Below are 144,179 nucleotides of genomic sequence, written 5' to 3' on the forward strand. Positions count from 1 at the left end.
TATGTCTTAGTTATATATAAATTGACTTTACATGAAGTTTAAGATCATTTAAAAAAATCATGATATCTGAATACATGTGTACAGAAATTAATTGACAGACATGTAATGCATGTTCTAGATTAAACAAACTTGAAAAATCAAATGTGATGTGAGGTATTAGCCATGTATTTCCATTTTTTTCCATTATTTTATAAAGCCCGTATTACTCATTATCACCTTTAATACATAAAATAGTAAACATATGCATCAGTTATATTTCTATGATTATATAAGTGATCACTACTTGGTGTTGTTTGGTTGTAAGCATGTTTATTTAAGGCAAGCAATAAATGTGTACATGATTTTGAGTTCAAAGTGTAAGGACAGAACTTGAAGATTGGCTCAGAGTGTCAAGTTTTTAATCAAATTTGATACATGTTGCATTAACACATGATTTAGTCTGAATGTCCAGGCTTCTGTTCTCACATTTGCAAATGTTTTCAGCAACTAAAGAGCTAAGATGATCACTTTTAGATAATACCATGGTCTAAAAGAAATGTTTTTGTATTTCAGTATCTTTAATGATATAAGGTAGCCTACTGAAATAACACAGAAATGAACAAAATTTTTAATTAGCCTTATGGAGTAAAGCCTAAAATGTCCTTTCTGCAACTTGGAGATGATGTTAATATATCTCACCTTAAAGATGATATTGTAAGACATACAAACTTTACTCTTTTATGAAAAATCTTCTTAGGAAAAGCAAGGCAGGCATGACTATTAACTATGGCTTTTCTTCAAAAAAGAATGGGCAGTTAGTTTGCTATTTTCAAATAGTCAAAGGAAATCAATTAGCATTTTTTTAAACAGGCAATTAATGGTCTTGGAAGGAAATTCAGTTGAGTGAAAATTGTCCTCAACTGCCAAGTAATTTCTTTTAGTAGTATGGAATGGTGGGTATATCTGTGTGGTGCTACACCTTAAGGAATAATTTAAGCTCTACTCAGGTTTAATGTGCTATGCCTGCTTACAGAGACTGATGAAAGAAGTTTTATGTAAAAGTTTGCTACTGTGGTTATTGCTAAAATGCTACATGGTTGCTTTAAATTAATGATATTTAAACATTTCCCTCAGTAATTTTACTTTGCAGTTGAAAGGAAGATACATTTTAGGAGTGTATTTTAAAAAAAAAATTCCTTTAAACTAAATGCTTCTTATAATACAAAACAGCACTCAGTGATCCATGCAGGCTTCCATTTATAATATTAATAGAAGACATGTTCCATGCTAATCCATCTCATTAATATTAAAGAAAGGACTCCAAGACTGGTGAGCACTTAATCATTTGCAATTAGCACCTAACTGTTAATTCTATGGAGGGCTCTTAGGGAGAGAAGCAGAAGAAGTAGCTCCCATTTGCTAAATGTTAGTTGATTTAACTTAGAGTATTTAATTCTGGGAAAAGTCAGTAATTAGAACAATTCATGTAGCTAGACAAATTTAATTGATCAGTTAAAACTAAAAGAGTCCCCAACTGAGTGCAAACACAAGATATACATTTTGGAACTGTCCATGACAAAGCTATTTTGCTAATTTATTTTATTAGGTTAGATGCACTTTTAGGCCAATGGGCTTGGCATCTGAACAGAGGTGAATCAACTTCCAGTGCAGGCTACCTCAACACAGATACCAATACCCAATTAGCAGAATGGGCAGGTTGTCTGGTTTGGCTCCAACTAGAGCAGCTTGTTTCCTTGGTGTCAACTCAACCTGAAAGAAAGAATGCCTGTGAGGTCCCTACTTTTAGACTAAAAAGAGTGTCAAGACACAAAATAAGAGTTCTATGCCAATGACTTAGAGCAAAACCAAGCTTCCCACTGTGGTGTGGCCTCTCTGCTTTCCTTCTACATTCATCCTGGCATTTAATGGGCTCTCTCTTTCCAAGCTCTGAAATGGGCCTCTTTTTATGGGGGCAGGTCCTATTATCAATCATTTGTTGAAAATTTCTTGGAAGAATCAAAAGCTTTGGGAGAATTGATGACAGTAACAAAGGCAAATTAACCACAGGGTAGCATGCTTTAAGAAAAAGAATCTGCTGGCATCATCTTTTTGACGCAATTCTTAGAGCTGTTTCCAGAATCATTTTATTTTTTTAATTGAAGAAAAGCTGAGGTTGGCAGAACCCCTTAAAAGGCTGTGGGATTCCATGAAGTGAGCAGAGTTAGGCTTGTCCATCTCTTCTGTTAATGTCATTTACTCAATTAATAATGATAGAGTGCCCCCAGGTTATTCCACACCAAATGTTGTCAGTGGCAAACTTTATCACTAATTCTGCCAAGTCTTAGCAAATTAACCAGATTTGACTAAGTACAAATATGACAGAAAATGTCAAGGCATTTTCTGAATCTCTCTTTTTTAAAAAGATTTATTTTATTTATTTATGCATACAAGAGCTGGGGTATAGGCCAGAGGTACGGGAGGAGAGAGGATTCACCAGAGACAGAATGGGGAGCAGAACAGGCAGACTGACTGAAATACACTGCTGAGGGGAGTAGCGGGCGAGACAGGAGAGGTCTGCTGCACCATGTGGGTAGCTCCCTGGCCAGGGATTGAACTCGCTCTGTTTGGCTGCCAATACCTTCATCATGCTGAGACTTAGCCCCTTGCACCACCGGGGAGGCCCCATTTTTCTGAATCTCTTAACATTTTCAAAAATTCTTACCCTGCTATTTCATTTCTTCCCTATACATTTTTCTTATTTTGTAGTGTGTTGTTACCTGTCAGTTCCTCTTCTTCCAGCCTCTATATTTTGTTCTCTTTGTGGCTGTCCTCTTCTTAGTATTAAACTTTCCATCCCTCAGAAGTTTGACTCTGCTTCTATTCACATTTGATAACAAAGCCATCTGCTACATTTGCCAAATGTTAGGCTTTAATTTTACAGCAGTTCTCCAGATGTGTGTGGGCACTACAGCTGTATAGCCTTTACAGATGGCATGGAGAAATCTGTTTCCAGCCTTCTGCCTTACAATATATCCTAATCTTTACCAGCTGTGTTGAAGTACCTTCATCTTGAAGGAATTGGATGAAAGAACATGGGTAAAGCAGCATAAGTTATCACCATCAGAGACTTACCAGTCATAACTCTTCCACATGGTATGGGATAAACCAGAAGTTTGAGTCCTGTGGAAGAGCTAAGTACAACACTAAAGGGTAATATGTAGGTGGTAACTAAAATCAGACTCCATATATGGTCAATAGCAGGCACCAATTTTTTAGATTCTGGATCCACTTGGGAAACATCAGAGAGAGCACATACATTCCTAGGGCAGATTTGGAGAACCCTTAAGCAAATTGATCAAGAACAAAATATATAAAAAAAAATGCAGTCTAACATATCACAGATTTGATCTTGTCTCACTATTTACTTGCCCATTTGCTTGAGCAAGTTGTTGAACCTCCTTGAGGTCATTTCCTTGTCTATAAGATTAGGAAAAAAATAACTGTTTTTATTATAGGGATCCTTGAGATTATCTAACTCTATGCGGTTTGCACTGTGCCTGACACATCATAAATACTCACAAGTGACAATTATAAATATTATTATTTATTAATTACCTAGCTCTTCTTTACTGACTTTATAGAAAATTTAGAAATCTGGAAACCACTGCTGGCTCTATTAAAGGAAAAAAGTCAAGCTAGTCAATAAGCAAGGAAAAGTATCATTAAACTGAAAAATAAGAGTGTGCATGGACTTCAAAGCTAAACATCAGTAGGTGTGTAATTGCACATTCTTGGTATCTGTGTACCTATTGTCCCTCAAAACGTTCACAAGTCTGTGATTTAGTGATGATGTATACATAGCAAAATGAATAAAATTAGGATGCCATTTTTCCCTAACACTTTATTTTTAACAAAGTTAGGCAATGAAGAGAGGGCATAGAAACCAGTATTTAAATTCTAGCTTTACTGTTATTTTGCTGTGATATATTAAACAATTTATGTAACTTGTTTAGATATTAGTTTCTGCATCTTTAAAATAGAAATAATGTCTATTTTGCAATATGTACTGAGAAGATACATAATTCATTTAGAATGCCTACCTAACTTTCTAGAACATAATAGCATTCACTAAAGGATAGCTATTAGTACCAGAATCGATCTTCATAATAATTGTGTTAGATCTTTATTGTCATGTAGCAAATTGTCACAAATTTAACAGCTTAAAACAATCCCCAAGTATTAGCTCTCAGTTCTGTAGGCTAAAAGTACAATCATGGAGTAGCTGATTTCTCTGTTCAGAGAGTTCCAAAACTAAAATAAAGATATCAGATAGGCAATGTTGTCATCTGGAGTTTGAGGTTCTTTTTCAATTCACATGGCTCTAGTAGAATTCATGTCCTTATTGCTATAGGGCTAAGGTCTTGGTTTCCTAGCTGGCCATAAGTTGGAGCCACTCTTTGCTCCTATAGGTCACCTTCAAGCCTGCACGTTGAGACATGGTCTCCTTCATATGCAAGTCAGCGGTGGAGAATCTATTTTTGCACTGAATCCCTCTCACACTTTTAATGAATAAACTTTGCCAAGAAGAACCCCCAACATATTTATGTGTTTATGGCCCAGGAAGCATAATTTCTTTTTCCCAGTCAACTGATTTGAAACCTTAATTACATCTGAAGGATCCCTTTATAGCACACATAAGTTGGAATTTGATTGAACAGCTAGGAGAAGATAGGCATGCAACAAGAGCAGGAGTCTTGAAGGATCTATTAAAAATCTGCCTACCATAGCAATTTTAAGAAACAAACACCATCCATTTTTTACCTTTGAGGAAACTGAGATTCCAAAAGGTTTAGTTGACTTGCCTAAGGACATCCAGCTGAGAACAGTGTCTTAATTGAATATCCCTAGGTGATATTTGGCAATGTTTAGAAAAAGTCATGGTTGTCACAATGGGGAGGAGCTGGAAAACTTTTAGCTGACCCAGGTTAAAATTCTATTAATACACAAGAAGAACAGACATTGGGAACCTGTGGCAGTCTGTGTCAAATATTATGTTCATTTATGCCAGACAACTCACTGAGAATGTAGCTGGAGTATAATGGAAACGGTCCTTGTCCAGTTTCTACATCCTGCAAATACATGTCACTGCAGGGGGCTCTTCTGTTTATAACAGAATGTTTAGCAGCATCCCTGACTTGGGGGGTGTCAAAAGTGCCACCACCTTGTCTCCCCTATGCTCCTCTTCCCCATCATCAATTGTGACAAATAATATTGTTGCTTATTGGCTGGATTCCTGTGTTCTAGCAATTGAGGAATAATCACCAACACACCAGACTGAAGGTTAACAATCTCAGGTTTATTGCAAGAAAGACTCCTGACAGCAGGAGGGGGTTCAAGGGAGGAGCCCGTTACTGTTGGGGGTAGTTTACTTTTATAATCACTCATGGAGACTTCCCCTTTTCTGTTAATTCTCCATTACCCCTCTTTGCCTTATTGCCCCTCTTTGCCCGCCCCCGTCCCAGAGGTGTGAAGCCTCCACAAATACTGTGTGCCTCTATGTGCCTCTTGTGGTTACAGCCTCTGCTTGCTAGGTCTGTGGCTAGCAGACTTTGCCTATCCAGTTTTCTGCTCCCTCATGAACCCAGCTTCTGTCTGCTGTCTTACATCCAGCCTTGCCAGCCAGCTCTTGCAGGCCAGCTCCCTAACCAGCTAGTTCTCCACTCCCTCAATATTCTCTCTTTAGGGAAGAACTGGATTGCCCTTAGTTGAGAACCACTGTTTCAAAGGCAGAAACAAGCCCTCCCTCAACTCCTTCCTCCCTATTCCACTGGCTTGAAGGCAGACGTGACTTCTATGACCAGACGAGCCATAATGCAGCACACTTCAAAAGCCAAATGTTATGGATGTTGGAGTCAAAGCTTGGGGGAACCTGGTCCCTGATGCCATCACCTGGCTGCTTCCACCTAAATTGTCACAAAGCTGGAAATAAACTTCAATCTTGTTTAAATTAAACCACCACAATCCAGACTTCTCTCTGACTGCAGCTGTATTTTTTATCCTAATACGAACTTCCTGGAAAAGTTACTTTTGCAGAGCTGGAAAGTGTTACACATATTACCTATAACTTAAAATCGTGTAGCTCCTTTCCGTTATCCAGCACATTATCCTTACAATATAGTCTGTCCCCAAAGAGGCAATACTTTCAATGAGAAGCTGTACTTGATTCTTCAGTAAATACATACTTTGTTTGACCATGTTCTAACAACCCAAATGGAGGTTTCTGTTGTAAACATTTGTTTCGCAAGCAAACACATCCAAATTGAAATGTTTCTTTTCATTGTTGCAGTGAAATATCCATTTGCTCTCAGGCCATTAGGGACTGCTGAATGCTTTTCTAAATGTTTTCACAGGCTGCTAGCCCCTCCAGGCCCATCTCTCCCACTGCTCAAGAATTTCCTAATGGTCAGGAACTCCTGAGAGACTTTTCCATGAGCTCAGTGGTTGCCTGATAGACGTGATACTGAATGGATTTGCATTTGGAAAAGTGAGGACTGATATATAATTTTTTGTCAAAAGAACTTGTTGTCCCAGCGAACTCATTGTTCTCTGGATATGTTATGCACATATAAGAGGTTGTATGAATGTTTTCAAGCCATTCTTCAATAGCTCACTAAAAAATACAGCGACCCTAAGAAATTATTTCTATATCATAGGTTGAAGATATATTTCTGCTATAATAATCAAATGGTTTTAATAGTGCTTTTAATTAATGATAAAATCATGGGCACAGATGAGTTTAGGTATATTTATGTCTATTGACACTAGATGTTTCCTGTGCACATGCACCCAGAACTTGTCTGAATGTGTTTGTCTTCCATATCCATTTCCTGTTTTCCAAGGTTTGATCTCAATTCCTTCTTAAATAATTTTAAGTCTCAAAATTTCTGCCAATTTCACAGCTTCCTCATGAAGAAAGTGGCCCATGAGTGATGACTGTATTTTGTATTTGTACTGCATTTTTTTCCTTGTGATGGCCTGAACATGTCTTACTATTCTGGCAATGTATGATAGGACAAAATGTTGCTTCAAAAGTGTACACACACACAAACACACACACACTTAATTATTATAAAGCATCTTTGTTGAATTATCTGCCCACTAGCATATGGTGGGAACTAACTAAAGAAAGGCTCCTTCTGCAAAAAATAAATGCAAAAGGTATAGACAAGTCATTCAAACTCAGCTTGTTATGTTTTGAATAAAACTGGTGAGCATCTTCTCAATGGCCTTGGGACCTCTCCAAGTGAAGACATCACTGAAGTGAATGCATCCCCTGCCAGTCCATGTTACAGAATGTTCTAGAAATAAATTGCCATAAACCTCAATTACCAAAGCATCTCTCTTCTTTGAAAACATATAGGTTATTATACGATATGCATTAAAACATTCCTCTTACTCTGCCTTCCATCAAAATTCATTTCATCATTTAATCCTCACAGCTCAGTGAGAGATAGGGTTATTATACTAGTTTAACTGCTGAAGAAATTGAGACCTACAAAGTGTGTGTGTGTGTGTGTATGTGTGTGTGTGTCTGATTTTCCCAAGATGACATGGTTGAGCTATGTTTCAAACCCAGGCAGTCTTAGAAAAATATATACCAACATAAATTTTAAAATGTTTTGCAATAAAATAATGCTTAAAATGGATGAGAGATTTATGAACTCCAATAGATAAGAATGGGAGAGAATAAAGCGAGTAAACAAACGAGCTGTAGATAGTCCTGATTCAAGTGTCTGTGGGACCTTGACCTTGAGGTTTCTAACAGAGAACCTCAAAGGTCAGCTAAAGAGGGACAAAGAGGACCTCACTTTGACAAATTCAGGACTCTCAGGAAAGTGGTTCTGCACTTGACTCAAATCCAGCCTCACCAGAAATGAATGCATCTTAGATATTATAGATCTCTGCTCTTTCTTCAATCATGCATCCAAAGGGAACTAATTTACTCAGGTAACTTAATCTCTCTTCCATAATATCTGCTGACTTGCTTTATCAACAGGCGCTATCAACAAGCACATTTGTTTGGACCTGTATCTTGGTTTTGAACATTATAATTACAGAAACTTGGACAAAGTTCTGAAATGTCAGGAACCTCAGACTAGAGTGGTACAATGCACTATGAAATAAAATAAAATTTGAAACACCCAATTGCGTAAAGGAAACTGTGATGTTTAGTTGTGTTTCATCAGTGCTTGAAAGTATCAATCAAGCCTTATTTGTATTTGTGCCACTGCAGGTCAACTCCTACTCTCCAGTGAGCACTTGGTGGGTGCTTAACGAAAGTGCTTAATGAAAGCCAAGTTACTATAGACTTTAAGGCAATTTTGACTCTATACTTGCAATCATTGCATTGGAAGTTCTGTCCCTGTTCCTGATTGCTCCAGCTGCCACTTATATAGTGCTTTTGTGATAATGATATTCATTCCACAAGGATTTGACCTGCATGGTCTTCCTTTGTACTAATACAATGCCAGAGAAGAAAAATATTAGAAAAATGATAGGTGAGAAAAACCTGTGATTTGAGTTTCTTGGTTGTTCTCATGTTAAAAAATTTCCAACTTTATTTCTGAAATGGTTATTTTGTGATAGGTTTGATTGATTTATTTTTATTCTTTAGCAGAATGGATATGATCTCCATCCACAATTCTGCAAAGAAGAAAGAAGTAAACAGACTGCGGAGCATGTTCAATTGTCTTGATTGCTTTTTGGAATGAATGTTATTATTTATTTAAGTGTTATTGTGTTATTGACATGTCACTCTTTTATATCCTTGGTCATGTTTTAAAATTACAGGATTTCCCTCCTCAGGTGGGAAAGGATACAAGACTGGGTGTGGGTATAAATAGACCTACATAGCTATATGTGTACGTATGGGCAGCTAAGTACTCTGTATCCATATATCGTAGATGAGGAGACAAGTTTTTTTTTGTTTTGTTTATTTTTAAAGATTTATTTATTTATGCATACAAGAGCTAGGGTACAGGCCAGAGGTTTGAGGAGTGAGAGGATTCACCAGGGACAGAGTGGGGAACAGATCAGGCAGACTGACTGAAATACATGCTGAGGGGAGCAGCAGGAGAGACAGGAGAGGTCTGCCATGGCATGTGGTTTGCTCTCTGGCCCACCGGGGATCGAACTTGTGCTGCAAAGGCTGTGGATTGCTTCAAAGTTCTGTGCTTAATTAACCCCTTGTACCACCAGGGAGGCCCCAAGTGTTGTTTTTTTTTTTTTTTTCAAAAATAAAATTGTTAGATTTTTATCTCACTTTATAATCAGCTCTAACAGTTATAATTCACAAAAACTTTCAATCTAGTGACCTCTTCATGCCCACAGACAAACTTTGCATTGAATGACTATCCATCATGCCTTCTGAGAGATCCCTAAGCTTTGTAAAAGTCTTGTTTTCCAGGAAAGATATTAGAATGAACCAGTTAAATACAGCCGAGAAAGGAGCAGAAAGAAACTCACCTAGAAATACTGAAACAACAGAAAATGTAACACAAACCCTTGCTTCTTTAAATTGCAACTTACCACTGAACAACTGCGAGTTTTCATTCACAATGTAATTGTTTTTTATTAACTTTTATTAAGTATTTTGTGGAAGAATTTAAATAAAGTAGAATTTCCTCATATCAAGTATACATAATCTGGGACCACAGAAATGTATGTGCTGACTTATCCACACACTAACATACACATCCAGAAATAATACAGTAGATGGTGCTGCTATATTCATTGTGTTACAGACATGTCTGATTGATGAATCACTCATGGAATTTTTCTCATTAAAACAGATAAAGCATTCTCACTTTGATAAAGGTAAGCTTAAAAGCTCTACCTTTCCTTCATGTCGTTTATTGCAGACTATATGAATTTTACTGTTCCACTGAATTGATCCTTCATTTAGTCCCAGATCACTCTATGTTAACTGGTCTGTCTTCTGCTCTTATTTTTCAGCACTTTGTACATGGAACAGATTGTTTCAGGATAATCTGACCGCTTCCTTCTGCTTTTCCTATATTTGGTAACATTTAAAATGGCTATAAAGTTTAACCAAAATGATTTAGTCAATATCCTTGTAAAACTCATTATTCCCCTAATAAGTCTTGCTTTGTCCTCTGCCAGGTGCATCATAAGAACAAGATGGGTTTATTCATATGTTCTTGTTCAGTGCCAAGAAACCTGGTATATGTAGGTCCTCGGGATATTTTTGTGACTATTGAATTGAAATGACCGGTTCTTACACCTATATTTATTCTGTGTACTCTATTAAAAGAGGCTTATACTCTGAGATAGATGACCAGTTTGTTTAAGCAGTAGTTGTCTGCTATCAACTTGAATGAAATGTGTTGTGAATGAGGAGTGGATCATATTACAAGACAATAATTCTTTGGAAGCTTTTTAAAAAATCTAATTTCTTCCTGAAGGTAAAAATATTCTGGTTCAACATTTCCCTTCATTTTTCATAATCAAAATCAAATTTAAGAAAAAAATATTTAGTGATGTGAGAAATGATGGCTACGGTATAAGAAGAGTAAAACCAGCTTGGTGCCTTGTGTCCTCCCAAAGCTGACTGCAATGAGCAAATTTAATGAGAAGACATCTCTTGTACTCAAAATTTAAATGCTTTAGGGGCCTCCCTGGTGGTGCAAGGGGTTAAGTCTCAGCACTAAGAAGCTATCCACAGCCACTGAATCATGAGTTCAAACCCTGGCCATGGAACTAACCCACATGGCGCAGGAGACTTCTCCTGTCTTGCCCGCTCCCTGCTCTGTCTCTGGTGAATCCTCTCATCCCCTGCACCTCTGGCCTACACCCCACTCTTGTATACATAAATAAATAAGTTTTTAAAAAAAATTTCTATGCTTTAGCTGAGTCTTCTGTAGAATAAGTATTCTTAACAGGTACATGACTTAACAGTGCCACGTCCCTTATTCCCAGGGATTGCATTGCCATACTTTGAAAGGTGAAGTGTATATAAACAAAAGTAATTACAACTCCTCTGCTTAATAAATGAGGTGGTTTCTTCAATGTTAGAAGTGACTTGCACCATTTAGAAAACTAAGATTATGGTCTGCCTCCTCAATAGCAGTAGCAGCCATGTTTATATAACACCCACTGTACTCTCTACAAGCACTAAGATATTCACTCATTTAGTGCTCGTGGCACTCTATGGAGAGGTCCTACCCACAGAATGGGGATTTTACTTTTTGTATTTCCAGATAAGCACAAGCCAGCATTTAGGAGAGCAAAGTCAGAAACTGGAGAATTTCTAGGAATCCAAGAATATAATTAATTGTGTGATTCCATACTTTTTCTTAAAGTATGGAAAGTAAAATTAAGTAAGCACTATTTACAATATTCTCCCTTTTATTACAATTACCTTTAGTTACCATACACATTAGAAAGTCAAGTATACAGAGGTAGACTTGAGTTGAGATATTGCAAAGAGTAAATGGACAAAAAGTAAAGAAGGGGGTAGTAAAGAGGGTACCTTACACACCCTCCAGGCCCTATGTTCATAGGGTGGGAGCAACATTCTGGAAGGAGATTGTGTCCCAGTGCTCCAAAGGAGACCAGCGCAAAAGTGAGAGGCCATCATCGTGTTGCCAAGGTGGGAGTAGCAGCAGGCAAAATGTGACTCCGACCAACTTCTTGAACCAACTCAGCAAAAAGAAATTTCTGTTCTCACTGTAGTTATTATGAATTCAAAAGGTGATTTTTGTGGGGATGTGCACATAAAGAAAGGCACTGGGGTTATGTATTATTAAGTGATAAAAACAATTTAGAGAACCGTCTGATACTAAAAGATAGTCCATGTGCATATGTTAGGAGATATTATGGGGGAGGAAAGTATGAGTGACTTTTAATTGCTTTTTGTGCTATTGTGCATTTTCTAATATCATGATTTACAAGCACCACTTTCATATCAGAAAACTGCTATTAAAAAGGAATTATAGATACATAATCATGGATGGCCAAGCATGACACTAATACTTTAATGATCAACTCATTTAGAAAGGCACATGCTAGCTCTCAAGACGAAGGACATTGGTTCTGAGAATCTACTCCACATACCAGTTTTTTTTACTTTGAGCAAGTGGTTTTAACTCTCCTTGCCTCAGTTTTTTTAGCTATAACATGGATAAAATATTAGTTTCTCGGAATTACACATAAAAAAGCACTTAGACTAGGACCCAGTATATAGTAAATACACACACACACACATATATTTAATTTTGATAATCACACTAAAGAGCATAATGTGGTAAAGAAGTTCCTTGTCTAATGTCAGAAGTCAATGAAATGTAGGAATCAAGACGTGAATGCAGATACGGTCTGCACCAAATTCAGTGTTCTGCTTGATATTCTAAAATTGCTATTGGTGGAACAGACTCATGGAAGTACTGAGTGAGTGATTCTGTGATCATCTGTCTATTAAAATAGAACTAATACCCTTTCCCCTACCTACTTCCTTCATCTCTCCCTCCATTCCTTTGCCTATTTTCTTCTATTTAATGATTTAATCCAAATTGATGGGAATATAAACACTATGATGATGACATGGATGATGTTTTAGAATATGATGTTTAATTTTAAAAAATATGCATAAGACAGGCTAAAAAAGATCGAAATATATTTCTCTGTCACATAACAGTCAGTGATAAGCAATGTGGGGTTGGTGAGACATTCTGCCATCCTCAACAGGTGGCTTCCAAAGTCTATTCCATCATCACCATATCCCAGTCACCAAGGAGAGAGAGAAAGAGAAAGTTGATAGCAAATATATTTAAAGAGCCAATAAAAAAAGTAACACATACCACTTCTACACCCATTATAATGATCAGAAAACTCAAACCTGGGTGTTTGAAAGATCAAGAAATACAGTTTGTAGATTCTATTACAAAATAATGAATGAAAGAATAGATGTAGAAGGGTTTACCTAAAGGAAAATGATAAGCACAGGTATGCAATTACTAATGTGTCAGAGGTTTTTTTTATATATATATATAATGTTTGTAAGTAACACTGATAATAGAAAGTTTCATAGCTGTGTGGTAAAGGTCTATCACAGATTTTCTTTATTGATTATCGCCATATTGATGAAATCAGTGTCATAATTCTGTGTCAATAACAGTAGATGCTTTTGCTTTTGGTTTCAATACTACTCTTGTGAACGGTGCCCCCAGAACTGTGCAATGCAGCAACACTGGTTTAATTATTTTGTATTAAGTTGTACTTTAGTGCTCAAGGTTGCTCACTTCAGTGATGTTACAGGATGAAACATGCTAATGCCTTTATGCTTTTAGGGAGGAGGGTATTGGGATATAATTGACTCAATCACCAACATTCTATAAAGATCCTCAGGAGAAATTGGCACCCTCATTGTGATAAAAATTTTCTTCTTGACTATTATTTCTCTTACAGAAAGAACTGTGACATTTAACTATTTTGTTTTGGTTACTAGGAAACTTAGCATAATCCATAGACTACTTTCATTAATGTATAAAGCTGGGGTGTTTATTTCTTTCTGTTCTGTCATCTATTGTTCTACATTGCTTTTATTCACTCTGTTTTAATAATTTATATGCTTTTTGTAATTTACCTATAGTAATGATATCTGTAAACAATACATAAACAAATGCTGGAAATTTCATCATAAGGCACTCTGAAATTCTTTTACATTTATTTACAATATGATTGCTTATATAACCAGACATATGTAAAGACTGGAATTTTTTCTTTAACCTAAAGCATCTTTAGTTTTTTAAAACATGGAAAATTAGTAAGTTTGATCATTCCTTATAAAAAGATATGAATGCAAAACTGCAGATTGGTAAATTGAGAGCTCATAGTTTGGAACAAATGCTATCAATTTAACTTATGCTTAATTAGGAAAAGATGATGCTTACATATGGTGTTATATCTTCAGTAGATTTGCAAACTAAAAAGGATTTTGCTTATAATAGAAAACTGAAATGCCCATAGTGACTCTAACATTTTTTTTTAGTCATGAGTGTAAAAAGATGGATCACTTTTGAGGGAAAATGGTAGCTCAGAATGCAAGGTTTAACACCTTTCCTGTGATTACCTATACCTCTGGCAGAAAAATCATTTCTGACCCTATGGGCCTTGCCATGGTTTAAGCCAGTTGGGACTTTTCAGAATAGTGGGTAATCAATTTAGCCTGATTAAATGCAGTTCCCATCTTAAATTATGCAAAATCTAAGGACCCATGGGTTGGAACTGAGGTAGAATTGAGACCCAAAGGCATTCCAGCAGTTAAGCCATGGAGGACTATGGAGACTATGCTATGGGAAAGTGATTCTTAGTTGAATTGCTTTGAATAATTCTCCTTGCTTGCAACCAAAGGATGATGCATGCTGCTAAAGTCAAAAGAAGAAAAATAGTTTAATGATTTAGAATATGAACATCGGTATGAAAAAACCTGAAATGTAAAGCCCCTTCAGTCGATAACAGGACAGTTTTGTAAACCACTTAAGGCTGTGATAAAATCCTACTTGACTGGCCCACGAGCAGATGTGACAAGTTGAATTTATTTCCTCTCTTACCAGGAAGCTTTGCAGGAAACTCTTAACATATGGTGCTTTTCGCTTCCATCTAGAGCTATAAATGTTATTGGAAAAGGATGTTCCCAAGAGCAGTGAGTTTCTGACGTCTCTGCCAAATGGAGTCCAAATGATCCTTCTGTGGTTCTGAATTCCCCTAGTTCTTAGGAGTTGGCAACCAAGGGTCTCTGATCTAAACACAGCTCACTAATTTAATTATTTTATTATAGATTTGTGGAAGCTTTTTCAGAGCAGTGACTTAGCATCTGTATTGTATCTCTCTATACAGGAAGCACAAGCTAGAAAGGTGCAAATATTTTGTTTCTTAGCTGCTTTCATTTAGAAACTTGGAAATCATCTCACGCAGAAACCAGGCACCATAATCTGAACATAAAATAATATGAAATTGAAGTAAGTCAAATTTTCAGAAAATGTCCCCATGTTTAGAACTTTTCATATTATATATAGATATCCAATCTACCAATCTACCATTACATGGTCATGTGGTAGTAAATGCTCACAGTGGTTGGCAACCATACAAAAAATGACATATTGCCAAGTAAAAATCATCAACTATCTTATGTACAGTTTTAAGACTCCACACCAAAGGGCAAATCATTCTTTAATGTCTTTTTGGAAACTTTCATTTTAATGAATAAGAAGGATGACATCGATGCCTTGACCATTAGGATTTCGTTGCTAGCTAAAGCAACACCATAATCACTAAATTGAAACTAATGAGACTAACTAGTTTATATTGCTAATGTAATGAGCTGTGTTGAAATGTCATTCAGTTTCAGACAGTAAATGCATTAAAGCAAAATATTTGAAAACTAACATTTTTAAAGTTGTGTTGTAAATGATTAAGTGTTATTTAATTCTGGATTATGGATCTGATTATAAAGCAATATATATGAATCACATGTAGATTTATCTTTGACATTTTATATTTCAGTAATATAATATTTATAATTAAAAATAATTTATATTCATGAATGTAAGGGGCAGAAATGGACACAGTGCAGGTTTTCTGATCCCATGCAGACCAGGTAAAGGAGAAATCGGAGTCCTCAGTGGTTTTGCAGGCTTTTATTGGGATTACCAGGTACACGGCAGGCAGGGGTGCTGGGGGGCCGGGAGGCTGGCAGGCCTCCCAGCCCCCAGCAAATCCGCGCTCTCTCTGGGCTCTCTGGTGTTCTCTGCTTCTGCTTCTTTGCTTCTCTCTTTGCTTCTCTTTGGCTTCTCCTGCTTCTTTCTCAGCTTCTGCTGGCGTCCCCATGATGCCGCCCTTAAAAAAAAACACAGTCTTAGCCCAGGCGAATCCTATCTACATCTGCCCACACCCTACTCCAGGTGCCCGCCATCAGGCATGCATTCAGGACCTCAAGGAAACATTATCTATCCTGATGGCGGGAGGGCAGAAAAGCCTGACATTTTCTTTACCCTACAATGAATATCTTATATTTTCTAGTATATTTTAGCATTTGACAATAGATGAAATGAGTTCTGTAAGTGAAGTTCAGTGTGTCTGTGTATGTTTGTATATATAGGCATATATTTTTACATATATAGTGCTATGTAGGGTAAGTGAAAAACCATCAGGCTTTTCTGCCCTACTTCCATTTGGCATTGATGGTGGATCCCTGCAGACCTGAATGCAAGCCTGATGGCGGACACCTGGAGTAGAGCGTGGGCATGTGTAAGTGCACACACCTGGGCTGAGACTAAGCTTTTAAGGGCAGTGTCACAGGAATGGAAGAAGGAGAAGAGAGCAGCAGAAGGAGAGAAGAACCAGCAGAGAAACAGAGGCAATGAGAGAATGCCTGCCAGCCTCCCGGCCCCCCCATAACCCTGCCTGCCATGTACCTGGTAAAAGCTCCATAAAGGCCTGAAAAAGCCACCGAGGTCTCCAGGACCCTCCTTTACCCATCTGTTCCTATCATAGAGATCCTGCTCTGTGCCTTTCTGGCACAACACACTGTAAAAATAAAGGTAAGTCATATGTGTGTATAATGCACGTAGATACACTTTATCAGAAAAAGTACACATATCTGACAGCCTTTAGGCTAAAAACTTTTTGGAAATTTAATTGTATTTATAATTTAACCACTTTCTTTGAAAAAAACAAATCCTCATTTGAGTCTTTGAAAATAAAATGTCTTTTATTTATTCATTCATTCATTCATTCAAGCACTGGGTACAGTCAGAAGTGCGCGAGGGTGAGAAAATTCACCAGAGTTAGAGCAGGGAGCAGAACAGACAGACTGACGAAATACACTGCTGAGGAGAACATCGGGCTCGGCAGGAGAGGTCTGTCGTGCTATGTGGACCTCGTCGGGGGCCGGGGATCGAACAGGCACTGCAGAGGCTGCGGGCAGCTTCCCAGCCCAGCGCTCAACCACTGCACCACCAGGGGAGACCCTGAAAATAAAATAAGTCTTAACATGAGATAGAGGTAGAAAATATTGTATATACGAGTAGCTATACATTTTAAAACACACAATTATAAAGTTAAATAAGTTAATCAATGGAAAATCACCAGCAATACAAAACATTTCAAAATTCAGTTTTAAAATTCTCATTTTTACTCACTAATTAATATTTAAGAATTAATAAAATTATCAATAATGTCCAGTTAAAATACCCGTATTTAAGTAATGAATTGAATATCATTCAAGTGCTTTTTAATCATGATGTTGATAGATGAATATCTAAATTAACAGAGCACTTCTCAGAAATTCTGAGAAAGTATTATCCTTTTCTATTGATGTTCACCCCTTTCAGGACAATGCTTACCATGATTGTGGGCACTAGAATTTTTTAATGAAAGACAAATTCCCTGTAGCAATGCCAAAAAAGAGAACACTATTTTGGTGTCATTTAACTATCTCCTTTTACATGCCATTAAGCATATAGGAACCTATGGTTACTTATATATGAATTTTGCTTTATTATTAATATGTTATACACATATACAAGTGTATTGCTTAATTTATTTACTTTCTCTAAATTTACTTTTAAAAATTGCTTTCTTTAGTTTTGAACATAAAAGGAAACTTATTGGAAACCTACTATGATATGTGCCATTATTTTCCTAATATTTCTTTTTTCTTATAGTTTTTGGTATTTCTAAATATGATATATCTAAAATAAATTATAGGTTTTTTAAAAAATCCATAACAAAAGTGGTATTAAAAAGATTCCATTGTTTGGTATCCATCATGACATGATCAAATCGTCAAAAACAATTTGATGGTTGGCTGAAATTATCATGTTGCAAAAATGCAAATCTGAACTCATTATTCTCTTGTTTAGAGAAAGAAAAAAACTATAAAGCTACATGTGGTTTAAAGTAGCTTTTATAAAATGACCTATTTTCTAAGACTCTCAGACATTTTAGTACTTTCAAGGAGGTTGTATGTCATCAGACAAAAATCCCTAATTTTTCGTATGAAGCAGATGAACCTAGAAATTATAAAATACATAAATTTTGAGGACTGCTCAGACTGTTATGAGATCATACAATACATTTAATTCATGGCAATCCTGGTTGTTTAATCAAGACAGATTCTCTGAATGGACCTAACTGTTAATGTCAAAGTTGCTGCATCTTGGCTCCTAAGAAGTTGCTCCATTAACATTGTCATGTGGGTTGAGGGAGGACAATTGGAATAAGGAAGTAATTGTGCTTTTATGTTGAAAGAGCAAAGATTAACAAGACCTATGCTTTCTATCAATAAGGGAAACCCAGAGAAGTAACACCAATTCCCATTTAAGCTTGATGTACTTTTTAATTATGTGTTTCAATTCAATAGGATAATTTGCCCACTCCAGATTTTGTCAACCAGGCAAGCACAAAGAGTTCAATGTGATATAAAAGTTAATTCAAGAGAAGAAATTGAAACTTTACTGAACAGCAAATTTACCACTCTGCTTCCATGAGTGTGAATATACCATGGCAAGTGTCTATTTATATAAAGTTTCCCACACTCCTGATGAATAAATGATAGTTAATTTTCCACAAAACATATCAAACAACATCTGACAAGTTACTACTTTGATTGGATAATTACATATCACCACTAACTCTTTACAAATAATTTCTTCCCAATCTCCTGCCTCACATTCATGTTCTTTGGATTTTCCATCACATTTCATTCATGTTCTCCTCTCAAGGTCATTTCCCTTTATTATATGTTCTAAGTACTAGAAGGAGTCATCACCAAGAGCACAATCTTAAGAACTTGAAGATGTCCCTCTGAAAATTTAACATTTTCTTGTAATGACATACAATATTGACAATGCAAACTAAAAAGCAATGTTAAATATTCAGTGTAAAAACTTTTTTCACTATCTAGCAGGGAGAAAAAAATTAATTAGGTAGGAGAATGTTAAGAGGCAAAGGAGAGAGTTAACATGAATAGCCTGGTTACTAGGGATAGTTTATCAGATCCCACCATGACCTGGGAAATTTTACTCATTTTCCTCCATTTTCTGCTTCTTACTCTTGGAATCTTTCTGTTTGCTCAAACTATGATGACATCTGGAATGTTGTCTGTCATAAGTGACTTTCTTTTAAGTGGTCACTGATAAGTATCACATACCATAATTGTGACATCTGGCAATCATTTGTGCCTAAGCTAGGACAGCAGCCTTCTCCAGCTTTATAGTTACAAGCACATAAACCCAGTCAAACATAGCTTAAAAAAAAAGACTGACAGAAGACTTAAAACCCTTAAGATTTGAAACTCAGAACACAAGGACAAAATGCCACTCATCATCAGTCTATCGTGTTCATGACCATTTCCAAATCTACCTTCTATTTTTTAGACAGCAGCCCAGTTAGACCGGCCAAAAAGGAAGCAAAATCTCCCAGCACAATATAGATGGAGATTTTCACCCTCCTCTATAATCTGTCACAATCTTGACAGGTGGAGATATGCAAACCTGTTTCCTGGCATGCACTCCTGCCCCTGGACCCAAATGAGGGAAAACAGCATGACACGTCTATATCAGGTATGCCATATTCACATCAGTCAAGTTAATAACCTTCTAAAGAATGTTACTTCCTTTAATCCTTATTTATCTGTTTTTCAAATAATTATTGAAAGTTTGTGCACTCAAGTGAACATGTCTGAAAAATGATACTGCTTCATTATCAAGTACAAATTGATGATTCTATTTTCAAAATTTGAAAGTATAATTAGGTATTCATTTTTGAACTAGGACTAAGTCATCTCTCTAAAGCAGCACATGCCCACAGGTCGCAAACATTAACGAACTATTGTATCATTATAAACCAAAGGCAGGTAACATAACTATATGACTCAGGGAACCAAACTGAAGGAACTCTGGCCTTTGAATCAGATGGTTTGCAATGGGTTTCCTTTTCTGCAATTTACTCCCTTTGTGACCTTGATTAAATGTCTAAACTACTTTGACCTACAATTTCATTATTCAAGATAATATAAATAACTGGCTTCTTGTGAAGATTAATGGAATTCTTGTCCATGAAAATAGACTTATGTATGAAAGTATAAATGTGTCTACAAATTTGTAAGTTTGTGGTCGATAGTAATTGTCAGGCATCCCATTCACGGTGCTTGTGATAGTATTTGCAAAGGTTCATACAGAGATGCCTTTAACACAAACAAACTCAACAAACAACAAAGTTTGGTTAAAGTGAATCCCACCCAAATCATCAGACCTTAGTATTATCTTACTCGTCTCTTTTGCTCCTCTTCAAATAGAATCTGAATCGAAATTACAATAAACTCTGACCACTAACTGCAATCGTTAGACATCTCTCTTCTACTTTCTTCTAATGACATGTTTCTCAGTGCCATTATTACCCCTCCCCTCCCCATCCCTTGATAGCTCACTATTGTCTCAGTTCATCAATCCCTCTTCTGGCCTCATTTGCTTACCTAACCAGCCTTGACACTGGGGTCAGTCATTTTATTAGGTTTTCACACTCTCTTGCCCCAGAGCTGCCGTTCCAATCCCCAAGAATGGGTAAATACCATCATTTGCCTTTTCAGCTCCTACTCCCAGGCTGCCAAATATTGCCTAAGAAAGTCACAAAGCCAGGCTGGCTGGTTCCACTACAGTTCCGAGCCATCTGAAATCAGCTGGGCCCTCGCTCTTGCTTGACGGCACTTGTTCTCATCAATGATTTACAACAATTTGTATTCCCCAAAGTGTCAATTCTAAGACTTCTTCCCACCCTAACTTTCTTATGTGATATGATCCCCCAGTTCTAGAGAAAGTCAAGGCTAATGCTTCATTCCTCCTTTTATCTCTTTTCTCCATCCAAAAACTCCATTTTCCCTTCTGCTAGCAGAGGAGAGCTCTCTCCTTTCCCAAGCTGAGACTTTCATTTGCACCCTCTGTTCTCCCTCATTCACTGAGACCTTTTTTCTTGATCCGGGCACTTTCTGGATTACTTTGATTCTTTTCTTGATATTTTTTCTTGAAAGAAGAGGGTAGTCTACACTTATTGTTTCTAGTTTCTTACTACATATTCACTCCTTGCAATCAGCTTTCTGCTTGAGTCACAAATTCAATATATGGCTGCTTGGCCCTCCCCATTTTTTTCTTTGTAAAGCAGTTGATATTATTGACAATGAACTACCTTAATATTCTCCAAATCTACCTCTGCTGTTTATATCCCATTCCAGTGGTATCCATATCTTTCCAGACACCCAGCATTCAAACTTCAGTTCCATGTTTTCCTCCTTCCTCTCATCTGCACCTTATGGTTCATAGTTGACATGTTCGATTGCTTCCATTTCTGCAATATTGTTCACACTTTCACTCTATCCCAAATGACATTTTCCAGGGATACCGAAAGAGCTTAATACATTTTTTTCTCCTAACCCTCTTTATTTCTAATCTTTCACTGATGATGCATTTGTTTTCTGAGAATTCAAGGTCTTCTTCAATCTGTCCCAATTTTTCAGTCTTCGTTCTTCCTATCTTTCTCCTCTCAAAAGGAACTCCTTGTTTTTCTCCTTACAAAAGTTAAGATTCCTCTTCAGTTACCTCTCCCCAGAGGTAGGAATTAGGAGAGGGGGTCAGGCTAAGTCAAGTGTTATGACTTCTGCCTTTTCAAACAAAATAATACTGTTAACATATGACATCTGATTAAAAAGAGTACAAAGTGCTTGGTACATGGATGCTATCAGATTCTGAAAATTCATCAAACTGTGATAGATTATCCTGTCTTTTTTCATATGTAATATAATATACTTTGACAAAAATATATGTATAGACAACAATGGGGGCAAGTTTAGATGAGTCAAGAAGTGGAAAAGATGACACTATGTAATCTGAGCAATGGGTTTAGTGGGGTAAATAAAAGATAGCAACATTTTTTAGCAATATTCACTAATTTCTTCTTCTATTGCTATCTCCATGATGCCCCCAAATATGTGGTAACCAAAGAACCAGTAGAATCTACGGAGCACCAGTGTTATTCATATTCTAGGGAAAACTCAATATAAGATTGTTAGAAGGAACATTTATACTTATAATTATATCTGAATTTATAATAGCCTATGTTTATAAAAATCATGAAATGGTCAAAATAAGGGGGGTGGAAATTGTATGGGGAATATAACCAAGATGAAAATGCATACATTGTGCAAAAATGAAAAATGATATAAAAATATATAAAATAAAAAAATTAAATATAAAAAATTAAAAATCATGAAATGACCCAAGAAAGCTACCTTTTGGATGTCAAATGTCAAATTGCTGATAGTTTTCTTCGTTTAGTGATGGGATATTAGTAGAGTTCCTGATTTTTTTTAAAAAAAGCCTCGGGGTTATCTCTCTAAGTAGTGTTCTTACTTCAATACTTCAGTGCAGGTCCCAGGGTCAAATCGAACAGACTTGAGTATTGATTCCAGCTTAACTGTTTACTCACTGTGTGACCTGGGAATATAGTCTGAATTCTATGAATTTCAGTTTCTTCATTGGTAAAGTGAACATAACAACCACCTTCCAGAAGCGTGGTGAGGATAAGAAAGGATATATCTAATTTAAAGTATGTGACAGGGGAACTGGGGGGTGGGAGGGGGAAAAGAAAAAAGAAAGAAAGAAGGAATGCGACACTGGAAATGAGAAATTGTTTAATAATTGCATTTAATAAATAGCTGTTATGACCTCTTACTTGTGAAGTAAGGGAACAACTTAACAAACTTTAAAGTCTCCTCCATTTCTAACTTTCTTAGTTTCTTGTGTTGTGGTTACCAAGCTCCTTTACCATGACAACAGCCCTTATTTGGTGATCATGAGAAAATATTAAAAAGTGGGATAGTCAAACTGGTTTGTGGAATCTTAATGATGTATAATATCAGCAGACATTTTGGAAGCTAACATTTGATCTTAAAAATAAAGATTTCCCGCCTTAGCATCCTCAAATTTGTCTTTACTTTAATTTCGGAAATACTTTTCTAGGGATTATTTTTCTAATTTCTCTGCTGTTTCCATATATTTTATGATATTCCTTACCCACCTTATTGTTAGAAAAGACAACTGACCTTTCAGTTGTGGGAAAACATTCTAAGGGAATTTGTATTTAGGTTTTCATTTTTAGGCCATTTCAAATGATAAGAAAATGCAAAATGAAAGAATATAGAATGTCCGCTGTTGTATTATGAGGTATGTCACCAGATCTTCTAGGACTGGGACAGTCATTCTCCCAGATATTAGTAGTTTTAGCTGCTGACTCTCGATTATGAGTACATTTTGGTTTTCACACAAACTTACAGCCCCACCCCCAGAAGGAAGCTTACTGATAGATTCAGTATTCAGGAGCCTGGTCTGTTTCTTCAATTCAAGGCAATTTTAAAAGGACCTCCTCACTCCAGCCATTCCCATGGAATTGCCTCAGGCATTTTCTGTAACTTCTCCTCCTACTCAACCTTGTCTCCTTCACTTAATATGTATTGACTTCTATAAATACAGCATCAGCATGCAAGTCTCTCAGAGCCTGTTTCCTGGGAAACCTCTTCTATCATAACCCTTATTATCAAATTTTGGAAAATAATTGGGAAAATATTTTTATTAAAAAACTTTAAAATCGGACATGGTGTACCTAAGTTTCAAGTCCTAATCGGTTTTCCAAATGTTTCGAAGTCATCCTTAACCATATGACCAGTCTTACATTCATTCAATCAACTTGTACACATACAGAGGAGATGGAATGTGGAATCGAAGGTACCTATTAAAGAAGGAAACTATCTGGTTTTTAAGCAGCACCTAACATAACCTAGAAGGCCTATGAATATTTAGGGAATTTGAACCTCTCCATTTTTAAATTCGCTTATGGATGTAAAGCAGATTGCACTGAGAGCACTGTATCACCTTACAGATGGGGTATTGTGCTCACAGGAATGTAGCATATCTGGGAAGCCCATGTGCCTGCAGTCAGGTGGGTATCTTGGAGAAGCAACATATTTGATAAATGAGTTTATTCTTCCTTCTAGCCATTCTGAATCTGTGTAACACCTGGTGAGATGACTACCTTATATTTGTCACATACTTACTCAGGCAGGAACTAGGGGGCAAACAATGTCTATATCAGAAAGATTGTGTGAGAAAAAGAATGACCCAACCTGTTAACACAACCCTTCTTACCTCTATAAAATTACAAAGTAAGAACCTAGCTCAACAAAATCTACTTGAGAATAAAATTTCAATTATATAGCCTAGAGAAGTATAAACCATAAAGTTAAAGTTTAAATTAGCTTCTCTCAATCATTTTGATCTCAGGTAACTTTACACTGAAAAATGATTCAAGTGTCCAAATAGCTTTTTTTATGGGAGCTAAAAAGATCAACATTCATATCAGGGAGTCAAACTGAAAAAATTTAAAGTGATTATTAATTAGTTTATTTAAAAGTATTATAATACACACATGACATCATAAAAATAGCATATTTTATTAAAGCATTTTTCCTAAACAAAAACATCCAAAAAATTACATAATTTTGCATAAAATCCTTTGAAATAAATATGCTGTTTTTAAATATATATATATATATATATATATATATATATATATAAATCTTTCCCCTTACAGATTTGCGGATGGAAAAGGAAGGGGTATTTTACTAGATAACAGTGGATACTCTTCCACATGACTTGACTTCTGTTAGTTACTCAAGGTTAGTTGCAACACAGAATATAAAACTATATTATAAACTCTTCATACTGTACTATATGACTAACTTACATTTTGAATGATCTTTTACCCATGCATGATTTTGTAACATCATACATTGGTGGTTTGTACATTATTAATTCATACAAAATGCAAATTTTCCAAAATTTTGGCATATTTGCTTATACAATAAAAAATTAACATCTGTGAATACATTTGCCCATCTCATGAGAAAAACATTTAAGTATTGGGAAGCTATCCAAATTAAACATTTTCCTATATTCTAATTTCTTTTTGACTTGAAAATGCAGAACTTACCATTGCTAACAAATATTGTATATTTTCCTTGAAATGACAAGTTTATGTACTTAATTTCAATAAATCAACCAAATACCCAAGTATGAATCACCAAGTTTGATGTGCTTTTAAGTAAAAATGATGTTTCATGAAAAATGTAGCTAGTTCACCTCACCATTCAGTCTTACACTGCTTATATCTAAGATGATCATGTCGCTTCCGGGTGCAGCAGAACTTCCTTTTACTTCCCATTTTGTGACACTAGATATTTTTAAAATCCATAGTAAAGGATAGGGTTTACTGAAATTTAATAGTACTTATGGCTGTATCAACATTTATTAGTGAAATTAACTTTTTTGTTGCTTTTTTAAGATTTATTTTATTTATTTATGCATATAAGAACTGGGGTACAGGCCAGATATGCAGCACAGGGGGAGGGGATTCACCAGAGACAGAGTGGGGGCAGAACAGGCAGATCAACTGAAATACATTGCTGAGGGGAGCGGCGGGCAAGGCAGGAGAGGTCTGCTGTGCCATGTGGGTCAGCTCCCTGGCTGGGCATCAAACTCATGCTGCAGTGGCTGCCGATAGCTTCATAGTGCTGAGACTTAACCCCTTGTGCCATGAGGGAGGACCCATGAAATTAATTTTGTTATTTATGTGGATAACCTGCCAATAAAGAATATACTGACTACTATTATGTTCGGTGCCTCAATTCCTGTGAGCACACTAGCAGTTTGAAATACCATTGCTTTTACACTATCACTGCAAAAAGCAAACCACACCTTAGTATTTATATAAATGTTGATTTGACCTTACAGATTCCTAAAAATATCTCAGTTGTACCCAGGGTATCAGTGAATCACATTTTGACCATCACTGTTCCTGACCAGCCCTAAACCAAGGACAAAGCACCACATTTTTGGTGAGCATTTGGCAAAATTAGAGACTCATGTCCCACCCAGGCACATAAGAGAGAAAAGTAGCAATTCCCAATCACTCTCCTCTGTTGCCATTACCACCCAAATTACAAATACAAAATTAGGGCAGAAAGTGGAAATGAGCAAAATGGATAGAAACATTTTTTTTCACCCTGTGGCAGCAACCAATAAAATATACCCATTAAGCTCTTTTCATTTAACCCTCTGAAGGTTAAAGTGACCTAACTCCACAGCTGGCTCAGTTTTGTCAGCTCCCTGGCTCTAATGTCAAGTAAATGCCCAGTTCTTAAGGTCTCAGTTATATAAAAGAAAAAATGATTGCACCAAATCCCTATATAGTGTGATTCTGTGTCAAACAACTATTTTTCTCCCTCCAAAAATGTTTCTTTTTCATGCAGATCTAATTTATGCAGATCTAACATGACAATGTAAGTACCCCCCACCCCCACCTTTCTTCTCTCTTTTACGTACATGTAGAATAGCCAATCCGCATGTGCACTGTAATGACTGGTATATTTAAATAGATATTAAGTCACCTTTCAGCCTATTTGCTCCTTCAGCCTAAACTATCCTAGTTATTAACCTTTTCTCTCAGGTTCAATTTGCCTACCCTGTTATCACTGTGATATTGGTTACTGGACTCTCTCCAGTTTTGCTACATTTCCCTTAAAGTGTTGAGAAAGCTAGACATCATCCTTTAATAAGGTCTTCACCAGTGCCAAAAGAGAGGAAATATTCCTCCCTGGATATGGAGTGTCATATCGTTACTGTATCACTACGTTAGCCTTTTAAATAACAGCCTTGCTTTGCTGATGGATATGCACTCGTAGTTTGGCAATCACTCCAGACTTTCTGTTGTAGTTGTGCTTATGCGGACGCCCTTCCTCCTTAATTTTTGCATTTTCTCTCTGGCTTCTGATTGTCATATCTTGCCCTTGCCCTATTTTACTTTCCTGTGGTTTTCCTGCCAATTTCCCTACTTTGTCAAGTTCACACTGAACTATTCCTGACTTCTAAGATGCCAGCAATACCAACCACTTACTGTCATTCATACACATTTCCAATTCCATCATTCTAGACTTTTATCTTTAAAAATATCGCTTGATTTTGGGCATATAATTTTCTAGTTATAGAAAAGAGAATTGCAGTAACTAAAATTGGCTTCCCAAGTTACCTACTTTCTACATTTTTCACTACTCAGAAAGTAAAGAAATACCCATAGGCCACCAAAAATAATAATAGTAACACCCAGTTCTGCTGTATACTAGAATATTACCACTGGAAAGAGTATTAAGATACTAGGAAATTGCATCCTAAAGGAGACCAAAACATAATATTGTTCATAGAAAATAGAAGTTCATCTCTCTTGGGCCTCCCTGGTGGCACAGGGGTAAAACACAGTGCTATCAAGCTATTGCCAGCCACTGTAACACAAGTTTGATCCCAGGCCAGGGAGCTACCCACATGGTGCAGCAGACCTCTCCTGACTCGCCCGCTGCTCCCCTCAGCAGTGTATTTCAGTCGATCTGCCTGTTCTGCTCCCCACTCTGTCTCTGGTGAATCCTCTCATCCTCCCACCTTTGGCTTACCCCCAGTTCTTGTATGCATAAGTAAATAAATCTTTAAAAAAGAAAAAAGGAGTGCACCTCTCTTCCATAATAGATCTCAGGTAAGTGGGATAATTAGAGGTGAGGGTCTGGGCCACATGTTAATTCAGAGATGTCTTCCACCATCCCCTAGAATATTGTCCTCATCGAGCTGAGTCATATTCAGTTGGTCTGACTAGTGAAAAAGCATGAAGGTGGGCCCAACAGGATCCCAAACCCAATCCAAGAAATGACATTATCACTTTGACTCGATCTTCATCTGAAGAAATCTAGTGACCTGCAAGGGAGGCTATAAAGTGTATTATTAGCATTATTATTAGAAGAAGAAAGGGTAGACTTTGGTGGACAACTGCAAGCTTTGCTGCCCAACATCTGCATTAACTTTAACAGCATGGTCTATGATGCCCAACATGGATCCTGCCTGTGGTTATAAAAAAAAAAAAGTCTTTGCATAATCATTGGCCAGCTTTAATTGCAAGACTGATCATAAGCTTCATTTGAAACACTGTCCTCTAAAAGCCAAATCCCTGCCTACACATGCTGATAGCTCAGGGTCTCCATACTGTCCATTGTGGGATTATAGGTAGACCCGCTTCCCTCTCTTCCCAAGATGATTGCTTCACGACTTGCATTTCAAAGTCCTTAAAAGTAAGTTAAGCTTCAGAGAGGGACTCGGTGTTGTGACTTTCATTGATGAGAAAGCCTTGAGTATCTGCACATGGAGCTTATTTTAGTCTCCAATAGTCTGAGCATAAAGGGAACAACGATGTTGCTCTTTGAGTTTCATAGAAGATTTCAAATAAGACTGATGTCACACTTTTCTGCCTTTTGAAATGAGTAAATGTCAGCAAAGTTAAAGCTCACATCAATGTGTTTGTATTACTTTAAAATAAACTATTCTAACCAAGTTAAAAACAAAAACAAAACAACAACAGCACTTTAGTTACCCCACTCCTATTCTGTTTGCAATGCCTAGACCCCCCTTTGGAATTAACAAGAGGAATGTTGAGGCTTTCTTTGGTTGGAATGCCACAAAAGGGATGCCTGGTTTTGATTATGTAAAGTAAGTACATCATTAATAGTTTCCAGAAATAGAAGGACCACATATTCACATGAGAAATATCAAACCCACAAGGGACCAGGCTGGTGACCATCAGGAGGAATATTGTGGACCACACTCTGTGAACCACTGCTCTGAAATTACTGAAAATGGGCTTTAAAATAATCTCATAGAAATACATCTGGCTTGTTGCTTGAGTCTTTCCAAAATAAATAAATAAATACATAAATAAGTGACTGTGCATGTTGACTTCTTGCATGCTAACCTGCTATTTTATTTTTTTCCCCTGCCTTGGCCTTGTTTCTTAAAAAAATGTTACAACGTCCTGGGTTACAATGACCCAGTTGCAGTGGAAAATGGTGATTTGGACATATTCTGGTTCTTTCTATCTTTTCTTCCCATCTCACTAGCTCATCTAATTACACAGTAAGTCATGGAGTCTATGACACTGGGAGGAAAGTCTTCCTGAGCTAGTCAGTTGATGCTTTTATTTCACTCAGGAAAAACTTATCAAAGGAGACAAGCAGTCCTAAATGCAGTAGATATTAGAAGCAAGTGGTAAGCTTATATTGTTGCCGTAGCAACCTTGTCATTAAGGATGTTTCAGCATTTTCTATTAACCTCTATTTTCAGAGGTTTATAACTTCTTGGTAAAAATTCCCTCCAGGCTAAAATTTGGTATACATGATCTTAGTCGTGCCAGGTGTCAGTGAATACATACATACATCGTATCCATTTTCTCAAGGAAAGCCTGGTGAATTTCCAAATGAATTATCTCATTTTTCATAGGGTATACGCTCATTAAATTTAGTGCCAACTTGATTATTTTTTAAAATATTCTATGGCAACACGACTAAGCACTTGGAAGATTTAGTGTTTGCTGCAGCCTTATTTTTCTTTTACCTTGCTGGTTGGCATGGTCACCATGAAATTATCTCAGATATCACAAGAGAGAGTTGGATGGCTCAATAGAAGTTTTAAATTCACCTAAATAGAGGCGATAGATGTGGAAATTATGTGACTTTGGAGCTTATATTCATCATTTCTTAGCATGTAGGAGGTAAAAGGAAATCAAGCTGGTTGTACCATAAGGGTGGGAGTGAGAGAAACAACCTAGGCTTAGAATCTGAACCACCCATCTCCCTCTTACAGCTCCTCTCATGTTTAAAAAGGCCACATTTTCCATAATCCCATGGGAAAAAAAATCCTACAATTACCCCCAAATCAGAAACCAGTTCTGCTCTCCCACTGCAGAGTTGTAGAACTGGGTAACACTATTGCCTTGTTTTAGTCAAGAGATTTAGTTTGTCTATTTAGGTAATTTCTTAATAAATTTTTGAATTTCTTCATTTTTTTGTGAAGTTTCTTATTTTGAGGAATTTTAAACCCTCAGAAAAGTTGCAATATTACAACATCCATGTACCTCTTACATTAGCCATTGTTAACATTTAACCCATTGAAGAATTATTAGTATAATACATCAGGCACAAATATTGCAGTATGTGTTACCTAAAAACAAGGACACCACAGAACAATGATCACATACAAAATATTAAGCAATTATTAAAAGTAATTCTTATGCAAAAGTCCCCGACAATCCCACTGATATTCTTTATAGTTTTATTATTCGTCTAGGATCCAATCAAGGAGCATGCATTACATTGAGTTGTATTTCTCTATATTCTACTGGAATATTGACTATTTTTTAAATTATTTTTGTCTTTCATGATATTCATTTTTTTTGCATAAAATTTCAGGTCAATTATATCAAAATGCAAAATATTCCTCAGGACTAGATTAAATACTGTATTTATGTTTTTCCTGGAAGCTCCCCTTTTCCTGGAGACCACCCTGTTACAGTGGGAGTTCACTCTTCTAACTGATATTTCAAATTTATGAGCACCTGAGTTGTATGACATTTTCTAGACTGATTGGTCTGGCCGCTAATAATATATCCTCAGTGGCAGCATTTCCAAAAGTGAGAGAAAAGAAGTGGTCTTTATTGAGACCAGTCACGTAGGATCAGACAAGTCTCAGGTGCAAGGTGATGCAGCTCACACTCCATTCAGCAGTTTGTTGTTATCCTGAGGGAGCTGTACTTCTCTGTAGACCAAGTTATTCCAAATATGTGGGGCCTTATAACTCTTTCCATGGGGTCTTCTGACTTGAGTCTCCAGGTGCTTACCATTCCAAATTCAAAACAAACAAACAAAAATCCCATATGAATCCTTTTTATTGGAACTACAGTAGATTCTAAGAAGAGCAAAAAGTTTGGAACCAATATAGAGAGTGAAGTAAGGCAGCCATGTGCAGGTAACAAGGTCTGAGTCCTTTCTATCTGCTTTATCTACAATGACTTTTATCTTTAATTTCACTGATGTTTATCTTAAAATATTAAAATCACATATTAAATTTATCACTGGAGTCAGTTAAAAAAAGTCCATTTTTTGTTATAAAAGTGAAGGTTTGAAATGTTTCCAACCATTGCCAATATCTTTCCAATATTAATTTCTCATCTGAAACAATAAATGTCATGATTTACTTGTTTTTCAAATTTCTAAGTGAAATTGTCACCAAATTTTAATCATATTCAAAATAACATTAAAATTAATATATTTAGTTAATATATTTCAACCAACTTATTAGTTCATTTCAGCCATATTGTACTTATTACAATTTGATTCATGTTTCATCATTTTGGCAGTTTAGTAGTTTACGCTGAAGAGAACACCAATTTGGTGGCATAGGATTAAACCGTCACCCATCAAGAAATTGCTTTCTCTTGTCTATAAATGAATGAAAGATTACTGGAAATACAATTTTGGAATAAATCCATATTTTCCTTTTAAAAAAGATTTATTTATTTATGCATATAAGAACTGGGGTGTAGGCCAGAAGTGCAGGGGGTGAGAAGATTTACCAGAGACAGAGTGGGGAGCAGAGCATGTGGATCTATTGAAATACACTGCTGAGGTGAGAAGTGGGTGAAACAGGAGAGGTCTGCTGTGCCATGTGCGTCAGCCCAGACCAGGCATCAAACTTGTGCTGCAGTGGCTGCAGATAGCTTTACAGTGCTGAGACCTAACCCCTTCTGCCACCAGGGAGGCCTTAAAACCATATTTTCTTCTGAGTGCTACAGTTTCTTATTTTCTTTTATTTTTTAAAGTTGCAGAAATGTGTGGACATCTCTGATTTTGCCTTTCTTATACAGATTCTGTATTTTTGTCCCTATGTTGCTAGCAAAACTTCTTTTATATCCTTGAGGTTTCCAATTTCTTTAGGTCCCTTTTATGTATGATTTTATTTGAAGTCTGGCTAGAATACGGTATGTACACTTGGTTCAACCTCTTTACCATTTAGAATAATTTCTTCCTTTCCTCATTTGTTTCTTATACCTATTCTCTTACTTCTCTTAAAATGTCTTATCACTTATAGCCTGGAATTGCTGAATCTGAATTTTGTGCACTTGCAGCTTTTATTCTATTTTTTCTTATCTGATCATATCCATTGTCTGGTATAAATTTCTCCAAAAGTTTGTTCAAAGACTTTATTTTCTAGCATGTTTAATCTTTCAGAAAACAATCAGGTCTATTTTCCTACCCTAGATATTTTTTTTTTCAGGTCTCTGCCCTGAGATTGAATTATAGGCTTTCCTATGTCGCCAGCTTGCAAATGACAGACCATGGGCTTAGCTACCATAAATGCATAAGTCAATTCTTTATATGAATCTCTTGGTAGAATTTTTGTGGAGAACCCTGAATATTATGCCACCCCTAGAATTTTTACTAAGGAGGCAATAAAAAATATTTCTTAGTAGTTAAGGTAAGGGCCTCCCTGGTGGCACAAGGGGTTAAGTCTCAGCACTATGAAGTTATCTGCAGCCACTGCAGATAACTCCCAGTCCAGGGAGCTGACCCACATGGCACAGCAGACTTCTCCTGCCTTGCCTGCTGCTCCCCTCAGCAGTGTATTTCAGTAGATCTGCCTGTTCTGCTCCCCACCCTGTCTCTGGTGTATCCTCTCATCCCCTCTGCCTGCACCCCAGCTCTTTAAAATAAATAAAATAAATCTTTCAAAAAATTAAAAATAGTTAAGGTTTTCTGTATAGTCACACCTGTTGGTTTCTAAAATACCAGAACTAAAGTTGCTGGTTTCATGCTTTGGCATATAAAGCAACAGCTATGAAACTCCTGAGCTGTAGGTGCTTCCTTGAAATTTTTCATGCACCAGATCTTTAACTCTTAATTAGAACCACAAGTAGATCATTGCTGGAGATAATACTGTCCTAGGAATCTTGAAGCTTAGAAATTCTAAAGAAGAATTTTTAACCATGACCTGAGTTAGTAACTATTATCTTCTAATTAATAAACAACTATGTCAATAAACAAACTGAGTGACAACATATTGAGATACTCCAGAGTGTGAAAGTCAGTGTGATATTTTAAATGAGCCCTATATGGTTCTGATTTCCTGGATTCAAGTTTCAGTTCTGCCAATTTAATTACCAGCTAATCTTGAGCGAGTTGTTTAATCTCTCAGTGTCTTAGCTACTTCATTTGTAAAATGAAGATAACATTTGCTGAATGTGTTATACTAATATACACCATTACTATGGATAGAATCTTAATTTCTTTACTTCTTGCTACATTTTGAATCAATTTCTGCACTGTTTCTGTCTCATTCTCCCCTTTCAAAAGAGTAATTTGTTTACTTCTAAAGATAACAACTTTCTCAAAGTAGTAGAACAAACAGATCAAGCAATGTTTTCTTATTCAGCAGAAGAGATTGGGGAAGGGAGTTTTGAAAATGATATAGTTCTTATTTTTTCATAGTTTTGTTTTGCTAGCAAATATAAAAATAATACTTTAATTTGTTTTTTGAAAGATTTATTTTAAATATCATTCTAATGTGATTGTGGATGGCTCTATATTTAGACCCACAGTAGGAATGTATTTTTAGAACTATGAGAAAGAACTAATTTCAATTGTGTCCCATGTATAACCCAACCAATTAATATAGACATGTAGTACATATCAGAATATTCTATTTTATTTTTAACATTTAAATATGAATATTTAATTATAAAGAAAAAATGGGGCAAACCAGGGACATCTACTTATGTTAAAGAACTTGGGGAATTGAGGAGAGAGAAGAGGGAGACAGCATGTTAAGCATGGAATGACTTCCTCTTTTACTCTAAGAGTAAAAGAGATGAGCTTCTCAGATAGGGAAGATTATTTTACTGAAAAACCTGTATGGGGATGGTAACCCCCAGCAATATTCTTCAATGAAGAAAATAAGGTAAAGGACTGAGACAAAGACAGATTTTACCATCCTCTAGGGTCATTACTGCTTTTAGTTTAAAATAATCTGCATTCTTCAAGTAATGGTAACAGACTTCCCAGGCCCATTATGTACTGATTGGCCTTATTTCTCCATACTAAGGAGACATTTATTGTAAGAGGACAACTCCAGGCATATTGAGAAAAGCCTATCTGAGCCTTTTGGGGATACTGATCTCATAGCACCTATTTTCCATGGTGTCTTTTCCCCATCAAAATTATTTAAAATATTTTCATAAAAATTTCAATGCCTTTGTTTTTATTATATTTTCAAATCTGTTCTCCCTGTCACCTACCCTAGCCTACAGTTTTCTCATAAAAAGGTAACTTTAGGGCCTCCCTGGTGGCACAGTGGGTTGAGCACAGTGCTGTGAAGTTGTCCACAGCCTATGCAGCGTGGGTTCAATTCCTGACTCCCGGCCAGCCAGGGAGATACCCACATGGTGCAGCAGACCTCTTCTGTCACTCCTGCTGCTCCCCTCAGCAGTGTTGTCAGTCCGTCTGCCAGTTCTGCTTCCCACTCTGTCTCTGATGAATCCTCTCAACTTCCTGCACTTCTGGCCTGTACCTGTTTTTGTATAAAAAAATAAATCTTCAAAAAAAAAAAGAAAGAAAGGTAAATAAAAAAAAAAAAGGAAGAGTCCCATATGTAGAAACCATATGTAATTAACTTTTTAAAGGATGCTTTTCATCTCTCCTAAAGGTATGTGAGCCTAATTGATTTGTAAGGCTTGGTCTACCAGGCATGAGGAATAGTTCTTGCTTTGTCATTCTCCACAAATCATCTAAATCTTTTGATAGTACCTATTATGAAGGTCTGTAAATCTACTCCACCAGAACAATTTCAATTCTGCATACTCTTGCCATATATTTTATTAAAATAGTAGACTCTTAGCTGGTCTTGATTTCAGTCATGCCTCTCTTCAATCAGGACAATATCTCTAAAACACACATATGATGATTTCACTATCCTATTTCAATGACTCCCACTACTCAGAGGATTAAATATACATGTTATTTTAACTTCTTTATATTCCCTGATTTTCTTTCCAGCTTCTTTTATAACTTCTGTATGTATCCTTCCTTTCACAATCTCTGCCCTGGGGATACTAAATGCTGTCTAGTTCTTGACCACAATGTGATGTTTATTCCTTTGGAAAATATTCCTTTGGAAAATATTTTATTCTATTTCCTACTTCTCAAGGATGATTACATTTACGTTTTATCTCCCCTGGGTAGATTTCTTGACTTTCCTAGACTGATCAGTGTCTCATTTTCATGTTCCATGTATATATCCACTCCATAATGCTCATTTATTCTTCTGTCTAAAAAAAAATCTATGTCATGTTCCTTAGTATTTCTTCAGTCCTTAGAATAACACTCAATAATGCTAATGATCCTATTTTTTGCCCTCCAGATTTCCTCGCAAATTTGAAACCTTGCCTTACATTCCAGAAGTTGACCCATATGGACTATGTCAATGGGTTCTCTCGCAATGAATCTGCTGGCTTCTGCTAAAGCAGTACCTTGACATGAAAAAGAGAATGAGGATGGAGTTTCGGGGGTTCATTCACCCTGTCTGACCACCTTGTGGTCTATTATGTCTCCCTACTAAAGTGCATCGTTCATTTCACCTCACTTTCCAGGACCTGACAACTGCTCTTTCCTGATTGGTATAATTAATAGAAATAAAACTTAGTCTCTGCACTCTTCTCAGCAGAACAATACTGGAAGACACAAAGTAGCTAAGAAAAGGAAACTGATCAAGTGGCCAAGGGAGCCAGGTCATGTGTCCATGTGATCAATAGGCTATCAGAATTTCAAGGAATGCAGAAAAAGGGCAAACAGAACCAGGACCCCTCCAGTTTGGTGATGGCTGACTGAAACCTAATGTTCCAGTAGAGAGTAGCCAGCAGAGACCAAATCCCCGAGCCATCAAAAACACTGAGAGAGCAGGGTATAAATGAGAGCCTGAGATCCTTTTTAGAGAAAGATCACCTCTTCTGTCATACCCACTGCTCCTCTCAGTAGTGTCTTCAATAAATTTGCCTTTTCTGATCTCCAGTCTGTCTCTGGTGACATCCTTTACCTCCCTGACTCTGGTAAATAACAAATATTCATTTAACTAATTGGTAAATAATAAATATGGTAAACGATGGTAAACAATAAATATTTACTTAACTAATTGTAATTGAATTACTTTGTGTGATATGTTTGTTTTCACTGATGGACATATTTTCATTAAAGATTTATTTATTTATGCTTACAAGAGCTGGGGTATAGGCCAGAGATGCAAGGTGGGGTGGGGGGAGAGGATTCACCAGAGACAGAATGGAGAACAGAACAGGCAGACTGACTGAAATACACTGCTGAGGGGAGCAGTAGGTGAGACAGGAGAGGTCTGCTTCGCGATGTGGGTTGCTCCCTGGCTGGCCTGGGATTGAACTCTGGAGGGGTCCTGGCCTGGGATTTGGTCTCTGCTGACTACTCTCTGCTGCAGAGGCTGCGGATTGCTTCATAGTATGGTGCTTAACCCCTTGCGCCCCTGCTGGACATATTTTCTAGAGTAAAGAAAACAGGTGAGATTTCTTTTGTCTGAATATTCATTAATTGACCACTAGATAGAGCGATATTTCCTAGTCCACTGTGAGTACTTAGAAGGTAGGCAAATTAACATTGTATATTTTAATAATCATTTATTTCAATATGGAGTAGAAAAATTAAACTAGCTTTTCAAACCTAAGGTTTTATGGTTATTATAGAGTAATATATGATATACATTTTTTTCTTACAGAACACAAGAGAAAAAATTCAATTGAAAGAAAAAAATTAATAAGTAACGTATTTAATACTCATAGCAGTGGATATGGCACACTATGGTTGTGTTTTATGATCATCTAGATTTAGAAAACACTGGTACAAAGGTTTTTGAGGCTGCATCTTATGCTGAAAACCTTGGGATAGATTGATGATGTCCGCCACAGTCTCTGAAAGAAATAAAAGTATGTGAGCTTGGTGTATGTCTTTGCTAGAGTCTTGCCTTTCTTATACCTTGGTAATCTGGTAGAAGAGAGATTTTAGTATGAATATTTTGCTGCAGATATTCTCCTGAAGATGAATAGCCTAAAATAATGCTGCTAGATACAAAGGTGGGAGATTATACATTTCTGTTTTGGACAGAAATCCTTTTATTCCTGTTATTCCAGAAGCTGAGCAGAAGCTCTTTTATCTTCCCCAACTGGTACAAGCACTCTTGAATTATTTGATCCTAGCAGAATAGCAAAGATTTGGAGAGTCCTCAGTATCATCATTCTAATTGTATGAACAGAAAATATACAACTTCTGTATTTGGAGTCAATGACAACTGAAGATATTGCATGTTTGTAATTTTGTCTGTGGTTAAAAATCACTAGATTGTTAGAATAATGATTATAGGATTATGGAATTGGAGCAACTTGTGGGCAACTGAATTTTTTATAGGAATTTAATAATTAAAACCTGTTCCCATACTATTCTCTTGGGTAGTGAATGGTTTATGACTGTAGGCACAGAGTACTAGATGAGACATTCAATAAGTCCAACTCCACAGAGACAAATATTTTATTTATTTATTTATTTATTTATTTATGCATAATTTCTACCATACCTGTCTCCAAAACATACGTTAAGCCAAAGAAAAAGTAATAACAACATGCACTTGAATGGTTTTAGTAACAAGCTGTATTAATTATGTTTAGTAATTTTATCACATTTAATTTGGCTATCATTACCCAAACACTATTTTTCTGCAATACCTCCAGAAAAATAAAATGGTAAATAAAATGCTTAAACTTAAAGAGGAAACCTAACACTTTGCTATTGGTCCAGCTAGCTTGTCTATACTCTTCAGTCTGTTCCATAAGTCCAAATATCTCATTTGCACTTAGTAAGAAGCATTTATAGGCAAATACCATTAGAACTCAAAGGGTTAAAATAGGGTTTGTATGTGTTTAGTGTGTGTGTGTATCTGTACAAAACATCAGAAATAGTCCCCATTAAACGATTGTCCAGTTTCTTACTGTGGTCTAACCTATTTAGGAGAATAAAATCATCCATAGATATTCCCATTTTAAAAAACATGAGCTTAGTTTCTTAATGCTCATTACTCCATGTAGAAATCCATTTCTCTCTTTGCTGTCTCTTTAGGAAATCTTTGTTTAATAATGCTCAGTAAATTAGGCCTCCGTAGGCCTGGCTTTATCCCACCCTGCCAGCTTCCTTTCCTTTTTGTACCTCTGTAAAATATCTACTTAGAGTCTCTGATTTGAAATGTTAATTAAGGTGGGCCTGGCCTCAGGTTACAGTGTACATCCCTTTTTACATGCAAAGGAGATATGCTAACTAGGTTACTTGGAATCTGGGGGCCAAGTGGGAGGCTTCCAGAAGACAACAAAAGTCCATGAAGAACGGGGCACTTCTCAGCAACTCTCAGGAAGCAATCGGTAAGATAGTGTTGGCTGGAATGAGTTCTCTAGCACACAGAGGGTCTTGTATTAATTTGAAACACTTTTTTCCTTTTGTAATCTCTTACTGTTGAGTGTCTATCCAGTTAACATAGATGTAATATAATGTAATCAGATACTCAAAGAAACCAGAAATGTGATTAATCCTAGGTATTGACTTCAAGCAGGTAAATAACATTGAATCTACTTGAATTCAAGACAATGGTCTCAATATTTTAAGATTTCTGAGTGGCATATGAATTTCAAATTTCCGGGCCCATCCTAAAACCATGGAGCTGATGCTAATATGACACTGCAGAGAGAACATCCGTATGTCTGCGTGCGTTGTGATTGTGAGTGTGTGGATATAGATGCATTGCGTGCATATGGGAGTGAATGCATTTTGTACACATCTCTTTCAGCAAGCAAAAATTAGAAAGGCAAAATCTACATTTGAAAGCAAGGACACTGTAAATGTTAACTTTAAATCATGTAAGATGTAGCACAAAGAAATAAATTAATATTGTTGTGTAAAAAGTACCCTAAATTAGCCTCCAGAGACAGGAATTGCAAAATAAATGCAAAGTTATACCTTTTATTACTGTGGTGGAACCTTTGAGATTTTGAGACATTTATTTGTATAAATCACTTTCATAATTATTATGGAAAGTATTTTCAAACTCTTTTGATTATGATGCTGTGGATGGGAGTGCTAGTTTTACTATTCTCATACTTATGATGTTTCAAGTTCTCCTGCCTATTAGCATGAGCACATTTCATCTGCTGAGCTGTACAGCCCTGTCATTCCCGCACTCACAAAAATAAAGTATTAGGTAAGAAACATTTTATTTTAGAGGTCAAGCCTAACTGTCTTTTCCCTTTCATCCCAAATGAAACAGTCTCTCTTGCTTGCTTTATAGCAGGAGTTCATTGTGTATGAACTATACATCCTGCAATAGTTATAGATGCTGTGGAATCATGCAGGGCTTGAAAACCGTGGTCAATCTTGTCTGTCAGACTTTCTTTTTAGTTCTTGAAGGATGACTAGCTTTCTCTTACATGTTAATGTCATTAGGGATAAAACATTTGAATGAGGAGTAATACGTATTTGGGGCAAAATCTGAACAAAGAGATAATGTAAAACACCCAGTGACAGAGAATAGAGCTTGTGGTTTTTACTTCCCCCATGGTCCACTATTAAGGAAATCCTGGGCAAAATAAATAAATAAGATGTGGAGGGGGGTGGTAGGTGGTGGGGAGAGCTAGGATGTTTATGATATTGAGTTGACATATTATACTGACCTGTTCAAAATGTGTTCTAAAAAAAAAAAATCTATTTAGTTTAAATATGAACTGTCAGCTCACAACAAGGAAAAAGTGCCCCTTTTTGGTATTTATTAGCTATTTATTTTTAACGAAAGCAAAATCAGAACAATTTGGAGGCACACAAATGATATTTTTGATACCAAATTAATTTCCATTTGAGATTTAGAAATCTTGTCTTTGAAAATCTTTTAAAAATATTTCTTGCTGCATTATTTAATTAATAGCATGTTGTTGTTGTTTTGTAACTAGCATGATTTCCTGCTTTACTTCCTGGCTATTGCTGATGATGTAATATAGTACTTTCAACCAAATTAGGAAAAATAAAATTCAGCGGAGTTTAATTAACTTGCAGCTGGAGCTTTTTCTCCAAAACCAAAGTATAGTAAATTTAAATAAATATGTAGAAATCCAAAAATTATCCTCCATTTCATTGACTTAAAAATATTATATCAACATGACTTTGTAAATACTGTGAGTCAAAGTCAACAATTCTTCATTTGATATATCATAATAAAATGTAGTCAGTTGTGACAATTGTCATCAACTGTGCACATCTGCACTGTTGTCATATTCTTTTAGAAAGTGATAGAAAAATCTCATTCAAAGGCAGGCCACATTACCAGAATGTAAGAGCTTACTTTCCCTCCATGACTTACACTGACACTCGTTAGGTTATTGCTTTCCCTGTTGCTGATAATAATGATATAGCCAGACTCTCCCACTTCACAAAAAATATTTAAATAAAGTTTCTTCAAGCACAAATGAGATGCAGCATATTTACATTTTTATTTGATGAAGCCTGTTCCTGCTATCTTTGTTCTTAATTTGGTCTCAAAAGAATTAGCAGTAAGAGGAAAAATAGTCTGTAAATATGTATGAAATCAAATATAGAGGGTAAGCTAAAAGGTATTGACTGCCAACAGAGCTTAGCTGCAGGAGGCAAAATTTTCTCCATAGTTTTCTTCTTGGCTGGAAACACATTGCCTTCTATCTAGATTATTTAATCCTCAAAATGCACATCAAAGCTTCTCATCAGGTGGCACATGTCTTTATAGGCAGTTGAATGTCAAAGATCTAGCTTAAAGATTTTTGAAAAATGTAAAAACATAATAGATCCCAGATAATAACACAGCAGTGGAGCTTCTGTCCTATTCCTTCCAGCAAAGTACCAGCATCACAGGCTGTGGCTAATCTCTGTGGCAAGGAGAAGAGCACATTCGGCTGCCTGAGAATATGTGACATCTCTCCAACCGCTAGAAATGAAATGCTGACACTGGGTTCCAGACCAAAATGAGCTTGTTAACAATCCCAATCTCACTCTACACCTGTGGCTGAGGAGGACTCAGAGTCATAAATTCTGTCCTGCTCTCATGCCCAATTAGGCAGCGGGACAACTTATGCAAAAATATGTAAGAGGCATTTTTCGATCCTTCTATGCAAAGCAAGATGCAGACTTCAGCGCTAGCGGTCCCCTTTTAGGACTCATTTTTCAATCTTTGGCAAGGACAAATTGCTTGTAATGATTACATCAACTCCTTTAAATGATTATATCATTGTGAGTTTAGTTTAAAAGCCCTTTAACACATTTATTTTGCACTTCAAAAGTTGGCTTTTGTCTTAGAGAGACAGAGAAGCGAATGGAAAGAGACAAAAGGCCCCATATTAGTCGGAGCAGGCCATACCCGAGGGACTTGAAGGTGTAGAAGGTCACATGTTAGGTGTAATAGAAATTGCTTGAAATTGTTCCATATTGGGCTCCGTTGTATTCATGTATATTGAAGACGCTTAGGTGAATAAGAGCTAAGTCTTTTTATCAAAAGCAAAACGTTACAAGAGGTTAACTAACAACCAATATTTTCATCCATATCATCATCATCATCATTATCTGATATCTCTCCATTGTGGAGAGAAAAATGTCTGGTGTTTGTTCATGTTTGAAAATTTTCTGTGGTTTGTAGTTGCCCACAAAATAGTCTCTCACAGATTTTTAAAATAGGGAGAAGAAAATTAGATTCTCTGAGGAATGTCAGCTATCAAGTACCTCCCCTTAATTATGTTCCCCCAAACCCCTTACCATATCAGCCAGACAACTAGACACTTTCAGCGACCTCTAGGGAGAGATCATTAAAGTGTATTAATTCAAGACTCCTAGTGATCTGGGACACCATAACACCACGTGGCAATTGTATTAAATGCATTATTTAAGTCTGTAAAGTATTTGGGGATGCATTTTGGCATAAAGACACTACATAAAATAAGGTTTTATTTTATTAACAGAATCATATGGGAAAAATGGGCCTTGATGTTCCAGGTGCAATTCTAAGTACACTCCACATTTTGGCCAGCCAATATTTTTTTTTCTCCCCATTTTCTCACTTGGCTGCCTAGCTGCATTCTAGCTATTGCCAGGAAAGGAAAACAGGTTGAATGTATTTGAGGACCCTTGATGCTTTGGATGCTGTGTTGATTTATAGCAAAAGTGTTTCCACAATGCTGTATTCTTTCCCCCTTCAAACATTATTATACAAAAGACAGAGGGAAGGAGAATGGTTAGGAAGCCAAGCACATGACAGACACCAACATTCTCATATTGGTGGCTATTTGCATCTCCGCCCAGCTTGAAAATGTTGTCTGTTGTGCCAACACAGCTTCCTTACTTGTAAAAAAATGCTTCTCTCTGTTGGAGGGCTCAGAAAGATATTCTTCGTCTAAAATCCCCTTATAGAACTTCCAATCCCTTTGGGGCATATTCTGCCAGTTTATGGTAGCGATGAACTGTCACTGGTTCCTCCTTGGTCTGTGAGATTGGGACCCGTAGAAATGGCTGTGACCGTTACTTTTCTCTTTGGGGATTTGCCCTTTTTTCATTTGGTTGGAGATTGAGACTGAGCTTTGTTACAGAGAATTATCCTGTGGCAGTGGGTTGGGGAGATAAGTCTTTGTTGAGACATAAAACACATACAGACAAAAGTGTGAAAAATTGAAATGACAAGGTTGCTGGGGTTTTGTTTCTTAAGTTCGGTCAACTGTTCAGACATAGGAAGTAAGGTACTTTCTGGCTGGTTGTATACTTCAAGAGACACTATTCCAGGTTCCCAGAGTGGAGATGCTGTATCACCAGTGGATATAATTGTATCCTCAGTACACAGGCCAAATGCTAATCTGGTATCGAGTCTTAATGTTATCTTAATGTTTACAAATAACCACTGTCTGTTTTGATTTCGGTGTGATAGAGAACTAAGATGGGTGCCAACTTATAACAAGTTGGGCTGAGGTATTAAGTGAAAGCCAAATGTCTTATTATCTATTGTTACAACAAAGATGGTTCTATTTTATATGGTTAACACTCATCAGTATCTGCATAGGGTCTATATGAAAACAGAGATGATTGGTGTCTGACTTTTAAAAAATTTTATTCTCATTTAATTCAAATAAGACTTCTACATTTTTAGGCTTCAAGTTTAAGATTTTTTTTAAGTCTCCATGAAATAGAATTAGTTGTGCAGAACATGTTAAAAATTTTAAACTACTACATAAGCAACAACAGTGTAGAAACATTCAACATCCCCATCTTAGAAAGAGAAAAGCATTTAGTAGTTGCTTTATCTACTGGTATGTCTTAGAATTTTTTAGAAAGAGAGACTAAGTAACATAATTTACCTTCTATCTAGACACGTTTCAGAGAGTTGTGATTTTATTATTCCTCCCTTACCTGTGAATGAATAATTTGAGTTTCTTCGTAAACATAATTTGAGTTCTGTTTGTTGTGATTTCAAGATAATTATAATTCTGAGAGCCAATATTAATAAATACTATGGATGTAACATTTTTTATTGGGTTTATTTTATGGAAGCAGGGTTTTTTAAAAGGAAGATTTAAGTATCACAGCTATTCTTCTGAAAATTCAGATATTTGTTTGAAGCATCAAAACTCAAATGAAAAACTGATGAATGTTAAATGAAAAATTAAATAGAAAGCCATAAACTGTCAACACACTGAAATTACTTCTTTTGTAATGAAAAAAGTTAAATTACATCAAGATATTAAAAAGACAGATGGACTTTCAAATAGAAATATAATCTTAGTATCTCTATAATCTTTCCATCTTAAATTTATTCAAATATTTATTTTAATTGACAGAAAATGTGGTTAAAAACCTTTTTTCTTTTTCTGAAGTTTATGGCAGGACATCTAAGTTGTTCTGGGCTCTAATTCTGACTTTTTTTCTTAATTTACAAAATACTAAAGTTAATTATTAACCTCTCTGGACCTACATTTTCTATTATTCAACATTAGAAAATTACAGTTAGATTTTCTAAAATCATTTCCTTTTCCATAGTTTATGACTGTTCTCTTATTTTATTTCAACTTCCAGTCAACATTTTGGGAAGGTGTTGTCACCTCAAATCCTAGTGTAGAAGACGAGTGTAGACCCTATTAGCAATACTTTTAATCTCCTATTTATTCACCTGAAGATATCGCTAAGTGTCAAATCATCTCAAATTGAGCTAAAAAGTAAAGCTCTATACCAATTATATTTAGTGTCAGAAAACAGTGAAATGATTATCTCTTTTGCATTTACCTCATTAACAAAGTAACTTTTTGTGACACTAAAATTGAATGTGTTACTTAAAAGTTACAATAACTCCTCACTCAAAATTCATAATTATATTTCCCTATTGATATTTTTGTGGTTATATGTTTTAAAATATTATTTATTATTGAGTTACATATTTGACTTTTCTCTCTACATATATAATTGGTAGAACATGAAAAATAAGTAAAATAAATAAGTCAAAACAAACCAGAGAAATATAAACCATTCACTCTTTTTTGAACATTATTTATGATTGAAAAATTAATAATAGGCTCTCTGCCAGTAGTAATATAAATAGGCCATATTTATTATTTCTCAAACCTTTCAAGTGAGTCATTTGATTCACAGAACAACCTTATGAGGTGCCACTATCTATTATGTACAAGTTAACTAAAACACAAAAGGTTAAATTACCTGTCCTTCTGGGGTCTCACATTAAGTGGGTTGCCCAGAGTATTATTCTTGGCCGCTGCTCTGAAACATTTGCCTCTATCAAAACTTCATACAATTTTTAAAGGGCCTACCTATACTAAGGTAGATGGGACATTCGTAACTGTATAAATTAAATGGCAAAAGTTCTCTAATGGAGACTTGGATATATTTTAGGAGTTAAAGGAAGCAGCCATTTTAGGGTATTTGAGTTGTTTTTTCTTTTAAGAAGAGTAGTAGTCATATTTAAGACTCAAAATAAATACCCACTTCCTTGAGAAAAGCAAATTCTTAGTTAAAAGATGTCTTCACAATATAACTTGGTCCATTTGCTGACAGGACCAGGCTCTGTGATACTAGAATGGACTTGGGCGAACTATCCTGCTGCCTGATTATGCCAGCAACAGGAGCTTTAACTGTTTCTCTTACTACTTGGCAATATTTACTAGTTCCTGCCAGGATTTTAAACTTAGGTTTTGCCCAGAATTTGTGTCAAGAGGCATAATCCAGGTCTATTCCACAGTGGAGTTAGCTGACAAGATTAAAATGTCCCTCCTTTCTCTAATTTCAGTTGCATTTTTATAAATCTGTTGGTGGACCACAGCTTTGTTTTATAAACCAAACAATATTTCATACTGGTTTTTCCTTTATATTTCTGTTTGGCACACATCCCTTGGGAACTTCCCTGTTCTTTCAGAACAATCACCCAAAATCAAATTTGAAACCATAATTACTTATGGGAATCTTGGTCTCTGTTATTTTGAGCCATTACATGACTATTTCATTCTGTTGTATTATGATATTCAAGTTAAGCAAAGAAAATAAACTTGAAATGTACACAATTTCATTTGGTTATTTGCTTAAACTTTTAGTACTATATAAAATGTATTCTCAACTATTTATATTTCCTTTGTTAGCTATTGAAAGTTAATTTTCCTATTTTTGTGTGTGTCCATTTATTTTGTAATGTCATATAGACTTAACTCCTGCTCATAACTTATCCTTGCACAGGGCAAGTTCCACTTTTAAGTCAAATGGGATTGAGTGGGATTTTGAGCAGAGACAAAACACTAACTTCAACCTTTTCAAATAACTTACATTGAACTGTATCTGAGAAACCTCCACTTGCCTTGAATGCAGGACAATGAATATAATCCTGTGGTGTTCAGAATTAATTATTAGGGGCACAGGATCACTTTCCTTTTTCTCAAACTTCAAGCATAATGAAACAAAATATGTTCAAAAATATGTGAAATAAATATTAGGTCTCATGCAAAATAGTCACATTTGAAATATGGCCAAGTCTCTTTCATGGTAGTAAATGTTTCTTGCTTCAAATAACATCTTGCTTCAAACACAGAATTAAATGGATATGGCCCCTTTTACATGTGAAAATGAAAATGCATTGTCTCCTCCCTGACACATTTATTTTAAATAAGAATGAACTAACCTATCTGTGCAAATTCTTCCTGGCTTTCTACACCTATATTCAAACTTACCAGAAACACAAATAATGCCAACGCTGAGGATAGCACAGGTGGATTTGTAGGAACCATGACCTTGTTATTGTAAAGAGAAGAGCTGAAAAGAAACACTATAGCTTAAGCCACTTACCCTAGATGAAATAGTTAAAAAAAATTGCTAACTAATCAGCTTGGATTCCATATATATATATATATATATATATATATATATATACACATACACACACACACACATATATATAAAGGACATTGTAACTAGAAAGAGTATAGAACCTCTGTGAAACTTCAAAAGGTACAGCTGGCTGGAGAATGTACAGTCTCGGGAGACTGAGGATAAAAACCTATAAATGCACCCTCTAAAGTCTTTTCTCCTGACCTCATGCCAAGGTTAAGACAGAAGATTTTTTTTTATGACTTTGAAACAGAGTTAAGGTGAAAGAATTTGATGAAAACAGATAAGCAGGGACCCTTTCCATTACTCAAGGGAAGAATCTGAGTAAAGAGGCCAACTGCTGCTACCCCAGTGTTCTCCCATCTGCGTCTCTGGGTTTGTGTTGTGATTATTGTACTTGCACCTTTAACTCCTGCAATTACGTATGCAAATCGGCGGATTCTGGCTGCGATGTACGGGGTAAAATGTTAGCGCAGACACTGTGGAGCATTCTCGTGTTTAGTTTACAGCCATCTCTTCTTCAAAGCGACTCTGTCCTCTGCCCTCGTTCAAAATAAGTGCCAGAAAGAGAGCAGAAATTTGTGGAAAACAAAAAAAAAAGAAAAAAGAAAAAAAAACTTCACTGCTAAGGTTCATTCAATAGCAGTTAAGGACTCCGAGGTAGCATCGGCTGTGAGGCAGCCTGAGCACCGGCTCCACATGCTCGGAGGACACACTTGGTTTCATTCACGATGCTGTGTTCAACAATAGAACGCAGGCAGAGAAGGACACGTTTTCATCAGGTTCTGACCTGTATTTGCCACCTTTATTTTCCTTCTCAGCTGTTTTATTTCTGTTTTGGACACAGTAAAATATAAAAGTGGCCATTTGTTTTCAAGTTCACAAAGAATTCTTTGAAGATCCGTATCATTGAGAGGATTTCTATCATCTTTCGATTCTCAGTATCATCCTTATAAAAAGCAAAACAAGACAATTGTCCTTAACTTCAGCACCTAAAAATTTGCCAATGTGGGTTATGTGATCATTTTTAACCCTTCAGAAGGACCCGGGGAGGAGCACCTATGTACTCTTAGAGGGATTCTTTCTTTCTTTCTGCCTGCCTGCCTGCCTGCCTGCCTGGTTTGACTCCCCCCACCTCCCCCCCCCAACGAAATGCTTTACACATTTGAGCCAATTGATTAAATCAATCTTTACATGAATAACATGCTGCCCATATTATTAATCCTAAAACAAATGATATGTATTTTAAAATCCAATTTAAATACACAGATATTTAAAATCCAAATAAAATATACACAGATACTATGAAGCAGGTTCATCATAGAAAGCAAGCTGATGTCTAAAATGGAGATAGACAAAGGCATCCCCCACTAGAAGGAAGAAGGTAAGTCTTTCTCTTCTGATCTGCTTTTAATGAGAGAGATGCATCTTCCATATTCACTAGAGACAAGTAGTGAGAAAATGCACTGAAGAGACCTAAGGTGTATGTACGTAGGTGTGCAGTGTTAATTATTCTGCCTTGGAACCCTGCTGTACCAATACCCCACTGATACTGAAGAGCTCTTTTAACCTGTCAACTATGCAGTTTGATTTCCAGATATTGAAGTTTAACCAGTAAACAATCCATTGTCAGAGTATTTGATTTTTATTATATGGTTTATGCCAATGAAGAAATATCCCTAACATTTTCCCTGAAGGTGGTACCAAATGAGGAAAAAAGAGCAAAGGAAAGTAAGATCACTTAACAGGTGAAGCAAAGAAAGGGCCTGACCTTTAAAAATAAAGGAAAAAAGGACAGGAAAAGATAAGGGAAAAGAAAAATCTGGGTTTAAACCGTCCTCCTTTCAAATGAGATTGGTGATCCCAGCACTTGAGCGAGCGTCAAACCCCAGGAGAGAAACCTACTGCCTGGCTTTAATTGTTACCCTACATTACAGGAGTCTTTGTCATAAAACTAAAAGCTGTTTGACTCAAAGCGCAATCTTTGCACATGAGATTGCAGAGTTTGTGATGAGCCTGGAGACTTAATTACTTTCTTGCATCAATTGAAGGGGATCCTCCAGGTCAGGCTTATGGCATATTGATGGAAAGTAAAAGAAATCTTACACAAAATTAGCCTCCATTGTGCTGGTTTCCCAGACACCCAGGAAGGCTTGCTCTCTGTTCCTACCTTTCCTAATTTCTTACGATTCAGAAGCTATACATTTAGCATGTATGCTGATGCTGGGTTGAGTAGGAGGAAAGTAAAATAAGGAATGCAAAAGGCTGGTTCACAATTATGGCACTAAGAAATTTTCTGAAAAAGTAAACTGGATATAAATCAATGGTCATATTTTTTAAAGTTAGGATGCTACTTAATTAAATTTGTTTTATTGTTGGAGGACTGAATTTGCAATTGCTAGACCGTAGATTGGAATAGAAATCTTGCCTCTTCTATTTGGTGTTTGTGTTCCTTGGGGTGAGTGCATGTGGTTGCTTAGTCGTAAAAGTGATTTGTTTAGCAAAGGTTCATTTTATATGTCTTGTGTGGCTTTATTTCATTAAATATTAGAATAAATTTGGAGCCCAAGAAATGCTTTTTGTACAAAAATGACTACAAAGTTCTAGTGCAAACCTTAAGAAAAATAATACTTAGTAGAAAAGAATTCTGAAGAGACAATGAGTGGATGTGGATTTCACTGAAGGAAAACAGCCCAGATTCAGTGTCCCTGATCTGGTTCTGCCTCTATCACTCTCCCTTTCTCCGTGGCCGCCTTCCTTCTGATCAGCTTTTGCAGTGGTTCTATATATTCTGAAGACAGAGGCAGCATGTCAAGGCCTTGTCATCTCTGGTCAGTAGAGTAGTTTGTCAGGAGAGTTTTCAACTATAAAGGCATCAGTAACTCATCAGAATATTTGTTGTTTCTTTTTGACAAAAGAGGCAAGTGTCTGTCAAGAAAAATCTGGGGTTTTCCTTGCCTTCCCTGAGGAACTTTGAGTCTGCCTTGAATCGCCGTAGAATCCAAAATCCTTGTGTGCAAAATAGATGTATTGATTCCTGTAGAATCTTGTTATTTGTGACATGCAACAGTATAAGTCAACATGACTTTGCCTATTTGTTGCCATGTGTGAAACAGAATGTGCAGCTTTCATTAGTGAGGGGCATGTTGTATGCCAAGGCTTTACCGTAGGTCTCTTTGGAAACTCACAGAAGCACAATCCACACATAATAATTCTGCAGGAAGCATCCAGTGCTTAATGAGGAGCTCTCTAAATGGTTAAATATCGATGTATTGGCTAGATGTTTGAAAAATTTTTGCAGAGCTAAAAATGCATACTCATGCTTCTAAACAAACAAATCGGTTGCTTAAGGGTTATAAGAAATTTAAATGCAAATAGCACTTTGTAATGATACCCCAGAGACTGACATTGTAGTCAATTTCTTGAGAATGCATCATTGTAAACTTAGTTTTTGCTACTGGTTTCCTTAGTAACTGGCACAACATATTGTTCAGGACATAAAATAATATCCTGTTTCAGCCACTGAGAATCTTGAACTAAAATGTAATTGATTTTGCATGAGGTACAGGATTATCATGCCCTCCCCATTTCAGTGAGGTATTACAACAGAGCATACTAGAACATTTTTTTCAAACCAGCCATTTTGTTTCTAAACATCTCATTGTGAGAATACTAAAATTGCTAACAGTATGAAAGGATATTTATACCTTTAAGAGGAACAGACTATTAAATAGAATTATAATGGTTGATATATATTTCCCAAGCATACTCAGAAGTTTTTTTTCCCATATCTCACATGTAGAAAGCAGCATAATATGAAAGTGTATCTCTTATAGTTAAATTATAGTGATGCTTATTTTGTAAAACCCATATATGAGTTAATACTTACTAAGGTAAATATAATAAAGTATGCATATTAGAAGAAAGCCTGATAGCCAATACAATTTTACAGTCTGAAATCAGGACAAAGAGTCAGAAATTCTATTTTAATTCAGTTTCTGCAGCTGGTCTGCTATACTACCTTAAGCAATTTGTTAGATCTCTAGTGCCTCAATATCATTATCTATAAAATGGGAATAATATCATCTGCATCACAAGGGTATTATGTGGAAAATTACTTGATGATAGCAAAGAGCTATTAAAGATATGATATGCTAAATGTCATGATTGTTTTAAACCATGTACACAACAGTATGCTATAGGCATGAAATTAGAGTGCAGTTTAATGAGCTTGGAAAATTGGGGGTCCCTAGCTTAAGAGAGGAGGGTCTGGAGACATAGCAAAGATCTGTTTATTTTACTGTTTCCACAAATGGCATTTCCTGGAATGATATGACAATAGCAAAATTGGGAGTGGTTGATTTTGGAGGGTATCCTTTCTAGAAACAATGTGTTTTTTTCTTTTTTTTTTTTTTTTTTGAGATGATAATATCATGCTCTGAGCATCTCTGATCCAGTGAAATCTTTTGCAGATTTACTCCCACTCCCCAAATCCATTGGGAAAATGATTTCCTCCCTAACTTCTCTGTGGGAGATTTGAGGTCCTAATGGAGAGTTTCTGGGTGGAGCTGCAGCATACCATAACCCCTTGCTAACTTCTGTGCCAGCAGAGGATGGGTCTTCTGTCACACCTGCCATGGACTGTTTATCTATAAAACAGTGGTTTGCATGAGCTTTCTAGTCTGTGCCAAAGGACACACCTTGCATACTAAGGGTGTTCTATTAACTCATTCACTCATTCAACACACATTGAAAGTCTACTGTGAGCTAGATAATATTTTATTTTTTAAAAGATTTATTTGTTTATGCAGACAATAACTGGGGTGTGTGGGGGGGGGGTGAGAGGATTCACCAGAGACAGAGTGGGGAGCAAAACAGGCAGATGTACTGAAATACACTGCTGAGGGGAAAGCAGGAGAGTCAGGAGAGGTCTGCTGCACCATGTGTGCCACCACCCTGACCAGGTATTAAACTCATGCCACAGTGGCTGTTGAAATTGATTCATAGTGCTGTGTCTCAACCCCTTGTGGCCACCGGGGAGACCCCCTAGATACTATTTCAGGTATGTAGTAATTATGCAGAAGTATCCCATCTTGGTTCCCATCCCTCAGCTCTTTCCCAGCTCGGCAGGACACACACAGGATGCATGACTGCAGTGTGCTTTGCTTAGTGTAAACATCAGAACACTGTCCAAAGAATCCTACTTGTTGTGAGGGTCAGTAAGATGATCAAAGATGGATTCTAGGAGAATGGCATTTAAATTGGGTATCATGGAATAGGGAGGATTTCAAAAGATAGTGAGAAAAGGCAAAGGGAAGATCATATAAGCTGTAACACGACTGCTATATTTTGAGAGGGAAAAAGAACAAAAGTTTGACTCAAGCAATCCAACTTGTTGATAACATCAGGTACTGGAAGAGAGTTGTAGGAAATACGGGTAGAAATGAAACTTTTTCGTTGTATCCCATCACATAAATATTACAATTGTTTAGTATTTCATAGCTGATAATATATCCATTTACTAATAATTATTGTATATCACTTTATTTTTCCCCTTGGCATTTCTACTCCCATAGACATCACTTGCTCCATTATTCCTAGTTCATTAAACATTTCTGAAAGAAAGCAGGCAAGGATCAGGTTGTAAAGGGACTAAGGAGTGAGGACTAAGGAGTCAGCATTTGTCCAGTGAGAATACAGAGTCATGAGCAGTCCCTTCTCTTGGACTGAAAGAACAGAAGAGAATGTAGGGAAAAGTAGAGGCTCAAAGCAGGAAAACTTCTTAGGAAGGGTTTGTAATTGTCAAAGCATGGGTGACAAGGCTCTGAATCAGGGTAGTGATAATATCGTGGAAAAGAGATGTAACAATTCAGACACAATGGTCAGGGAGAAGCAATATCACTGCACCCCTCAACAGCAATGCACAAAGAAATTGAGTCGTCATCAGCAAGGACTAAGAGATTGGATAGGTGACATTAAGTTATAGGTATGCTGAATAGGAAGTATCATTAGGACATTCGAGGGTGGTATCTGGCTGATGTCTGAAAATAAAAGATTAAATCAAGAGGAAGCTTAGAAATGAAGATCCACATGCCTTTTTTACAGAGTTAAGACTTGAAAATCATGGTTTCATTAAGAGATAAAACCTGGAGAAAATAAGGATAAAGGACCAAAATACTTATCTTATGTTTAAGAGATGGGATAGGAAACACTACCAAGTAAGAGAAAGTTACAGTGCTATTTATCAGAGAGAGAGAGAAACAGCAGCAGAACAGGGCACAGGATTCAAAAGGCACAGACTTTCAAGGACAGAAGACAGGTTCCAAAAGCACAAGAGGAGACCTAAGAAAAGTCATGAATTTGATTCAAGTTCATTATTGCTATTTAAGGGTTTCTTTTGAGCTGTTGGTACTGAGGACTGACATTGAGCGACTGAAGTAGTTAAACAATGAGTATTGAAAAAGTGAATGAAATAATTGTAAACCACTCCTTTCAAGGGTTAGGACCGACATGTGTTAAAACATAGGAAAATCATCTGAAAAAGCTGTTGGCAGAGATTATTCTAAGTAGATCACTGTGGCTGCCTGAGATTCTCCACAAATGTGTATCTATTTCCAAAATACAGAAATATATGGCTGCACTGTCTGGCTGCATAGAATCCTGTAATAATAACCTCAAGTTCATGATTTCTATGTTTTTGATTTATAAAAGCTCTTTTATAAACTCTCTGGTGTCCTCGTTCAGAATAGAATAGTGTTCAAAGAAGTCACAATTCTGATTCTGTAGTCAGTGTTTATGTTCTCACATAATGACAAAATAAAAAAAAAAATTAACCTAACACCAAGGCATTTGACAAGTTAAATCCACTGTTACACAAACTGAAAAAAAGAAGATAGTTTTATGCAATTTTCCAAGCTGTTGTTTTACAAATAAAAATAACATTCCAATCACATTTCAATGTAGAGTATGTTTTTAGACTGTGGGTGCCAATTTCCCACAGGTCCCCATTTTTCTGCATATCTTGCAAGTGAGACACAGCAGGTTTATAGAACAAAAATGGTCTTAGAGGGCCTCCCTTGGTGGCACAGGTGGTTGAGCGCCGCACTGTGAAGCTGTCTGAAGCCTCTGCAGCACCAGTTCAATCCCGGTCGGCCAGCCGGCCGGCAAGGGTCCTGCATGGCATGCAGACCTCTCCTGTGGCACCCGCTGCTCCCCTCAGCAGTGTATTTCATCAATCTTCCTGTTCTGTTCCCTGCTCTCTCTCTGGTGAATCCTCTCACTCTCCCACACATCTATTCTGTACCCCAGTTCTTGTATAAATAAATCTTTAAAAAAAAGAAAGAAAAGGTCTTAGAAAGCAGGGATAGTATGCTTCTCAAAGCAAAGGGCAGGTATGTTTTCAGACTTGGAAGACAGAGATAGTGGCTCCTTTAGAAGCAAAGGGCAATCAAGCATTGTGATTTTTCTCCTATTTTAACATTGGTATGTAAGCATTAGTTGACTCTCTTCATGTTGCCCTGACAGAATTGGGGTCACACATCCAGTACAAGAGTGGTGACCCTCTGACTGTGGCTACTGCTATAATTAATAAAATGCACTTGGTGTCTGATCCAGAAGTGTCACGTTGTCAACCGAATCCCATAAGATATGACCGACTGATCTGTCAGCAACGTAGTAAGACAAATCTCAGATAGTTTCCAGTTTTTGCATACACATTATCACTAATGACATTAATAATGAAGTTTAAAAATTGACAACTTGTATTGAGTACCCAACATGCTAGATACTATGTTGGAAATCTAAGTATTCTCATTTATTCAATAAATATTCATTTAGAATCATTTATAGGAACTCCTGGGTATTGCTAGACAGGACGTTAGGAAGTAGTGAATAAAACAAATGTGAGTGTTCCCCTCACAGACCGATGACCCATTTAATCCTTACATCAGCTCTGCAGGGCAGGAATATCACTCTTTTCATACTGAAAAATTTGGAAGCCAGCAAGGTTAAATAACCCAGCCAGGTCATGTCTGTCTCTAATTGAACTATAATTTGAAACCGCATTCGAACTCAATAGATCTGTGTTCTTTTTTACCCTTGCCACGAAATACATCATGTAAACATTTTATTTTTTCATTCACATTTGCATAAATATATGAACTTAAGTTTATAGTTTATATTTTATAAACCCTCACATGTATCTGATCCCTGGATAATATCTATAAAATTGTGAAATTGAACCTGCAGCAGTGAAGCAAAACTTTTAGTCAAAATACGAATTTATTTAGCTCCGTCCTGCCAAATTATTCTCTCCTGTTCTTTCCCAATGCGGAGAAACACAACCATGTTACAATAAATTAGAAGTTAAAAACAGACCTTTTTAAAAATCTCCTCTCTATTTCCTCCACTCAGCATGGAACCTTTGGATTTTGTATGTATTTTTAATTGTTGGCATGAAGTTTTATCATACTCACATGTGCAAATAAAGAATGTTGTTAAACTGCTTGATGAGCAGACCAAATTTAGGTGAGTAGCTTATTTTGTTCACTTGAATAAAACATGTTTTTTGCTATTAATTTTTTGGCTTGATACATACAGGGATACAAAAAGAAAGTGTGCAATATTGCTTAGTAGGGAAGATCATAGGGGCTGAAGTCAGAACGATGTATTATATTCCCTGACCTCACCATGTCTCAATTGGTGATTTGGGAAAATTATTTTTCTACCCTTAGTTTTATGGAAATTTAAATAATAGTAGCACCTGTGGATAAGACTATTAGTGACTTCATTAATATAATGAACTCAATGCTCCTTGCACATAGTATACAATAAATGCTAGTCAGATCTGACATCAAATCAGGGACTCACTGAATAAATGTCTCCGTTAACGCCACCACTTTTTAAGTTGTAATTGTTCAAAGTAACTTTTCTCTGAATGTTGAGTTCCAAAGTAATGGTCCTTGACTCTTCTGACTATTTCTAAGTATAGGGTAGACCTGTCAGTTCAATAATGATGATGCCTGACTTATAAAAGTAAATGTCACCAGCCTCCTCTGTGAGCATTTAAGCAAGGCGAGTGTTCGGAAAGAGTATAAGGAATCAGAAATTTTGTCTCCTATTCCCAGCTCCATTACTGACTTGCTACAGCAGAATAAATAAATCTCAGATAAATAAATAAACAAATCACTTAACCTTTCTGTATTTCAGTTTCAGCAAAATGAGAGTGATAAGCTTTTGCTTTTTAAGGACTTTGAAATCATGGGCTGAAAGGTGCTACTAGAGTGACAAGAGTTATTAACTTTCCAGTATTTCGTCTTACTTATGCATACTCTGAATGTTTGCTTTTCATCTTGGGAATTAAATACTTCTTTAACACTGATATGTGGTAACTGCAGGAATTAGTGAAATTCGCCAGCTCCTCAGATAAAATCAGAGGACAAATAAGTCAGGCAGTTAATTATGTGAAAGAATAGATTAGGAGGAGGGGGAACAGCTTCCACAGAAATGTCCTGATTGTTGTCCCAAGTTCAGGGTTACAACTTTGCAAGGTGAAAGCGGGAGGCTGGAGGTTATAGAGATAAAAGGAGACTGTTCCTCTGTGTTGCAGTCTCGCTTTCCCTGTACTCTGCCTAGACTTCTTCGAGACTCTTGCATCCTTTGCCCGCACAGTATGTAACCACTTCAATCAGATTCAAGCCGCTCTGTTTTGTATTTAAGTAATCGCTGTTCTTTGATATGTCTCAAAAACCTATTTTATTTCCAAAGCCATGGTCTTTGCCTATTAATTTCCCCCTTTATTTATTATTTGCAAGCTCATTTTCCAAAGTGCAAACACATCTTTTTGTATAGGTACACACACATATGTATATATATTTGTTTGTAAGGGTGTTAGGAGTTAAATAAATCCTTATTATTTTGTTAGTAATCACCTATTATTATTCTTATTCTCTTAATTATTTTTAAATGATAAACATTTGTAAATTTTTGATAAATTATTGAAATACTTGAAGCATTACCATTTTGCTCCTGTTCATAAAGCAGACACAAAAGAGTTACGGTTTGTTGGCCAAATGAGATTTGCTACACTCCTCATAAATCTTTTATTTAATGTGTTTTTGTAGGAAATCAATATTACATTGGTGTAAAATACAGATAAAATATAGTTCACAATGCATTTTATAAAATAGACTTTACCAGAAGTACTTTTAGGATACATTTTAATATGTAACATTTTTCTTTGAGTGTAGTATTATATTTTCATATGTATGTGAATGTGTTTTTTCCTTGGAATGTGTAGATTCTGTCAAATTTGTTGTCTCTGTGTGTGTGTGCATGAATATAAACAAAAACATACATACTTTTTTGTCTTCAACATTTTTTCAACACTTGGCACACCTAGATTTTTATTATTTTAGTATTATACATATAATGCTATTATTTAAAAGATATAGCACTTATGAATATAAATATTTTTATATAAGCTATATAAATATAATAATTAAGAATCTGCTGTGTTCACTGCTTAGGACATGAGATGCAGTATTTTCCTAATTACCTAAACCAGTGTGGGAGGATATTACTGCAAAGAGAAGATTAAGCCATTTGTATTTATTCAATGCTGCTTTATAGCATTAACTAGGAAACTCAGGCCTGCTATATTGAATGCTGAGGAATTTGATTACCAAAGTAACAGACTCTGCCAGTCTTGGCTTGAGACAGCAGACTCAACTAATTGTCTATCAGCAGTGATTTAGCTGTATCATCCTTCTAAAATCTTGCTTTTGATGGGAACATTTAAAATCTGATGAAAATTACTGTTTAATAATCAGGAATTGGAAAATCCACTTGGCAGATGCTTCCCCCCCCCCCCATTTTTAAGAAAATGAAAAAAAAGTCAATTTTCCCAAACTTAAAACGCAGCTTTTCTTTAAAAGGAATATGTTGAAATCAAATTTACAAATATAGCTTATCAAAGACTGAGTTAAATTTTCTTTTTATGGTGTTTTGCTTTGTTTTGTCTATGAACATTATGATCCTGTATTGGTTATCCTACTTTCAGGGTTGAAGATGGTTTCAGTGCTTAGTTTGTGTCTAAGACATCAGAAACTACCTTTTAATTGCTGCACATTTCTCACTGTGTTTTGGTTCTGCTGCATAACACCTAATGGAGACAGCACTTTAAAATATTAAACAAATGTGAAAATAGATACAATATATTATATAAACTTAGGTATTATAAAGCAGGTATATTTTTATAAAGATGATTTGTGCAGCAGAAATTCTACTTCTTATGACAAATCGAATATGTATCCAAAAATAGTGTATTTCATTATCTGCTGAAGAAGAAAAATATTTCACATATAGGGGAGAGGATTAAGATCTTCCAAATAGTATATAATAAATAAGGATCTGTGGATGAGCTGAGTGAAAAATCAATCACCTCCTGGTTGCCAGGTTTGATGAAGTAGATACTTAATAATTTGGGACATTTACATTCACTCACTACTCAAGTGAGCTTTGCTGAGAGTTCCCTGAGATTAGTATGGCATTTCTGTAAGTTGACAGTTCAATGCACAGAAGGAGTCACTTAAATGGTCCTCCATTTTCCCCTGAAGCAAAATTTTCAGGGAGCATATGTAACAGTCTGTATTCCTGTGTGAATACCAATTGGTGTCATTAGGTGCCTGGAGTTTTGGTTGGTTACATTTTCAAGGCATGATATTTAGTTGGCACAGACTCATATATACCAGTGTCACATCTTCACTGTGGTGGCTTTCAGAGCTTGATATTATCTAGGCGATTGGTTGTGTTCCAGAAGAGTCCTAGTTTTCTTATGTACTTGGAGAAAGAAATGCTACTAGACATTTTCAGGTTTTGTCCTCTGATTTGGACTTCTCAGAATCTTTTATAGATGGGGATGAAGAATCTGTAGAAACAACAGTGCAGAAAGAAGGCTGAACAAAACAACATAAAGTCAATTCTAAGATTTTATTCAGATATTCAAAGGACTAATAAGAATCATTCTTCATAACTGAGACTCATAAGTTAATGCATTGCTTGCCATGTCAAGGTTTCTGTTTCCATACCATCATTGGGCAATATGTTTGTATACTCTGCATCTTCTATAAAGAACCATGACAAAATAGGTTTAGAATGATTTCTGTATTTGAGTCCTTGACTTGCTATTTTGTAGTTATGAGTTCTTAGATAAGTAGTCAGCCTCCTTATTTTTACCGCATGTTCTTATTCTCATGTGATAATATATTCAAAAAATAATATTTAAATGATAAAAAATACTACATAAACATAAAAATCATAATTAGCATGTTATTGATTGTTCTCTGGGAAGGCTCACTAGAGTAGTCTATTTTCTGCTTTCTAATACATTTAATTTTAAAATTTCCTAAATACTTTCACAGGAAGCCTTGACTACACAACATGCAAGAAGTTAAACTTTGATCAAACAACTTCTTGGAATGTGAGGAAGATATATGAGAGATTGTTAGAATTTGGGAAATCAAATAAACTCTTTGGCTAGGAATATGTTTTGATCTAATTATATATATGAAAACAGACAAGAGAAGAAACCATCTTAAGTCTTCATAGAAAACAGTCCATTTAGTTCAATGGATTTAAAAAAAAATGTTTAGAATCTAGAGCATGATTTTTTTCCTCAAAAGGCAAATTTTTAAAATAAAAGTCAAATTGCAGTTTTCAGTTATCCTTAGATAAAGTTATAAGCATATAAAGGAGAACCTTTCAAAGTTGTCAGCTTTTGGCAATTATCAAACTTATTGTCAATCACCATATAAAATTCAGAGCAGAAGGATTTTTATCCTCCTCAATACCTGTTGTAAGATTTTATTGTGGGGCCTCCCCGATGGTGCAGCGGTGGAGCGCTGGGTTGCGAATCTGCCCGCAGCCTCTGCAGCGCTGGTTTGATTCCCGGCTGCTCCCTGGCCACCAGAGGAGGGTCCCACATGGCATGCAGAATTCTCCTGCCGTCCGCTGCTCCCCTGAGCAGTGCCAGTGCACTTCGGTCCATCTGCCTGCTCTGCAACCCGCTCTGGCTCTGGTGAATTCTCTCACCTTCCCGCGCTACTGACTGTACCCAGAGCTTGTATAAATAAATTAAAAAAAAAAAACACTGCTATCTATTTAAAAAAAAAATTATTGTGTATCTTAGAAAACTGGTGAGATAAATAATGTGAATGATATTAACCTTGTTTTAACATATATATGTTTTATGTTTTTATATATGTCCTATACACATCCCTTTTTCTAAAAATGATTACGTCCAATACAAATTCAGAAATCCCATTTTGTGTCTTAACTGTTTCTTCCCATATCACCATTGAGTAAGTATGTATTTTCAAAAAGTTGCAGAGCTCATTTCTATTTGTTTATGGGCCCTTGTTATGAATCACATGTTGATCAAATGTCAATGTCTGAAATTCTTGAAAACTGAAAGTGATAGTGAGAGCTTACGATGTCGGATTTATAATTTCCCATTAGAAACTATAGGTTGGAAAAAAAAGAAAATATAGGTTGGTCTTGAAATTTATCAAGAATTATTTCACTTTTTAAGTTTGGTGCAGCTTAAGGAAATCCACTTCTTCTGCTATTTCCTGCATTATTAAAACTAAATAATTTGGTCAGAGTTAAAAGAATATGGTTATTTGAATTTTAAACTGACATTTAAATTTTGCTATTGACTGTAAAATAGAAGAGCTTTTTTAAGGTAGTATGATTGCTGTATTTTATTAAAAAATCCGTGAGAAAAAAATTGACAAATAAAATGTTAATTATGAAACTTTGTTGTAATAGATACAAGTTAATTATTATGACATGAATTGGATATCAGCAGGAGCTGGGATAATTGATGTCAGATGAATGTGGAAACTCCCTAAGATGAACGCAGTCCCAGATGAAGTGAGGACTGGAAAAATATAAAAACTGTTGTGATGCATGTACTTGTCCCCTGATGAAAGCCTATTAATTCCAAAAGTTGACATTAAGTCAGTGGGGGAAAAAATCTATAAAGATCCTTTTACAAAAGTTTGAATGGAAGCAGGCTATTTCCTATACTGAAGGTAAGAAGAATGCCACTTATTTGGTTGGATATTTTTCTACTATTCATTAAAGGGTCCACTGAGTCTTACATTCTCCACCTTCCTCCTCCTGTAATTGTTTCATATCCCATGATACAAAGTGTAATTTGTTCTTTTGTTTTTTTTTATTGTCTTCTATTCATATGAAAGTAGAAAGCGCAATGCATTTTAGCTTCTTTTGTTTCATTACATGCCAAATTAGCAGCACTTCCACTAGCTTGGTTTTGATATTTCATTAATTCTTGGAATAGCGCTGGGTAGCAGAATGGAGCACCAAATGCAGGAGGCAAAGCCAAATCTGTCTCCTGCTTTTGTTCTCAACATTTGAGCAATAAACTATGGAAGAAAAAATCTCTATTGAATTGGAACAGGAGATTTTAGCTCTCTATTTATCTAGTTCCATTTGCAAAGTCTTCATTGATTCACTGTGACAGATTTGTCCCTATGCATAGGCACTATGCATAGGAATACATGTATCATATATGTGTGTATATGTATATTATATATGTCATATATATCTAATACATATGACATGTTTAATATCATATGTCACAAACTCTCCAACAATTACATTTATATTTAGGATTCAGGGATCCGAGTGGCTCCAATAATTAATGTTATGATTTTCTGATCTTTTGATTTTTACATGGATAGCACACTAACTTTTGAGTTGACTCATAGAAGCATGTTAGCCTCTTTAATCTGACTTCTTTGACAATGCTTCCTGAGCAACGTCAAAGGTAGCTCAAATAGTGACCAGAATTGAGAAACATTGTATTTATTAGACCATAATTCTTACCAAAAAGGAAAATCAGCAATCAAAAAAAAACAAAAGATATTCATGATTTCAGCTCATTCAAATGTCTCCTGTGATTATTCTGAATGCCTTTGTGCCTCTCAGTTTTTTAATACTCAAATAAACTTCTGAGTTTGTCATTGATTTCTGCACTATTCTACCTTTGAAGAGAACTTAGTGTCACTTCTTAGAGCAGTGTCTGAGTCTGCTATTGTCTGGAAACTCGGCTCACTGAATCTTGTTGACTGTTCACTCTTTTTTCATGGTTCTCTCTTTGGCTCAGATCTCAAACTCTGTTACATCTTTCAGAGGCTCTCTGGTATTGTTTTGGCTTCTTTTGTTAATGGTATTTGGTTTTAATAGATAACAGTAAAAGACATTTCACTGCTAGCACTTGGCAAAATTTTGTTTGTTACAGACATCACCTCCATGATTTTTTTCTTTATTAACAAAGTTGGTCTTGAGTTTCTGAAAATGATTTCATCATTGCTCCAGTCTTTTCTAAACAATAAAACATACGTTTATTACTCACACATTTATGTATAATTGAGTTATCTCCTAAGTTTGTTCATGTCTCTGCACTGCCAAAAAGATTCCATGATATTCTTTTATCCTTAACTCATGACCATGTACTTTATGACCTTCCTTGCTTCACATCCTCACCTCTTTCTTAGGAAAAAAAGAAATCCTTTGTTGAAAGCTGCTGCTGTTCTAAGAGCCAGCTCCCTCCACCTGGGAACTCCCCATTAAAAAAGCCTTTACATTGCCTACAGGCTGCCAATTAGTCTTCTACCATAACTGTGGCTGCTTTTTTAGAGAAACTTTTTTTTTGTTATCTATTGTGTTAACTTACGTGCTAAAGGTATAGGGTTTTGACCCCTAAATTTCTAAAACTTCACTGCAGAGAAAGAAATCTATCATAATATTATGCTATGAATGTACTGAGTGAAATACAGTTTGTTTCAATTTATTTAAATATTTCACTTATCCATTATTTAGTGGAATAAAGTATCTCCTATAAATAAATTTTCCAGATACAGGCACTGTGTATATATCCATTGTAGTATATAAATTTGATTCAAGTTCTACTAAATGAGCAGCATGTTTTTGAATCCTGGCAAAGTCTGACAAATGTCATTTAACATTTTCATAATGACTGGAGGGCCTTTGTTATAAAAAAGCAATTCTCTTCTATATTATCCTTGGAGGTCCTGCCTTATGTGCCCTTATACAAAATGCATACAGACAGGTGAAGTTTTATTGCTAGTTAGTTTTGGATTATTTTGTTCTTCTATGTTTACTACCTGTTGGCATTTTATGAACATCACAATTAACAAAAGACTAAAGATGTCTGAATAAATAGGCACCAAATGTCATGCTGGAAATTACAATTAGAGAAAACTTTGAGTCAACAACTTAGTGTCTCTATTTCATCAACATTTTTGTGTATGTCATTCAGATTCTCCTGTCTTTGTTCCTTTCTGGCCAATGGCATGGTAGGAAGGCACAGAGAAAATCGTGATGACATGTGACCCACAAAGCATCATCTTTATCTGTGAGCAAAGGACAGATATGGGTTCACAGATGTGGGTACTGTACTTGTTTGGCTCTACTAGAGATGGGAGTGTGAAAGTATTTTCCTAGAAACTTAGAAAATTACCTCCATTTACCACACCTCCTTAGTCCATTCATCTGTTTGTGGGCCATTAGGTTGTTTCCATATCTTGGCTATTATAAATAGTGCTGAAATAAACATAGGAATGCAGTTTTCCTTAAAAATTAGTGTTTTGTGTCCTTTGGGTAGATTTCTAGCAGTAGAATCGCTGGGTCATATGGTAGATCTGTTTTCAGATCTACAAAGACTATACCTGAGGGGAGAAATCAAATACTGTCCAGAAATTAACAATGATGAGAAAAATAAGTAAATAAATTTAATAAAAAATGAAAAAAGCTTCCCCCCTATAATGGTCTCTCTCCGTAGAATATAAGGCCTTTGAGGAGAGAATCTCTGTCTTTTCAGAAGCTATTAGAGATTTATGGGCTGACTGGTGGGTTGGCTGATACTATGGAAGAAGTAAAGAGGAAAAGCATTAATAAGGAAAAAGGCAGATTGACAAACATGCCTTTGGCAAAAATGAAACTTTCTAGATCCTCATTCACTATATAAGTGACTAAAAGAGACCTGAAAATGGTTGACAACAAACATGCTTTCCGGTTTTCAGATGAGAAGTAAGAACATCAGGTCACTTCCTCCATTTGAGGAGGGGAAAAAAAACAACCACCACCTAACTGTAAAATATGGATAAAATGTCAATCAAAACTGTTATTCTGTATATGTTCTAGTAATATAAGCCATATTGAGTGATTGCTTTTTTATTTTTAAACTCAACTAGATTTGGTAGTTTCTTTTTTTATTTTTTTTCTTTCTTTTTTTTCCCCCTTTAACAAAGACAGAGCCTTCAAACTCTTTTCATAGCAAGGCTGGAAATCCTGCCAGGTAAAAAAAAAATGTTATTGAAAACCTTTCTACCCTTATAGGCCCATTTTGACAGGAAATCTTTGAGAGGCAGCAGCAATGAAGTGCCCAGAGATTTCATCTGTCTTCTTTTGCTTCAGGAAATGCTGAGCACAAGGCTCTCTATTAGGCAAATAGAAGGAGCACCAAATCCCCTTAACAATCATCTCCGGCCTGTTCCTGGGTTGACAGCTCTCTGTGTCCTAGACTGTCAGACAGGCCCAGGATCATATTATTGGGACCACTGTAAAAGTTTCTGACAGTACTTTACAAAAAAATAAATAAATAAATAAATACATTGTCTCCTTTTGCTGGTTATCTGGAATCATACATTTTGCATGTGCTAATCAGAATAAAATGTGGGATATGAAGAAGGAACTAATTTACAGTACTTTTACTCCTTTTTTTTTTCTCAATGGTTTTGACATAAAGTTCCTGTCTGGGTGTTTTTCCCCTGTCATTCAGTGTGATTGGGTAAATTTCAGCAATCATTAACTACAGTGTTTTAATATCCAATAGTATGACAGTGGGGTTTTTTTTTCTATTTTTTTTTGACAGATGCCAAATCTAAATTTTAAATATTCCTTTCAGAAATAAAAATTGCCAGCTTGTAGAAATAATACAGAAGTCTAAACAGATGTACGTTAAAGATAATTAAGATTAGATGAAATGGGGAAAGATCACAGTAAAAGTTAAAAATCTTTCACAATTTTAGTAGACAGTTTATATTTGTTCATGAAATTTTTGTTATTTCAGAACTGTATTAAACTAACAAACTGCATGGAAACTTTGCACAAATATCAAAAAAAGCCTAAATTTAGATGTGTTAACCAATTTGTGAATACTTTTGATAAACATTTAATAAAAAGTAGGAATGTGTGTATATCATGGGCTGTGGGTGAATTAATCAGGTTGTAGATCTATATATGAATTAAATAACAGCCTACATGCAAATAAATAGAAGCAATGGGGAAAAGGGATATAATTTTAAAAATATTCCCTAATGTAAATTAGATAGCTATGATACAATTTTTGGTAAATCTGTGATGAGAAAACAAGAGATAAAAGGATGATAGCAGTAGTTTAACAGTAGGTTTCATATAATTTGCATCATATCGGCTTATATTTTGTAAATGACATTCAAAATCAGTGATCAGAACAATAGATGCAAAATAATAAATAAGCACAGAGTTCTGAAGGTAAGCTATATAGAGTATCCCCACTGGCCTGTCAGACTTTAACACTGTTCTCCACAAATCTGGTCACCAAACAGCTGCCATGAGTGATATTCTTAAAAAATAGCCTGCATTAAGTCACTTCTTTCTCTAAAATATTTTAACAATTTCAGATTCATAACACTAACATCAACATTTCTCACCATGGCATGTAAGACTTTCTTTTATTTGGCCCATGCCTCTGTCCTTATCCTCTTAACACAAATACTGCCATATTTCCATTATCAACACAACTATCTCCATGTTTCCATTATCATAGTTAATTCACTGAAGTTTATCAAATGCATCAATGGTGGAGAGTCTTCAACGTATTTCCACTAACTGATTGGTTGATGTAAATAGAAGGAATAATGGATGTTTTGATTGCCATTATCAGTATTCTTGTTTCTGTTTTTCTTTAAACTCTTTCCGATTTGTTTAGGGTTCCTCTCTTCTGACAGGCAGCCTCCGCAATACAGGGGAAATTCTGGGTGTTCTTAGTTTTTGAAGTTGGCTTCCACCTGCCTACACAGAGCCCAGCAGCTGCAGTGCCACCCTTGTGACTGCAGGAGTGGCACTGGAATGGGGCTAGAAGCACAGCCATTGAAATATGAGGAGACACTTCTTCAGGGAATTACTTTTGTAACACGCTCCGAGAATAAATGACTTTGTGCTGTTCTGAGGAGTCCTAGCTCTAATTGCTGTTGCTATTTGCAAGAGTCAGAGTGCAGCTTCCACAATGCAGGATACAAAATGTTAGATTTTCATTTTTAATACTTAAGTCCATGCTGAAAAATTATGGATTTTAAGTGATGAATGATGACTGGACAGTCGGTGGTGGGCATGGTATGACCTATGCTGCTGCTGGTGTGAGAAATTATATACATGGAGCTATGAGGTGTTACAAACTAATGTTACTTCAATAAAAAAGCAAAAAAAATCATGGATTTTATATTGGATTTTATATTTGAATTTTAAGTCACAAAAAATTTTTCAAAATTACATGTAGAAAGCCTGACATACAAACTATATAACAAATGTTAATAAATGCATTTTCACCTACGTAAAGTCAGGAAGAAGGAAGAATAAAATATTTCCTTTTAATTTTTAAAAATTGAGATATAATTGACATATAACATTATATAAGTCAGTATAACTTAATGATTGTTATGTGTATATATTGTGAAATGACAGTAAATTAACATCTACCACCATACATAGTTAGAAATCATTTTTGTGTGATGAGAAATTCTTATTTATTTATTTAAAGATTTATTTTTATTTATTTATTCCTACAAGAACTGTGGTAGAGGCCAGAGTTGGAGGGTGGGGGTGAGAGGATTCACCAGAGACATAGGGAGAGCAGAACAGGTGAGCAGGGGAGCAGAGGGCAAGACAGGAGAGGTCTGCTGTGCCATAGGGATTAGTTCCCTGGCCAGGGATGGACTGAGATTTAACCCCTAGGCTGCCAAGGAGGCCCTGTTATAAGAACTTCTAAGATTTACTGTTTTAGCAATTTTCAAGTATAGTGTGTCCTTACTGAAGTAATGAATAGCTTCTTAGAAACTGCAACTAAGTGAAAGAATGTGCAAGAACAACAGGTCTTTGAATAGTGTTTTGTTCAATGTTGCCTAGAATTTTATATTCTTGTCCATGTTATAATGAACTAACATTGAACAAAAAGATGCTATTTGAGGACATGTTTTATAAAATGCAATATTATAACTAGTCACCATGCTGTAGATTGCATACTCATGATTTATATATTTTATAAATGGAATCATGCATTTTGTAAAATTTTGCCACTTTCACTCATTTTGCTTATGAGCAAAATGTCACACCTTTGGCAACCACCAACCTTTTCTCTGTATCTAAGTTTGGACTTAATAAAAACTTTTCTGTAGATTCCACCTATAAGTGAAATTAGAAATATTTGTCATTCTCTGTCTGATTTATTTCACTTAGCATAATGCCCTCAGGGTCCATTCATGTTGATGCAAATTTCCTTCTTTTTCATGGTCAAACACTAGTCCATGAAGTTTATATGCAGCATGTGTTGCTTGATGTGGGGTATATGTTCTGAGAATTTGTCTTTAAGTTATATAATAATTGTGTGGATGTCATAGTGTGTAATTTCACAAATCTATACTAAAGCTTACTATACACCTATCTTACACACTATAACCTGTTGGGGGCTCTGTGGTAGATACAGTTCTTTGTTTATCAAAACATCATTAAGGGAGACATGAGTCTAGATACCACATCTCTATGCATGAGGCTATTTCCTTAAAAGATTTTTTTTCTTAAATTATAATCAGATATCATTATGTGTCCATTGCTAGGAAATAAGGAGAAGTGCTTTAAAAATTATGAAGAGAATTCATTTTGAACCTGGGATTTATATATGGAATCAAAAAATTAAATCATTGACAAGAACAAAGGAAGACATTTTAGGCACTGTTGTATCCCCTAAGTTTCTTAGAAAGTTGACCAAGTATGAACTATAGAGTAGTAAGGGACTAAATGAAGAATTAAGCCATGGGTCCAATAAAAGACAGATCTAAATCAGCAGGCTGATGAAGGGAATCCCAGGTTGTTGCATATTTCAATAGCCCTAGGATAGTACAAGAAGGGGGAGGACTTCTGGAAGATCTACGTGGAGAACCAAATTGGGGCAGGAGGAAGAGAGATTATTAGTAATCTGGTAGTATGCATACTTAAGGACATGATAAACAGCAAAAGAAAAATTTAAAAGATAAATATAGGTGTCGGTGTGGGTGAGTGAAAGGATCAGAAATTTCAGAAAAATGAAAATATTAGATAAGAAACATGCACACATGTAATGAACAGTATTTACCACTGTCTTGCCACACCAAGAGTAGAGTTTAACTCACAGGAAAGATGCTATTTGAAAATCTCAAAATAGTACATAAGCAAATGATAGATACCAAGGGTTGAAGAGAATTTTAGGAAGAATAAAATCCTCATTTTTTGGAAGAGCAATATATTCTGTTTTTAGATGATAAAGTAAATAAAATGACATAAATGCATAGTTTTAATATACTATGGAAATTTAAAATGCCAGTGCAAATAACTTAAGCACTTCTGTGTTATAATAAGAATGTGATAAAAATATTTACAGTTAAAAAATTAGGAAGTATACAATTAGCAAATTATGTAAAAAAAATAAGAAGAAGATCTCAGAAACAAAAATGACTACAAGTTTACCTCTAAAGAGCAGACTAGGGGTTGAGAGAGATGGGGAAAATAATTGTTTCTCATCAACTCCATTTTATTATATATATGTATGTATACATATATATTAGTTTATATATATACATATATATTAGTTTATATATACATATATATTAGTTTTATCATATGATGTTATTTTGATTTTTTCATTAAATTTAGATGAAAGCTCTACTTGGGTTTTTTTACATGGATTTTTGTAATAAAATTATGACCATGTTTCTCTATTTTTTCTGTTTTGACTTTTAAAATTGACAATTGCCTTCAATATGTTGCTATACTCCAAAATAAAATTACGTGTATTAGGAAATTATTATATTCATTAAGATTTTGAGGTCATGGGCCTCCCCGGTGGTGCAGAGGGTTGAGCGCTATGCTGTGAAGCTGTCCACAGCCTCTGCAGTGCGGGTTCGATTCCCGGCAAGCCAGGGAGAAACCCACATGGCGCAGTAGACCTCTCCTGCCTCAACCACTGCTCTCCTCAGCAGTGTCTTTGGTCTGTCTGCCTGTTCTGCTCCCCACTTTCTCTGGTGAATTCTCGCACCCTCCCATGTCTCTGACCTGTGTAAATAAATCAATCTTAAAAAAAAAATGTAAAAAAAAAAAAAGACTTTAAGGTCGTAAGCATCAAAAAATAAATCTGAATGAGTAGGGATAGAAAGAATTTGTTGGAAGAGCCCTGCACTTAAAAACCCATACATTCAAAAACAGTGTGATCCACCTCAGATCAATAGAATATTAGGAACTTGTTGAGTATTTGATCCCTGCTATTAGACAAACTTAGTTATACCTCCCCGCTATTGTGGAAGCATTTCCATTTGATTTACAATCTTGGGAGAAGAAAACTTAATGCTCACCAACTGGTGAGGGTGATGAACTGATGTTCGCAACAAGGCTGTGTGCTATAGGGAAGTAAAAGTAAACAAAAAAATTAATTGTGTGCAGGGTATTTATTCATGATGAAACAAGCAAAATAAGCTCTGAACTACCAAACCCATCAAAGAACAAAAAAAACTTTTTGTAACTAATAGGATATTAAAGTGTGTTCTCTCAGCTCTACTGAGAAAACATCTCTCTTCACTCCCCCGTATGCTTTGAGTCCACCATCATTCTTCATTTTGTCTTGTAAAATAATCCTAGTTTTTCCTCCCTGCTTGCCTTCTTGCTCAACCCCCACCCATGCTTCTTATCTTCTAATTTGTCAGAATGACATTTTTAAAACAAACACCGCACCTGCATCATGTTACTTCTCTGCTTAATTACCTAATTGTCTTGTACTGTAAGAGATATGCAAATTTTCATGGCTCACCTTTCTTTTTACCTGCCTCTGCATCCTTCCTACTTTTGGGCTCTTGCATTTGCAACCTCTTCTGTCTTGAAAGCCATTTCTTCAAAACCTTATATGAATGATTTGTTTTCCACCTTCTGCATAAAGTGCAGTTTCTCTCTGTCACATGATCCTAATATTTCACTCATAGTGCCTATATATATTGGCTATTTTCATTTTCACTAACATGCTTACTGTCTCTCTAAGCCCATAAAAACTGCAAACTGGAAGGGGCCTGAAACCTTGTCTGACTTGTTGACCATGAAATCACCAACAACTAAAAGTATGCCTGTCATTCACAAGGTGTACACAAAACAAAATAAAATACATTGAAAGAAATTAATTCAATAATAAATTAATATACAAATTCAATTAAAAGGTGAGCTTACCTTCCAATTAAAAAACTATACTTATTAGTAAATAACAAAGAACAGGCAACATTGTGGTAACTGAATTTACTTGTAAAGGTTTCTGTGCCAGGTTGTCACATTATCTACTTTCTATACACTGCAGAGTCTTGAAATCTGGGAACTACGTTTCCCAAAAATCTTTGCCAGCAGTATCTCAGGTAAATTCCTTTAATGAGGGTTATTTGCAAGAGATTTGGAAGGAAGAACATAATCAAAAGATATACAATTGCTTCTCTGGCAGTGGTTGACAGATGTGTGAATTTTTCATGTGTGGGATTTTGCAAAACCTTTTATGCATGTTTCATTTGAATCTGCTTCATTTCTGAAAGCAACTATGATCATCATGGTTACTTCATGTAGATGCTATAACTTTCCAACACTGAATGCTTAGTTCAAACTGAGAATTAATGGCATCTTCCCCTGATCTATATATGCTTTTGGTCATTCTATTGTTTTTTGATTTAAATTAATATTTTTAAACAGTTTCAAACTTTCAGAAGGTTGTAAAAGAATACAGCAAACCCCTATGTACTTTTCACCCTAGAGATCCAATATAAGCTTCACCGATACCCCCCCAAAATGTCTTTAAAGCAGGAGGATTATGCATGGCATCTGGTTGTGGTTCTAATCTCTTTTGATCTGGAGCAGGGCCTCAGTATTTCATTTCCATGACCTTGATGTTTTTGAAGATTATGAGGCAAGAGAAATTTTGCAGAATGTTTCTCAAATAGATTTGTCTGATGCTTCTTCATGATTAGACCTAGGTTATGCATTTTTGGAGGCAGGAATGGGACAGGAATGCTTTAACAGTCTTGTTGTTATATTTTATCTGGTAGCACACAGTGTTGCATTGTTGTGTCACTGGTGGTTCATTTTTATCACTAGATTAGTACAGTGAATGCCCGGATTCCCCACTGTCAAGATTTTCTATATTTTTTTATTTTACTTTGTAAATATTAAACACTTTATGTTCTACTTTTATCCAGTAGTACTTATAGTAATTAATATTTCTTATCTAAATTTATGCTATGATAGCAAAATGGTGATTTTTCTAACACAATCATTCTTTTATATTTATTGTGATATCACTAAAAATTAGCTCATTCTTTTTGTATTTCAATGCCTATTTATGTACCTCATTATTTTTAAGAACAAATGCTTTTCCAAATTCACCCTAAAATTTGCAATTTCTCCAGAAAACCTTCAAGTTAATGAAGTTATATTTAGAAACCAAGATCTGAGTGTTGAGAGTACTAACTGCTATTGAGGTCTTGTAATACCCAGAAACTCTTATGAAACAAAGCTATGAGGTATGTAAGTAAACATGTACATACACACTCACCCACCAACACAAAACATATACACCCACATATACACTTTTTTTGTCTATAGTTTTACATATCTATCATCTCTCTACTTACTACTCTCTCATCATCCATCCATCCATCTCAACAACTATATGTTTATACCCACAGTTCCAATTTCAATCTTACACCACAACACTTATTTCAACTTTCCTCATTTCCATATGTGTGTGCCTTCTTTCGCCTGCAGTGAGAAACTTTTTCTTTTTATTCTCAATGCATTTGTTTATTTGCCCTATTCTGTCAATGTAGCTCTCACCAGGTCTGCCAGACTGTACTTACTGCCTTTCTTCAGCACATCCACTTATCATAGGGACACTGTGACTGCCTCTGGGACCTTGCTGCCATCCTGTTCCAACATTCTGAGCTCTTGTAAACCTTGTGCAACTTGTCATTTCAGTTGCCACCAAACCACCTTAGGTCCTGTTCTAAGACACCATCCTCCCAAAGATAACCGTCACTACCCTTGTCTAACACATTTCAGAGAAGGAAGGAAGAAGGTAGTAGCTAAGCTTTAATGCATGTTTATAACCCACTTCTTTACATTAAATTTCTTCCTGCTTGACATAGAGTTTTTTAATCTCCTTAATCAAAAGGTAATTATTGTGCTTTAGTATATAAACATCAATTCAAAAAAATTTCAAATGCATTGTGATTTTATTTATCAAATACATAAAAACTGCAAATAAAAGTTAAAATAAGAAAAAAGTATATGCCTAATAAGTGGGAAAATCGTGAGAAAACTTTAATCTGAAAATGGAAAGTTTGGGGAATTTATGTTCCCAATTTAAAACTTAAAATTAGAATAACTTATTATAATAATCTCTTATTAATTTGGCACATGCTCAAAATACTTTGTTTTCCACTCATAGTACTTAGTTGAAACTTAAAATTTTGTCATATTAAGCTGAGTAAGATTATATAGAAAATGTCAGATTATTTTAGCTTTTAAAGATATTTAAAAATATAAGTGTTAATAAATTTTAGGTAATAGATTTTAGATTATCATTTTGCTGAATAACTTTTTCCTTTAGCGTTAAATGATTTTTATTTTCAGAGCATAGTGTTTAGAAAAAGATTCTGTTAGAAAGTAAATTGACTGTGGTAAAGAACATATTATTTGCTTGTAAGAACAGAATTTAACTACCTTGAGGCACAAGCTATACTATAGGTGATGAAAGTTTCTTCCCCATCTGTACTTATAACCTATTTGTTCATCTTACATCACATGGTAGCTGAAAAATGTAACCTGAGAAAAAACAAACTTCTGATTTGAAATTCTTTTTCTAAGTGAAGTTTGTACATTTGAAATGTTTGTTCCCATGGAGAATGGCTCCCGACAGTGTTTCCATATCTTTCTCTCCTGGCTTTCAATCCTTGGGATTTTAAAATGATGAAATTTGAAGTCTATGCACCCAGTTGAGAGCCATCTGAAAAATGCTTATTCTATTCTTCGCATTAAATGATTAAAATCCTCAGAAAAGGTACTATTAACTTTCTCAATCCCACTATGTATATGAATCAAATTAAGATTAAAAAATGTTCTGCTTCTGTGTTATTGCCTATTTCATTTGTATACTTGAACATCACACCAGTTCACCTGTTGCTAAATCTCACCATGAACATAAAGTAAAATAAAATAAATTTTCAAACTCAGGGTGAAATTTCAACTAGCATAATTCCAAGGGTTTGGGAACTACAGAATAAAAATAAATAGGCTGAAGAAATTTGAGTTTGTACATTGAATTCAGTAAATATTCATTTGCAGATTCTTGTATCCCAGGGACATTGTAAGGTATTAAGATAGCAATGAAAAAGAATGAATTGGATTGAAACGTCATATTGTTTTCAGTCAATAACTGGAGAAGTGAGAGCAAGGAATGTGCAGAAATCACTATAACAAACTTGCAGTTTTTTTAAGTGCCACATTTCCTCTCAGTGGCACAGAAAGTTATAGTTCCTCTCTCACTGCATCTCTTGCACAGAATTTGGATTGCATACTAATATATAGAATATTCATGGCCACTGTGAGATAATTTCAAGATACAAAAAAGTACCTCAACTCTTGAGACACAGCAATGATATTCTAAAATGTTGTGGAAGAGTATATTACAGCAACTCTTCCCAAATAATGCTCACAGGGGAATGTAGTCAATGCTGGGCAGGAGAAAAAGAAAGCATTTCATGGTCAGTGAATTTGGGAAATGCTAGCTTAATTAAAGTTGAACTAGTTTCTTTGCTACAGAATTTCTCTCTATATAAGAAATATCCAAGAGAGGACTGTAATGTTCTGTGACATATTTCGGGGATGTCTATGCTATTGAAAATAAGGAGAAATAGCAGGCAAAACAACAACTTAAAATAAAAATTCATTTAGCTGCTCTGATTTCCTGTACACTTTAAACATTGAACTCAAATGTTGCTTGTAGCTTAGCCAATATCAATCCTTGTTTTCTGCTGCCACATTTAAACAGTGGAAACAAATGCATCTAAATGCTTGGTATCTTTTTATCCCTTACAGATGTCCTTGTTCTCTGGTAAAGAAACCATTGGAATATTGCCATTTTAATTAGGCTTAGCTACCAAAAAGCCTTAATCTACCATTGAGATGTATATTTGCCTGTTTTATTAAAGCTTGGGGGAGGTGGAAAGAGGGTTTTTAAGTTTATAGAAATTATGAAATAATATATATACATTTATTCCAGGGTTATTGTACAATTTAGAGTGATTTTGGAATGTAATTGATGATTTTGAGGCTGTTGCCAAAATAAAGAACACTTTCATTTTGTTATTTTTAATAACCAGGATTTTTTTCTATCATTATTAAAGTGTTTATTTCTGGAAACAGTGTCAGGCAGTATAATTTTTCATGTTAAAAAGAATCTCCTAGTCATATACCAGATACTTTTATTAGCATAAATAACACTGGCCTTTAATTAAAGAGAAATCAAATTGCAAAAATAGCTTGCATAAGAGTGTTATTAGCCTGCTATATAATGCATATTTGAAATGTATTTTAAGTGAATCATCTTACAATTTTTTTAGATTATAGATATATCTCTTTCCCCTGTATAATTTCTTTGAGGTAAAATTTTAATCTATTCAATCAGAGTCTATGTTTATAGATTTTTTGATCCTGCACTATAATATAATAAATATTTATTAAAAGGTAAAAGAACATGAAAAGGAAACTATATCATAAACACAGATACAGCAAATGCTTAAAATAATTAAGCCTAATGCCTGTTTTGGAACATCAGCAACCAAAATCATATTTAGCTTCAGTTTTTTTAAAAAATTCTGTATTTATGACTTAATCAATGTGCTATCCCTTGGCTATGAGAGAGCAGTCAGCACCAGCCTCGTGCTAGTGAGGAGAGTAGATGACAGAGCTAGCCCAATGCAATTAGACTCTGATTCCCCCACTTGCTGGATGTGTGCCCTCAGAAAAACTCTTGATTCATTTGTGATTTTGATCCATACCTGAAAGTGTAGAATGTCGACAGCATCTATTCCAGAGAATTGTTCTGAGGTTAAGTAGTTAATATTTAAGTTGACTGTTAAGTGTCCTACACATGAGGTGCCTAGAACAGTACCTGGCACATGGCTGTCATTAAATACATTGATTTGCTTTTACAAACCTAAATTTTATTTTAAGAATAATTTCACCTTAAACATTTCAATTCAGTCTCTTCCCTTGAACTGCTATACTGCCTTTGGCTATTATTACTGAAAGCTCCTATAAGAATTAGTAAGACATTGGATACAGCCAACCTTTTAGGTTTTAAATTGTAAGTTCACATTGAGTACTAAAAGTACACATGAGGATGTAAAAGTAATAAAAATCTCCATGAAAGATTAATGAAGTAAAAAATGCCATCTTCTACTTTTTAAACAATTAGGTAATAGCTAGTTTTTCTCCTTAAAATTATAAAGTCATGATTAGATCAATGTTGTATGAAACAAACAAAACCTTTCCAACTAATAATACCATGGATAATTACTTGAATCTAAAAATACAAAATCTACATATATGCCTCCCCCTTTTTAAATTGGATTTCCTAAATTCCAAGTTAGGAATACTTAGCATAGAATCTTTCCCATATTAATTATTCAACTGCATGTTTGTAAAGGTGGGCTGGGTTTTTTTTGTTTGTTGGTTTGCTCAAAATAATAAAAGAAATAATTTAAATTGAAATTTCAGTTTGGTGTTAAAATAAAAAAAAAAACACTGGAAAAGTGGTGTTTAAAATATCACTTTTGCCAAACAATTGAATAATTGGTGTTTCTAAGATTTATGGTACAAGGCTAAATGTTCTTTGGTTTGCCTTTACCTGTGCTTGTACTGTTATTCCCAGAGAGACTCAGGAATTGCCATTGACCTACCCATGCCTGACCTCATCCTATGTTAGAATTAATCTTGAATCCCCCTTACTTATAAATTCTCTTTAGTATTTGTAATAGACACTTTTGGGGGTGTCATTCCAGTTCACACAATAATGGCTGGGTTTCCCTACTATTGCTACCCCCATCTAAAAGTGAGTCACAGTCAGTCAATCATATATTAGATGACATCACTCCTGGCCATAGCTTATTTGCACAGGGATGTTCAGCTGTTAGAAACAGTGACATCTTTTATTCTTAGGAAATTGAAACTGAAATGAAGGCTCTGATTGTTGATGTGCATGTAAGTTTAAAGTCAGAGCTTAGGATGTCGCTCACTATTTCATTCTGTGAGCAGTGGAGAAGAGTGTAGGTCAGAACTGAAGCTGACATTCTGGGAAGAGGAAAGAGGAAAGCCACAGAGGATAGGAACCAGCTTCTAGCTCTACATATCAATCTTTTCCAGACTTGTTTGTTAATACCTTTGAGATACGGCATGTATCCCTTTGTTCCAAACAAAAGTTCTATTTTACTTGTTGTAGAAGAGCCAAGACAAATTTCAAGAAAGCAGAATCTAGGTAGTTGTAAAACATTTTCTGTGAGGATAGGTGTGCCTAGCTTGGTACTATCAAAGTACAAATTTGACTTTTACCACAAAGGCCAATAGCAGTGGACACAAATTCAAATAATAATCCTTAATATCAAAGTATGTAAGACTTATGGAAGGAAAAGTATACATATAGTCATCAAAACTACTTGTGGATAAGAAGAATATAATTTGTTTAATCAAAGGTTCAATCAACAGCTTATTCAAAATGTAGATGAAGTTGCCACAAAAAGCTTGCACTGTCAAAAACATTGTTCACATTTCATGTTATCCAAACCCTTATTTTATATTTGAGTAAGTGAGGGTTCCCAGATTTGGGAAATAAATGCCTAAGACTCCATGTTAAATTTGAATTTCAGATTATAAATACTAATTTTTACTAGATGTCTCATATAATATTTGAAACATACATATATTAAAATGTTCTTTGCTCCTTATCTGAAATTCAAATTTAACTGAACATCCTGTATTTAATCTGCAAGCATAGTAAGCAATATGCAATCACAGGCATAGAAGGAAGAATTTTATTTTCCTGGTACATGGAAATATACAATATGTATTATATGGAATATACTGAGTATACTGCCAGTGTACCAGACAATTAAATCAGCCAAGAAGCATAATGGTAGCTTCTATCAAAAATGTTCTTTCAATTGTATAAATGTGTTAAATGTAGACACATGTGACACTTCTCTTTTGAAGATTATTCTCAGATCCTTTTTGTAGGGAGAATTGGGGAAATGGGAGGATGTTAAATTTTAATTTTCTTCACTATTTTTTGGTATTAATAGCAATATAGAAGCTATTATTTTTCTAACTATTTTTAAGGTTTAGTATACCATGCCGTGTTATATTTTTTCCTATCAATTATCACTATTTGATATTTCCCTGACTTTAATTTCTTTATATAGCTACATATTTTCTCTTCCACATGTGCAAGTACTTAAGAGAATGAGTCAAATTGTTCACTAATTTAACCGATAAAAACATGCTTCATTTCCCAGGTTCTCTGGTCACTTTGAGGCAATTTTTTTTCTTTTTTTCATTTTTTTTTTTTTTTATTACCGAGGTAGCTTTGGTTTGCAGCACTGTGTGTGATTCAGAGGCATAAGTTCACATTTCTTCAGATGCAAACAATATCCACTACTCACACCCACTTCTAAGGTACCCATAGTCCTCTACCAGAATTCATAGAAGCCATTATTTTAAAAGAAAATTAATAGTTTTGAGAAAAAAAAGTAGGATGGTAAAAAGAACACAGATAAAAACGGGGAAAAGAAACAGTACATGGATTTTTGAAAGGAAGAAAAAATATTTAGATTTATATATTTTTTGGTTAAGTTTTTTTTTTTTAATTGCTTGCTTTGGCAAATTCAGATTGGATTAACTCCAGAGTAAATCTAAACATTGGTAATAGAGACTGAAAAAATATAATTTAACCAATAAGGAATCATAAAAACTGATATTATTTCTGATTAGAAAAAAATATTGGTTGCTCTGAGCTTTATAGCACATTGATCTTTTATGCTCTGTAAAGTCTTCTCTTTGTTTCTCCCCTCCTTTCACAAAATAAAGAAAACACCATAAAAGCAGAAAATGTGAAAAATAATATATGCAGGGAAGCTTGGTTCAAAACAGAAGCCAGGAAAAGAGGGATGTCTGAAAGACTATTCTGACTGGTATTTTGGCTTCTCTCGGTAGGCTGGCCAGTAGGAATGGTGATAGGAATGCCATTTGTGAAAATTCCCCTTAATAAGAACAATGTTACAGCAGTTCACCAAACACTGTTTAGTATGCTGAGCTGTGTTTCAGGGAAAACAAATTTGTCTGCCTTAATCCATATAATAATGTACTATCATACTGAGGAATGTTTATTAAATCAATGTAAATAAGATCATTGCACTTTGATCTTAAGAATGATGTACATTCAATAATAATATCATACATATCTGAGCATGATTTGCTTCTCAAGTATTTTACTAATAAAATAAGGCATTATATTCTCAGAAATCATTGAGGTCCTTTTCTAAATTGAGACTGAAGTTCCATAAAAGAAAATTCCAGCCACATGATTTGCTCTCACTCCCTGAGTTTCGAAATTCTCCTTATGGTAGCTCTTGGAAAATCATCTTTTTTTATGATTAGAACAAGGAATGTAGGTGTCTTGCTGACTAAATTGCTCTCTCTGATGTCTGATGTACCCACCCACTATGTCAGACTCTCCAGTACTAATACGTAGGTCCTTTTAAACCAGTAGGTTACACATCAAACTTCAGGTTTGAAGCTCTGGAAGATTCTCTAGGATCACAGGTTAAAATCTCACCGGGTCCATTGCAACCTTTCATTCTTCCAGACGGGATAAATCAACCAGTACGTACTTCACTCTGTTAGGGTGTTTCAGATGGGAACTTATAAACTTAAACTCCTTCGCTTTGTAATGACATTAAAGATCTCATGGGGTGTTTGTTCTAAGGTTTGGAGACCGTCCTAAAACCTTGAGTAATTTTTCCTTCTACTTGAAGTCTGCACCATGGGATGAGTGAACATTCTTACACATTATTAAGTTTCTGTGTAACTTATTAAGTTATGAAAATTAAATTCATCTTTAGGAAGTAGTTGCAGAACTAATATTATCTGGAACTAAAGATTATCATGTGGTATGATTTGAACATTGCTGTTGTCCTGTTTTCCCCTCTTGTGTGTCACATAAGCATTTTTATACACCCGTTAGCATGACAATTGGACCAATGTCTGTGTTCTTAATAAGCCACCACCTATTGGTGTGAGACTCCATTGTAGAGTCATGACATATAACACATCGAGGCCTCTGGTGACTTCTTTGTGTCTAAGACCCCAAAGACTTTTTGAAGACTTTAATAAAGTCCCTCTCATTGCCCTGTATCTCATTGAATCAGCCTGTATTACCCCCTGCCCTGCACAATATTATATACATTCATCTTTTGATTTCAATTCCTCTTTTCATGATTTTTTTTTTCTTTATTGCTTTTAAACTGCCATTTCCCTCATTGTTTGTGATTAGTTGATCTGCCTGACTGGCAAACAAATAAGCAAGGACAAAAGTGAAGGAGCAGTTAGTGGATGTGTGATTATGGAAAAAGGAGATGAATCCTCATAATCGGCATTCAGATGTCGCCCTTGATGATTCCAGTTTAAGGTTCGATTTAGAAATCTTGGAGTGCTATCTATAACACTTGGTGGCACACATTTTGCTTCATTTTTTTCTTGTTTGATTGAAAGCCACTTAGAGGGTTCATTTTCATTTCATTGTGAAGCATGATCCTCTGGGATCATTCCATCAGAAAAATTTCCACACCCTGCTCACAAATCGCCCGTAGCGAGGGTATCCTGTTGGAAACACCCAAAGAATTGTGGGAAAGTATAGGAAAAAATCCCACTATTTTTACAATTTGCATGACATTACCTGAGGAAATATACTTTATATGTAAAAACCAAACTTGCCCCATCACTAAATATCTGAATAATTCCTCCTGGGAAGTCTTTACAAACCCTAAATGGAGATTCCCTCCCATTCTATTTATTTCCTCATATATTTGCTGCACCATAGAAATACCTTCTCTTTTTCCTTCACATATCGTCATAATTAATTCCATAAGCTTCTTCCAGCTTGAAAATTAAATTTTTCATTTAATAGAAGGTAATACTTTGCAATAGAGCAAGGGGTAGTTCCTTTGAATGGAGATGCCACATTTTTATGTGCCAAAATGAATGTCCCCCTTCTGTGTTTAGCATGACCTATGTACTGTGCCAGAAATTTTAATATCATCTTATTCATCACTCAGTTTGGTTCATCTTCTTTTTTTCATTTCCCCCCAAATAATTTGCTGTTAGAACATAATTATTGCTATGGTTTCCCTGTTCATTTTTTTTTTCAAAAGTAGTAAAATTGAGAAGCATGAATACTATATCCTTGCGATTTCATTTGAATGTTAGTTTCTTAGTAAATATAGTGCAATTTAACATTTTAGAGCTCTATGGTATGGGTAAACATCAAATAAATATACACATGCACACATACATACGCACACTCCATGAGGCAAATATCTTGTTGTGTCTTATTAACTGCTTCCTCTTCTGGCATTAAATCAGTATCCAGTTCATAGTACACACCCAACAAATATGTTTTGAACAAATGGAATTACGTTATTTATTAATACATATATATTGCTACATGTGTCTTAAAATGCCAGAAATTTTTTAAGAATCAAGAAATACATGTTTGATCAGTTTGATGACTGAAAACAAGATGATAAAATCCCAGCAATCTAGTCCTCAATACCTGGACCACATTGTACCTTCTCATTGATTCAGTCTATTGAAGTTCACAGTAACTTTAAGGTCATTTTTCTCCAATTAGAAAATACTATTTATATGTTCACTTAGCAAACAAATGCTGAGAGCCTCATTCTATAAAAGTTTACAGTGCACAAAGACTTATGTATATGCTTTGTTATAATCTTATAAAAGGTAATAGACTATTTTTAAGGGAGAAACTCTAGACTCAAGACAGCCACATATTTCCCTTAAAATAGAGTAATAAGAAGTAATAATTTTAAGAGATGGGTCTGGTTCTTTTATCTCTGTTTCCTTGGCTTTATCAACTACATCATAATGGTTTGTGTGAATACTCTTGGATTTATCCAATGCTATCAGTTTCTTGTTTGTGCCATTAATAGGACAGAGGTCTATACCAATGTATTGAAGACTAAGAGATAGGCATGTACTGATAGTATCATAATATTTTTTTAAAAAATTGAAGATGTTTCCCCTTACTGTGTTAGTCTTTTTATTCTTAATCTAGTCCAGTTAACTGCTTCTGTTTGCAGGTGATGAAATATGTAAGAAATCCATTTCAAATATAGGCACTATTATGAGCTCAGTCTTACCCTTTACTTTCACTCAGAATTAAGACTTTTGATTCTTGGTTTTTGTTTTTGTTTGTTTTTGTTTTTGTTTTTGTTTTTGTTTTTTTCCACTCCAGTCTATAGAAGTTATCTCAAGACAGCCTTATGCTTTCCAGTAGTGGCCTACAACCAAGCTGTAGCTTCTTCAGGAACAGTACTAGCAAATGAATTGAAACAGGTATAAAACTAAGAGGACTTCTCTCAAATGAGTTTAATTGCATTTTATTTTTAGACAACCTACAACATACATTTTTCTTTAAAATAATGTCTCCACTCCAAATAAATCAAGTCTAAAATAAATGAAAACCTCAAGATGACATTGGTCTCATGCGTCTGTCCTGGTGTTGTGTGAATGAAAGACAGATGCTGGAGATAGATCCAAAGTAATTGCTAAATTTACTAACATTTTTCCATTTTAAGCCATTCTTAAAGAAAATCATATCTGAGGTAATTAATTTATACAATAACCGGGATACAGGCCAGATGTGCGGGAGGGTGAGAGGATTCACCAGAGACAGAGTGGGGAACAGAACAGGCAGACTGATGAAATACACTGCTGAGGGGAGCAGTGAGTGTGACAGGAGAGGTCTGCCTTGCCACGTGGGACCCTCGCCACTGGCCAGGATCAAACCTGCACTGCAGAGGCTGCAGACAGCTTCATAGTGCTGCGCTCAACCGCCTGCGCCACCAGAGGAGGCCCTGCTAAATCTTTAATGCTGATCTCCTGTTTTTCTTTTCTTTAGTCACTGAGGCTCTATTTTAAGAACTATTGCAATTGTTTTTTCTGTACATACTTCTGATTCACCCCCAATAATTTCTAAAATATGGATAAGATTAAGTTATTTATCTAATTAAAACTTCTTCTTGTGCATAGTTAAAATTGCTTATTCTGTGTTACAGAAATCAAGTGTAAAAGATTGAATGAATACAAAAGAAAACTCAAATAGATAGTCTCCATATCATATTTCTTCTTTCCTGCATAATACAGTCATCATTATGTCTCCAAGGTCTGCAAAATCTAAATTCCATAAGCCATGTGGCCAACTTACCCACTCTTCTCACCCTCTTGTTCTACAAACTAAATTTGCTGGAATCTTACCATCCTTAAGCCTATTCAGAAAGCCAACATCTTAGTTATCTTGTTTTATCTCACTGGCAAACCATTTCATGCACTGTTCTACTTTGCAAAATTCTACTGAGCTTTTAAGATCCATTTCAAATATGCTGCCTTTAACTTCCTCATTCATAGTGTTTCCCATCCTTATTAGTAGCCCCGTAGTTATATCCACTTGCATATGGTAAGGGATTTGTGACATTGGAAGTTTTCTATAACAGTTGAAGTGAATTCTAAATTTGGACTGAGGGGATTTAGGGATATGGTCTATATTTGAATAATAGAGAAAATGACACACATGCTAAGAAAGAAATTTAAGTTTGGTGCAGGTGGATAGAACCAGATGGATAAATGGCCAGAAGTGGAAAAGTACAAAGCAAGAGGAGAAAACTGGGTGACCAGAACCCTGGATATATGTAAGAGTAATGGAGAGAATGGATTTGAAAGTCTCTGAATGAATATAAAAACTTTATACTGTAGGTAAAAGAATTTTGAATCAGATAATCTCTGAGCATTGCCCATAAACCCTTGGGATCTACCATTTCTGTGTCTGCTGCAACCAATTTTTATTTTTATTTATTTACTTTTTTACTTTATTTTTAAAATTTTTATTTTATATATATTTACATCGTTCTTCCTTTTTTTACGATGCATGCTTTCTCCCTTCATGTGTAATCCCCGCAAAATTCCCATCACCAATTTACCCATGCACCATCACCATAGTCCCTTGTGTAAGAACACATCCCTCCCCTGTTTTGATCCCTCTCCCTCCCCTGCAGAGTTTCTCTGATTAATAGATGCCTGTTAATTTTTTTAATTTATTATAATTTTTTTTTTCCCTGGTGCTGGGACAATTTTTTTTTAATTTATTTATGTATGCATGCAAGAACTGGGGTACAGGCCAGAAGTGTGGGGCGGTGATAAGATTCACCAGAGACAGAGTGGGGAACAGAACAGGCAGACTGACAGAAATACACTGCTGAGGGGAGCAGGGGCAAGATAGGAGAGGTCTGCTGCACCATGTCAATCACCACCCTGGCCGGGATTGAACTCGTGCTGCAGTAGTTGCTGATTGCTTCATAGTGCTGATGCTTAACTCCTTGTGCCACCAGGGAAGCCCATGCTGGGACCAATTTTTAAAGGTGAAAACCTCTGCTTTTTGCCTGAAGGCTTTCTTGAGCCATCAGTGCCTCCTGTGTGTGTGTGTGTGTGTGTGTGTGTGTGTGTGTGTGTGTATGGGGTAAAAAGACATTAGGACAGGAGTTCCAGGAAATCAATGTACTACCCTGGGGGCAGCACTCAACCATGACTGGTGGGCATTGAGACAGTGCATGACAGCCCTGTTTGCATAATCTGAGGTAGGTACATCTGAGACACATGTCCCAAACTTTCCCATATTTTTTCTGTGGATTTATCCCTGCCAGGAATAACATCCTCTTCCTTTATCACTCCTCCTCTTCCCTGTAGTGTTTTCTGGTATCACTTCCACAAGTAAACTACTAAACTTGAATCCTACTGTCAGGGTCTGCTTTTAAAGAATAAAATGAAAACAGTTGGTACTAAAAGTTTTTGTAGGAAATAGATTCTTAGAATGTGATTGTGGAATGGGATACTTTCTTGGTCCTAGTGAATAAAAAACTTTGTTGACATTGATGAGTGGGTTGGTGAATAGTACCTGTCATGTTATAGCATAGAAATATTAAGACTCCCACCTTGTCAGATGAATTTTTTTAAAAAGGAAATGCCCTGTATTATGCATTACAGTTATATAGTAAAAATGGTAATTATAAAACTTTAGAGGGGTTGATTTTGTTAGCTGCCATCAAACTACCGGTAGGAGGAAAATGGCAGGTTCAGATAAGCCAAAAATGTATGACTGCATTTAAAAACATTCAAGTTTCTGTTGCTGAAATAGAAACTGTTTCAAAAACCAAGACCAGAATTTTATTATAGAAGTAGTAGAATTATTAAAACAAATAGATAAACAGCCCCAACAAGCTTCCTGTGCATATGCAGGATGCTGATAGAGCCTCCCAAACCTCAGAAACACATGGGTCAACACTTGAAATCAGCAAATCCCTAGATTTTATGACCCACCCCCCTGCCCCAGGTTGGCAGATAGAACCCACTTGCTAGTGTGGGGAGCAGCTTTTCCTTGCACAGAGGTCATGTGTAGCCTGCACTGGAGCTCATCACCTCATAAGATGAAGCTTGACTTTCTCAAGATCCTTGCCCAGCTGCCCAGTTGCCTTTAGATCAATAACTAAAGACAAGTCTCAGCTTGACTCCACTCAGGAAGTAGTAATTGTGTTATGGGAAGAAATGGGTTATTCAATAAAAGAACTACAGGATCTTGCAAATAGCATTGGGCTATGCTTGAAGTTTTTGGACTAAGGTTAGAAAGTGGAATGTAAGATTGAATGAGAGGTGTTTATTGATATAGGAACATGGCCCTGTGACTCAGGATCCAGTGTCCTGATAAGGACACCTGTGCAACAATTAATATGAAGAAACATGATGGTTGCAATAAAAGAGGCAGATATGCCTGGGCTACCTTTACAGAGTATTGAGGAAGGAGTAAAAAGATTGAGAGAGGCAACATAAAAGAGTGAATTTAGTGCATTAGATCTGAGAACCCACCGGCTAAATATATTTCCTAGGAAGACACAGAGTACACTCCCTTCACCAAACAACAGGAAATCTGGAAGCAAAGGGGCATCTTTATGGCTGATGGTATGTGGTAGCTATCACAGAGGCCAGAGTGGACTATAAGGGATGTTACTATAGACTCATTAGAATCAGTGAGGATAAAAGGATTCTGGAACAGCTGAGACCAGGTAACACCATTTAATGTCAGAATATTCATTAGTATAAGTTAGAAGGGAACTGACAGTAATAGTATTCCACAGGCTTTGGAACACAGAGCAGGATTGACTGCAAAATATGCAGGGGATAGTGCAAAATGTAAATACAGACTACTTTAAAATTATTATTATTATTATTTATTTAATTTTTTTGGTGGGACCCTCGCCAGCAGCCGGGGAATGAACCGGCGCTGCAGAGGCTGCAGGCAGCCTCTCAGCCCAGCGCTCAACCGCTGCGCCACCAGGGGAGGCCCTACTTTAAAATTATTAAAAAAAAATTAAGACAGAAATGGCAAAGCATTAAGCTAACGTGGGACTCGCTTTGATTGCACACCCAGGAAGCCCGATGCAGAGATCTGTGGCCATGATCACAGACCACAGCATTCCTAAGGCTAAGATAGATGGGCCATCAACAAAGATATACTTGACATAATAACCAAAAATATAGCAATATTAGGTATGAAGAAGAAGTATGTGACTGTTGTAGTGAAAATAATTGCAATCTTTCACTCAAGTTTCAGACTCAAGCCAATTCTCACACCAAGACCACTTAACTGAAGGAGAGAGTGGGTCCCATGGAGCAAAGACCAAAAAACCACAATCTAAGCAAAACTACTAACTTATGTTGGAGATGTAATACTTTGGTGAAAGTGCTGAAACTTAACCCCAAGGCCACCAAAGAAGTCCCAGGAGATCTAATACTTTGGATTAAAAGCCTTGGAGGTGATGAGTTGGATAAAATAATAAACACAGGCAATGTGGAAGTGGAAGAGAAGTCAGCTGTCTATTTGTAGATGGTGGCTTCTGACACGTCTCAAAATTTACTTATGTTCCTTTTTGTATCCCTCAGAAAATCACTTCTCAATGACCACCATTTTGTAATCTCTGTAGTTGCTGCCTCATATAGCTTAAATATTAAATGAAAAGTGGATTGCACATTCTTCTGGATTTCTTTTTAAAAAAGATTTATTTATTTATGCACACAAGAACTGGGATACAGGCCAAAGATAGGGGAGGTGAGAGGATCCACCAGAGACAGAGTGGGGAGCAGAACAGGCAAACTGACAAAATACACTGAAATACACTGCTGAGGAGAGCAGCGGGTGAGACAGGAGAGGTCTGCTGTGCCATGTGGGTTGCTCTTTGGCTGGCCGGGCATCAAACTCATGCTGCAGAGGCCGCAGATAGCTTTACAGCACCGTGCTTAACCCCTCGCGCCACCAGGGAGCTCTCCTCTTTGGATTTCTTATATAGTTTCATACTTTGACAGAAAGAGATGAAGTCATTTTCTCTCTTTCCCTATCCAATTGAGCCCTTTCAAAGACAAGTGGCTGTGAATCCATTCTTGGTCTGGCTCCTGGCTTCCTGTCCTGCCTTGTGTCTCTTTACCTTTCCACCCTTACTCCATCCACCATCAACATTGATTGTCTCCACCTGATGTTACTCTTTCTTCTGATCTGCAGGCATGCCTTTGAAATTTATCTTCTCTATCCATTCCACTCCTTTCTTTCACATATTACCTAGCTTTACTCATCTTTAGTTCTCAAATTTAAAGTCACAGGTTGGTGATTTCCAGAAGCAGGGAAAAGAACAGATGGAAGAAGTAAATGAAGGGATCAGAAGTCAACAAAAAAGAAGAGTCACATGCCTCCCTGGTGGCACAAGGGGTTAAGTCTCAGCACTATGAAGCTATGGGCAGTCACTCTGGCATGAGTTTGATCCCAGGCCAGGGAGCTGACCCACATGATGACACAGCAGACCTCTCCTGTCTTGCCTGCTGCTCCCCTCAGCAGTGTATTTCAGTCTTCTGTTTCCCACTCTGTCTCTGGTGAATCCTCTCACCCACCTGTACCTCTGGCCTACACCCCAGGTCTTGTATGCCTAAATAAATAAATCTTTAAAAAAAGAAAAGTCAAATATACAGGTAGATTAGATTAATTTGGGGCTTTCCCATGACTTCATCCTACTCTCATGTATTTGGTTCATGCTTGTTCTGAGTAACAGATACTGAACATATTTTCAATTTTTTCTCCAGCTTGAATAGACTTAATTCCAAATTTCATTGTGAACCTCTTTTATTTAATCCTTTACATATGTTTGAGAAACAGTAAGACTGAAGATTTGAGAAACAATAAGGCCAGGGCCATCTTTGATTTATTGAAGATCTATATCTTCCAACTATTACAATGGCTTATCTTTTCTTTCTGCCTGAATTAAAAATAGGTCTTAAATATAGAAAAGTCAAAGTATCATGTGAAAGCTTAACTCCTTCGTCCTTTAAAAGATCTCATTTTGACTAGTAATATTTATAATTCTTATGGAACTGTTATTTATTAACCACCTCTAACTCCACAAACTCATGTCATTTTTCCCACAAGAAGAAAAGGGGACTGAAAAAAAAAAAAAAAAGCAAATCACTGGGGTTGGGAATCAAAATCTCTATTTTTGTGTTTGAATTTACTAGTAGAATCCTCCTGTTAACTTACTAGCTCACTGTAATTAGAGTCAAGATATCATTGCCCTCCTATGAAGTATGTATTTTCAAATGTGCACAAACAAGTGTCTTCTGTGTGCTCTTTTGTTTGGGTTACGGTACCTTCTTGGAAATGCAGAAGTATAAAGGATTACTACTGAAGGGGTGTTTTTCCTTGTTTCTTCTTCCATGCAGCGATTTCTGAAACATGTCTTGTTCTGAACGTGATAGCAGGGAAAGCACCTGTTCTGGAGATCATTACACAAGTCTCTGTAAGACATTTACTCATCTGGAAAATAGAGAAAATGGGATAACAAATGTGATCAAAAGAAAAAAAAAAACACTCAATGTGAAAATTTAAACGAAAGTGGCCACCCACTCCTCAGCTTCACCGCAGACAGAAATCACATGCAAAGAGTGTTCACCCTTCTACTCTGGTTACTGGCTTAAGTGAATTTGGGCAATTCACTTAACCTCTCCTTGCCCCTATTTCCTTTTTCTGGCATCCAGTGACACTGGTAGTGAATTTCCTTGCAGTAATGTGACAATTACCCGATTAATGACTATTTCACTGTCTGAAAATAGAATGCAAGGAAATGTTCTAATAAAATGGTAAATAAGGAAAAAAGTGGACACACAGGGCCTAGAGCCATAATTGCAAAAATTATTAGAGGTCACATTGGGAGGAACAGAGAGAGACATCTCCTAATACGTCTAATTGTTGACTGCCTGGTCTTATATCTCAGAGGTTGGCCTACGCTTTCATGGTGCAGGACAAGGTCTTCCACACCTGCTTCACACGAGGCTGTGATCACAGCCAAGTTCCCAGTCACACTGTCTTCTGAACTTTCTGAACTTTCCCTGTGAGAGTTGCTTCCATTTCATAGAAGCATCTGTTAAAAAGCTAGACTTTTTGTGTGTGTGGGCAAAGAAAGAACACTAACTCATTTCTCTCCCCTCCAGAGCAAATGTCCCCTCCCTTCTTTCTAGAATGGCTTTTTCTCTGTAGTCTCCACAGTTCAAGGACAGAAATAGAACATAATGGGATTTGGCTGAAGGGTTATCTAAGAATTCCTAAGAATTCCAAAACTTTTCATCCCACGGTTATTTCTAAAGAGAGCTTTTATACATTGGCAATTTTAGCTGAGAGCTATTCAGCCTGACTCAGGAGGCGTCACATAAAGGCTTTAAAATACCTTGGTCTGCCACTGCCCCTTTGCAAGAACAGAGACTGGGTCTTCATGCTTGTTTCTCAGCCCACTTGTGACACATTCACGGGAAAGAGGAATAGCTAGAGCTGAACTATGAGGAAGGGAGCAAATTTGTTAGATAAGCAAAGACTCCTCTACCCTCTAAAAGAGGCCTTAGCATTTAGTCAAGCTGGGGTTGATTTTCCAGGCTGGTAGCTTGACAATGGAGAAGAAGAAAATGGTAATTTGTTATCTAAGTGTCACAAGGGAAATGATATATAACACACACACACACACACACACACAGAGACACATTCATGCATCACCACCCCATCATTTTCTATTTCAAGGAAACAATGAGAAGAATCTCTTTTCTATGGAAGAAGCTGAATGTGTTTGTCTACAGAGGTTCAACTTGTGCTCTTGGAGCTACTCCATACTGCTACCTTCCTTGTTGTAACCTGGATTCTCTGCCAGCCATTATTCAGAATGGGAGGTTTCTGGGTAATGTTTCCCATTTGTGTATGAAAATGTTAATGTTGAGCAGTAACTTTTAGAAACACCCCTGTAGCATACAGTGAGTTATACACATTTTCATTTCCTGGGAGGGGGTAGAGTAATTTATTTCCATGTCATCCCAAAAGGGAAATAAGGTTGCTCTGTGAGAATTAAATGACTTGAAAACAACACTTAGCAAAACATTTTCTAGTTTCATGGGAACATACTAGAATATCACTTAATTAGTAAAATTGTCACATCTATAGTTAGCATGCATCTGATAAAGAAAACAGTTAAGTGGCAAGTTGGTTTTAGAGTGTCCAGCTGCCTACATCACCCAGAAAACAGACCAGCAGGTCATGAGCTTCCTGGCCACTGGAGCTTATAAGATCAGGATGAATCATCCTCGAGTCCTTGGATTACACTCTATTCTTATTCTGCAATTACTGAGGCAGTCCTTTGATTTAATAATCCACGGTATCAGATACTTAGGTTCAAGTGAATCTAGTTATGAGAAATTTGTCTGTACCACTCTAATTATTCCTGTGTCCACTCATAAATTCTTTTTTCATATTTGCAAGACCAACAACCATGGTACATTCACTAAGATAATGCCAACCAGTGAGGAATCTTGGAGTCAGCCACCAGCCTGCTGAAGATTATTCCATTTAACATCACTGATTGCTAGTTTCTAGAGGTCTGATTAAAAGTAACTAGAAATTACAATAATCCTCATCTTTCTCTAACATATGAACCTAATACTTGTTATTGATAGAGCTGAGACTTTCCTTATGAAAAGTGTATATTTTGTTTAGAAATTTGGTCCCCAACAATGCCAGGAATGACTATCCTGTTCATTCCCACCAACTATACAGTTAAAGGATATGAGCAACACCCAAACTTACTTTAACCAAGTATGAGTGATAGGATATAAGCAGGAACCGATTTTGTTTAAATTATTTTCTATCAAAATCCATTCCTTTTAGTTTTCCAGTCAATTTTCCATTTTTTTTCAAATTCCCAGTGTGTAATGTGTTAGTCTACAAGTAATTTATTAGCCTTTGGAGATAAATTGGTGAACAAGATGCACCCATACAATTTTGGAAGTTTGGTAGAAAAGGTAAGCACTAAGACAAAAAATTCCAAGGTAATTCTTTAATAGAAATTGCAGGAGTGCTAAGTTCTATAAAAAAATATAAATAAGAAAATCCAGAAATAAACCCACAGATTTATGGTCAACTAATCTTTGACAAAGGAGCAAAGACTATGCATTGGAGCAAAGAAAGTTTGTTCAATAAATGGTGCTGGGAAAACTGGGTCGCTACATGCAAAAGAATGAAGCTTGACCACTACCTCACACCATATACAAAAATCAACTCAAAATGGATTAAAGAACTAGACATAAGACCTGAAACCATAAAATATATAGAAGGAAATATAGGCGAAACACTACGTGATCTGCACATCAAAGACATCTTTACAGACACATCACCCAAAGCAGTGATAGTGAAGGCAAAGATAAACAGCTGGGACTACATCAAATTAAAGAGCTTCTGCACAGCAAAAGAGACAATAACAAAAACAAAGAGAAACCCCACCAACTGGAAGAACATTTTTGCACCCAACACTAATGATAAAGGACTGATCACAAAAATCTGCAAAGAGCTGATGAGACTCAACAACAACAAAGAAAATAATCCAGTCAAAAAATGGGCAGAAGAGCTAAAAAGAAACTTCTCTGAAGAGGAAATGCAAATGGCCAACAGGCATATGAAAAAATGTTCAACATCACTTGCCATCAGGGAAATGCAAATCAAAACTACCATGAGATACCATCTTACACCAGTGAGAATGGCACATATTAAAAAAACTAGCAACAACAAATGCTGGCGAGGGTGTGGAGAAAAAGGAACTCTTCTGCACTGTTGGTGGGAGTGCAAACTGGTCCAACCACTGTGGAGAGCTGTGTGGAGATTTCTGGACCTACTAAACATAGAGCTTCCATATGATCCAGCAATTCCACTCCTAGGTATTTACCCAAAGGACACAGAAACATCAATTCCAAAGAACACCTGCACCCCTATGTTTATAGCAGCACTGTTTACAATAGCTAAGCTTTGGAAACAACCCAAATGCCCAAAAATAGATGACTGGATCAAGAAGATGTGGTACATATATACCATGGAATATTACTCAGCATTCAAAAAAGATAAACACATGCAATTTGCAGCAACATGGATGGCGCTGGAAGGGATCATGCTCAGCGAAATAAGCCAAAAAGAAAAAGAAAAATACCGGATGGTCTCACTCATAGCAGGAATCTAGAAAACGTAAATAAGGGACCAGGAAAATGAATAACTATAAGAAAGTGAAAATCAAAATCAACAAAAAACTATGAACCAGAGACACTTTTAGGGGGGCGGGTGCGGGAGGGGAGGGATTGGGGTCAGAATGGGGGGGCTGCAATTGTATGGGGAATATAACAATAAAATTTATAAAAATAAAATAAAATAAAATAAAAATAAAAAAATATAGGAGAATTAAAAAAATATATAAATAACATGTTTTATTGGATATATTGAAGTTGATCAGAAAATGAGTCTCCAATGTAGTAGCATTTAGATTTAGCTCTAAAGAATAAATGGAAACAATGAGGGCAGAGCACTCAAATATAGAAAAATGTATGGACAAATGTCTGCAGGTAAGAAGAAGAATGAATGTTCTAAGAACTTGAAGGAGACCAAGATAAACAGAGAACTATAAAAAGAATGGAAGTTTGGCAAGCAATCTTTTCTCCGTGATAGATTTTATTTACTCTTTTAGCAAATATTCATTGAGAGTTTACTATTAACCAGAAACTATAGCAGGTATTGGTCACATAACAGAATAATCTTGGGACGGAGGCAAACAATAAATAAGTACATGTCTAATTTGTCATAGGTAGTTAATATTGTAAAGAGAAATGAAACTGGGCCTTCCTGGTGGTGCAAGAGGTTAAGAGGCAACCTATGAAACTATCTGCAGCCACTGCATCATGAGTTCAATCTGTGGCCAGGGAACTAACCACATGGCGCAGCAGACCTCTCCTGACTCTCCCGCTGCTCCCCTCAGCAGTGTATTTCAGTCAAGCTGCCTGTTCTGTTCCCCTCTCTGTCTCTGGTAAGTCCTCTCACCCCCCCACACCTCTGGCCTGTGCCCTGGGTCTTGTGCAGAAATAAATAAATCTTTTAAAAAAAAATGAAACAGACATGGGAAATAAGGAATTGCGAGAGTTGGAGTTTAGTTACTAATTATATAGGGTAGAATAACTGATGAGGTGGTATTTGAGAGTCAAAGTAAATTTGAGACAGCAAGCCAAGTGAATATGAGTAGAACAGAGAAAACAAAAAAGCAAGTGCAAAGGTCCTGAGGTGAGAACATAACTGAAATGGTCAAAGAACTGCAAGATGGGCAGTATAACCCAAGTGATTAAGAGGACAGTAGAGTAGATTAGGACAGAAAGTGTGTATGTGGTTTCAGATTATGGGGAATCTCCTACACCATGTTAAGGCTCATATTCCTAATGAAATAAGGTGTTAGTGGGTTTTCAAGCAGAGGAGTGTCGTGATTTAATTCCCATTTAAACAGCTCATTCCAGCTTTTGTGTTAAGCAAGATGGTGGTGACATGGGGGAGGGGCATGGCAAAGGAGACCACTTAAGAAGCTATTATCTTTATCTTGAACGTAATGGGAAATAATTAAAGAATTTTAAGTCAGGGAATAATATTTTATTAAAATACCCTGGTACATACTTCAATTATAAACCTCAGTTTAACAATTAATTAAAAACACAAACACCTTAGTAAGATTAAGTACTTTCCTGTCTTAAACTGCTGTATTAATTAATTACTGCTAAACTGTGCTTTGATTTTTTTTTCCTTTATTTTCTCTAACTTGCAGTCATTTGGACTGGATGCCTCTTCCAACTCTCTTCTGAAGTTGGAATAAACTGAACTAAATCTAACTCTAATTACCCTGCTAAGAAAACATTTGGATTGTGTGTTTCCAGTCTCAAGAAATGCTTTAGATCCCCCAGGCTTCCTTGTGTAACAGATATCTACAACACTGGAATACAAGAAACCTCTGGCTCATCGGTATTGTCAAGAATTCTAATACCACTCATTCTGGGATTTCCTGCTTCCTTCACTAAATGTACCAAACCCCCAGAATGATTATGTTGCCAGAGAATGGAGACATTTTCATTCTATCCTAACCACGTATTGTGTGGTTCCTCCCAGAGCTCCCAGGGACAGTTTGACTGGAGGTGACCCCATTGGTGGTATCCACTTTTTCAGTGCCAAACTAAATCTTAAGAATACTTTAGCTCAGTAACCAAATTCTTGACCCTTCACATTCCATGCTGCCTCCCTTGCACCTGAGTTCCTGATAACTCAGTGCTTCCATTCAAGAGGATTTGTAGACATAGACACTGAGAGCAAACCAGTCATCACTTCCAGGGAATCAGCAGACTTTCAGGTGTCAGAGCCATAATCTCAGAAGCTAAAAATCTGGAATGTTATATGAGTACTACTGGAATTAGATGCCCCTGAACTCACCAGACCACAACATTTGGTCTGATGTTAAAGACAAATATAATTACGACTGAATTTTTATAAAACACCTGTCATTTTAATTCTTTTTTTTTTTTCACTAAGTCAGGTAAAAGGTGTGCAGAGAATAATGAATTATATATGAGTAAACACTACCAACCAACTCCATTTACATCTATATACTGTCCCTGTTCATTTGCCAGAAATATGATGGTCGGTAAATCCCACCAGATGTGAAAATTCAGATTCAAGGACTCAGAACTTAAATTTCCTGCATTTCTTGCCCCCAGGTTGGGAGAGACTCCATATCATGACCAAAACATCTCCCTACTGTCATATTCAAAAAGTTCTTATTTAGTATACACAGATATTCTCTTTCTTAAGAAGCAATCAAATTTAGAGAAACATCATGGCCCCATCTTCCACTCCTACATAGTGATACCCCCTCCTCATAAATCTGGTTATATTATTGGAAGGAGGGTATTCTTAATGAGGAAAAATATACACACAAATGAACATTTCAGAAATTTGCATGTAACATCAGTAGCAGGGTGAAATGATTCCTACCATGTGTTATTGGCCCCTTCCTCCTCCTCTTCCAGCTAAATTGACAGAGTAAAGACTTTCACCACAAGTTTCTGAAGGTTTTGTGTTGCCTAGCCTCCCACATCTGTGAACTACCCTTTAATTTCTCATTCCTAGTTGAAAGAAAACTTTCTTTGGCAATCTTTCTATTCATTCCAACATGAACTCTTCTGATTAATGTCTAATCTCATAAATTTATTGTTATTGTTGGTTGCCAACAATTTTGGATCTGTGTTGCCATAAAGACTTATGGAAATTTTATGCCCTTTAATTTTCAGGAGATACAGTTTTAAGGCTTTCAACTGATATGTTTTTAGAAGAGAATGTACAAAAACTTTTTCTCAGAACTAACAAAGTACACAAAAGTAAAGAAACTATAGGCTACCACGAAGAGGTAGTAAAAAAGACATAATTTGGTAGGGGATGAGGGTTTCAATCATGCAGTGATTATATCGCAAATATCTACCAGTAACATTGGCTTTAACTTTAGTCACAAGTCTTATTTGGTGTATTTCTTTGTTGGGCTTCTTAATTTTTGGAGTCAAATTTCAAGCTTACCTCTTTTTGATTGATTGTTGTAGATAGGACCGTGCCAGTTTAAAATTATCTACCCTCCTGAATGCAAACTAGTCCAACCGCTATGGAAAGCTTTGTGGAGGTTCCTCAAACTACTAAAAATGACCTATAATTCTATGCCTAGGAATCTACACAAAGAACACAAAAACATTAGTTCAAAAGGATAAACACCCCTATGTTTATTGTGACACTATTTGCAATAGGTAAGCTAAGGAAACAACACAAATGCCCAAAAATAGATGACTGGACCAAGAAAATGTGGTACATATACACAATGGAATACTATTCAGTAATCAAAAAAGATAAACACATGTCATTTGCAGAAACTTGGATGGAGCTGGAAGGGATTATGCTCAGTGAAAAAAGTCAGAAGGAAATGAAAGTATCAGATGGTTTCACTTATAGGAGGAATATAGAGGAACCAAATAAGGGATCAGGAAAAAACAATAATAAATAAAAAACAAATATTAACAGGTAACTATAAATCAGAGATATTCTACAGGGGAGGGAGAGGGAGAAGGTTTAAAACAGGAGAGAAAAACGCAAGGGACTATGGTGATTGTGCACAGGTGAATTGGTGGTGGGAAATTTACGTGGACTACACCTGAGAGAAGAAAGTAAATACTGCATAAAAATAAACTGTATAAAAAGACAAATTTAAAAAGACAAAATAATAAAGCAAAATTATCTACTCTCCAAATATTCTATTTCATAATCTATTCTTATGCTTAGTTGTAAAAGCTCTTTGCAATGGATTATCTAGACCACATGAAGTCTTCTTTGTTCTGTCTAATTTCATTTTTGAATCCTTTTGGATATTAATTGAATGGCAAACATGAAACTATGGATTAATATCAGGGCAGTTGGCATTGAAGAATATTTATAAGTAATATCCTCACCCTGCATTTAACTGTAATGAGATTGTTGAGGAGTGTGTCACATTTTTCCCACGTCACATATTCTCCTTTGTGAAGTTTTACTAGAGACATTTTTACTAGGTTTCAAAAAGGAAAAAAAAAAAAAAGCTTACCTCTTCTGTGCTTTTTCTTTTTTTAAATAAACAGCTGAGCTTTCACTACATGCTATCACCATGACAGGCAGGAGGCATACACTGACGAAGATGAAGAAATGGCTTCTAACCTCTTGGAACTTAGAGTTTAATAAGAGAGAGAGAGGTTATGGGATATATTATCCTATTAAACATGTTGAAATGAAGCTGCAATATGTGCCATTAGGACATAGAATAAGGGACCTGAGCAATTTGCAAGGGCAGGGATGAAGTGAGAGTGGAAATGGAGAAACACTGAAAAGTTTTAAGGATGTCAGGGAAGTGTGGTTTGACTAAATCTGTGCTCCTAAGAAAACAGTGGTCCTGGAAAGGGCAGACTGTGTTTCCTTTTTGAACAGGTTCCTTGGATACACAGACCAGGCTTTTCCTCAAGTCTATGATACCTGATGGCATTGTATTTCATCACTAACTCTTAGCTGATTCTCTATTAATTGTCTTCCTTAATTTACTTTTGCCACCTTTTCCTCACTTAACCATTTCAATTTTACTTTTCTATACCTATCTTTATAATCCATACAATTGTATTAATATGGTGGCGGGGAGAAAAAAAGTACTGGTAATAAATAAATGAAAAAATGTGTCCCAGTTCTGAAAATGTTTACAACATATTTACATATCAGAAGAATTGGGAAAGTGCATGCAAAAATTGTTCTGAAAAATACAAAAGACAAATGATAATAGATGTACATAGGTTAATTCATTGGCATAAAAGAATGCCATTTTAAACAAAATAATTCTGGTTTTGCAGTCTTTTTTTAAAACATTTTTTAAATATTGTATTTATTTTTGCATAGAAGAACTGTAGTGCAGGCCAGAGGTGTGGGAGTTGGGTAAGAGGACTCAACAGAGACACAGTGGGAAGCAGAACAGGCAAATCCACTGAAATACACTGCTGAGGGGAGCAGCAGGCAAGACAGGAGAGGTCTGCTGCGCCATGTAAGTAGCTCCCTGGCCTGGGATGGACCTCAGGCTGTCGCAGTGGGCCTCCATGGTGGTAGCACTGAGACTTAACTCCTGGGCCACCAGGGAGGCCCGGTTTTACTTTTTTATTAACACATTTCATCTTTGCTTTATTTCATTTTTTAAAATTATTATTACTTCTTTTTTTCATTGAGGCAGCATTGGTTTATAACACAGAATGTCTTAGGAGTACAGGTTCCCATCTCCTCAGACATATGTTATCACACCATGTTCACTACCAAATAAACAAAGTGATTTTGAACCAGTTAGCAGCTTTGTGAGCTCAAGCAAATCCTGTTTAGTGTCCTTTTCAATAAAGAAACACTTTTATCTCTCATATCTTCTTTAGTTCTCTTAATCTTAACAATCCTGTTTCATTTTCTTAATTGCTGCCTGTTAACTAATAAACTATTTGAGGGGTAAGATTTTGTCATTCATTTATTTCTTTTCCTTTAATTCCATCTTCCGCAACCACTGTAATCACCCTGCTCCTTGCCACATCATTTCCTACAGTATTTTGGATGTAATAGATACATAATTTATAGGTGCGCATTCACAAAAACAGTCATTATTTCTCATAGGTTACATCTGTTAGTAAGACTGGTCTCTGAAATTCCAAGCATTAACATGTAAACTTGACAATTAAAATTAATATTTTTTCAATTTTTTCAGTAGTTAAAAGAAGAGCATCTTTTGGCGGTGACAGAGCCAATGTTCCTATATCCAATACTGATGAACACCAGTTGTTACATTTAAGTGCCAAGAAAAACAGCAGGTAAAAGGCATTGGACTATATACTTCAGTATTTTTTTCCTCTTTTCTGTTAAGGCTTAATATTATTCCAGTGTTTTTAAACTTCATCTAGGGCCATCCTGGTGTCACAAGAGGCTTAGTATCAGCAGTATGAACATATCAACTGCAGTACACCCCCAGCCAGAGAGCTAACCCACGTGTCGCAGCAGACTCACTGTCTCGCCCGCTGCTCCTCTCATCAGTGTGTTTCAGTGGATCCTGTTGTTCTGCTCCCCACTCCGTCTCTGGTGAATCATCTCACCCCCCACACCTTGGGCCTGCACCCAGCTCATGTATGCATAAATAAAAAAATCTTTAAAAAAATAAAAATTTCTAAACATCTATAGGCAAGTTCTCCTTTCATAAATTGACCTATTATCAGTACCACGTCTTGTAAGTCATCTTCAAAGAAAAAAAAAAAAATAGCCATGGCTATGAAAGGAGCTGTGCAGGGGCTGAGGAAGGGTAAGCAAGGCTGTCTTTGGAGCTGAGACGGTTAACTTCCAGACCAGCGCAAAGTACTGAGCACCAGAGGAAAGCACCAGGGGATCGAGAGAATTTAGGGTCTTTGTGAAAGGTTTCCTTTATTCCCCTGTGGAAACAACTTTAACCTTGTAAAAGATCTACTTTTGTCTTGTTAACCTGGCTTTGAAGAGGAATGACCATGAGGGGGAAACAATAGCTGCGGCCAAGTATAAAGGGTAATAAAATCTCAGAGCCTTTTTGCCACCTTCAGAGTCTAGTTTTGGGCAATAGGAAGGCATTCCTCTTAGGAATAGGCATTAAGAGCAGAACCCTCTTTTTTCAATATTGAGTCCTGTGTTCATTCATTCTTTATAAAAGGTCTGTGAGTCATCCTGCCTCAGCTGGAAGGCATTTTTGATTTTTCTTTACTCTTAGAATATTTCTGTCTTTTTCCTTTCTCCTCTTTCCTTCCCTTGATTCCTCTTTTCCTTTTAAAGCTGCTATGGGAGACTGCCACCTGGCAGCAGCTTGGAAAGGGTTGGTGAGCTCCTTCAGGAAGGAAGAAGTGAGTCTGCCCTTGGCCTTGGGGCTCTTTGGGGGCCATTTGGAAAAAGATTCAGCAGAAGCTGGCAGGTGTTAGCGTGGTACTCAGTCCATTTTATTAACAATTAGAAATCGTTGGTAGAGGCTTAAAAACCTGACACTTAATTACATGCACACATACTCTGGACTGGAATATATCAACATCATGGTCATTTGATTTCATCTGGAGGTATGTGGAATAGTTGCACATTTTATTTAATTAATTTCATGCATTTTTGTTTTTATTGACATGAATACATGTGAATATAGTATGTCTGTGAAGATACCAGTAGCAGACCATGTGTGTGTTGAAGTATCAAGTACTAGATGAAGGAAAATGTCTGTGCCAACACACCTGATGGTCTTGTCTGCCTCCTTCCTGTTACCCACACCCCTCCAAGTACAACCACTAGCCTGAGTGGTCACACTATCAGTGTTTAGCCTGTTTTTGCTCTTCTACAAATGCCTGGCTCCTTGTGCTCAGCATGGAGGTTGTGAGAGTCATACACATTGTTGTGATAACTGTCATTTATAAGTTCTCATTACTGTGTCACAATGATTCTCAAAATGTGTCCCCAGATCATCAGTACCAGCCTCATAGGAACTTGTTAATTAAACAAATCACTGAGCAAATACTTGTGCCCCCACCCAGCTCTAATGAATCAGGGATTCTGGGGGTGGGGCACAGTGTTTTAACAAACCTTGAGGATGATTTATGATTCACAATGAATTTCAGAAGCACTGCAATGTTGTATTCCATTCTCTGAGCTTACTGTGATACATTTAACATTCTACAGCTGATGGATGTTTGGGCTGTTTCCAGTATAAGGATGTTATGAAGAGATAGAAATACTCCAGTGCATGCCTTTTTGGTGATTATTAAAATGTGTTTGTTGTGTACATATACCTAGGAGTATCATTTTGGGGTGAAAGGGTATGTTTTTTTCAGCATTGGTAGATATTACCATAGTTATCTAAATGGTTATACTAATCGACATTTCCCAGCTGGATATAAGAATTGCAGTTTCTTAATACCCTTACCAAAAATATACTTGGTATTCACTTTATTTTTAGCTTTTCTGATGGGTGAGCATGTACCTCATTGATGCTTTAATATGCATTTCTCTAATGACTAGTGAGATTGAGCAGCTTGTCATATACTCATGAGCCATTTGTAGATCTTCTTTATTGAAGTGCACATTCACATTTTTTCCCATTTATCTATTAAGTTGTCTATTTTTATCTCATTTATATTTAGACATGTGTGTTTGTTGGAGAAGTACTGCAAATATCTTTTCCCTCTTTGTAGGATTCTAATTTGCCCAGTATAAGTGTGGATGAAAAATCTGTCTTGTAACTTACTTTTTTTCAAATACATTCCATTTCCTGACTGTCCACTAACTTTCTCTGTATAATGAAACATTATAGTGTGGAGTAGCTGAGCTTTGTTGCATTCTGCATGGTCAAGGCATGGCTGATAAAACCACACAAAAGTTATGTGGAATATTTGGGTCAGTATTTCATAGCAAACGCTTAAATATTCTACAGCTTAGGCATGTGCATCCCTATCTTTGCTGTAACTCATAATCATTGTCCCATCTTCTTTTAAATATGGTTCCTAGGTAACTGGCAGGTAGCCCAGTTACAGATCATGGATGATAAAGGAGGCATAACGAATCTGTGGGGAGAGGAAAAGATTATTCAATAAACAAAGCTGAGACAATTGGTTGGTTATTTGGATAAAAATCCATTCAGATTCTGATCTCAAGCCACTTATGAAAATAAATTCCAAGTGGAACAAAAAGCTAAATATAAAAATTCCAACCATGAAGAACTGGAAGATAATGTTTATGAATATTTTTCTGATTTCTTAATGTGAAAGGAAATAGCAAAGTGAAAGATATATTGATATAACTATATCACAATTTGCAACTCTGAACTTCCAAAATCGAACTGAATTAAACAGGAAAAAGCAAATGGAACACAATTTTTCAAGAACTGGGACACACAAAATTCTTATCCCTAATATACAATTACAATGAACAATTAGAGAAAATTTAAGGTCCCAGTAGAAAATGTATGAAAAATAAGAAAGATATATTTATAAAACATGTAGTCAACTGGCTATTAAATTAGCAATTATTAAAAAAAAGTTAAAAATACAGAAAGAAAGGTAAAAGCCCAAACACACATAGTCAAGAATGTTTTAAATTAAAAATATTAATTTGTATTAATCTCCAATATTGTGGAGAATTTAGAATACTTTTAGACCCAAATGTAATTTGAATTAATTAACCTCTCATGGAGAAGTAAAAATCCTGTTTCTATTGTTGGAAGATGAAAGCTGAGAAAAGAGAGGTAATTCCCCGTTTGCTGATGAGTACTGCAGAAAGAAGAAATCTTCCACAGGCAGGTGACAGCCAGGAGGGGGTGGTCTTTTAGGCTATATCAGAAGAAAAAAATAGCAACAATAACAATGTAAAAGGGAATCACATAGTAAAAAGTTTGGGGAAGATCCTGAGGTGATGGGTGTCATTAATTTAAAATTGGAAGCAAAGAATAAAGAGCAACCCTCATTTTTACAGTGAGAAGAAAAACAAACACCCAGTTATTTATTGTGTTCAAACGGATCCAGGCAATGTGGTTAGTGCTATGTTGACAAAGATGAATGCAGCAAACCCCTGCCTTCAAGGAGCTTAGACAGGTTAGCTGATAATTTGAATAAAATATTGTTGAAGCGGTTAAAATGCTGGCATCTTGAATAGGATTTTATTAAATTTGCCTGGAGCAATTCAACCTAGTGCCCTTGAAAACATAAGCTGTTTCTTCTGTGTGTCTGTGTGTTTCAGTTCATCCTAACAACTGATATTTATAACGATGATCCTGATTCATAACAAGCAGTGAAATTGAGTTAGTATATTCTGATAAATATGACAGGGAAGTACTGGGTATATTTTTAAAAGATTTGTAGCAAAACTGATATTAAAAACAATTCTGGCTTTTACAGAGTTAATCTGCAACTATCTTTATTTGAGTCAACTGAGAGCTCTTGCGTAGCTGGAATTTTACTGCACAGGCTACTTCAGCATATAGGAGTGATTGAAACATTATAATGAGCTGCTTATTCCACTACCTTTGGGAGTATAGACCAAAATAAAGAAGGGTGGTTGAAAGAAATAAGTACCCGTTTAATTTTTACAACGAACAAATATCTGTGTGCCAGGCATTGTAGGAAATGTTACTACAGAAGTGAGAATGAACACTTTATAGACACCACAAAAATCAGTTCTTTCAAAAAAAAAATCAGTTCTTTCTGTGAACGATTACCTTAATTTAGTTTATTTTCTTTGCTTGACTCATCTAAGTAATTGCCACAAACCCCTACTATACCTTTTAATCTCATATAATAGTTTATCATGATGATTACCTGAAAAAAAAAAGGAAAACATCTTAAAGTTCTTTTGCTTTTTGCAAACTAAAATCTTTGCTTTTGCAAAATACTAAATTTGGAAATACCATGGAAAATATTACTTTTTCTAGAATTAGAAACAGGCTTCACACAAGAAATCTGAAATTGTATTTGTTCAAAAAAAAGTTTTCTGCTTCATGAAACTGATTCTCTGGGAAATTTCATGACAAATATTCCTACATTGTCTTTGTAGTAATCATTGCATCGTGAAATTAAAACAGACTTAATACTAAGCATTTTTAAAACAATTACCCAGCAGTGAAATTACTATATATTTTCTTCTAAAAAACAGGTTGTATCACAGGTACATTTATGTGAAAAATGGCTGACCTTTTTATTCAGTTCAGCAGCAACATTCATTAGACTTGCTTTTTAATTTCTTCAATTGTTATACATAAAATGCACGGCGGTGCCCGGAGTTTTGGATGTGAACACGTGTGCATGATGCCTTTTGATCAAGAGCAGGGCTGACCCTTTCCCCACCCAGCTTTCCCCTTTTGTGCTTGGATGTTCTGAACAGCCTTTCGGAACAGAGTCCCAAATTGCAATGATGTCCCAAATCACAGGATTAATGTGTCTACGAACAGACCTCTTATGCCTCCAAAATGAAGTACTCCTTGCTAATTTCTCTTCAAGACACCAGCTTAATTGCATTTTAAACAAATGGGCTGCTTTGCTGGCCAACTTTTAAATGAGATAACAGCAATGTTCACTCTCCAGCAGTGATGAGTGCCTTGCAGTAGATTCAAAACTCTGTTCAATAACAGGTTTAATCTCACACCAGCAGATTTACTGCAGAATAAACTGCCACTGAGCTCATAATTAGTAAAACAACAACAAAAAAATCCAACCTACTAAATATTATTTTCCAAAGCAGCAGGCAATGTTTTAGTGGAAAATTTCAGTCCTGTTCTTTGTGTGTTTTATTGATTTTATGTATGATATTGGGAATTCATGCTATGATTTAAGATAATGTTCTTTATCGATCACGTAAGCAGTTGTTTAGCTATCCACTAACAAAATGATGCCCCCATTCACAGAATATGTGACATATTCAGCCAGAGAGACTACAGTGCTTCTCTCTTTAATGTTTGTTTGTTTGTTTGTTTATTTATTTATTTATTTATTTATTTATTTATTTATTTATTTATTTATTTTTCTAAAAGCATATTCACTGCTGGAAAACAACAGCCAAAAAAGCATTTGTGCTTTAGAAACAATCTTCTCATAATTTTCTTTGTTGCAGCTATTAGTGGCCAATTGTGATTCAGTGAAAACCCTGTTCAACAAACAGATGTTACAAAGTATATTCTCTGCTTGCTGCATCTAAACAAATATTAATGAGGTAATTGGAACTATTAAGGAAAAAGAGAGTGCTTAGTATGTATTTATAGTCTTATGTACCAGGCTATCCCCTTCTAAAATTTCTCATTTATATGGCACAATGGTAAGATATAGTTGTAATGACATACCCAGGGACACGTTTTTCATAATTGTCTTAAATATCTGTGCAAAAACCTATATTACACAATTTAAAAAAGCTCATCTACAAATGAATGTGAACAAAAGCTTTTGTGCAAAACAGGAGGAAAGCATCTGTAAGTATTTTTAAAAATGAACTTTGCTTTGTACACCATGCACAGATTTTTAAAAATCTTCCTGTTTTTTTTTTTTTCAATAGAATTGAATGTGTGATCATCAAAAAAAAAGTTATTGTCCAATAGTTTCTAAATATTTGGACAGAGTGATTCTCCCGATACTATAAAAAACAGAAATACATTGTTTTTAGTAAAAGCACTGGCTCACCTGCCATCACTCAAAATGTAGTACTGGTATGTGAGGCTAGCTTTATTTCTGGCATTAACCTTTTGATAATGAGTGCTACATCAAATGGAATTTGAGGAATCTAATAGTACTGCTGTGCAGTTTATTTTTTTAAGACCCCCAAAGCAAATTAAACCTCACTGAAACAGATATCATATTCACAGACAATAGCAGTTTTAAGAAATAACTAAAAAATACCAATTTATACATAAAGCTTTTAACTCTATAGGTTCGACAACTGATGATTCAGAGAAAAATTACTCATTCTCATTTTCCTTTAAATTGCTCTTAATTAGTAATGATCCTGAAGATTCAAAGTTTTTTAAAAAATGAAGGTAAGAAAGGAAAGAAAAGAAAATATTTCTAATTCTATCTCTGACTAATTATCATGGTATTTCTAAGTCATAGACCCAAAGAATTTTAGAAGTGAAAGGCCTCAGGAATGACCCAATTCCTATAACTCACAGAAGAGGAAACTAATGTTCAGAAGAAGGATGTGATAAGCCCAAGGGGACATTATTTCATTTGTCTCATCTACTATATAGGAGTGATGTTTGTTCTTTTGCCGCATACCTAGTAATTAGCATAACCAATATTCTACTCTGTCAGATTTTAGCCCTTGCTCCTAACCGCACAGATTGAATGACCTCACCCAAACCATGGTGCTTCCTACATCTTAATACAAGACCACTTACTTCTCTTCCTGATGACTTCAATTTTAGCCTATAAGCTGTGGGAGCAACCAATTTTTTTTTTTAAGATTTATTTATTTATACAAGAACCAGGGTACAGGCCAGATGCACAGGAGGGTGAGAGGATTCACCAGAGACAGAGGAGGGAACAGAACAGGCAGACTGACGAAGTACACTGGTGAAGGGAGCAGTGGGCAAGACAGGATTGGTTGCGGCGCCATGTGGGATTCTCCCTGGCTGGCCGGGATCGAACCTGCACTGCAGAGGCTACAGACAGCTTCACAGTGCAGCGCTCAACCGCCTGCGCCACCAGGGAGGCCCGAAAGCAACCAATTTTTGCCGATTTTTTTTTCAATTTTAATGAAGTATGTTATACATATAATAAAAATGTAAACACTATGTATACAGTTTGAAGAATTTTGAAAAATTCTTGTGTAGCCACCATCCCAATCAAAATACAGAACATTGCCTTAACTTCAAAATTTTTTTTCTGCACCTTTACGATAAATCCATATGCTATAAGGAATCACTGATCTGATTTCCCCCATTATAGGTAAGTATTAGCTATACTAAACATCATATAAATTGAAATACAACTTTATTATTAATCTGATTTAGCAACTACTTATAGAGAGCATACATAATATATGTATCAAAACTAAGTGTTAGTGTTTTACAAATATCACAATATTTAGTTCTTACAACCATGTGAAGGGGTGATATTAGCCCTGTTTTATACAAAGCAAAGAAGCCAAGAGAGGTTAAGTAGTAGTCCAAGATCACACAGCTCTTAAATGGTGGACCTGGAATTTTAGCTCACTTAGTCTTGCAATAAATCCAGTGCCTTAAACTACTACCTAACCCAACCTAGGTATTGATAGCAATGATAGCAACTAAGCCTTGTTTTCTGCAAACCACTCTAATAAACACTTACACATGTTAGCTCTTTAGAACAATCCTTTGATGTAGGTAATAATGTTCTCTTCACAAACAAGGAAATGGAGACAAAGTGGTACAGAGTGGTTATAAAGTCAAGAACTTGACATACATTATGTCTGAATTCCCAGGGAGGGCCTAGAAGAGTATCTGGTGTTGGAAAGGTGCTCAATAACACACTCACATTCACAGAGAATATATATGACACATATATAGCATGCCATATGACATTAAATATGTAATATATATCATGCATAATATATATATTTACCCACTTAAAGATATATACCTTTTAAATAAATGGATGAACCTATAATATGCATCATTAATATATTAATGAATTCATTTGATAAACAAAATAAATCTATTTGTGTTGATTTTTATTAGCATGCCCATTGTACAAACTAGAAAATAAAACTGAGAGGATCAGAAAGTAACATCTATATTTATAAACCTAGTGAATGGATTGTGTGGTTTAGAAGGCAAGTCTATTGCTTTCCAAATAGCACATGTTTTTCACTCTACTTTCCCATTCTTTTTTTTTTTTAAGATGTATTTATTTATTTATTTATTTATACAGGCACTGGGTACAGTCAGAAGTGCGGGAGGGTGAGAGAATTCACTAGAGCCAGAGCGGGGAGCAGAACAGGCAGACTGACAAAAGTACAGGCAGACTGACAAAAGTACACTGCTGAGGGGAGCAGGGGGCACGGCAGGAGAGGTCTGCTGTGCCACGTGGGCCCCTCTCCAGTGGCCAGGGATCGAACTGGTGCTGCAGAGGCTGTGGGCAGCTTAGCAACCGCTGCGCCATCGGGGTGGCCCATTTTTCACCACTCTTTTACCACATTACTTGTCCCATGTAATGACCGCAGTAGCACTGTAGGGAAGGTGTTCTCCCCACTCCACATGTGAGATAACCAATAGGCAGGGATGGTCAGCTCCTTCCCCACACATGGTCACTTCACTGGGGAAGCTTATTCTCTCTGTTCCAATTCATGTTAGCAGTCAAGTCTCATATTGAAAAAATCTGAAAATCTTCACTGAGAAAGTGATATCTTGGAAGGGCATGAGATTACTGAAATAGAGGATGAAAAGGAATAACAAAGAGCTAATCAATGTTACTTGCAGCAAATGAGTACCTCCAAGTGCCAGAGATCTTATATACTGCACTTTATTAAGCCACTGACAATTGCAAGACACATCCCATTTTGAGATTTTTTAAGAATGGGAAAATAACCCTGATTTGGAATCAATGAGATACAGCATATTATCTCGTATTCTTATACTGATCCTGTGCTATTTTTATCTGTGTTTTTCAGATGAGGAAATCAAGGCTGAAAGAGAAAAAGTGACACACCGATGGGCCCAGAGCCTAGATTCGGGTGGCCTTGGAGCCTGTCCTTTCGCGAGACCTGTCTCATCTATCATTGTTTTCTGCACTGCCAGATCGCTTTGCATGTTTGGGCACTGCTCCTGCAGATTGGGGAGATACAAGGATTTCAGACAGCATTCCCTCTAAAGCAACTTTACCACATTGCTAATCCAAATTAATGTCTGAACATTTGAATTAGTTTTTAATTAGCATTATACCAAGCAACCCACTATCAATTTGTTTATAGTTTCACAAGATTGCATGTTATTTTGCCTTTGCGATTAGCTCAGGCCTATCCTTCTTTTAGTTACAAATAGTTAAATCCAACTATTATTCCAGAAGGCCACACTGTCTTTTATGATGAACTATTCACCCATTATGCCAGTAAGGGGAGGATTGTATTTTGACAACATGTTCCTTTCAATATGTTTTATTTTTACAGTGGAGTGCTATAAGGTTTTAGTAAAAACATTTGGTCAAATAATTGTATGAAAAGGAATAGGCTCACATGCCTCGATGCCTTTTTAAAGCAAATTAATTTTAAAGCAGTGTAATTTTATAGCTTCCCAAGGATAATACATCAGAGGAATAAATTCTGCTAAACCCACTCACAATTACCATTTTGATCTTTCATCTATGAATTCAAGTCTACTTGTTACCTTGACATGTAACAAGGAATGCTCACCTGATTCTTTTTCAGCTGCACAACGACTTGAATTCCATTTGTGAACTCCCACTACAATTTAAATGTCTAGATTTCTAATGTGATTTTTTTTTCTATCAAATTAGTATTTTGTAATGAGACATAGGTGATTTGTGAAAATGAAGCCCTGACAAATAACTAACCATTGACCTATAAGCTTTGATTTGGTTAGTTTCTATAGGGGAGGAAAATGTTTCCAAGTCTTATATAGGCTATGAAATAAAGAATAGCCATTATTTATTTTTCTTCTCAAAAACTTCTAATTATCCATAAACTTTAAAATTTGAAATGTGTGGTGACACTAGCTTTTTTGTTTAATACTTTTCCAACTTCTCTGTCTCTGTCACTGTCTCTCTCTTTCCTCCTTTCTTCCCTCCCTCACCAAATGCAGCGTATATACTGAAGATGAAATAAGAAATATTCTAGAAATACAGCAAATGTAGAATGGATATTTCAGGTAGGAATTTTTAATTCTGTAGGAATGTAAATCTCCTTTAAACTTATGCAACCCTTGAACTTTGTCAACACATTTGAACCTTCCTTATTTCACTCCATCTGCACACCAGCTCAGACAGTGAGAAAAAGCAGTGTTAGTTATCAGGACTGGTTTTATGGGCAGGTGACTTGTGTACTTGGAAGGACCCAACAGTTTGTTTAATGCTCTCAGTCATTATTTTGGAATTCTTAATGTAACAAAAGCCCTGTGCTTTCACCTTGCACTAGCCTTTACATTTTACTTAACAGGAATATGAGTTATCCCCACATAAGAAAGCAGATGATTTCATTCTCTGTTGCACATCAGAGAGATAGCTAGCAAAAGGAATTAACAAAGGGGTAGTTAGAGAAGTTAGAGTAAACAGTTGTTATGTTTTGGTTTCATTCTTTAGCTTGAAATATGAATTTGTGAAACATTAGACATGTTCATATTCAGTTAGTATCTACTACAAAATATGTCTTTTTATTTCCTCACTGAAAAATGCATGTCCTGAAAAGGGTAAATTGTCACATATTTGAAATTGTCATATTAAGTAGTGATCTCTTAACTATTTTATTTTGAACATTAGTGTGGAATTGATTGTAAATGCAAGTCTGAGATATTTATAGACATCACATGAAAGAATCTGTTGAAAAAGGAGGCAGTTGCATTTAATTATACTTGGACAAATTATCTCACAATTGTATTTAATCCCCCTGTGAAAAATTATTCTAAGAATCATTTAAAAAAGATAAATGATAAAATTTTACCTTGTCATGGCAATACAAATATACCTTAAAAATATTGGTTAAAAAAAAAAAAAGGTAAAAACAACTATGAACCAGAGACACACTTTGGCGGGGTCCAGGGAAAAGAGGGATTGGGGTCAAAATCAGGGGGTTGCAATTGCATGGGGAATATAAAAATTTAAAAAAAGGTAAAATGGTATGTGAGTAGATGCTTGCAACTATAGATAACAATCCTAGTGACAGCATCATAGCATCATATATGGATTCAAAATTAATTCAAACAACTTTGGTAAAGCTAACTCTGAACAACTAAGAACAATGACTCAGGAGGCACACTTGAGAGGGAAGTCACCTAAGTTGGAGAGCACGTGAAGCTTTCACAAAGTTCAATTCCTTAAAATTTAAGTGTGGAGACATTTAATAGATTCCTGTCTCTTTTATTATTTATGTACGTATGTACGTATGCACGAACATATGTATGTATGTATGTATTTATATAGAACCACTGGGGTATAGTTCAGAGGTGCTAGGGGAGAGAAGATTGACCAGAGACAGAGTGGGGAGCAGAATAGGCAGATTTACTCAAATATCCTGCTGAGGGGAACAGCGGGTGAGACAGGAGAGGTCTGCTGCACCGTGAGAGTTAGCTCCCTGGCTGGGGATTGAGCTCAGGCTACAATACTGAGACAATCAGGCCACTAGGCCACCAGGGAGGCCCAGATTCTTATGTCTTATAAAATATTTGAATGTAAATATGTATAATTAAATGAAGAAATACTATAAATAGTTGGTTTACTATTTAATCTACACACCTTGAAATTTATATACTCAAATTGTTCCTTTCATCCCAGCAAACTCTTTCAATTGGGAAAATGAGGCATCACTGTGTATTTAGGTCTATCTTATCTTTGCATATATGTGATGGCAATCATAAGCCTTTCAAAATCACATATTAAGGTAAGGTGATTTTTCTGCTATTTTATGTTATTTGCTCTCTATACAATGTGGAAGGTTGATTAGCATAGCTAATTGAAAGTTGAATATATTCAGGGATTCTCAGTTGAAAGGTTCTTTATAGCTACAAAGTGCCAAATTGAATTATTTTCATCTCTCTAGTCCAAATTCTAGGTTGTGAATCTCTCCGGGACAGCTCTGCTGAGATTTATTACAGGCACACATCTGTATTCCCCCCAAAGTCCTTCATTCCTGCCTAAATGAAGAGTGAGTCTGATTGCTTGCCTGCCTCCCCCAAACCCATGGCTGGAGGCAGTTGTGCTGGAGAGGATGAGGTTACAGCTAGAAGCAAGAACACCCTAAATTTAAATCTACCTTAAATGAAAACAAGAAAAAAATGAAATAAATCCTATACTCTGCATAGACATTTTTCTTCCTATTTCTGCATTAATTAAAAAACAGTTTTTTTCTGAATGTTTCTATTGTTCTCTCTCACATCTTTCCTTTCTTACTGTTACAATCTTATCAAATGTTTGAGCTCCATTTAGATTTCCTGCCTACAATTCATCCACTCCTGTATATTTTTTTACCACTCATTTCAACCCATCTCCAAGCCTCCTGCCTGGGTGCTCTTTCAAGAACCTGATTAATATCCTCTCGAGTCTTGCTTGCTGGCTCCTGACTGTCTGTGAATAAAATAAAATTTTCCTGTTTTGGCATTTCAAATGCACTAAAATCTGATCACAACTTACTCTTCCAACTTTGCTTCTTACTAATGGCAACTTAAACTCAACCAAAAAAATACCTGAAGTGCTTCTTTAATATAATTGTTAATCATATAACCTTGTTGAAATTTATGTATCCTTATGGGACAGTTTAAGTCTTGCCTAGAACAAGATAGAATAAAAAAAATAAAAATACCCTAACTTTGAAAGATCATATTCCCAGATCTTGCTTTTGTTCATGCTGGTCCCTCTGGAGAACACTCTCATCTAGTATTTGTTACTGAAACTCTATCTACACTTCATGGAGACCCAGCCCATATGTCATTTCCTCTAAGATGAATTTCCTAATCAATCAAGCTAGATTCTTTCACTTCCTCCTCCTCTTGAACCCTGTAGACCCTACTAAGTTATATATTGACTACCCTTAAGCTTTATAGTTTCTGGCCTTAAAGAAAATCTAGCAAAGTATCTTGCACAAAGGAAAGACTCAGTAAAAACATGACAGATCAACTGAAGAAATGAATAAACTATTAAAGAAAGTAGAAGTAATTTCAAGAAGTCGACTACTTTATGCATTTGCATCACGGAAAGAAATCTATTTAGTGAGATGTTCATTTTCTGTTACTTCGTAGTTGTTAGATGATGATCAAGTAAATTAAAGCTTGGAGGCATTTTTTTCATAATTAGAAACAATAAATAAAAGCTAATAGTTAATTGATTTCTTATTGTATATCAGGAAATATTCTAATACTTTATATGTGCATGTTACTTAATTTTTTTCAATTTTTTTTCTTTATACAAGAGCTGGGGTACATGCCAGATGTGCAGGAGGGTGAGAGGATTCACCAGAGACAGAGCAGGGAACAGAAGAGGCAGACTGATGAAATACACTGCTGAGGGGAACAGTGGGAGAGACAGGAGAGGTCTGCTTGCCATGGGAGTTGCACCGAGGCTGGCGGGGATCGATCTGGCACCGCAGAGGCTGCCGACAGTGCTGCCCTCAACTGCCTGCACCACCAGGGAGGCCCTACTTAATTTTTTTTTAAGATGTATTTTTATTTATACAAGAGCTGGGGTACAGGCCAGAAGCACGGGAGTGTGAGAGAATTCACCAGAGACAGAGCAGGGAGCAGAACAGGCAGATTGACTGAAATACACTGCTGAGGGGAGCAGCAGGAGAGACAGGAGAGGTCTGCCATGCCATGTGGTTATCTCCCAGTCTGGCTGGGAATCGAACCTGCACTGAAGAGGCTGCAGACAGCTTCACAGTGCTGCAATCAACTGGCTGCGCCACCGGGGAGGCCCCTGTCTGTTACTTAATTTAACTCTCACCAATACCTATGAGGCAAATGCCACCCTTATTACCCTTTTACAACAGAGGTTAGATAAGTTTCCAAGTTCATATATCTATAAGACAATGAGATGTAATTTGAACTCACTCATTTGACTGCAAAGTCTGTGTACATTATATATAGCCAAGTGATTTTGGATGAAACAAGCATTATTAAAAAAAAAATTGAATATCTGTTAAATAAGATGTCTATTTCAGTTGAAAGTATAAGACAAAATCTTTGAACTTTGGTAAAATCTTTTGTTATTCTGGAGGTGTTATGGTTAAAATCAAAGACTAATGTAAGACCAATTTCCCAGACACAAAATTTGTGTAGATGTGCACACACATTGCACCCAGAAGAGGCCCAGGCTTGGTTTCATGAACCTTGAAATTGCTAATAATTTTTGAATAAGAGCTCCAGATTTGCATTTTTTACTGGTTCTTACATTTTATGTGACTGACCCTGATTTAATATTTGGGGGAAAATATAAATATTTTCTCAATATTTTAAGCTAAACATTGAAATCTTATCCCTTTCACTCTCACTTCCTTTTCCTTCAAATCTCCCTCAAAAAAGATGGAATCAAGATCTTAAAATTGCTAAAGATCACTTTTATAAGAAAGCAATAGGATTTCCTGAATAAGAGGTTAATATTAATATGTCCATCTGGTAAACAGATGAAATATCTGTCTCACTTTGCTCATTCTGGTTTAGTTAAGAATTACTGTCGGCTTCCCTTGAACCAAGATATATGAATAATTATGTCTACTGCCTCTAACTCATAATTTCTGGAGCTGCTTTTTGTTCCTATTATGTTTCATTTTTCTATCCCCTTCCCTTGGCTAGCTCTGGTTGCCCTAGCCCTTTTCAGTATCTGGGCTATCAGTAGGACTTAAGTCCATTTTTTTTTTTTTTTAATTTGTCACTGAAGTCTGTTACATCTCTACTATAGTGGAGAAAGAGAGACACTGAGATGGTGTGAGAGCTGACTGTGAAATTTGGCTTTCCAAGGTGATAGATTACATAAATGCACTGAAGAATGACCGAAGGGTGAATTTTTTAATAAATTATTTATTTATATATATTTTACATCATTGTTCTTTTTTTTATTTTATTTATTTGTTTGTTTGTTTGTTTATTTATACAAGCACTGGGTATAGTCAGAGGCACCGGACGGTAAGAGAATTCACCAGAGCCAGCAGGGAGCAGAACAGGCAGACAGACGAAGTATGCTGCTGAGGGGAGCAGCAAGCGGCAGGAGAGGTGTGCTTGCCATGTGGGACCCTCGCCCAGCGGCCGAGGATCAAACTTGCGCTGCAGAGGCTGTGGGCAGCTTCGCAACCCAGCGCTCAACCGCTGCGCCACTGGGGAGGCCCATTGTTCATCTTTTTTTTTTTTTTTTTACAATGTATGCTTTCTTTTCTCAGGTGTAGTCCCCATCGAATTTCCACTGCGTGCTCTTCCTGCCCTCATTTTGATTCCTCTCCCTCCCCCTCCCCTGCAGAATGTCTCTGATTTATATTGTCAGTTTATTTTTGTTTTGGCTTGGTTTTTATTGTTATTATTATTTTATTTTTTCCCAAGGGTGAATATTATTCTGTAATAGAAACTTGTTCCAAACAAAAGAAATGCAGATTGAGTCACTTTTCATGGAATATACCTTCCTATGAAGAATACTAAAGAGGCTTACTATGTGCTTGAGAGGTGATGGGATTTAGATAGTTCCTCTCCTCTGGCAGTTTCTTATGGTGGGGGGAGGGGGAGCAGGTGTAGAGACAGTCATACATTTTGCGATCACACACTGACACATATATGATGTTAATGTGAGTGAACTTTATTATGGCGCCATGGGGAAACACAATGGACAAAGATAAAAGGGGAGCAAAAGAGATAATGTTTTGGCTTCATCTGAGGGCAGAGAAAGACAATGTTTAAAGCAAATTCAAATGAAAAGCCATGACATTGTAGCATCTGTTTGGAGAAGTGAATGATATCACTGGGTCTGAGCTTCATGCTGTTGAGTGTATACCTAGGGACAGATGTGCCATGAAAGAAGTGGGGTGATATTCTACTAAAAAGAATAAATCAATAAGAGGCTTTAAGAAGTTAGGAGAGTTCAGAGAAACACATGTTTAACACATCATATGTGTCATAGGTAGAATAATTCCTACCTTCCCCCCCAAAGATGCCAACTTAATACCATGAGTCTCTCAATATATTAGGCAGTCCAAGGAAGGCTGCAGATGAAACTAAACTTAATAATCATCTGAACTTGAGATGGGACCATGATTCTGTATTATCCAGATGGGCCCAATATAATCACAGTTATCCTTTTAAATGGAAGACAAGGCCAGAAGAGAAAGAATCAGAGAAAAAGAAGCTTGAAAAGGAAGATGTAAACTGACTTTGAAAATGGAGGAATGAGGCCATGAAACAAGGACTGCAGGCAGCTTGTAGAAGCTAAAAGAAGGCAAGCAAATGGATTCTTCTCTAGGATTTCCCAAAATCCTGCTGACCATTTGATTTTTTTTATTTAAATTTTATTTTTATATTCCCCATACAATTACAACCCCCTTACTTTGACCCCAAGCCCTCCTTTCCCCGCCCCCTACCCCCCATAGAGTGTCTCTGGTTCATAGTTGTTTGTTGATTTTGATTTTCACTTTCTTATAGTTATTCATTTTCCTGGTCCCTTATTTAAGTTTTCCAGATTCCTGCTATGAGTGAGACCATCCGGTATTTTTCTTTTTCTTTCTGGCTTATTTCGCTGAGCATGATCCCTTCCAGCGCCATCCATGTTGCTGCAAATTGCATGTGTTTATCTTTTTTGAATGCTAAGTAATATTCCATGGTGTATATATACCACATCTTCTTGATCCAGTCATCTATTTTTGGGCATTTGGGTTGTTTCCAAAGCTTAGCTATTGTAAACAGTGCTGCTATAAACATAGGGGTGCAGGTGCTCTTTGGAATTGATGTTAGACCATTGAGACTGGTGTCACACTGCTGAACTCGGAGAAAATAAATTTGTGCTGTTTTAAGATAAACAATTGCTTGGGTTGTGAAAGATAATAAATTTGTGCTATGGCATTTCAGATACAGAAAAGAAGTACAATATGTTAAATTCATTATAGTATAATGAACCCACTAAAACTTCATTTAAAATATGATTTAATAATCAATAAATATCATCTACTATCTATAATTTATCCTCTGCTAATTCTCCTAATTTTCATAAGTGTTGGTACACATTTGTCAGAACTCCTACCTATGTGTATTGCCTCCTATTGATGTAAAATACTTAGATTTGTAATCACAATCTTCTGCTTCCAACTACATTCAGGACAAAGGCATTAATGCTAATACCTATTACAGCTTAGCAACAAACTAATAAAAAAGAAAGGCAGCTATTGAGATTTTTAGACACATCACACCCTCCATTCCCCTGCTCATTTTTTTAGGTCAGGAGACACTGTTCTATGCCTAGATTAGTATTTCTACTTGTATCAAATTAAAAGGTCAGAAAGGCCCTGCATCTAAGATACTTGACACACTGCCAAGTCCATAATTGCAGATTTTGTTTATGCCATTCCTTTTGACACAGGGTAACACAGCTGTATAAAAGCTCATTTACTTTAGGGTGACAATTCTGTTTAGATTAATTGACTAGGGAGATTAATATTTACTCTACTTCTCTATTACTGTTGAAATGTTAACTATATTGTATAAAATCCATTAAGAACTAAAGCATACTTTGCAAATTGCGAGACATTGGCTTACTTCTCAAATGCAGCTCACATGGCCACAAAATGGCAGAAAATCTTTGTGTGTTTTAAAGGGCAAATGATTTTATTTGAGCATCAGGCACATAATTAGTGGCTTTCAAATCTGTAGCCATTTATCCTTCTAATAGAGTGACCAAAGTCCTTCCACTCATGAAAACTGACTACCTTCAGGGAATTTGCTGGTACCTTGTTCTCTAAAGGTGCCCCCTCCTGAGAAGGCCATCAGTGATTGTTTACCTGCCAGAGCCAGTAAGAAGATAAATGCCTATCCATCTGCTGAGAACTTCAATTCTTCATTGTGAACTAGGTGAGTGTAGTCTTAAGAAATACATGGTCTTCAAGCTGCCTTTTAGCTAGAAAAAAATATCTGGTAAAACAAAGGTTGATGTTTCTGCCAGACATTCTCCAATAGTTCTGTGGTCAGCATCAAATAAGCTAGAGAGTTTCATCATGCATTGGTTTAATTAGAGGTGTGTTTTGCTGCTAATTCCTCCTGACTGTTGAGAGATCACTTTCTCACTCATGTTCCTTAGGATTCTGGCTGGATCTTTCTCTAGCTGGGTGGGTGTTTAGCATCAGTTGGTCAGAATGCTTATGTAAATCATATCCTGCTCTAAGTTGTTATACTGTGAAAATTTGAAGGCTTTGTATAGGATTTATTCAGGATCTATGTCCCAATGTCTTTGTGACATGAAACAATGAAAGTAGTTTTGTTTGTCTTTCCTTCATGTATTTTCTTGAAAGGTTGGAAGATTCTCCATTCTGCTGAGAATAACCTAGAGAGTCTTTATTTCTCTCAAAAAAAAAAAAAAAACAATAACATTGGCATGATAGTTTAAAGCTTAGAAAATTAACCTTAAGAAATGTTAATTACAAGAAGACTTGATTCCTTTTGTCCTACAAGAAAACCTTGTACTCATTGCTATCTGGCTTGTGGCAACAAGCCCTCAAAGGCAAACTCAAGGGAGAGATCTTAAGGTGCCTGTCACCCTTCCACTTATTTTGGAAAATGAAATGTCCTTCTTGGATCGAATTAGATGATATCACCTAGTCACCTTCAGTGAACTACATTCTAATGTCTCACCTTTCACTTTTATGAAATGCAGGTGCAAAAACTGGCTTTATAAATTTAATTTCTGTTCTTTCCACACAACAATTTGGATGAGATTGTGTGCTGCATTGCACACTGCCCTCAAGAAATTGTCCAATGTGAGAATTCTCAAGATTCTGGAAGAAAAGTATCTATACACACTTGCTTCTTTCTTTCCAATAACGAGGATGATATATTTTCTCTATTTTCTTCTGCATGCCTTGTCACAATGCTGTCACTCATCACCTGAAATGCCAGGATGCTGACATCAGGAGAAAAGCTCATTCATACAGTTCAGCATATTGACTGATGGTTGTGTTTATTTATCCCTTAATTTCTCAAATTTCCCTCTATGGTTAGTATAAGGGAAAGTTAGTTAGTATAAGGAAAAGTATACATAAATGAACAAATTAACCTAATGTTTTCCTTTTTTTAAATTTGGGAGTTGAAAGAAGAGATGTGCTTAAGGGTATGTAATATGGAGAAATGGAAATCTTTGGGCTGAAATTCTAAGAGGCAGATAAAGAAGACTATAAAAGCAAGATCAGAGTAGTCTATTAAAAATCCTATTATTTTCTGGTATGGTAGAAGACGTTAAAATAATAAAGCAGTTACCATTGTTACCATTGCTTTATCTAACAATATTTATCAAGGCTCTACTATATATGGCACAATTCCTGCCCTTAAGAAGTTGTCTTTCATGAGTATGAACAGGCAATTTCACTATATTATTGCATAGATCGCTTTAGAGAAAATACAGACTGTCATAGCCAAATCGGCAAGCATTTTTTATTTGAATTTAGGGTGGTCTTGAAGAGGAAGCGCTTTCAAAGATCAGAAGAAAAATGACAAAAGAAAGTATCCAGAGGCAAATGGAAGGGAAGAGGGCCCCTGGGAACAAAGGTTGGCAAAGATTCTGAGTTAGGAGAGAACACAGAGACTGTAGGGAATTAAAATGTTAGCCAATGTGTTCACCAGCACCATCCCTCTCAGAGGCTTTAAGGTTAATCGAATCTTCAAGAGCTACAACTACACATTACTATTATCATTAATTGATGTATTAATGGTGATTGCATTATTCAGAAAGTAAAAATATACTCATTTAATCCATGATGATTATTTATTTTATCATCATTGATGATTACATAGTTTCTTTAGAGTATGTTACCACTTATGTACCTTTGTATGTATGTGTATGTTTGTAAGTGTGACCTGAAAATGGTGACTTAAAAAGCACAGAATCTTTTTTCTGTTTCACATAACATTCTGGATGTAATCAATTCAGAGGTGCTGTGGTTCTATTGTGACACACCGGTGCTTTCTGCCCTGTGGATTCCATTCTCAGTGTTAAGTCCTGATATGGTGACTGGTTTGCCCAGCTCCTGAAAGAGATCTAAAGCCACACACTTTATTTTAAGAAGTTGGCATAGTGAGCTTCTCTTCTTAACTGGCTGGAATACTGTTACATAGCAACGCCTAGCTAAGGCCGAGAAGTTAAGTCTGTACTCAAGGTGGCAATAATAAAAATTGCCCTGATAGAAATTGTTAACATTTTAAAAGGGCACAATATATATTTAATAGATCAGAAATTTTGATACCACATTCACATAGCTACATCTAGATCTACATCTACATCTAAAAAGTAATGCTTAGATGTGCAGGTCTCACTATATGAAAGAATAAGAACAAGACCTTTAAAAAAGCTATCTGAAAGTTGGTGATTTTCCCACATTATACACAAATTCCTTTATTATGACAGGTATGTTGCTTCTTATTCATGAACCTGACTGTTGAACCAATAAAATCAGCTTAATAAAAATTGTATAATAAAACAAGTCAGATTTTCTGAACTGCTTGAAAAGTGGAACAGAGATACCTAGTTACCACAAGCTGAAGATTTAATTTACCTGGAACTTCAATGATTAATGTTAAGAAGTTTGGGTGGTTATTAACCATCCATATAATTACCTTATTTCCCAAAGGCACTTTGCCACTGTACATTCATAACCTTTATGTTATATCTGTGGAAATGAATAGCTCATGTTATATTTAGATAGAATGGCATTTCTCAAAGTTATTGTGGCAGTCATCCAGGGAACCAAGTAATTTTTCAATGATTTTGCTTCTCTAACTTCAATAAAACAGGTTTTGGACCTAAATGATCCTAGTAGTTTCAGTTATATTTATTTTTAAAGTGAGATTATTTGAACAAGATAAAATTTATGTGAGATGAAGTAAAATAGAAAACAAATAATTATATGGGTGGTATTGTCAGTTAACTGAGTCAAATTTTAAAAAGGAGTCACTTTTATATTTTCTATAGTCAAAGTCTCTACCCCTGAACTGTACCCCCCTATTTTATAAATAGATCTGCTTAAAAGACAGTATTTTACAGATATTTCTGTTAAGGCAAAGTGTCTGATCCTCCCCCCAAAAATTTTTATTTTTCTTAGTCACTTCAAATTTTCTTGAAAGTATGTAATTTCCTCTTCATAGCAGAAGCCCATAACAGGGAAGGGCAGGTAGTTTACAAAGAGGACCTTTCTTTTTTTTTCTTTTTTTTTTTCTTTTTAAAGATTCACTTATCCATGCATACAAGAACCAGGGTACAGGCCAGAGATGCAGGGAGGTTGGAAGGGGGGTTATGGGGGGTGAGAGGATTCACCAAAGGCAGAGCAGGGAACAGAACAGGCAGACTGACTGAGATACACTGCTGAGGGGAGCAGCGGGCGAGACAGGAGAGGTCTGCCGTACCATGTGGGCAGCTCCCTGGCTGGCCGGGGCTCAAATTCGTGCTGTAGAGGCTGTGGACAGCTCCACAGTGCTGTGCCCAACCCCTTGCATCACCAGGGAGGCCCTACAAAGAGGACCTTTCATTCCCCAGGCCCTGTTTTCTCCTAGCCTCCCAAATGGGAGCAGGCCTAATGGATTGGTCTAAGTAGATATGGGCTCATCTGACCATACTTTTCTTTTATCTTTTGAAAAATTACAAAATAGCAAATGACACAGAAAAAGAATAAAATTATTTCACAATCTAATATACACGATTTTTAATCACATTTCATATTCTATTATATTTCAAATTCTTAAAAATGCATTGTTTCAGAGATTGGGACTTAAGGGAGAATTATGAAATCATGTGAGCATTATGTGGTGAATCACCTGGTGATAGCATGCTGTTGTCTGCTGCATGTACTTAACTTTGCTGGGCCTTTGAGGCTCATATAGTTAAGGGGGAATTTTTAATATTTTCTTATGCTCTTTGGTCAAATATATGGATACAATAATTTGTAATGATGTCTTTATTGTTGATAGATGAATCTGTGTAATTCTTTAATCTAACACTACGGTGGTTTGGTAGCCTTACATTTTTGAACAAATATATTGATTTTCTAGTTTGATTTGATAAGTATGAAATATATAATATAGTAAGTACAAAGTGAAGTTGATAATTATGTTGTGCATTTGGGATATGTAGATAGGTAAACCATGAAATTCAAGGACAACATAGTCACTTTTGGACGTCAGTTATCTGCACTGGTTTCCCTCATCAGTTAAATGTACCATAAAATTGCCAGTTTTCTACATTATTTTAGGCTCTATAAATCTGGATAAAGGGGAAATTTTAAACAGAAATTGGTGATGATATTTTAAAGGTCACATGGTATGAATGTCTTGAAAATTATTATCTTCTGGAATTTTCTCAAATTGGTAGCAATTGGGTATCATTATTTGGTAGAATACTAATATTTGTATTACAAAGTGGGAAAACCAGATTTGCATAACCATGTTTTACAAGTTACATGACTAGTGCAATGATGTAAAGACAAGCTTATCTGCTTGAAAACACATACTTTTTTTTTTAAATAATAAATTTTATTTTTATATTCCCCATACAATTGCAGCCCCCCCATTCTGACCCCAATCCCTCCCCTCCCGCCCCTGCCCCCCTAAAAGTGTCTCTGGTTCATAGTTTTTTGTTGATTTTGATTTTTACTTTCTTATAGTTATTCATTTTCCTGGTCCCTTATTTAAGTTTTCTAGATTCCTGCTATGAGTGAGACCATCCGGTATTTTTCTTTTTCTTTTTGGCTTATTTCACTGAGCATGATCCCTTCCAGCGCCATCCATGTTGCTGCAAATTGCATGTGTTTATCTTTTTTGAATGCTGAGTAATATTCCATGGTCTATATGTACCACATCTTCTTGATCCAGTCATCTATTTTTGGGCATTTGGGTTGTTTCCAAAGCTTAGCTATTGTAAACAGTGCTGCTATAAACATAGGGGTGCAGGTGTTCTTTGGAATTGATGTTTCTGTGTCCTTTGGGTAAATACCTAGGAGTGGAATTGCTGGATCATATGGAAGCTCTATGTTTAGTAGGTCCAGAAATCTCCACACAGCTCTCCACAGTGGTTGGACCAGTTTGCACTCCCACCAACAGTGCAGAAGAGTTCCTTTTTCTCCACACCCTCGCCAACATTTGTTGTTGCTAGTTTTTTTTAATATGTGCCATTCTCACTGGTGTAAGATGGTATCTCATGGTAAAAAGACATACTTTAATTTGTGGTCTTTTGGAACTTTTAGACAAGGGTAAACAAGGATGGTCCATGTGACAAATCCAGGCTGCCACCTGCTTTTGTTAAGCTTTGTCAGAACTTAGCTCTGCTTATTTTTTTATGTCTCATCTATGACTGATTTCATATTATAGTGATGGAGTTGAGTAGTTACAACAGAAACTCTGTGACCCACGAAGACAAAATCACTGGCTATGTGGTCATTAGAAAACAAAATCACTAACCCCTGCAATAACAGCTATACTTTATTATTTTGAACATTCTACCATAAATGGATGGCATTTTTTAATAGTCAATCACATGTTTTGTTTAAGCTCACCATATCCTCTGAATATCCTCAAAAACAACATCGAAACATGTTTCTATGGAGAGGCTTGGGGTATAGTTGGTCATATTAGACCTGTTAAAGAAATAGAAAACAGATTTCTCTTGGGCAATCAGTTTACCATCTTTTGTGTGCATGAAATTCATTTTGTAATTTTAGGGAGGAAAATGTGGTCTTAAGCATGGGAAAATGTTTTAAAATATTTTATTTTCTGTAATATGATCTACCTTCTCGCTATTTGTTTCAACTCAATATTAAAATATAGCTCCCAAATGTGAAGGACTTTCCTGGGTTGTGAAATTGATAAGATCCAGATTCTTCATCTGGAAAATTTTCTCAAGCCTCTTCCTTCCCAATTCTCACCCCACTTTCATTTTGCCAATTTGAAAGAAAGGAATATTCCTTTAAATATAGGGCCTCACATTGTACAAAAATGAAGAATGATGTAAAAAACATACAAAATAAAAAAAGGACCTCATATTTGCATACACTCTCACCTTTTTTATAGTCCAAAGACAGTTCATTACTACAATTGCTCATCACATATTTATTTTAAAAAGTTACACTAAATTTAAAAGTAGAATATAACAAATAATATGAAACACATCAAAATGATTCACAGATTTTTCTAGTTCAAAAACAGCAGTCATTTGCTCAAAGTGAATATACCATAGTAATTGTGTGACATGTAAAATTACTTTAAAAGGAAAGAAAATTATTTGTTATGGCCTACTACTACATTCTTTCCTTGTTTCTAAATAATCTATGATTTATTTTTCATTACAGGGTCACTGCATGCCCCATTATTTCATCTTCCTCTTTCCCATTCCCAGAGGCAATTGCTCATCATTCTAAAACTGTGTAATAGCATTCTGAATGTCCCTATCCCTTCTTTGACTACTGTTTAGATACCAAATGATTCCTGAAAAGTGATTGTGTTATGTGCACCCACCTCCACCTTAGTCTCTAACCATGCTCTGTATTAAACTAAGTGTAAACTGGTTTTGTTAAAGCACCTTTATTAAGAAGGTCAATGAAGAAACTATGGAGAGAGACATAGAGGAAGATGACACAAGGGATTCATGCTGTTATGTCTCTCCCTCAATCCCAACTGAGCTAGAAATGAAACACAGAAAATAAGGCTAAAGCCACATGTCTCCTCACTTCTAATCCCAGAAGTATACAGTGGCATTAGCTATTTGACATGTGTTGAATACAAAGAACCAGAGGAGCAGAAGGACTGATTGGGAGCTGAAACTTACAAGTTAAATTTATGTATTAGATGTGACCTGGCACTAAAGCCATATAGAACTCTAGGGGAGTTGGAGGGCATGAGGACAAAAGAAAGCTTGATGACCAGCAGGGAATTACTCAAGCCACCTGCTAGCCTAGTGACTGCATGTGTGGTATTTTCAGTTTTAGATTCTATAAGAAATACATAGTATGTTAAACAGGTAGGTTCCTAGCTAAAAAACAGAGATATAATGTTTAGTTTCCAAACAATAGAAAGACATGAAAGTGGGATAAAGCCAACCTTATCAACCCCATGAGCTGACAGGAAAAGATAGGAGGTGGATGAGTAAGAGGAAAAGCAAGAACAAGAGACGGAGGAACAATAGGAGGAGGAGGAAGAACAAGAGAAGGAAGAAGTAGAGAAGGAGGAAATAAAAAAGCTAACAGTTAGTCCAAAATAAATCAGTATAAAAAGCCCAATTATTCAATTAAAAAATAAGGTGATTAAACACACTTATTAAAAGATCAATATTATTTCATTCATTAAAAAGGAAAAAATCCATCTGTATGCTCTGTATTTGATATATACCTAAAAGAACTACCCATCCAATGAAAGAATGAAAATAAATATACTTGGCAAACAGTAAGAAAAAGAAAGTTGCCATGATGATGCTACTCTCAGGTAAAGTATTATTTAAAGAAAGAATGGGAGCACCATGTAATCATTAAAGGAACCATATAAAAGGAAAACATACGAATTATAACATGCCCCAATATGAACGAATACATTTTATAAGACAAATATCACACTAATACCAGATTCAAACAAAAGCAACATTAAAAAAAGAAAACTACAGAACAATCTCCCCAATGAAAATGGAGATAAAAACTCTGCAATAAAATCTTAGCAAAGTGAATCCAACAATACATCAAAAGGATTTTATATCAAGACCAAGTGGGATTTATTCCAAGGACATAAGGATGGTTCAATATCTGAAAATCAATTAATGTAATTCACCACATCAACAAAAAGAAAAATAAAAACCATATGATCTTTTTCATAATCTATGAAAAAGAAGCAAAGAATGTACACTGCAACAAGGAAAGTCTCTTCAATAAATGGTACTGGGAAAACTGGACTACATATGATCATATCAATACATGCTGAGAAATAATTGGATAAAGCTCAACATCCATTTAGCATGAAATTCCTTGAAAAACTTGGGATAAAAGGAACATATCTTAACATAATAAAGGCCATATATGACAAACCTACAGGTAACATTCCCAATGGTGAAAAACTGAATTCTATTAAGATTAGGAACAAGACAATGATGTCCACTCTCACCGCTGCTTTTTGATATAATACTGGAAGTCCTAGTTAGCACGATTAGTCAAGAGAAAGACATAAAATAAATCCAAATTGGGAAAGAAAAGGTAAAGCTATCATTATTTGCAGATGGTATGATAATATGTAGAGAAAATCCAAAAAAATCTAAGGAAAAACTTATAACAATAGCCAGTTTAGGAAAGTACCAGGCTACAAATTTAATACACAAAAATAAGTAGTTCTTCTGTATGCAAACACTCAGACTGAAGGGGAAGAAATTAAGAAAACCATCCCATTTATAATTGTACCAAAAATTAATATCTGGTAATAAATCTAACAAAGGAGTGGAAGAACTATACAAGGAAAATTATAAAACATTGCAAAAAGAAATAGAAGAAGACACAAAGAAAGGGAAAGACATTCTCTGCTCATGGATCTCTAGAATCAACATTATCAAAATGGCTGCTTTATGCAAAGCAATTTACAGATTAAATGCAATTGCAACAAAAAATCTCAATGGCATATTCAAATAAATGGAACAAATGTTGCTGAACTTCATATGGAATCACAAAAAACCTAAATAAATAAAGCCCTCCTGACTAAAAAGGGGTACACTGCAAAGCCACAATAATAAAAACAGCATGATACTAGAACAAAAAAACAGACACAGGCCAATGGAATCAAATAGAGAACACAGAAATAAAAACATACATATATGACCACTAATCTATGAAAAAAGAAGCAAAGAATATACACTGCAACAAGGAAAGTCTCTTCAATAAACGGTACTGGGAAAACTGGACTACATATTGTAAAACTAATGAAACTACACTACTATCTATGTTATATCATACACAAAAATCACCTCAAAATGTATAAAAGATTTGTATGTAAGACCAGAAACCATAAAATATAATGAAGGAAACAAAGGTAAAACACTCCATGGCATAAATTTCAGAAACACCTTTGAGGACTCATCTCATCATATTACCAAGTGTTCTCTGGGAGGCACAATAGTCCTCGCTGAGAATCACTATTTCATTTATATTATTATATAAAATTATAAATGTACAATCTGTGCCCTTGCCTTTCACTATGCCATAGAAAAGAGCTCAGCTATAAATAACCAGAGTCCAATTATAGTTTTTAATATATGACTTACCCTACTGTGACAAGGATATCCCTGTACAGTGGACACAGTAATTCCTACCTTATCTTCTGTGGTTTGTTTAGGGACTGAAAGGGGATAGTAGGTGTGAAGTCTTTGAAAAAATCATATGGTAACAGCACAAAGATAAAACAATAGAATAAATAATAATAAACTAAGTTAATGTTGTAATAGTTGCACTAACACAGAGATGAATGTTAAATATACATTGAAATGGATTATTTAAAAAAAAAGCCAGAATACTTGATGTGGAATCATAATTTGACTAGTTGACAATAGATTCAACTGTGGATAAATATCACTCATTTTATTGCTTTAAAGTTTTAGTTCTTAATTGCTAACATGGAGATAGTAATTCAAACCTAGCAGAATCGTTGATAAATCCATTGCCACATGTGAATAGGAGCACTTGCCCATTGTAGATATGAAAAGAAATATACATAGACTCCAAATCAAGCCCTCTTTCGTGTAATATTCTGGGGTTATATCCTTTTGAAGTTTGACTTTTTCTTCAATCATTTCATTATATATCCTGGGGTTTTGTTATTCCAACTTCCTTAATCCCTAGCAATCTAACACACTATTCATTTTCCCCTATGTGGTCCTAAGTTTCTACTCTCTATTCATGATAACTTCTACTCCCTTGTCATCCAAAAGGATATATTTCTTCTGTTTGCACATTTTGAAGAAAATTACCAGTATCACCATACTTAGAAATCAGCTTGACTGACATAATTCAGCTGAATTACCTTTCTGTAATCAGCTGTAAACATGCATTAAAACATTAAGAATTTAAACCCAAGTATATGTCTTTGAAGAATAATATTCCTGTAGTGGCTACTAACAGTCAAACCTGTTTCTATGTTTATACCATAAATTTTTTGTTTAAAGTTATTGTCTCAGCTGTGAAATTTCTTTGTGGTTAAACTTGGCAGAAAGGCTGACACTCTAGAGTGATATTTTCCTCTTCTCAAGTTTAGAGGGAAAGCCATTAGTTTATTTTTAAGATCTTAGCAGGAAGACAAGGGGAGGGAGTGCCAACCAATATGTTTCAGATGCTTTTTATTGCTAGAAAAATCGAATAACCAGTTGGACTTATTTTAAGCAATATGGCAGATTGAAAACTTACTTTTAAGTTGTAAGGTTTCTCTCCCATGTAGATACTACCAACCAGTCTAGTCAATTGTAATTTTCTCTTTTAACATTTAAAGGAGATTCTGGCTCATGCGCAGTGGCTCATTTTCTTTAGAAATTTCATAAGGATTTTTAGTACTGAAAGTTATTGAGCATGCAAGGTTCTGCGGATGAAAAGCTCCCTAAGCATGCATTGACAAGGAGGACCAGGGTTGTTACAGTTTGTTGTGTCAATGATTTGCAAATAATGGGTCTCTGGGAGATTTTTAAATTGCAGCTTTCACTCCAGGCCATGGTGCTTTTTAGGATGAGCTGAGTTGCTATGAGGCTTGGCACTCTTCAATGCACCTTAGGCAGGGCCTCTAATACTTCCATTGAGATCCTAACAGCTGGCCATTACAATCAATCTCAATGACATATTTTTCTTGATTTTTTTTCTTTTAATAAAAAACAAAAAGGCACATTCAAAAGATAATATTAAAGTTGTAACTTAAGCCAACTACAGTGAAGATTTTTCACTGAATGCCTTGCACACCATGAATCAAGTCTTTACAGAACCATGATTAAGCCACTGATTGGACACTGTAGTACCTAGTTGTAAAGGGGAAGAATTTGAGTGAGTTAAAATGGCACCAAAAGCATGACTTGTACATGTAACTAGGAATTGTAGAACAATCAATGTAAGCATTATGGGTTAAAATACATGGAGACTATATTAATATTTCTGGAAACTGTAAAACATTTGGTAGACTCAAAGTTCAAATTTCTCAAAATCACAGTTCTTCTTGTCATACAAGCTGAGTTTCAACTGGCCACACTGTCTAAATTAGGACCCCTGATGTCAATCAAGTATTCTGGAACTGGGAAAATCAAGATTATTTCAAACAACTGGCATCCCTTAGGATTTGACAATTCGTAAAAGTTTCCTTGAAGGAGTAAATACAAGATTACCCCGTGCATGTAACACTGACTGATCCATGTAAAATAAAATTTTAAAAACACATTTCTTCATAGTAGATTCTCCAAGTAGGTATAATTTTATGGAGTATTAAAGAACTGGTGGTTATAATAAATACTAATTTTGAACGTGAAAAAATATATGGTATGTGTATGATTTTGAAGGTTCCTACTGGGGCTGTCTTGCCTTTTATTTGAAAATTGAGAGCTCCTGTGGTGCAGCTATACATCTTCTACATGATGTATCATTCACTCAGCCTCTATCATAAAGCCTGGCTCCGTTGGGTTTGGGTTATTGTTGGATGACTATTGTGTCTGTGCCAACACTTCTGTCAACATCTCCAAACAGCTCTGGTCAAAATTAAATCGGGAATTTGAGAATTATTACAAATATTAGAAAAAAACTATTGTTACAGACAAACTGATGTAAAATTACCAGTAGATTGTTGAGCAAATATAAGCAATGGAAGTTAAGTTTATACAATAAAAATTATGAGAGCAAGCATCATTGAAAGGGACATTTTTAACTTACTTTTCCAGAAAATAGTAAGGGATATTAGAAAATGGAAAAGAAATACTAAGAAAGGAATACAGATATATCATAACTGGAATAAATCAATGATAAGTTTATTTAAATCTTGTAGAAGGGGTAAAAAGAATTGCATAGAGACAACCAAGAAAAAAAAGATGAGCTGTGATTTTGCTTGCTTTATTTTCCAGAACATCTTTGGTCCTTCAAAATTTTGACAGAAAGGATTTATATATATTTTCCATTGCAATCTGGCAATGGACAGAGGTGTCAGTTATGTGTTGAAGGGTACAAGTAGAATTGAATAAATGCAATGCTGGATGGTAGTATTGTTTGAGATAACAATGACCAAGATGCAGAAGGTGGAAAATATTCCATGCATGATTTGTTAAGAGGAGGAATCAATCACCACCACTGCATGGTGGTACACCCTTACCTAGGAAGGGGCAGACTGGCTGCCTTGAAAATATGAAGGAAAAAAAACAAAGAGGAGCCTATAAAATGTCCCAAAATATGGAACTTTAGATTTTTGGGAAGAGGATGAAGGAATGAAGTCATTTATTCTCTGTATTCTGTTCAGTACATTGGGACACCTTCAGAAACAAAATAGAGTGACTTCCTTCAATCAAAACTTCACTGTTTCCATAGCAAGAACTATGCAACCATCTCATTTTCAAAACCATCTGGACATGATCTAAGTTTAAAGATGAACTTCTAGATCCACGTGTTGAGCAGAGTGAAAGAGGAATGCTTTTGTCAGAGCTGCCATCCGCCTCCCACCTCTGGAAGTCTAAGCAGATATATCAGTCTTGAGTTTTCCTTTTCTCCTCTTGCTTTTTAAAATGCCATATATCTTACATCTACATCCTGAAGTAATTCCCTAAAAGTCAGAAAAGGGTGAAAAGCTTTCTGTGGGATGATCCCTCCATTCAGCTGCTTTAGATTAACTATGAGTAACGTACCTTTCATTGCAATTAGACTTAACAAGGTGCACGTGAGATGATGGGCCCCCTTGTAACCACATTATCTGATCTCTGCTAGTTGGCATTTCAATCAATTGATATGATCTTTGATTTTGATGACTTACTGCCACACAGAATTTCATGGTCCAGCTATCAGTTTTTCTGCATGTGGTGCTGGTGACTAATATTTAAAAAATTTGCAAATGAATTAAATATAGGAGATTCCTAAAAACAATGGAGGCTTGATATCAGTAAATCCATTACCTTAGAAATAAGCTGTGGAATGAACTTACTTTCCTGTTAATATTGGTTTTCAGGATTTTTTTTTCATATTTCAAATTATTTTGAAGTAAAGCGCTAAATTTCATAAAAAAATAAAATTTTATCTGCTCTGGTATTATGTAATAGGAAAAAATAAAACAGAAATACCAACACATTCTCCAGGGGACACATTTCATAAAAACAAATGAAACTAATCACACTTGCGTTTTTCAGTTGAGGGTGTATTTAAGGAATGTGCTTTGGTCTCTTTAAGCTCTCTATAAATAAATAAAGGGGTCTCAATATTCCAGACTCTCCTCTTTAAATCAACACAACCATGAAATGTACAATATGTAGTTCAATGTGGGTGTCAAAATTGACATCAGTAGGTGATTACCCCATATTTAGCATTTCCTTCCCAGAAGAATTTTAAGGAGAATGGTTATTTTTCTAAAGTGTTTAAATATAACTTAATCCAGAGAAGCCTGTGACTATGTGTTGGCAAGCTAATGTTTTGACAAGAAATAAATCAATGCATGTGGACACTGGTGATGCATGAATGTCCCCAATAAAAACGTTTCATCAAAATATGTCTTTCAAATCACGGTGTCTGTCATAATTCCTGGACCAACCGTTTAATGAACAGTTTATCTAAACACTACTGTCAAGAGAGAATGTTATTGACTGTCAGCTTTCCACATGCAAGTGATTAATAAAGTGACAAATTTAGGATCAAAATTTTCATGGTCTCGGACAGATTTAACCGTGATTATATAAGATATGGGTTTTTGAGCATGGATTGAATCCTCAGATCTGGTCAGGTGAAGATCCTATTCAAGGGGCCTCCCTGGTGGTGCAAGGGGTCAAGACACAACCTATGAAGCTGTCTGCAGCCTCTGCAGCATGAGTTCAATCCCTGGCCAGGGAGCTACTCACATGGCATGGCAGGTCTCTTCTGACTTGCCCGCTGCTCCCCTCAGCAATGTATTTCAGTCAATCTGCCTGTTGTGTTCCCCGCTCTGTCTCTGGTGAATCCTCTCACCTCCCACATCTCTGGCTTGTACCCCAGCTCATGTATGCATAAATAAATAAATATTTAAAAAAAAAGATGCTATTCAATATTTACTATGCTCCCTTCATTCTGTCAGCACATTGCCTAAAATATTTGAGGATAACATTTGGAATTTAAAAGATGGTATCTCATCATGTTTCCTGCACTAAAATAGAAGATGATTCAAATATTCATTAACCTGGAATAATTGCTAATCCTGAATCAGAAATTATGACAATGTATTATTTTAAACTTGCAAACACAGAATATAGAAAATTTATTATATTTATTGCACACAATCCTTTTTACATAGGGAAAACATTCTATTGTTTGAGTATTTGAAATTTATGTTTTGAAAAGTAGAATCTCAGAGATGATAAAAGAAATGTTAATTTTCTCTTTATAGAATGAATGGCAATGGTTTTTCTAAATGATCAAGTGGACAACTTTTAAATTTTGATTATTTTAACTTTTGTAAATGCTCAATAAATTTAAACAATTTGAAAATATATGCTGCAATTTTTCTTTTTTAAGTGTGTCAATATTTTTATATTATTTATGACATTAACAATACCTTGAAATTAATAGCCAAAATCCAATTTAATATATGCTAATTGCACAGATCATATATTTTCTTTTAGATTTAAAAAAGAAAACAGTTTATTTAATTTAAAATCTGCTAAATTTTACTTTAAAAAGATAATCTAAGAATAAACAAAGGCTTTGCCTTATGTGGAATGGAAAACTATTTTATTGCTGGCTGCTATATGTAAATTATAGATAAAATCTCAAAGAATGAAAGTTTGTTTGTACTATACCATTTTCTATTTTCTATACATTTGGATTGAAATGAGTTTGTATTGAAATAGCTTAGTTGTATCAATCTAGTCTGCATGTGAATAAATTAATGACACTAAACTATATTCTCTTTTGTAATTACAAAAGAGAAATTGTGACAAGGGTCATTGATTTCACAATATATAATAAATAAATGTAATAGAAAAGAAAATATTTAATTAACCTAATAACATCATTCAAATTATTTTTGTTCCAATTCAAATGAATTCAAATTAATGGCATCCTTTTTTATTTATTCATTCTGCTGTGAGGATGTTTCATATGACATGTACTGATTTGAAAAAGGTAATGTTACATCAACTTCAAACCAAGAAAGCTAATGAATTCTAATGGATAAAGGGGGAAAAAGTCTAGGTCTCAAAACTGCCTCTGTTGTGAAAAATCTCTCTTCATCTATTCCTCTCAACATGTGGAAGGAACTTGTGAGTTCTTGTTATCGTTGATTTGGGAAAAGATGGCCAATAACCAATAGACCAGTCATGACAATAAGCTCTGGCTCCTGTGCCAAGGGTCCAAAAGAAATCAGGCATTAAGCCTAATAAGAATCAGGTAATGTACCTAATAAAAGTCAGGCAACAGGCCTAATGAATCTTAGGCAGTGACACTCGTGAAAACCAGGCAGAGGGCCTAATGAGACAGAGGCAATGGGCCTAATGAAAATCAGGCAACGGGCCTAATGAGAGATGCCCTAGACTTCATTTTGGGTTCTCTCTCTGTGGAAGTTTGTACAGTGTACTCTAAATACACCTATTCAGCAATGTACTTGAGGTGTATTTGTCTGATTGGGTGCAAAGTGATAGAAAAAGAAGTGCTGCTATTACATAAGGTAGAGTTAATACACAATGCATCCGCCTTATTGAATGGTTCAACAAAAGGAATTTGAAAACCATCAAAGCTGACAAACATCCACACAGCACTAGTATTTAGTAAATATGTCAAAGCTCTAATTGAGATTTATTCTGAGTTTTCTGAGTTGTATTGTGTTACCAGGTCCTACAGACTCTTCAAGTATTTATCTGTTCTTTTTTTTTTTTTTTTAATATTTATTTATTTATTTATTTATTTATACAAGCACTGGGTACAGTCAGAAGCTCAAGGAGGGTGAGAGAATTCACCAGAGACAGAGCAGGGACAGAACAGGCAGACAGACAAAATACGCTGCTGAGGGGAACAGCGAGTGCGACAGGAGAGGTCTGCGCGCCATGTGGGACCCTCGCAGGCAGCCGGGGATCGAACCACAACTGCAGAGGCTGCAGGCAGCTTCGCAGGCAGCTTTGCAGCCCAGCGTTCAACTGCTGCGCCACCAGGGAAGGCCCTCATATATTTATCTGTTCTTTATCGTAATTCATTCAACCATGCAATAAGCATTTATGAGAATCTACATGCCATAGATCTAACTCTAAAAAGCAACTCTCTAATACTTTTTGCTTAATAGGAAATGGAATCATTTGCATAATTTCCATGATCCTTTGGTTTACTTTGAAGATTATAATAATATGCCTTCATTTATCTTAGTGTTTTTCTTTTATTCTTTCTTAAATTTTTTTGTTATTTTTTTTTCTTGATCATTGTAGTCCCCAAAGTTCTCTCGCCACCATATCACTAGTGAACCATCACCATATTCCCTTGTGCTTTTTCCTCCCCTGTTTTGAATCCCTCCCACCCTCTCCTTTGCTGTATGCCTTAGCTCTATTTTTTACTGAGCTTGCTAGTTTTGACTTTTTCTTGACCTTTTGTTTGATTTCTCTATTTTAAACATGTAAGTGAGGCCATCCAGTATTTAGCTTTTTCATTCTTGACTAATTTCAGTTAGCATAATATCCCTCTCTACAGAAAAAGAGACTATAATCAAAACAAAGAATGGGAGAAAATATTTGCACACCATACAATGGATAAGGGACTGAAATTAAAGATCTAGAGAACATACACAACTCAATAAAAACAAAACAAATAACCTACTTAAAAAATGGACAGAAGGTGGGAGTGCAAACTGGTCCAACCACTGTGGAAAGCTGTGTGGAGATTTCTGGACCTACTAAACATAGAGCTTCCATATGATCCAGCAATTCCACTCCTAGGTATTTACCCAAAGGACACAGAAACATCAATTCCAAAGAACACCTGCACCCCTATGTTTATAGCAGCATTGTTTACAATAGCTAAGCTTTGGAAACAACCCAAATGCCCAAAAATAGATGACTGGATCAAGAAGATGTGGTACATATAGACCATGGAATATTACTCAGCATTCAAAAAAGATAAACACATGCAATTTGCAGCAACATGGATGGCGCTGGAAGGGATCATGCTCAGCGAAATAAGCCAAAAAGAAAAAGAAAAATACCGGATGGTCTCACTCATAGCAGGAATCTAGAAAACTTAAATAAGGGACTAGGAAAATGAATAACTACAAGATAGTGAAAATCAAAATCAACAAAAAACTATGAACCAGAGACACTTTTAGGGGGGCGGGAGGGGAGGGATTGGGGTCAGAATGGGGGGGCTGCAATTGTATGGGGAATATAACAATAAAATTTATTAAAAAAAAAAAATGGACAGAAGAGGGCCTCCTCTGGTGGCACAGCGGTTGAGTGCTGGGTTGCGAAGCTGCCCACAGCCTATGCAGCACTGGTTCTATCCCCGACCACCGGGCGAGGGTCCCACATAGCACAGACCTCTCCTGCCGCGCCCACTGCTCCCCTCAGCAGTGTATTTCGTAAGTCTGCCTGTTCTGTTCCCTGCTCTGGCTCTGGTGAATTCTCTCACCCTCCGCACTTCTGACTGTACCCAGTGCTTGTATAAATAAATAAATATTTTTTTTAAAAAATGGACAGAAGAACTAAAGAGACATTTCTCCAACGAAGAAATGCAAATAACCAAGAGGCTTATGAAAAAATGTTCACTATCACTTATTATAGGGTCTTTAGGTTTAAAAGAAAATGCAGAATTGAGGAGGGATGTTTACCTTTCACTTATTTTTTAGAAACTCTGTGTATGACCATGTGTAAGGTAGTGAGAGACATGGTGAAGAAACTTATATGACATCTTTCCTGGTACAGATTTTAGTTCAGTAGGGGAGATTGAGGCAGGGGGCCCAAGGTTTGCTTGTGAGGTCAGGAACGATCTCTATAGGATGAAGTGCCTTACAGACTACAAGACCAAGGATGAACAAGAGCACAGCATGATTGTGGGACAAAAAGATTAGTTTGGATTATAAATTGCTGATCAAATGTATGGTGTGAGAGATAGTGGAAGAGCTGTAGAGGCAGACATACCTAGAATCAATTCCTGCACTTAGTAATTTATAATCTAAAGAAACATTTAGTTTTGCATTCTCTTTGTTTATAATGTGATATATACTGTTAAGGCCTGTAATATACATACTGAGAGAACTGAACTAAAATATACTTTTGCATTCTTTCCCTCATATACTGAAATTTGATATAATTGACTTTTTAAAATTTGGGGGCAAAAAAAAAAAAAGAAACAGAAAGGCTAAAATCAATTTTTCATAAATAAATAAAATGCTGACTTTAACCTTTATGAATATAAAAATATAATTACCAAAACAATGTGCTAAAAATGTGAATTGTATGATCATATGTGATTCATGTGGCTCATGAAAATAATGAAAAATTCTGTAAGAGTGTGATGAAATTTAATCACTTTAATTCTAAAATCATTTTAGCTATGTCAGTGTCCTAGTAACAGAATTAAAGATTATTGCTATATGCAAATATAACCTAGAACCAGATAATACAATGTGTATTATAAATATGTCACATTTTAAACTATTTTGCTTATATTTATCAATCTAATTTTGTTTGCATTTTAGAATTAATGTTAGAGAAAAATAACAGCAACTGTTTGGGAGATGATGCATTCTTTCTGATTTCAAATTGAATCAGAACAAAAACTACAAGAACAAAATAATATGTCTGACGTGGTTTTCCTTCAGGAGATATTGAGTTTTTAGATTTTACCAAGTCCCTTGGAAGCCTTAGGGTTCTTACGATGCCTGGAGTCAATTTTGAACAACTTTTGCAATTTACTGTAGGGGATCTTAATTCAAATTCAACAAACACTGAAAAAGAAAATGCTTTGGGGGCAATTAGTTTTCTCCAAGGATATCAATATGAGATTCCTGGTAGGGATAAGGAAGATGTAAATAATATATATTTGTAATACTGCAATATGTTAAATAGTATTAGTGATTTAATAATAATAAGTAAAAAATGTCATCCTTATCCTTAACAATGAAAGAATTAGGTCTATGTTTAAATACCAAACAAAAATATATGAGAGATTAACAATAGCAGAAACCTTATTTAGGACTTTTAAATACACATTTATTCATAAGGATTTCATTTGTTTTATACAAAATGTTCTAACTTGCATAAACTGTCAGCAACAAAAAGTAAATGATTTTGGTTTATAGTTCTAACAATGACCTCTGTCCACCTTTAACCAATTGTTCATTCAATAAATACTTATTCAGTATCTATTATGTGTCAGCTAGTAGTCTTGATATGGACTGCAATAGTGAACAGAAGAATTAACAGAGCTTGTTTTCACCACCTTCCTTTTTTTTTTTGTAATTTAAGTGGCATTTTTGTATTGTATTGGTAGATGTGTAATTTTAGCAAGGCTAATATTTATGGATGGATTCAGGAATTTTCATCTTGATGCACTCATTAGAAAATAGTCCATTGACCTTTTACTTCATGGTTTTATTTTTTTTAATTTAAATATTTTATTTTATATAATTCTTACAATGTAAATGGCCAACAGGCATATGAAAAAAAGTTCAACATCACTTGTAATTAGGGAAATGCAAATCAAAACTACAATGAGATACCATCTTATACCAGTGAGAATGGCACATATTAAAAAAACTAGCAACAACAAATGTTGGCAAGGTTGTGGAGAAAAAGGAACTCTCCTGCACTGCTGGTGGGAGTGCAAAATGATCCAACCACTATGGAGAGCTGTGTGGAGATTTCTTGACCTACTGAGCATAGAGCTTCCATATGCTCCAGCAATTGCACTCCTAGGTATTTACCCAAAGGACACAGAAACAGTAATTCCAAAGAGCAACTGCACGCCTATGTTTATAGCAACAGTATTTACAATAGCTAAGCTATGGAAACAACCCAAATGCCCAAAAATAGATGACTGGATCAAGAAGATGTGGTACATATACTTCGTGGTTTTAAAACTCGTTGATGATCATTTTCTAGACTCCTTCAATTCATTAGTTGTTATAATTGTAACGTTTTGATTACTTCTGCCTTTCACAGAATTATTTTGTGAAGAAAAATTTCTTTATCAGTTTGTTTACTCAAAAAGAAATTTGTTCAGGGCCTCCTCGGTGGTGCAGCAGGTTGAGCGCAGCACTGTGAAGCTGGCCACAGCCTCTGCAGTGCAGGTTCGATTCCCAGCTGGCCAGGGAGATTCCCACATGGCACGGCAGCCCTCTCCTGTCGCAACCGCTGCTCCCCTCAGCAGTGTCTTTGGTCCATCTGTCTGTTCTGCTCCCCACTCTGTCTATGGTGAATTCCCTCACCCTCCCACACCTCTGACTGTACCCCAGTTCTTATATAAATAATTAAATCTTTAAAAAAATGGAAAGAAAATAGATCATTAAAAAAGAAAAAAGAAGTTTGAGGAGACATAGGTAAGATGCTTCAGTCATACCCTATATTTACATTTGCCAAATAATGAATTTGATGGACCATTTTCCAGAAATGGAGGACTATGTCATACATGAATGTCATACATTCATGGAGAACGCTGGTGACTGTTGCTTCTCCTGCATACACTGAAACCCTGGAAAAGATTGCCTTCTAAGGCTGCACCCCTAGATCTGCACCACCATAAATATGGTGGAATAAAAAGTAAACGGGGAATTGTAACAGGGTGGTCCCCAGATAAAAGGTGAGGTTCTAATTTTGCAACCCCACCCAGAGGAGGGTGGAACTAAACAGGGAGGAGAAGGAGCTGAAGAACAGACTAGAGAAGGAAGCAGGATGGAAAGCCAGAAGGAGACTGGGAGGAGGTACGTGGAACAGAGAAACCCTTCAACAAGCTGTGTTTGCTTCTTGGCCCTGGACTGGTTAAAACATATGTGGGTGAGAGGCCTCTGGGGAGGTTAAAAGTGGCAGCATTTATCTTGATTTTGCTCCAGATGTGCTGGGTCCTTATTGCCCCTTTCCTGTGGGCAGAGGAAGCTTTAGACTTTTGGCAGGCCCTCGGGCCTCATTGGTCCTGCTTTGGGCCAAGCCTCTTTGGCTGAGCACCTATCCATAAGGAGATGGGTAACTTTGGGTGCTGGATTTGGAAACTATATTCTTTGTCTTTTCTTTGTTGTACACTAATTGCATTTAAGTTCCTTTCCATTAAAGGTCATATGCACTAGAGTATGTTTTATCTTGATGTGGCAAATGGCAGAACCTATTTAGAATGGACAGTTTTGGGGGTTCTGGGGTGCCCCTCTCCCTGCCCTGTAACAAATTGATTCACTGAGATAGGGAAACAAAGACTTTTTTTTTTCAGTATCATGAGAAACAGGAATTTTAGCATATTGGTCTTTGAATCCCTTGCTCTCCTTGCTCTTTGTAACGTCAAAGTGCTCTGTTTTAAAATTGGCTTCTAAAACATTTTTAAAAGACTCTATAGGTTCTAGCTCTCTTTCTTCCTGGTGAAATAAGATCTTTTCAGTCATTTGTACAATTCTTGCTCCAAGTTTGGAGTCACTTGTTTCTCTAGGGCTCCTTGGTTCCTTTTATTGAAATAGATATTCAGAAATGACATTAGAGGTACTGGGGTGTTATCACTATGTGGTTAATGAATGTCTTAGTTGACAAAACTAGGAAAAATTTTGTTGGTTATTTTTTCTAAGAAATCAATCACAAATTCCATTTGTTTTTCTGGTTCAAATTGAGATTAAAGATTTTAACCTTAAAATTGGGCTTATATATGTAGAGCTTTTATTCTAATTGGTGGAAACATAATTCAGAAGCCCCTAACCAAAGTATTGTAATGTATTTAATCAATGATTACTCTTCAGAGTAGAAGTAGAAGTAAAACCTAGTTCTTGAAGTGCTCACAGTTTTTTCATAAAACACATTAGTCCTCTCAACTCTTGTAGTACAAAATAGTATTTCAGAAATAACACTATTCTTGTCTTAATATTCTTTGACAAGAGCCAGTCAATTAAATATGGTTATACAACATTTAATCTTTTAAATCCTATAAAAATAAGTATTTCATTTGGATGTCATTATCATCATGGATTCACAACGACCAACCAAACCTCTCATAAAGATGACAGAATTTCTGCTAATTATCTAAGAGAAATTAATGAATGGTCTTATCACAATTTATCTTAAGTTCTCTTTTGAATAATTGTCATTGTGATTTACTAAGAGGAAGAAGCAAAAGGAGAAGACATATTTTATCATATCCCCTTGTCCTTTTCTTCTTGAGATATTTAGTCATAATATAAATTATTTTAATGTGGATATTTAATTTAATGAAATGAAAATTGCAATGATGACAAATGCATTAGATTTTAACTGCAAGTAATAAAACTCAACAAAAAACTTTTATTAAAGTATGTAAAAAGTCATCTTGAATGATAATACTATGGAAAATTGTAGCACTATTTCATCATTCAAAAATATCAGGCTATAAACTATCTTTAGTTTGAGTGAGTATACCATGAAATAAGGTAGCATTGTTTAATGTGGCTGTTATAAAAAACAAATTCCAAAGACATTTTCCTTTTAAATGTTGAGTATGTTAGCATATATTAGCTGAGCATAGTCAACACCATAGGTAAATATATTTATATATTTATAAAATGTATAAAATATTATGTATAAATGAACTATATATCTATAAACATATACTTGTGGGAATTAAGTAGTCACTATTTTGATGCATATTGATCAATTAGATTAAAATTATTCTTTCCACAGACCTAAATTTTGTCTATCTTGTCAAGACAACTGTATTTTCCCTGAAGGAGGGAAACATGATTAAAATTCAGAATGGGGCTTTTTTGTTGTCATGATAGTAGATTAATAATATAAAACAGTCTGCATATTAAAATCCCATGGAGCAAAGCATAATGACAAAAATGTGTCACACTATGGACTAGTAAAAAGAAAAGACCAAATGTCAAAGTATGGGACAAATATTCAGAAGTAGCCACAGTGACGTGAGTAGAGGGATGAATAATATCCTAAATTATATAGAACAACAAGATCTACCCCTAAGGGACAGAAATAGACTGATTTTAATCTTATTCTTTAAGATATGAGTATCACTGGTAGCTTCAGTTGTCCAGCCAGATTTCTAAGGTTTCCTTTTGTTTCCTTTTTTATATTCTTTTTATATTATTTTATTTCTTTATATTTCATATATAAACAAAATCATTTGGCATGCCTTCTTCCTTCTGACTTATTTCACTTTTTTCTTCTTCTGACTAGTTTCATACATGTTGTCACAAACAAGAGTTCATCATTTTTTGTAGCTGAGTAGTATTCCAGTGTTATATACCACGTTCTTTTTATCCACTCAACTCTTGTTGGGCACTCAGTGGTTTCCATAACTTAGCTATTGTAAATAGTGTTGCAGTGAACACAGGAATGCATTAAACCTTCAAATTAGTGTTTTTAAATTCTTTAGTTAGATACTTATTAATGAAATTGATGAATCTAATGAAACTGGTAGATTTACTTCCAGCCTGAAGTCGTAAGTGTTAAATACAGTATAAGCATGGCACTTGCACAATATATTAGAAAAACACTGAGTTGACTGCCCTTTCTTTTTTTCCTGTCCAGTATTCATGTGCCATCACTAATTATCTTCCATCATTTGGTTAGTTTGTCTATTGAGAGTAATTTGGGGATACTTTTTAGACCCCTCTGCTGATTGTCTATGTTGGGCATAGTGCTTAAGGTTATTTGTAATGTAAATTATGAAAAAACTAAACCTGATTTGGAGGAAGGGGGTTTTGTAACTACATCATTAGTATAATTTTCAAGGCTCCTTAACTTCTATCACAATGTACTAAAGTAAAGGTAAGAGAAAGAGAAAAGGATATTAGCAGTGAAAAAGGCTAAAACTAATGTAGGATCATTGCCTTAAGAGATTTCTAATCCTGTCAATGTCTTAGATCTAAAATAGTCAAAACACAGAAACAGAGAGTAGTATGGTAATTGTTGGGGACTGTGTGGAAAGGGAAGTGGGGAATTGTTTGATGGATATGAAATTTCAGTTATAGATATCAGTTTCAGTTCTAAATACCTGCTGAACAAATCAAACCTATCGTTAACATATTGTATACCTAAACATTGGTTGAAGAGGTAGACTCATGTTAAAAATGCTTACATCAATTAAGTAACTAACTAAATAAATGACAACTAATCTTTGAGTGCTATGCCTGGGTCAAAAGTCTCTTAGGTTCCAGTGCTATGGTTCCTGGTTCTATAGGTCTTGCAAATCCCTATGGCACTTTCCATTCAAGCCTAATATTTTTTTTTAAAGATATTTTCAGAGATCAGACTCTTCAGAATCACTTACCAGTTTCCTGCCTTCAATTGTCTAAAATTTCTTTCTCACTTACTCAAGATACCTTTTTTAGTCTCTTTGGATTCTGCTCTTAAAATTTTCTGTGAAGAGTCAATTTCTGTCTTTTGGGATAAGAGAATTTAAGGGAATTTCCTGAGATTACTGTGGATTTTCCATGCGGAAAAAAAAAAAGGATGCTTACTTCCCTTCTCTCACACAGTATACAAAAATCAAATTCATGTACATGGATCTCAATTTAAAAAGGCAAATAATTTAAAAAGGCAAATAATAAATCCATCAGGAAGAAAAAAATGGGAGCATTTTGTGAACTTTGATATACAAAAATATTTTTTCTAGAGTATGCAAAATTAGTGACTTTAAAAAGAACTTTTGCAAATCAGAAAATGAAATATTATCTCATAAAAATGATTAAAAGACTTAAACAGAGACTTTTCAAGGGAGAATATCCATATAACCAATAAACATAGAAAACTGCTCTATTCATTAGTCATCAGGAAAACATAAATTAAAACCGCAAGCTACACAATTACTAGAATAGCTAAAATGAAAGACATCTAAGTGTTAACTTAGACTGTTAGCTGAATTTGCATACATTGCTAATACAAATATAACTTGTTATAACTGCATTAGAAATTCTTTGATAATATCAAAGAAAGCTGAGCATGTATATAGTCAGGGGTTCTACTCTTAACTGTATGTGCAAAAGAAACCCATTTATTTGTTTACAAAAATGTTAATGCTCTAATTTTCATAGCTGCATGATACCTAATAGCTTACAAAACTGAAAATAGGGCCTCCCCTGGTGGCGTTGGTGGTTGAGCGCTGCACTGTGAAGCTGTCTGCAGCCTCTGCAGCGCCGGTTCAATCCCAGCCGGCCAGCGAGGGTCCCACATGGCACAGCAGACCTCTCCTGTAGTGCCCACTGCTCCCTTCAGCAATGTATTTTGTCAGTCTGCCTGTTCTGTTCCCCGCTCTGTCTCTGGTGAATCCTTTCACCTTCCCACACATCTGGCCTGTACCCCAGTTTTTGTATAAATAAATAAATCTTTACCAAAAAAAAAAAAATTGAAAATAACCGGTGTTCATCAGTGGATTTTAAATTAAATTGGGCAAATGTATTGTGGTGTATATATAGAACATAATGTACCAATTAATCATTTTGAATGCATATCATAATGTTCAGGAATCTTGCAAACAAATTATGGACAAAAGAAGACACACTCAAAAGAGTGTGTGCTGTATGGCCTTATTCACATAAATTCAAAACCAGCCAAATTAGAAGCTAAAAATAGCAGTTATCCTGGGGTAGGCAAAGCAGTGTTGCCCAACTGTGACTGTGCAGGGTGATATTGCTCTATTTCTTGATCCGATTATTGATTACTTCTGTGTGTTAAGTTTGAGAAAATCTAGCAATCTATATACTAACAACCTGTAAGTTTTATTTCAATAAAAAGCTTACCAAAACTACAAATAATGAACCAATAGCTGATTATGGCCACAGTTTGGCTAAATGTTTAAATGTGCTAAATCCCTTTTTGCACATACCCTTTGTATGCATTCAGAATCCACTCTCAGGAAGTGTTTATTTGTAGAGGTCACATCATCATTACTTTGGGCCAAAATCCATTGCACTTTTGGTATTATTTAATAAGAGTATTGCTTTTCTGTTGAGAAAGGTTGGGCATTGCTAATTAAATAGAATTAGACTCAATGTTACCCCCTGTCTCTGCTGTCAAAATCTATTCTCTGTCCTACGAAAGGACTCAGGAAACAGCAGCTAGTCTTCACTAACTTATTTCATTCAATTAAAATTAAATTACACAACTGAACTTTTTTTCTTGTCTTTTCTACATAACATTTTAGCTAATTGCTTAATTAAAATTGAAGCCTGACAACTGATGCTTTCTCTTTAGGAAAAAGAAAAGGGGTAAAAGAAAAAGAAAACACACTCACTTCTACTTTCTAATTCATTTATTCAATAGGAAGCTCTGGAAATAATCTTTGACAAAAGAAAGAAAAAATTACACTTTTTCATGAAAATATTTACAAGAAAGATTCAAGCATGTTAGTTATTGAGTTCAACATCAGATTTCACTTTCTAGGACAACATTTAAAATGGAATCATATTCAACAAATATCTCTAGTTTTCATTACAACAACAACAGCAACAAATCCTAGAAATGCCAACTTGATTTTTCTTAGTATCTTCATCATTCTCCATTTTGCATGTGGAAATAGTGACTGTCTATTGGTAAATTTACACCAAAATTTACACCAAAATAAAATCCCCTCCAATATGATAACTACCATTTGTACAATGGTTAGTTTTTTGGTTAGAATTCATCTTTTTTTTAAGATTTATTTATTTCTTTATACAAGAACCGGGGTACAGGCCACATGTGCGGGAGGGTGAAAGAATTCACCAGAGACAGAGTGGGGAACAGAACATGCAGACTGATGAAATACACTGCTGAGGGGAGCAGCCGGCAAGACAGGAGAGGTCTGCGACGCCATGTGGGACCCTCGCCACTGGCAGGGATCGAACCGGCGCTGCAGAGGCTGTGGACAGCTTCACAGCGCGGTGCTCAACCGCCTGTGCCACCAGGGGAGGCCCTAGAATTCATCTTTTCTGTTAGTGCACAGCTATTTGCTGTGATTCTACAATATCCTTCTGATATGCCAGGTGCTAGGTAAACAGGTGTCTTCACAGAACGCAAAGACAATAAACGCGATGTATGTTAACTGAACTTATCATGGTAATCATTTCAAAATATATGTAGTGGGGCCTTTCTGGTGGCACAAGGGGTTTATGAAGCTAGCCACAGCCAATGCAGCACGAGTTCAATCCCCAGCCAGGGAGTTACTGACATGGCGCAGAAGACCTCTCCTGACTTG

This window comes from Talpa europaea, assembly GCF_964194135.1.
Source record: "Talpa europaea genome assembly, chromosome: 9".
In the NCBI taxonomy this organism is placed as follows: domain Eukaryota; kingdom Metazoa; phylum Chordata; class Mammalia; order Eulipotyphla; family Talpidae; genus Talpa; species Talpa europaea.